Below are 134,583 nucleotides of genomic sequence, written 5' to 3' on the forward strand. Positions count from 1 at the left end.
CAACTATCTCATAGATAATAAACAGTTATCTTGTACTCTTCACACCATCCCATCACTGGAAAAAAGTGACCTCAACTAAGCACTGCTAAGTCATCACATCTAGAAGCAAAGGATCCCAGTAGAACTCCTGTTTAAATGGCTCTTGGTTTGGAAGTGCCTGCACACAAATAATTTTGCCTGGCAAGAGGCTGGGTTTTGCTGTATGATTATACTGCAGCAATTGCACAAAAAAAAAAAAAAAAAAAAAAAAAAAAAAAAAAAAAAAGATGCTCAGTGACCAATATTTCTTTTAATATCTTTCAAGGTTCTCACCAATGAAGATAAATAAAATGGATAAACTTAGATTGTGTCACATTTTTTACATACTAAAGTAAATAGAAACCACACACACACACATGTACTCCAAAACCGTCTACTCTTTTGGCTCTCTCTTGTCCTTAACACAGGGAGTGCAGTGAGCACTGTGAAGAAGCTCACAAGCTGTGTTGTGAGATCTGACCCTTGTGCATTGACTACAGGCTGTAACGACCCCGTGCTGCAGGGTGTTGTGCGACTGCCACCTACCACTGCAGTCGCAGGGTTAAAAACTCCCAGAATGAATCAGAAGAATCACAAATATATGAATACCATAAAGGAAGCTTTGTTTCTCAGTGGAAAAGCAATAGTAGTACATCTATCCTGAAACAGAGATTCTGCTCTGAACGGAGCAACTTGCCCAAGGCTGCTCCCTCCAGCAGTGGCTCAGCATCCTTCTCAGCACCTGCCTGCACACCATGGTGCTGGCCAGGCCACCTCAGCTCCTTCTTGCCCAGTGTTAGTGCCTGCCCTGCACACCCCTGCTCAGCAAACAGGTGTAGGGGGCACTAGATCATGAAAGTGAAAGAAGGCATGAGGCTTGTACCATCCATCCATCACATCCACAGTGTCTATAGTCAATGCACAACAGGAGCTGGGGGAGCAAACCCAGCATTGCAGTACCAGAGGCTGGAGGACATATATGTACAGGGTGCAAATATCCCACACTGTTCATGCTGTTTATTCCCAATACCCTATCCACATTTGCCAGCAGATGGCACTCATTATATGTTGGACGTGTCCACTACCCAGGTGTGCATTTTTGAAAACAATGAATGGGGGTGGGATGTGATCTGACCCTGGCTGATTCATGGGCTATTACATTCCACTTGTTTATCTCCTGGTGGTGGCTACAGTTTCAGCTGGGTCTGTATTGTGAAGGAAACTGGAAAGCTGAGGAGATGGTGAGCAGAAATGTCCCTCAGCAGCAGGAGGAGTATAGTATGGGCTGCAGGGAGGCCAGGGCAGCCTCCTGCCTGTGGGTTGGGAGCCAACAGATACACTAAATGGCAACAGGAGAAATGATCAGTGCAGCCATCTGGCCTGACCCAGCTGCACACACAGATGACAAAAGATTTATTCTGCATCCAAGTGCATCCTTTAGAAAGATGGTCAATCCCTCCTTCAAGCATCCAGTCAGTGATAAATCTGCATCATAGTTCTCATCCTGCTCAGAAAAGTTCCTTGTTTCAGACATGAATTTGTGTGCTTCCAGCCACTGGACCTTCTCATGCCCTGTTGGAAAGTCCAAATGTGCTGATCTCCTACTGCAAGGACAACTGTCTAGCCCTCAGTTCACTTCTGTGGCTCCCTTTTGGCTCTATGCACTCTTTCTGCCTCGTCCTCTCTTGGGCTGCTTTAGACTCATGGCAGGAAAGTGCACACCAGGCTGTGGCAGAAGGGAGGAGGAGGAATGTTGAGGGGGATGCCTTGGCCGCAAGCAGAGCCCAGGGATTTGCACCACTGTTGATCACCTGGTGTCAGTCCAGGAGCATTATCATGGTTTTTCTCTTGTGCTCACAGTGTTCTGTACGACACAGCCAGTCGTTATTACCTTCCCCACTCAGTCCCTGACTCCTCTTTCTCTCATAACCAGCTTCTCTTTGCACTCCCTTGGGAGCCCTGGTGTGCTGCTTTTACAAAACAAAGTCCTAAAGACCTAAATCTCCTCAACTCCTTTCCTACAGCAATTGCTTTACCAGAAGGTAGTTTTACCTATATGCAGCAGTCAGTTGGAGAAGAAGCAGATCATGCAGCTACCTGTGACATCAAGCCCCATAGGATGCATGCTAATCCTTGCCAATCTTCCTAGGAGCTGTAGCAGTTCCTGTAGGAAATCTGGCGTTTAGAAAGGTGCTAATTAATTGTAACTAAACCTGAAGCAACAGCAAATTTGTGTCCATCCTTATAGCATAAACACAGAGTGGAATGAGTAAGGCACTGGTGGTAAACTTCACTTACTAAGTTTATTTTTAAAAGCAGTAGCTCCGCCGTGCCAGCTCAGATCGCTGTTGGCTCCAGACACTGCCTGCGCTGCAGTATCACTGACCGCTCGTCACTAACAAAATCACCCTGTCAGCCCTGACAGGTTTCTTGAGGGCAAGAGCGTGAGTGTAATAAGACATTTAAAATCTGATTTGAGCAATGTTACACTTGCACTTAAGTGCTGTCTTGTTAAGGTGCGGGAAATGTTTTTCAAAGCTTAATACAATTAAAATACTAGGTGACCACAGACTTCATAGCTTGATCAACTAAATATCATTTGTCATCAGATTTTCAAGAAGCACTATTATTCCCTGTATTCCTGATAAATTTCAAAAGTATTGCTCATCTCAGAGTGATATATATGTTCAAAGCAGCCTATTAAACTTCTACAGTGATGAAAATCATCTTTGTCCCTTTTCCCTCAATATTTAGAAAGGGTCCCTGAGATTTCTCTTTTATCTTAGCGCAGGACTATAAAGATTTTTTTCCCAAATGATCGCTTTAAAAAGTTATAGGCTGCCAAAGAGGTGGGCAGGGTGTGCCTGCAGGGTCAGAACTGTGGGCTGCACCACCACACACAAGCCTTGAAGCCCAACCAGTATTAACCCTAATAGCACCTTGCCAGGCTTGTGAGCTTTTCACCCTCATGCCACTGCTGCTGGCATCGATTACACATGCTTCACGATCTGGAGCCTGGACCTACCTCACACCATACCTGCAGCATCTCAGCTCGGATAGCTGATTTTGCCACTGTCATTGTTTTGCCATGGTCATTGTTTCATTGGCTCCTGAAGAACATAAAATGAAGCTGCAAAGGCATTTCTGTAAAACCATATATAGAAGCTACTGCTTCTCCTTTCAGTCTTTTCTTCTGACAACACCTCTGCCTTTCTTTCAGTCTTCCCTAACCCTGCATGCCCTACAATTCTGCCTATGCATCCCAGTAAATTTTTTTTTTTCTTTTTTTCTTTCTTTTTTTTTTTTTTTCTGCAACTCTCTGACACTGTTGATTCAGGTACAGTCAGTCTGTCATCACGGCTAATCCCTAAAATTTCTACAGACCTATAATCTTGCCAGATTATTCAAACTTGTATAGAAACACACACATATTTATTTTATCTACCCAAGCATAGTACTTTACATTTTGTTTGCTGAGTTGTTCCCCTTCTCCATCACTTACTTCAGACCTCTGCTCCAGCTTGTCAAGATCACTTTGAACTCTCACCCTGTCTTCTGGCATTTTGGAAATTTGGCAGGAGATATGAATTTAATAAGCATATTCTTTCTTTCATCTTTCCAGTCACTGAAACAGTGAATAGTGCTGTCCCCAGGAGAGTCCTATTCAGTACCCAACTTCCAGTGCAAAGCTGCCTCAGTAACAGCTATTCTTCTAAATGGTTTTCTATCCAGTTTTATACCCACTTGGTTCCTGTTTTCCAAGTTATTTTATAAAGATAATTTGCGAAACTGGGAGAAAGCTTCACAGAGTAAGGATGTATTACATTTCTGCCTCTCCTCATTCTCGAGACCTGTTACTCTGTCCTTGAAGGAATGAAGGGATGAAATGATTTGTTATTGAGGTATCCGCAATAGTTGTTCTTCTCTTTTTCACCTTCTAGGAGTCCCAAAATAAATTATTTGATGACTTCTTAGCTCTTTCTCTAAATAATTTAAACTATGCCATTTAGTTTGTAATTCCATCAGTCTTGCTTATCCCTTCCTCTTTTTTTTTTCTTTTAAACTAGTTTCCCTTCCCAAAAGTGAGCTCGGCAACTGGACCCAAGTATTGTTTTCTTTTAATCTTGAAAACCAGCCTTCCTGGTGGTCTGAGCATCACATGCTGTCTATTCCCATCTGCCTCTTTGTCTGTCTATTAATCACATTCTCTTTCTTGCTGAGGGGCTCGCCAGACTACTGGCTACCAGCAGCTTCATATACAGCATTCTGGCATATAGCACTAGGGAATTCCCATCTTGCAGAAGCTGAACTGGCTTTTTACAGAGACAAACATTTCTGGAGATGCTATGATCAAGCTAGTGCTCTAAGCAAGTACATGCAGGCTGACTTCCTTGTTTCCCTATAAACTAATCCTGCCTTGTCCCACCCTTGAAGATTTAATGAAAGCTGTTACATTCAAGAGCAGCAGAGTCCAGAAGCCCTGGTGCAAGCGCCTTCCAGTCTGGGGAAGTCTCACTTTGCTGCCCCTTGATTTGAACCAGCTCCTCTGGTATCCGATTCCATGACTTGGTCTGTGGAGATGGTTGAGAGTACATACGGACTCAAGACAGTCCTAATAAATCGTATTATTTGCTATGGAAATACTCGATGGCTTCAGAGCTGCGCAAACAGCTATGAAGGAAGCCTGTGGGTCCGATGCCTAAATAAATAACCCTCTTAAATATTTCACTCAGCTCCTTGGGATGGCTCAGGCTCAGCAATGAGCAGTTTTACAGCCACTTCAATAAGGGAGGAGGGCGGGAAGCAGTAATTAAACTATCTCCTTTTGGCAGCACAGCCCCTGTCACTCACACTAATGGGGAATTTTGGTGCCAAGCGGGAAGGCACGCTCAGAGCACAGGGTCTGCAGCATTTCCCCGAGGACACGCAGTCTCTGAAAATACCTCCCGGGGACAGACTGTACCTGAGCTCGGCTCAGCCCTGCTCCTCCTCTCCCTGCCCAGCTGGGGAGGAAGCAGGTGCTGGGGCTGTGAAGGGGATGAAAGTCTCTTACAGGCATGCACACACACTTCCAGCTGTCTGGGAAAGAGCTTTGTGCAGCGATGTTTTTGGCCTGGCTTGCCAATCTCACAATTATTTTATATCATTTACAATACATCCAGCTTCAGAGTTTTGCTTTGGGGAGCGTTCCTCTCAGGGAGCTGCGGACAAGCTGAAAAATGTTGTTCAGTTTTCCAAGCGCTGGTGTTTCATTCGCACTCCCTGAGCTGCCGACAGCCTGCTCTTGAATCGGCCAGCTCCCTGGCTGGTTCTGGGTCATGGCTGTGTTTCAGTGGCTACACAAATCAGTGGACATGGAGGTGTTTGGCTGGAGCACTGATGGAGCCAACCCCCAGCACGGACAGCCACTGGGACGCTCTCTCTGCTGACCTAAGGAGAGCACCATGCACCAGCCTGGACACAGTGTGTTGTTTGCTTTCTATGCATGCCACCAGCTGAGCCAGCACTGCTACAGCTCCTGCAAGGGAATTCAGCCGCTTTCAGCCACCAAATCTCATGCTGCCATGGCTTGTCTGAGCCTGCTCAGCCATGTGCCCAGAAATCGTCAGTCAGATTAATTTATCTGACTTATTTTGAAATCGTTATTTAAAAATACCATGTGTGATTTTTTTGTTGTTTTTATTGCTTCCAGTTTTTTGAGCCCTCAAGATTGTGCTTTATTAGCCTGCATTGTTTTGGACCATTTTCTTAAGGAGAACAAGGCCAGCATTCCTCGCTGTCATGGGACAGTGTCTTGAGAAATGACATTGGATACTGCACTAAATCAGGGACTGTTCTTTCTGCTTCTTCCATTCATTTCGACTGTGGAGTAGAGAGAAGCATTTGTGGAAGGTTAGCTGCATTCTTCTAGTCACCTCAGACCTCTGATATTTATCATCATTAGTGCAGTAGAAAATCTGAATAAAGTTGGCCCAAAAGAAAATTGTTTTTTCCTGAGGTTGGCACCCCAGCTAACCTATCTAATTTACTGCACCTGGCTTGCCTACTAAAACACAAGACAAAGAGATTTCCTGCATTTCAGTAACAAGCTTATCCAGCAAACACCAGCTAGTTCTTACTTTACAAGACATTGGCTTATCCACAACAATCCCAACACACGCTATCCTTCCATCAGGTTGTACAGCCCGGTCAACACCTCCAATTCCCGAATGACTTTTGTTTTAATCTTCACAGCGGGCGAATACTGGCTTTATTCCTTGGCTCCAGTCACAGGGTCTGTGGTTTCAGAGATATTTGAGTACCGATATTGGTTTTTCCCTAGCTGTTGATGCTTTCCAAAGACTGCATACACAGTTAAACTGCCACGAGGTGCAATACTTTTCAAATCTGCCTTGCTCATTACAGTAGGGGATGCAAGCTGAAGCCGTACTCTCTGTTAGAACGCCGTGTGTCTTCTGGTATTGGGTAATGGAGCATGCTGAAGATATTTCCCTGCTGCCAAAAACAACAGTAAAACTAAGAGGTAGTGTGTCACATTTCCCTTATAGACGGATCCAGCTGTTCTCAAATGCCTGGAAAATCACAAGGGTGAGGAGCCACAACAGTTAGTCCTCACTCACACTGCTGGCTTGGCTGCCAGGACCAGACTATGTGAATGCTTGGTGGCTCCATTTTACAGGCATGGAGCTGAGCAGCAGTGGCCAAAGCTGTCTTGAGAAGGCACACTTCTCCTGCCTGACCCGGGTTTCTCCTGCATGAAAACATGGGCAAGGAGGAAAGGGCACTCACTCTTTTTGTCCCAGCCTGGCAGTTGTCTATGGACAGCCCCAGCTGGGAAGTGCTTGGGGACTTTCCTGGAGAAGACCACCCAGCAGTGGGCTGAGGTTTGTGTAAGCCATGAGGCACCAGGAGGCAGGTAGTGTGTGTGCTGGTGTGATCCTAGGTTCACACCCCCAGGAAGGGCCAGCAGAGTTTACATTGTACACCTTTTTCAAGGCATATCCCAGAGTGTAAAAGCAGAAATTAGTGTTCTCATCTCTGACATGCATTTGAGGTTTAACCCACACCTAGAATGCCTTTTATCTTTTGGGGCAGACCTTTCAAAAGCTTTTCATTTCAAAGATTGCCATAGATTTTGGCAGCATGTGTGATCTGGAGAGTCCTTCTGCCCTCCTACCCTAAGGCTTTCATCAGTGGTGCTTTTTGGCTTACAGTGGTTTTGCAGCTACCCAGCACCTTGCTGTCTACAGAAGATCATTTCCATTACACAGCAGCAGAGGGACAGGAGGTTTCACCCTCTTACCACGGAGAAGAAACAAGGACTGCAAGGACACACCAGGGACAGTGAGGTCCTTGGCAGAGGGAGCTAATGCATGCAGAGCCAGACCCAGTTCTGGGACCCTGCCCAGGGTCCTGTTAGAGCAATTTCCTTGGGGAGGCACAAGGTGAGGATGCTCCTTCTTACATTCAGTACCCACTTTGCAACCAGCTGGGAATTGTCATGGTTTGGCAGACCTATGTGATATTACTAGTGTTATTTCATTGTGCTACAGTTTCCTGCTCTTACTGATTTCCTTTTTTCTTAAGTTTTAAGAAAGAGTTCAACGAGAAGCTGTCAAACAGCATGAGAGGTCAAGAAGAGCAGCGTGCATACCACACCCTTCAGTAAAGATGAAGTTGAATAAACTCATGCACAGTTACCAACACAGCAAAGAAAGGCATGTGTGTTGGAGCTCTTTAAAAGGAAAGTGCTACAAACCAGATTAGCTAGTTCTTCAATTAGAGTTGGAAACCAATTCAGACTAAACATTTTAATTGATGAATATAGCCCCATCATGCCAGAAATTGCCTGTAAACAGACCACGACTCCTCCCAAAATACTTACTATTAGCTGAATGCTTTCCACAGGCAAACATCTGTCCGTGACTGGCTCACAAGTTGTTCACCACAACTATTTGTTCACTTATCTGAGATCCAATATTTGAGCTACATGATTAGTTAGTCAGGGCCATATTGTATTGACTCTCTTTTCAGTCACATCTGAATGTCAACAGGAGCAGCTCCAGTACAATGCTTCTTGAAATACCACATTTACATGATTATTCACCACCGCCTTGCAGCAAATGTCAAAAATAAAAGTTCTGACCCCCTCACCCCAGAACAGTGACTGTAATATTTGCAAACATAATATAACCATAACAGATTTTAGGACTAGCCAAAATCTTTGCAGAATTCTTCACTCAGTTCTGGTTTTGGACTAATTTGCCATAGATTTGTCAACATCACATGCTTCCTCTCATTTAAAGGCTTTCATTAATGGACTCTGAACAGGCTTTTAATGAAAGCCTTTATGAAGAATAGAAACTTGTCTTTCTGGACCTTTCAAGTGCCACAAGCAGAAGTTGAAGGAGCTCAGGTATGAACCCGTGGTCTTGAAGTATTGATGGGACCCAACTGTGTTTCAGAAATTGTGCTAAAAGTTTTGAGTAAAATGTGTAATTATCATCTATTTGATCTTTTTTCTTTTTTTTTTTTTTTTTCATGCAGATCTTATCTTTTGTGGTAGAAGGAACAAATCAGCCTTTATTGTCAGTGTAACTGGACTTGCTTTCAATCATTATAATTTTACAGTATGAAGGTAAGAAAGTATATTATATTCCTACATGGGAGTGCTGAAACTGAATGCTGGAGAAAAAAATGAAGGGATTTTCAAAGGCCTTTTCTGGCTATGACTCTTCTCACATCAAGATGCATTAAATGCAATACAGGAAGGAACTGTGTTAGAACCAGTTCAAGCATTTTTGAAAACCTCACCCAGATTTTTACAGTGTTACTTTATGTTACTCCAGTTTACCCACAAACATGAAACAGCTTTTTGGCAATTACACAAGTCTCAGGACCTCGTGACCTATGAAATGAACTGTCAAACTTTGTTAAATATTGCCTTTAAGGACTGTAGATGTTTAATGTTGAAAACTTCTTTCCCACTTATCCAGTCTTCTTTATATTTTAACATGACTTTTGACATGCTACCAAGGCATGTAATTATTCGGATAAGACTTTTAGGTGGTTTTCTTGGCTTTCTTTCCTTCAAGTTCCTAGAACTGCCAGTACTGCAAGCTTGGATTTCTCTGTCCTTGCAAGTCTATGTTCTGAAAACAAGAGTTTAATTTGGTTCAGAGGGGACAGGACTGTGCCTATTCCAACCCACTAAAGTTAATAGGACAGTTAGTAATGAGTGAGAGAACTTGGCCCAGAATCTGCCTATTCAACTAGCTGTTTCAGGAAGAAGGTAGCTTATGCTTAAAGACACTGTTACCCAAAGCATATAGAGGCAGCACCTTCTAGGAATCTCCTGCTACAGTTATGTTGGAAAATTTATGTGCTGATATTAGCATTTGAAGAAAAGAGATGTTAATGCATTTCCAGGGCAATGGTTTTAAAAAATCTTTGAGTATAAATTGGATCTCCAGCCTCTATAAGACCAAGTAATTGGGGGTGACTACTAGTAAACTCACTTTTTGAAATATTAGCAATTTTATTTGGTAAGTTCTCCTCATTTTAGCATTCCTGTCAGAAAGACCTTGGGTCAATTTACATCAGAAGATGTATGAATGTGGAGCAAGTCTTGGAGAACTCTACAAAGAAATGTCTTTAGCAGTCTCCAACAGCAGAACTTGACACTTCGCCCAGAGGCATCTTTATTTATTTTGTTTTGTTTTTATTTGATTTGTTTTGGTTTTCTTCTAGGTCCTCCTCCCATTCTCTCCACACCCATGATGGTAGCGGCCTCTGAGTCATTTTGAGAAGTCTGGATTTAAGCTATTAGAAGTTTCTGTTCTTCATCCTCTGACAGCTTTGCCAAGGTGCTGGCAGCCTGAGAACCATAGCAAAATCAGGGCCAAATCACCAGCCATCCAGCCATTTCACTTTGCATTGCTGTCTAGGCTCAGCAAACTGCAAGTGTCAGAGAGCATTTTCCATCTAGAAGCCCACAGCAGTCCAAACTGCTTATGGCAGGGAGCCTGGTGAGTTTAAGAGCACAAAAAGAGGTAAATTGTGAGGACCAAGATATCCTTATGTCACATGCCTCAAAAAAATCACTGCAGGTTGCTCACATCTTCTGTGGACTCAAGAGGGAGACTGGCAGTCCCATGAGTATGGGGCATCCCCACAGGGTGTTGCCTGGGGGCACCTACACACCTTGTATTTGTTGTTTCTGCTCTCTTGGGCCAAGAGAAGAGGGTGCACAGGACCTGGGCAGTAGCACCATCTCTTGCAGCCCCATTCACTCATATTCAGCAGCTCCTTCTGCAGGAGCCACCCCTCCTGTGCCCTGCCAGCTGCCCCAGACAGCTGGGTGAGAAGGGGCAGAGTCGCTTGCAATGCACCCTGCCTGAGCACAGCCACAGCTTTGCTGCTCCTCGCCCTCCTCCTCAGCCCTCTGCTCCACCACCTTAGGGGCCACAAGCATGCCAAGACTCCCCACCGAGCAGGACATATTGTGAAATGGCTTTTGTGGTGAGCTGGGTAAGCATGCTGTACTGGAGTGACTCAGAGCACATGTCATCTGTGGCACCGAAAACTGTGTTTACCAAGAGAAGCTGCCCAAACCAGCATCCTTTTGGAGAGAAGTCCCTGGTTTGGAAGGACACTTGCAGTAAGCCTGGGCTGCCACACAAAAATGCACTATGTTACTCTCGGATCTCTTTCTGCTGAAGTAATGAGGCAGCCGGGCCCTGGGGTTTGTTCACGCTGTGGTGCAGGACACCATCACATGCATCACTCCATACCCTCCTGCTCCTTGGCAGGTGTTCTACCAGCAGATGTTGTCTTAGCCCCAGAGCACCCAGACCCCTTCATCAAAAGAGAGCAGCAAAAAACAGAAATTAAAATCCTTTAGTGACTAAGGCATCAGCATGATATCCATGGTGCTTAGGCTGTTAACAAACAAATTAATAAGGTTTAAAAGAGAATGAGGTGATAAAAGCCATCAGCACAATCTTGTCAGGAACTGACTGCCTCAGACTAATCTGGTTTCTTCCTCTGAAGGGTTAATTCACTTGGAGAATAATGGAAAAGCTTGAGATATTGACACTCTCCATACTGATTTGCTTACATGAAACCAAGTGAAACAGTCTCAGTGGAACCTCTTTGCATACCTGGATGTCTAACCATGCACGTGCAAGCAGCAATTATCTGTCATGCTGTCCAGCTCAGCAGAGGTCTGCTCCATATCTTTTTTTTTTCTTTCTTTCTTTTTTTTTTCTTCTTTTTCTTTTTTTTCCTTCATTTACAGTTTGGACCTGGGCATTGAGAGAACTCCTACAAACTTTGTCGGTAAGACAGGAGAGAACAAGCATCAATCTAAAATTATTTTAAGAAACCAGAGAGATGGTACCGAAATTGTGCTATTGACTCATTTTTATTTTTGATTGTGTATAGCTGTTTGACCTTTCTCTATGACATTCCTGTCTGGCTGCCTGTTTTCCTTTTTATATCTGTGCTTTTCACTTCGGCCTTGTAACACTTCTCATTCCTCTTATGCTAACTTCCTTCATAGCTGACAGTGAGGACAAGAAGAAATTAGCAGCAAAGGAGGTTTCAGGTCAGTATGGGGGAAAATTGTGAGTTCTGTGTTGGGGAAAAATTGCCTTCAGTGATGGGGAGGCAGTGGAGTCTTCACTGGAAGGTCTGAAGAGCAGATGTGAGGAACATCTGTCAGGCCTGGTGTCACAGCATGGAACCAGACGAGGCTGAGGTCTCTTCCAGCCCCACGTTCCTACGGTTAACTTTAAGAGAGCAGCTGTGGATCCTGCAGCTGTGCTGAGGACATGTTTCTCCTGAAGATCCAAGGCTGTTGACTCATTTACAAAATCTACAGCTGGATTGTATTGGAAAAGACAATATTTCCAGTCTCTCCCTGGTCATAAGCAAACAACTCATGTTGCATTTGCACTTTGGTCAAAGGGAAAAGCTTCTGCTACTTAAGATTGATTGTATTTGCTTTGAAACTCTTCAGAGATGTGTCTGTGCATGTACCTTTGCTCTTGGTACCTCCGGTTGCCATTTCAAGAGCAATGAAGGAAAATGGACATTTCACATCCCATTGATCTTCTCACATAGAGCAACTGCAAAACTAGAGCACATCAGCTGTGCCAGCATTTTCACTAGCTGAGTAAGAGGAGATGCTGAAGCCCACACTGTATTTCTCAGCAGTGAAGGCACATTGAAAGTTGAGGACCCAAGAAGGAGGGGCAGGTCTGGAGCTATGAAGCCTTATCGTGCCTGTCTCAGGAGACAAAAAGGGAGGGAGAAAGAATGGCAAATAATGATCCCTGCCACCTTCCCATACCTCCAGTCCTCTCCCTCCAATGACTGCAGATGTGGCAAGGATTAAATATACAGTTATTCTTGTCCTACTTTGCTATGTCTATGCGTTACAAATTATGAATTATATGAATTCCCCTTCATATAATCCTCCTGCCACATCTACTTGAGCAGAGCCCAGCTGCAGATCACAGCTGGGACAGTCCAGTCCATACCAGCTGGAGGAGACGAGAGCTAATTTGCCAAAGCAAGTGCCTCAAATAGCTCAAGTCCATACACATGACATGGTGCCTGGCTGAACTAAGGGCTTTCAAATGTTGCATCTCACCCTGGAAGAATGGTGTTTCCCAGGCATTGTCTCCCTGCAGTGGGCCGTCAGTCTGTGCTTCATAGGTGGGACTAGGAGGCCTCAAAGGGGAAATCCTGGGAACAGCAGATTTTCCCCAGTCTGTGTTCAAGAGCTCTGCAGGGCAGGACAGACATCATGACTTAGATCTCACTGTGGAAATGAGAAATCCTTTTATTTCCCAACACAATTCCTCCTCTCCCTGAGTGCCCATGATGACTGTTTCAGAGGACATTAGTACAGATGACTGTCATTTTGTCACTCTTAATGCCAAACCATGCCCAGGCTGTTAGGAGAGACAGGGTATAAAATCCCACAAAAAAAAAAAAACAAGTCATTACTGCAAGACAGATACAGCTCTGAAGAACATGTTCAAGTAGATATTTATGTTTATGTGCAAGAAAACAGCATTTCGAAGCATTATAAATCTCTGTATTCCTACAATTAACAACAACAACAACAAAAAATCTTTTATGCCTTAGACTCTTATGGATCTGTAATCCTTCCCTGATTTTCTACATGAGCAAAATTCTCAAGTGGCTTTTTAGAAATGAGAGCAAACTGACTGAAGGAAAGAACATCAGGCCAATCTCACTTGTTAAAAATAAGTTTTCTCTTTAACATGGAAAGTCTTAAGCAATCCTATATAATCCATTTCGGTATCTGAAAATGCTTGTTCATTCATTCAGATTTAAGCTTTCCAAATTAACAGAAAGATTGGCAGCTCCCTAAAATGATCTAATACGATGGCATTTCTTTCCTGGTCTGCCAGCACGGAATTTCAAAAGGCCTGTGTCTCCATGGGTGTGCCTGTGGGTGACTGGATGTCCCAAGGGACTTGTCCAAAGGTGACAAACCATCATCATGTCTCTATCTTGGCTCAGCACTGAGGCTGGGCTTGGGGGAGGACTATTCAGCAGTTGTCTCTGGCTGGAGCAGCACCAAAGATGCTGAAGGGATGGTTTGCAGGAGACCATGTGGGATGTGTCCATCTTCCATCAACTGTTAACTAAGCCATTGTGAGAGATACTAACTACTACTTACACAGTCTCTTGGCAAGCTTGGCCTGCCTGGATCAGCCGCAGCACCGCAGGCACCCCCTGCCTTTGAGACCACAGCAGTGCTTCTGCTTCCACCTAGCCAAGAGCCACCAGCAACAGAGATGGTGGCTGCTGTGCACTACTTGTCTCCTACTGCTTTCATCTGGGGAGCCACACATGCTTGTCTCCCCCAGTCTCTGAGACTTTTGCAAGCTGACACCAGCAGGGACACTCATAGGAAGAGCCGTGAGCCCTGTGAGCCCCGGACAGGGGAGCAATGTACACAGTGATTTTCTTCTGAAAAAACTGTCACTTGCCCTTTCCTTTTTCTTTGTGGTTCTTTGCATATGGACTGCAGGGGATTATTCTCAAAAGGAAGGCATTTCTAACACCCAGCTAAGCCACCTCCAGCACATCTTTATACTCCACCCCAGCTGCACACTTTCTCTCCATTATCTTCATGGTATCAGCAAATGGAAAGGTTTAGAGATGTCACTGGCTGGACCTGATACAGAAGCTGGCTTATTTTAGCTGGGCTGCTCTAATTCTGTGGTTCAACACTGGCAGCCAGCCACAGAGACAAAAAAATGAGGAGTATTATTTCCAAATGAATTCCCGAGAGTGCCTTCAATTAGAGGGGTTGTTTTTTGACCTTTTGCAGGCTTCATTAAAGCCCCTATCACTTTTCCAGAAAAAACAATTTTGGAAACAGATGGGAGTAAATGAAAAATTTATGCTTGCAATGCCACGTGGCCCAAAATGAGCAGTCCTGAACGATCTCTGCTGTGTACCACAGTGTGCAATTAAAAGGATGCTTATGAAGCATTCATACTGTGGAGTGTAAATACTTGCCTATAACCTACTGGGAGCTGCCTCACAAGGGAAAAAGCATACACTCTATTAACTGAGCTGGCATGGAGTTTTGTATGTAGACTGTAAAGTGACTCAGAAGCAGGCAGCTTGTGCAGCCTGGTGTTAATCAGTATGCGATGATACAGAGCAGGAAAAAAACACAGGAAAGAATTATTTCTTAGAAACAGCTTTATAAAATACACAGGAAAACTCAGAAAAAAAAAAAAAAAAAAGTAGGAGACAGGTTTGGTAAAGATCCCTAAAAGTTGTCCACCTATCCTCATACACAATAGTTTGGCTTTTGGCCACAGAAGGATTGTACATCTCTGCAACAGCTTTATGTACAGAGAGGGAAGATGAGCTGGTGCTTTTGTTTTAAGACCTGCATTAAGAAGCGAGCCTTGCTATTTTATTATAGTACACACACAGGAAGGACTTGAGTCTTCAGCATCACAACATGCTCATGATTCATGGGTATTTTCTGTCCAAACTGTGGTCTCTGAAATTATTCCTATTCCTCTCTCTTTCAGAAATACTTGCAGATAGCCGTGTCCCCAGCTGGCATTCACAGCACTCAGGAGAAGGGGCTACCCGCTTTCCATGTGTAAGCAGGGACTCTGCTTCACCCCAGGTGACAGGGATTTGTACCATGCTGCCAATGCTGGGAACACCCTGGTAGGGAATCACGCCTACCCGCTGGATGGAAAGGCAAATGTTTGTCAGGTCTTTGAGTCTGCGGATGTTTAACTGTATGGAGAATATATGAATTAATTTCCTTATACCCAGCTGCTTGCTTCTTTCAGAATCATTAGCATCCATATGATGGGCAACAATATGGCTAAACTGAGCTTTGTCTGGAATGAGATTAAAAGTGGTTATTCTACTATGCCAGTCACAGTCTATTTATGCTGTGTAAGATGCATTTACCAATTCTTCTGTCATGACCAACACTTGATCATGCAGTCACATAACTCTTGACATTTGCAACTGTATAAATGTCAATTCTAAATATAAATAAATAAATACATCCAAGACTATGCTTTCCTATGGAAAAAGACACTTAACATTTGGATATTTAAAGATCTTCACATTATTTAATGTATGAGCATTTGAAAATCATTCCCTGACTTATGACTTTTTCTGTGTGCTTTTATGAATAATTCCTAAGCAGATTTTAACAGTTACATTTTTAAAGAGAATAAGAGAATATGGTTTTAATGTTGATCCTTTCACCTTCTCCTATTGACCATTTGTGGCTAATCACTCCCATTGTACATACACTGAGCTGTATGTAAAAACAGTCTCTTCTTCCTGATAAGGAATGACAGGGAAGAGGGAAGGAGGAGCATTTGAACCTGCTTTTGCCAGACTGACACTTGCAGAATGAGGCTTATTAAGCTCCTAATCATTTCCTGATGCTGCTTAGTATCACCCTGTAGTCTATCACTTACAAGGAAACAAACAACAATAACAAACATAAGCTGATAATTGATAACATCAGTGAAATCTCCTCCTTTGGAGATGCCACAGGCATGCGCTCCCTTCCCGAGCTCTGCAAGTGCTCTGAGACTTTCTGCCTCCCCTATCTAGCTGCACGTTGATGACATGAGGCTGCCCAAGAGCCTGATGTGCTCCCCTTGGTTGCCAGAAGAGATTGAGCTGAAGCCAGCCAGGTTGCACCTGGGGAGAGAGGTGCAGCCGGAGGTGCCTGGAGTTATACCCCAATCTAGATTCCCAAGACCTTCCTCAGCAAGAGTGTCTCTGCTCCTATGGGTTTATCAAAAGGAGGAAAATCTGTAGCTGGGTAGAGCAGCCCTAGGAGAAGACCCTTGCTGTCCTCAGTGGATCTGTGATTTTTCCTCACAACTCCTTGTGGTGTGCACCTCGTTAGGCCTGAGTGAGTCAGAAACCATCTGGCAGACAGGAAATTTGAAGAGAGGAATTCAAAGATGCGCCAAGGCTTTGGAGGGTACTGGGCCAGCATTAAAATTTGCACTACTAAGTGACTTTCCATGCCGTCCCCATTTCTTTTCAGAGCAATATGTGTTACAGCTTAAGAGGCACAAGCCGCCACAGAGCACAAAAAGGAAGCTGCTAGCTGTTAGCTGTAATTAGCGATTGAAACTGGGAGAAGATGGAAGGAGTTTCCAGAGGAAATGTGAATTGCCTCTCATTAGACCCAATTCCCCTTGGCTGCCAGAGGGGTCCCACTGAGGCAGGAAATGAACCCACTCCCATGGTTGAAGCTGTTTCAGCACCATGCAATTCTGCAGGCTTTAGAAACTCTATCCCAGTCTCTTCTCTTTGAGGAAAGTACATGTAGCCAGCAGAGATCCTAAGTTATTTAAAGAAACACTATATAAAGAGAAGAAAAGCATTTATTCTGTTCATCTAGCCATCCTACTTCTTCTGCTGACATTAGCCAAGACTTTGGGATGTACCTAAAAACAGAAGTTTATATATGCATCAAGTCCAACAGTGTATTGACAAGCAGTGTAAAGTAATTAACACTTCATGCCAGTGTTTCCCCGAGTTTGCATGCTTCTTCCACGTGATCCAGAAGCTTTGGGATAATCATTGCAACTCATTTTTCTTTTCTAATGGCTGACAGGTTACATGGCAATGATATTATACTCTTTATTAAATCCCTGAACCTGGCCCATTGCTTGCTGTTGATTCATTTAGTAACTCTTGTCTTGAACTGAAACAGATGGAATTAGCACAAATCTGGAGTTGTTAAGGTTCAGCACTTGGCACAAAAAGATGCTTCGTTGCTAGGAAAGCGATTTCTAACAGAACATTTTTAAAATAGAAATTAATGCTTTACCCTTCTCTTGTTGTGGTCCAGTGTCATGTGCCTCGAGAAATTCATTTCTCTCCTCGGAGCAAAACATTCCACTCCTGGAGTCCAAGCTTTCCTGTCTGCTTGGGAGCTCTGAGCGTACAGTATACAGGAAAAAGTAAGGCTCTTCCAGAAACCGGTTACTCCTCGGAGTTAAGAGCTGGATATTGATTGCCTCCTCGCTGAAACACCTCTGCAAAAACAAGTGGCCTTTGTTAGTGAGGAATCCAGACCGTGTGTCTCTGGTCCATAGGAGTCTTGCTGGGATAATTACTGGCCCATAATCAAATATGGCCAACAGAACGTACTTGTGTGGAGAACTGGAAGACATCCTATTACTCCACTCAGGGCCACTTGGAAAATGACTGTGAAACATAACTACATTTGGTCATGCTGTCCACAGTGAAGTTGCTGTCAGGCCACGATGGAGCAGGACAGTGCTGTGCACACACCAGCTACATGGGGAAGCAGTCAGGCTGTGCAAACACCAAGCAGCACCGTCATGGTGTAGCAGCACAGCTGCCCCCGAGCCCCGTATCTACCCACCCACCCATCCCAGCATCAGCACCCATGGGTGCTGCAGCCTGATGGCAGGGGCAGAGCCTTCTGCTCACTGCCTTCCTGGTGTGTTTGGTGCCGTGCAGCCCCCAGCTTCGGACCAGCCTCCTTTTTTTTTCCACCCCAGAGCAGCATAAAGCACGGCTTGCCAGCTGGCTCTGCTTGGAAGCCACCGTTTCTGCTCTGATCACCTGGTTCAAATGCGGATACAGGTGTGGTGATGTAATTCAGCCAGGGGGAAGCAGGGGAAGGGAGAGCTATGAGGACCTCTGTGGGAGGATGAGGAGGTGTCTGGAGCCAGTGAGGGGAGCAGGAGAAGAAAGGCACAACAGACACCCTGCAGAAGAAGAGAGGGTGTCTGAGAAAAGGGGTCAGTTTGGCAGGCCATGTAAAGAACCTTTCTTTTCCTATCCAACTACTAGTTGCTTTTACAGCCCAAAATTAACTACCGTAGTCCAGGACAATTACAGGCTTCATTAAAGCCATGGGAGAACGAGCTGTCAGACCGAAGAGCCGTCAGGCCCTTTCATCAAGGAAGGAGCAGGAGGCTACAGACTGTGGCAAGCCATGCTGCAGGCAGCCCCCGGAAAGGAGCAGGGGCTTTCCTCTGGAAATGGGAAGGGGTGTGTGTATGCTGGAAAGGCAAAGCCAGGAGGAATTCAAGCTTCACGAGCTGCCAGACCAGCAGGTTTAGGAACTGCTGAGTGGGCAGGCACTGCTGCTGCCCCTGCTCCTCTGGGAGATGGGGCTCCCACACTCCTTAAGGGACTCCTGGTGTCAGATAGCTTCCATTTGTGTAACTGGCTCTCATCCTCACAGAAACTGTCCTCCTGATGCTCTGACTTCCTCCAGTTTAACAGTGTCTCTGGCTGCCCAATGGCAGGCATCTGAAGAGATGCATTTCAGCCTACAAGAATGGTTTTATGTACCTCGGGGGTGTGGAAGGGATGGGAGGACACATGCTCTGTGCCAAGAATAGCCAAGCTGGATGGCTCTACATGTCGCCACGAACACGCTGTGGTTCAGCCGGTGTCATATCAGCTAGGGGTCAGTCCCATGGCTTGCACCTGCCAGATTAAATGCTGGGCAGTGTGCTCAGCACAATACTTGTGATTGCCATAGTGTGGAGGGCTCCTCACAACCAGACCACAGGCTACCAGTTCCATCTCCTTCCTCTACTAAGCGTTAGACTTGCATATACTTCCCCTTCTCTGGGACATGGAATAGGATTTGGAGAATATTTAATACTTTAAAAATCTGTGCAGCCGTGTTCTATTTAACAAAGCAGCTTTACATGGAAAACGTGTTGTTTTTTCCATTATGTTAACTTCTCACAGCTCTGCCTGCCAGTTGTAGATCCTTGCTTTCAAGCTACTGATGAGCCTCAGCATCTGTTCTGGGCATCCAGGCCTCTTGCAGATTCTTTAAAAGCAAAAGCCATGAAATGTTCTTTTTGTAAAATGACTGTTTGTCTTCCAGAATTGCGGTCAATTAGTGAAACGGGCCCTCGATGTATTGCTGACATAATGTTGCAGGAAGAGTAGGTTGAGGACTTGTCCGCTCACTGTAAGGCTACCACAGCTGCCTCCTGTGCTAACCCGAGCAGCTGAGATCCCCCAGGCATTGGGAAGGGAGTGCAGAAGTCAGTCCTCCCAATAAATGGTGAGCTGGAAAAACAGTTTTGAATATGGCTGGCAGCCTAGCTGCTCTTTAAGCCCTCATTAGAACAAAGTCTCCTGACATAGAAAACAGATCAAACATTTAATAAGACAAAACTGCAAGCAAAATCTCTAGTTAATACTCTGATGGCATTTTTCAGCTAGCAACACTAGAACCCTGTGCTTCATGGCCAAAAAGAAGAGTATTCAGCAGATGCCTGGGAGCTAAGCCAAAGTTTTGTGACAAAGATTGTATTCCTTTGCTATCCAGCCAAGTTTTGGCCATGGAGCATTTCAATAGTATTGCTTTCAGTAATTAGCAACTCTCACACAGGAAAGACTACATCTTATTCATCACTGCTAATATCCAGGCAGGCAGCAGAGCCCAGACTGGCCTCTTGCAAATCTTCTCCAAATGAGGGCTCATCATTTCTTATGGAAAGAAGAGCTGCAGGTTCTCCCAAGCGATGCACAGAGCTCTGCATTTTTATCACTGCTGAGGTGCTATGGGGGTCAATGACACTTTTTGGTGCTAATGACAAGACTGGGAAAGAAAAGCGCAGCTGGCACAATATGATGCCTAAATGTGTTGTCAGTGACTATGAAGCAGTTTTCATTTTATTTTTTTTCTGTGGTAGAGTTGTCTGTATGTCCTGGGCCACAGTCACTTCAGGAACACAAGGAATTGGAAACTATTATGTTGGGAATTGAGACAACCCCAAGAACTAAGGCCCAAGGGCCCTGCTCCCATCCCCTTGCAGATCCTCTCTGAGAAACCCAAGGGAGGGGAGACAGCAAGGCAACACCTCACTCTGCAACCGCCTTCTTGTCACCACTGGCACAATGCCTGTGTGCACATGGCATAAGCCCATCAGGCCCTTCCACAACAAAGTGAACGTGCATCAAAATGGGAAGTGAACAAGAATGAATCATGGCAACTTTCAGTGTATCTATCCCTTGGCCCAGATACAAGTCCATTAATCAAGCTCTTCTTTGTTCTTCTTTTTTTCCCCTTTTCATCAAGTTAGACTTCCACAGACATTTTGTCTGTCTCCATATTCCCCCTTTAATCATGCTGGTGACAACAAGCACTAAGACAAATGTGTTCACAGACCATAACGGGGCTGGTATCCGGAACTCCTCCTCGCTGCAGACAATTGCATGACTTCACCCCCTGGCCACACAGCAGCAGGCGAGGGGCTGCCAGCAGGCAGCTTCAGGCATTGCGCTGCCAGCAGCAGCTCCCACATCATTTCTAGCACCCAGAAAGCCCCAGAGCAGCAAGGGACAGGGACACAGCATACCTCTTGGGGGCAGAGCCCTGCATGGCAGGTTGGCACAGGTTGTGTCAGCCCTGCATATCTCTGCACCCCCTGTGCATCCAGCGGGGGCACTCTGTGCACATTCAGGTGCATGTGGCAGTAACACACATTTATTTTCTCCAGGTTTCAGGCTTGGAGATGGCAGAAAGGCAACTTCAGTTGTTTTATGGACTGTTTCCTCACAACTTTGGAAAGAGGAGAAATGTCTGGGTCTGTTTTCACTTCATAAATTCTCTGCCGTTGCCTGGACTGAAGACACTGATGGTACCTTTGATCTTGCCTTCTGCTTTCCTCAGGCACATGATCATTTTTGTGGCTTCTGTCTTCTCCTGATGAAGGCCTGGGGTTTGTTGTAAGGTGTCGGGCAGTAGGCTGTGGCTGGCGGCATGCAGTGTGCGGGGTCTGCCAGCCTTCCCAACACAACCACCTCCGACCTAGCCACCAGCAGGTGCTAAGGAGAGGACCTGGCAGGATGGGTGGTCTTTTCCTGTCCCCATGTTCCCTGTTCATCCAAGCTAACAGCATGTATGGTTTTCACTGGTTCAAGGTGCCCCAAAGATATAGCAAGGCAAACCTAGTTGTCTATTGCCATCCCAGTTTGGGAAAAAGAAGACAATACTTTAAATGTCATCATTTTTCTCCCACAGTTTTCTTCAGAATTGTCCTCTAAAGCAATTTCACATTTAAAGTAGCTTAGGAATTCTCAGACTTCATCTGCTTGTTTTCAGACTTCTCTGTCCCACTGGGGGAATACAATGATGGTTGGTTTACTTTGAGCTAAACCAGGACATCTGAGGCAGGGATTGTTGCTGCCTCCAGTAGACTTGTACCTTTACTCTCTAACCTCCTACTAAGAAAATCCTCTCTGTGACAGGTGAATAACTTTTGCCTGGCTGTTCCCTGCTGATTTCATGATCATTCACAGCCCTGCCAGATGTGTGGACTAGTAGCGTAATTCACCTCCTTCATTTAATATGAATTGCCACCTCCAGAGCATGTCACTGGTGGCTGGTCCTTATGTGACTGACTTTCTGAATCTCTGTCTCAGTCTCACCTTGTGCTGTGTTCCTGAAGCAGAGTCGTGACTCTTGCAGTGTTTATTTCTCGGATAGTGCTGGGCCAAACACACATTTTAAGAAATAATACACAAATGCAGAAGATAAGGGATATTAAATTATCAGTTGAATGGGTCACAGTGTACTCTTTCTACTACTAATTCTAATGCTGAATGTGCTGTATGAGAACACTAGACAGCAGAAAGCAAAAGCTCCCCGCAGCTGTGTACTAATAAAAAATCTGAGATGCAACTTTACACATCCCTCCCTCTTGACTTCCACTACAAGCTTTTAAATAACAAGAGAAACATATGTTCCACCTGATAAACTTCAGCTTGTCATTGGGCTTTAAAGTGGTCACAACTGCATTGCAGAGGCACAGAACAGAACACAGTTATCTGGGGCACTATAAAAGAGACATTTTTTCTGCTGTTTTTTTCCCCACAGGAAAGCCGTTGCAAATGGGGAATAGAAAGCTGAAACTTTGCACAAATAGATGAAGAAATAAATGTAAGGGAAACAGGTGCTTGGAGTCAAAGAGCTTCACGCAGGATTTTCGTAGAGCTGCCCCCCACCAATGTGCAGAGCCACCAGCTCCACCCATGAGGTCAGCTAACACTGTTTACAAGGCATTTCGGTGTTAGGGAACACAGAGCTCTCATGTAGGAGAGGTCAGCTCCCAGCGTGAAAATCCTTGATAGCACACTGCGATCAAAGTGAGTATCTATATAAAAATGTGCATAATTCCAAATTGTTGTACATGTCGGCAAATTATAGACACCCTGCTGACACTCTCCTTCCGGCGTCCCTGTAAGAAAAAGTAATTTATAATTCAGAAGAGCACTGTCATTTCCAATCTGATCTCCTCCAAGTTTTCTTTTCATTTAATAAATAAATAAATAAATAAATAAATAAAGGTGAAAGGTACTTAAATCTGTGAAAGCTGGGTTTCTTTTGTGTACTTAGTTTTCTCATCTTTGTTTTAGAGACTAAATGCTAACTGCTTTGCAAATGGAACTTCTTGCATCAATAAAACAAATAGGACCCACGACTTAGCAAACTAAGCCATTCTGCTTCCAATGTGAACATCAGGAAAAAAAAAAGAGGTGATGAACAATTTTCAAAAGTGTTTAGGTGACTTAGTGACATCAGCTTCATAAAAAAAGCTTTAAAGTCACTACAGATAAATGTTTTTGATAGCTATAACCATTTTGACCTAGACCTTTCATTGCTCAGCATTTAAAAGTAAAAAACAGATACAAGTAATACGTTACACAAAACCAGCATCGTGTCCAATATTCTAGGAGTCGCAGTAATATTCTGCTTTATTTGTCACTGGCCTTGAGAAATAACCAGATTTCAGAAAGAGGTTAAGCCACAGATGTTTGGAGAAAAGAACTGAACTGTTGCAGTCCTCTCTGGAGGCCTGATATGCACAATAAAGTGCACATTTAAACTGATGGGACAAAGGATGTAGTTCCCGGCACAGTCACTCTAACACTGCTTTAAACCTGCAGACTTCAGTGTAAGGTCCCCAGGGAGTTTTGCACAGAAAGGACTTATGTCTTTATACTGTCCTCTGCTTTGGGGAAGATGCTGATGGGACTGATGGCGAGTGTGTTTGCTCCACAGCTTATAGGGAAGTTGAGAGACATTTTTGTTAGCTTCCCCTTAGCCAAGCCAAGCATCTGCAAAGCAGTCTATGGGGAACTTTGTGCTGCAATGGCTGTACTATTTCTGGTACTTGGATCACCTTGTTCAAGGCAAGTTGAACAAGTATCTGCATTGTACTGTGGTCTGTGGTATAGATGTTCCCCTGGAAATCTGATTTTGTAACTTAGGAGAACAAAACTGGAAGCCAAATTTCTGAAACCTTCTCCCTGGCTATATTTGGTTCTACATTAGCTTTGCAAAAACTCAGTTGAATCTTAAATCACACCCCACCATCACCTCAAAGAAAAAAAAAACAAACCAGAACCTTAAACTATCCTTCAAAATTTCTGTCCCATTCCAGGGTTTGGCAGGGCTAGGTCTTACTTATGAAATGTAACAGTATTCCCTGTGGGGAACAGTGCACTCGTTACTACCTTCTCCTCCAGGACTGTGGAAGGTTTATAAGGATCAGAAAAGTCCAATCAATATCAAGAACTTCTTGTTTTTATTTTTTTTATTTTTTTTTTTCAGCATTAATTTCCTGTTCTCCTTTCATGCAAGAAGCAACCTGGACCAACCATAGAGCCTGCTTGGCCTGGTGTGCCTTTCCACATAATTGTAAAATATAATGAGACCAGAAGCTATTCAGGGAGGATTAATATCAACCAAAAGAAAGGTTTTCTATGGAGAGCCTCCAATAGAAATTTCCTTTTTCTCACCACAATTTTATATGGGATTAAAATCATATTCATCAGCACTTTTGTAAATGTTTTTCACTGGCATTATGACTGCCAATGTCCTGAAGTTTTTCCCTTATTAAATCTCTTATTAAACAGCTCGATTGATTACCAAGCATAAGTTCTCCATGATTCTGTCAGTGTTGTAAGAAGGGGTGTATTTTACCAAGGTTCAGAAATTTCTGTTTCCCACAGCCATCTGTTTGATACAGCTCTCCCAAATGTTGGAGTCATAGTGGTTCATTTGTTTCTTCCCTGGCCAGCCATCTGGACATAACCAAGGTTCCTTTGCACATTGCCCCCTTGGTGCACGTGAGGACTAACAGTGTTTATGCAAATTTGAGAAAAATTGGGATTTGGAAAAGAATGAAAGAAGGCTCCATCAAAGGCTACACTAGAGTATGTTCTCTGTGCAGCCCTCGTGCACCAGGCAGTTCACATACAAGGAGGTTTCCTTCCCTGGTTCATCCTTTGGTACTGGTCCTCCACAGACTCTCCTTTCAGCTCTGGGAACAGAATGTTTCTCCTGGCAAAGAAGAATGCGAGAACTGTATTGCAACAAGGAGTGAATGGCACATTCATCCCCAGTGTGTGACAGTAGACCTCTTGACCCTCTACTCCGGCTCTCACTCATCCCTCCAGTACTCCCAAGCTCATGTGTGCATTTGCATGTGAGTTCATCTCTAACACCCTGTGCAGGGTCTATCCAATGCAGCCTGCCAGTTTCCCATGCTATCTCTCAAATCCACACAAAGCTTGTCACCGCAGAGCTGCTTCATACCTGCTGGCAAAAAAACCAACACTTAGATAAAAGTTTTTACCTTATCTAAGTCACAAGCCACACCGAGCTCAACATGCTGTGCCACCTCACAGGTAAAAAGTGGTGTCAAGGGAGGAATGATGCTAGTGTCCAGGATTTCCTTCATTGACTTTGATCCTTTGTTGCACTGGTAATCCCCGCAGTACTGACATGACTTTAAGGGTGTGTTGTGTGAGGACAGATGGTAGTATTAAGTGAGGTGAGGCATTGAGGTAGTCTTGATTGCTCTCTGGAAACTCTGTCAAGAGACTTGTCTTATTCCTGAGTTGCATTGATACCCTCTACCTCTTCTCTGCCCAAGAAACCCTGGGGTTCCCTCCTGCAATATTCATGTGTAATTTCCCTGTCAGGGTGTCAGTTGAAGTTAAAGCCTGCCTCAAATCTGGCTTTAAACTATGTTGAGACTTTTAAGTCCTGACCCAGCAGCATTCATGGCTTCAGTATATGCAGTCCCAGAGTGCTCTTTCAAGGTATTAAGATCCCGTAAGAGCTAAATCCTGGCATGAAAGAACTTTGCAATGTGGAAAAGAGAACATGGGCTTACCTCGTAAAATAATGCACAATGAATAATGATGCTTAATAAATAACAGCTTAAACAGCTTTCCAGAGTAACTCTGACAGCTCACTCTCCATACAGTGGACCAAATTTGCAGAAATCCCACTGCTACTTCAATTGCCACCACACTGCTTCCTCCTGCCACATCCTCTGCAATTCCTGTTCATAATTTTGTGCCAACAAGTAAAGCAGTTCATGTATCTTTGTAGTGGGTTTACGTGGCAAGGTTTTGGTAGCAGGGAGCCATAGGGGTGGTTTCTGTGAGAAAGATCTAGAAGCTGCCCCATGTTTGGGAAGGGCCCCATTGTTTTCCAGATCCGAGCCAATAAGCGATGTTGTTTTTCGCCTCTGTGAGAGCATATTTAAGACAGGGAAAAAACGCTGCGCCACACAGCAGCCGGGAGAGTGAGAGGAGCGAGGAACAGCCTTGCGCCAAGGTCAGTGTAGAAGGAGGGGGAGAGGTGCTCCAGGCGCCGGAGCAGAAGTCCCCTGCGGCCTGTGGTGAGGACCATGGTGAAGCAGGATGTCCCCCTGCAGCCCATGGAGTACCACGGTGGAGCAGGGTTCCACGCTGCAGCCCGTGGAGGAGACCACGGTGGAGCAGGTGGCCCTGCACCGATGGAGGCTGCCGCCTGTGGAAGACCCCTGCCGGAGCAGATTCCGGGCCGGACCTGTAGCCCGTGGAGAGGAGCCCACGCAGGAGCAGGTGACCTGGCAGGAGCTGCTGCCCGTAGGGGAGCCAGGTTGGAGCAGTTTTCTCCTGAGGGATGGACCCCGTGGTACAGACCCATATCTGGAGCAGTTCTGAAAGAGCTGCTGCCTGTGGGAAGCCCACGCTGGATCAGTTCATCAAGGACTGCATCCCGTGGGTGGGACCCCACAGCACAGGGGACGAGAGTGACCGAGAAGGAGCGGCAGAGAAGAAGTGCTGTAGACTGACCATAACCCCCATTCCCCGTTCCCCTGCGCCGCTCGGGGGGAGGAGGTGGAAGAGGGTGGATGGGGGGAAGGTGCTTTTGTTTTTTTTCCTTTGTTTTCTCACTTCTCTCGCTTGTTAGTTGTAGGCAATAAATCTTACTATCTCCTTATGCCGAGTCTGTTTTGCCCGTTACAATAATTATTGCGTGATTTTCTCGTCCTTATCTCAATCCTTGAGCCCTTTTCACATATTTTCTCCCCATTCCTCTTTGAGGAGGGGGAGTGAGAGAGCGGCTGTGGTGGAGCTCGGCTGCCCACTCGAGCGGAACCACGACAGTCTTTTTTGGCGCCCAACGTGGGGCTCGAGGAATTTGAGATAAGGATGATAGTTAGTAGAAGTAACGGGCAAAAATATGTGCAGGATGATTGTTAGGAATGTACAAGTTGTGAAGAATTTAAGAAAGCAGTAACTGTGATATGTTAGTGTGGTGAAGGGACGAGGGGTGGTGTGTGTGTGTAAAATGTCCACCTTGTCGGTGCTGTGATGATGTTATGTTTATTTTGGTGTGGTGAATTCTTTTTCTTTTTGATGTAAGTGAAGTTTGTGAAGGTTGTTGTGATAATTGTAAAGTAAGAGTATGTTGTGAGTAGTCTTAAATATGCTTTTAACAGAGGCGAGGGGTGGAATGTAGTGGGTTTACGTGGCAAGGTTTTGGTAGCAGGGAGCCATAGGGGTGGTTTCTGTGAGAAAGATCTAGAAGCTGCCCCATGTTTGGGAAGGGCCCCATTGTTTTCCAGATCCGAGCCAATAAGCGATGTTGTTTTTCGCCTCTGTGAGAGCATATTTAAGACAGGGAAAAAACGCTGCGCCACACAGCAGCCGGGAGAGTGAGAGGAGCGAGGAACAGCCTTGCGCCAAGGTCAGTGTAGAAGGAGGGGGAGAGGTGCTCCAGGCGCCGGAGCAGAAGTCCCCTGCGGCCTGTGGTGAGGACCATGGTGAAGCAGGATGTCCCCCTGCAGCCCATGGAGTACCACGGTGGAGCAGGGTTCCACGCTGCAGCCCGTGGAGGAGACCACGGTGGAGCAGGTGGCCCTGCACCGATGGAGGCTGCCGCCTGTGGAAGACCCCTGCCGGAGCAGATTCCGGGCCGGACCTGTAGCCCGTGGAGAGGAGCCCACGCAGGAGCAGGTGACCTGGCAGGAGCTGCTGCCCGTAGGGGAGCCAGGTTGGAGCAGTTTTCTCCTGAGGGATGGACCCCGTGGTACAGACCCATATCTGGAGCAGTTCTGAAAGAGCTGCTGCCTGTGGGAAGCCCACGCTGGATCAGTTCATCAAGGACTGCATCCCGTGGGTGGGACCCCACAGCACAGGGGACGAGAGTGACCGAGAAGGAGCGGCAGAGAAGAAGTGCTGTAGACTGACCATAACCCCCATTCCCCGTTCCCCTGCGCCGCTCGGGGGGAGGAGGTGGAAGAGGGTGGATGGGGGGAAGGTGCTTTTGTTTTTTTTTCCTTTGTTTTCTCACTTCTCTCGCTTGTTAGTTGTAGGCAATAAATCTTACTATCTCCTTATGCCGAGTCTGTTTTGCCCGTTACAATAATTATTGCGTGATTTTCTCGTCCTTATCTCAATCCTTGAGCCCTTTTCACATATTTTCTCCCCATTCCTCTTTGAGGAGGGGGAGTGAGAGAGCGGCTGTGGTGGAGCTCGGCTGCCCACTCGAGCGGAACCACGACAATCTTCTCTTCCAGACCTTGGGAAACTTGCTGGTCCTTGAGAGGCTATCTCCCACTAAGATTCACTTGGACAGGTGGATGTCCTCCCCAGCAAGCAGCAGACCATGAGGCTTTTCCTCTGTCCCACCTCTTGCCAGAGGTGGCAGAGGGGAAGTTTGTCAGCCCACCCTGCAGGGCCTCCTCTGCTGAGAGGTGACAATGTGCCCTTTTCCACCCTGGCCTACAGGGCCGGGAGCTCCCATGGAACCAGTCCAAGCCAGTGCTCAGCTAGCACTCCTTTCTCATCCAGCTTGAAATCTGATAACCAGCTTGTTATCACGTGATGCATATCACATGATATGCATCATATCATGTGATTGTTTAGTGGGGATTGTTAGCATTAGGTAGAGGTTGGACTCGATGATCTTGAGATCTCTTCCAACCTAGAAATTCTGTGTGATTCCATGTGATATCATTATATTGCCTATTGGTGGCTGACTGTTTCTGTAATCACTTTCATGGCATGTTGCCATGTGCTCTGGTCAGCCTACCTGCCTCCTCCTGCTCATGCAGGAATTGATCCAAAATCCACTAAGCTGATAGGAATTTCAGAGACTTTTTGAATCTTTAAGTCTTCCTTCTGTATCCTTTGCATCTTCTGCTCACTGTATTGGTTTGTGTTGTGTTCCTCTCCAGCCACTTTCTCCTGGCTTGCCACTGAAAGGCAACTCTACCACCTCTCTTTCCACCTCTCTGCTTTATGTTATACCTCTCAACTCCTCCTCACATCTCTTGTGTTCCTCCAATTGTTACAGTTCTGCAGCAACAAAATGGCAGGAGCAACAAAGAAAATGCTTCCTAGAGAAAAAGAGGGGTTTTGTCCTTTAGAATAAGTGATATTGCAAAATAATTCAGTGAGACGTTTATCAATCAACTTACAGACAACAGCAGGGATGTAAGTATTGTTGCAGAAGCTTAGCATTGTCAGGCCAATTTACCACATGTGAAGAAAAACAATACCCACAGTCAATTAATCTGAGGCCTCAAGGTGGATCTGCCTTTCAGATTCTCCATATAGTGCACAGTACATAAGCACACAGAGGTCTGGGTGTCACAGGGATGGACAAACTGCACATTTGTCCAGTAAATCAAGCAAAGTATCCTCCAGTGGCAGTATTTTCAGTGTTCGGTTTCCAGACCCAGACAGTCTACTATCCCAGAGCACTGGAGTAACACATAAGCATCACATCTTTTCTGTGTGTGGATCTCTCTGCTTTGAAAGACTGGAGTAGGGCTGATTGTTCAATACCTTCCCTCCCCCTAAAATTAAGAACAATTAGTGGAACTTACGTATACATACACAAAAAAATCTGAATAAGATGAGAAACAAGAAGAGACAGAGCAATGGGATAAAGGCTGTATAAGCACTATAAAGCTTTAAAGGACTATACAGAGGAAATAGGAGCTAAAGGCCGAACCACAAAATCAGAGAAGAAACTCAGATACTTGTTCAGAGAAATACAAGAATAATAAAAAATGTCTGAGCAAAATGTAAGTGAGAGAAACAATATTTTGGAGAGCTACACATCATACAGAATATCCCTTGATACTTCATAAATATGTGTATTCAACAACCATGAGGGATCATTAAGAACAGTGAATATGCTGTAGGGAAAGGAGCAAGCACAGCTGTTCTTCTCATGCAAAAATATACTGACCTTTCCTCTGTAGAACTTGTTTCTAAGCATCTGAAGTAGCCTGGGAGTGTTGCTTCTTAATTTGCCACATCAAGATAATGCAGAACTGCATTATATTATTTCTACTTACCACCTGCAACAACAGGCACATGCTTGGCTTCACTTCTGCTGCCCAGATGTAGGGAGAAGAATGAGGTATACACTCCATCTCTGTGCATCAGACTGTATGGCTAAAGCAGACCAGTTACACTGGACATCTGAAGGAACGAGGTGTCTAGCTGTCCTCTCCTCTGCCTAGCTTGTGTAAGATGATGCTCCCTTAATAGCTGGGTCACGCTTCAGGACAACTTCAGTGTGAGATGGGTTTGTGAAAGTAGGTTTGAATGCATGCTGTGATTCTAGCTTACCACCACATTCTCCTGGATGTTGAAATATTTACGGGGAAATGAGTCTTATGATTTTAAAGAAAGAGATAATGAGCTACAGAACTACTGATTACCATAAGGACTCATCCTCCCAGTAACTTGAAGAGATAGGCTTAGTCTTTCTGGCAGTGAAATGTCTGTAATCCAAGATTTCACTTTTTTTTTTTTTTTTTTTTTTTAATGAAACAAGAATAAACACCTCTGAGCCACTAGTGATTGGATTCATTCTGTCATTATTGTCCTTGCCACTTCAGAAGGGTGGGTAATTGTGATAGAGACTTGGTAGGCTTTCATGACATGTTCATGCTTGCTTTCCAAGTCACAAATTTTTCCAGATTTAACATGCTATCCCTTCAATTTTATTTTATTTTACTTTTTATTTTTGTGGCAGAAAATATTTATTTGACTGATGGCATTACTCAGGCTCCATCAAAGTTCAAGCCATAAATTCCCTGTGGCAGCCAAAACCACTGAGTAAGGGAGCTTGGCTTGGAAGAATTTAGAGGAGAGATGTTCTGGGAACTCAGATTTGTGATGCCTGGAAGGTGCTTGTAATGTGATGCAACTCAGCTGAAGGCTTTCTGGCTGTCCTGAGTTGTGCTCCAGAGGAGGAGAGCTGGAGAATCATTATTTCTGATAGGCAGGTGGGTAAAAGTGATGAAATTTGTTTGTTTTAAAAATCATTTTGGGATTCAGCCCCAAAGTCAAGAAATCTTATGCTATGATCAGTTCAAAAAGTCTTTCGTATCACTAAAAGCCATCAGATGGCTGATTTTCCCCAAGAATTAAGGACCTTTCTACCCATGGAGAGGCCCACCCTCTCCACATAGTCCTTGACAATGTTTTCTCAAATTATGCAGTGGTCATTCAACATGAGCAGAGTGTGTAGAAACTCTCATCTCCACACCAGGAGAACATCTGGGTCATGGCTGAAAGGAACAGGAGGCAACACTCAACTTTTGAGAAGAACTGGTCTGGTCAGAAGCAAACTGGAATAGGTCAGGACTGCTGAGGACCTGGAGCACCTCCATCTGTCTCTGCTGACACACAGATGCTGGAAGGAAGATGAGTACATATGGCTTTAAGACAAAACCTGACTCCCACTTATCTTCTGCATGGAGTGGGAGACTGCTCAGGGGGAGAGTACAGGTCCTCATGGGGCTAGCCTCTGCAGGAGCAGCCAGCCCATATCTCACTGAAGAGCCGCTGCTGCACAAAGCTTGCATGCCCTGCAGTGTACTGATGCAAGAAGTTTGGGGATAGCTGGAATATTTGGCCACTCCAGCATGCCAAGGATTTGCTTTCTAACATTTGAAATGGCATTTCCGTTTGAAAGGTTTGGGAAGTTATTTGAGAAGAAAAAACATTTGGAAACATTTTTAAAAGGTCAAAATCAAAATAAACATTTGGAAAATATAGAATTTGCTCACCCAGTCTGAAATGTTCATTTCCTTTGGATTTGCTGTGCGTATATATATTTTTTTCCAGGGCTTCAATATTTCTTCTTTTCTGGTCAGAAAAGAATGTCAGATCTTGACAGTTCTTGTGGAGCTGGAAGAACCTCTCCCTCTCAGCCCTTCTGTGTGTGCATCATTCATATGAGAAATGGGACTTTGGACTGTAAACCAGTTGGACAATTTGCTTCCAAAAAGGAAACCACCACCAGAGTAGAAAAAGATGTCGAGAACAAAAGTTATTGTTTAACGTGATAAAGGAAATCAGTGTTGAAAACAGCTTTCACTGTATGCCATTTCCTTCAGCTTTGTCCTTTGAAAACAAAGATCCCACTCTCTCTTCTGCAGGCTTGACCTAAAGCTTATCTTTCTCCTGGTTGCATGTCACTTGAATTCTATGAGTTTTACACTCCCTGCAGTTTCTCTGACTTTGCTTGTCAGGTCCATGGGCAGGATGCATTTGTTACACATTTTCCAAGGCACAGCAGGCTACTGCTCCCTGATGCAGGCACTATACCAGTACAGATAATAAATAAAGAGAAACATGCCAAGCCATACAAGTATTAGAACTTTGAAGTTTTCTCTCTTTTCTGTTTTCCTCATTGCAATTTTAATACAGTCATTTAGAAGTCAATATATTTCACCCTTGCTGCTCACTAAAATATTCTCAGATCAACAGAGATGTAGAGCTGCTGAACATGCTTAAAGCAAGAAGAAATTGTTTTCCAAACAGTCATAGAATATTATTACTAATTTCTTGTTTTTCATCATTCCTCCCCAGTCAAGAAAAAATACAATAATTGAAGTCTGAAGCTGGTAGCAAACTTTACATCAACTAGATTCTAAAATACGAAAGAAACCCTGCATCTGCAGTCATCCTCCAATTTGCCTTTAGCCTTAAAGTGTTTGTTTTCCTTGGCATTATTTTTAAAACACCTCTATCTCAAAAGTTATCTTCTGCAAGAGGGTATTTCTAAGGTATTGGTGGTGTCCTCTCTCTGGCTGAGTGAAGGGAGCAGCCTGAGAAGGCTGGGATGTCTCTGGGTATCACTGACAGGGCTGTCTGTTAGTGAGTACAGGCTCACTTATCCTAAATGCAACAAAGCCACGACAAATGCTGTGCTCCCACTATAGTGCAGGCTTCCAAACTCCCAGCAGTGCTCCTCACGTACTAGTGCTGCCACCATGTACAGCTTTAGGATTCTCTTAGTTTTTCTTATATTAGAAGACCTTCTGAATCCCTGTCGTGTAGGGTTTCAGAGCTGCACCAAATGCCTGGCATCCCTCCGTAGAGGCGAGTATCCTGGCATCCTGCCCTGACAGGTCAAAGGGCCCTACAAGCTATTGGCTTTGTTCAGAATGCATGAACTCTTATAAAATAAAGAGCTCTTTCTGCTTGGCCAGCCCAAGGCATTCCAAGCTTTTTGGTTTGGATCACCAAGCTGATACCCAAGCATGGGGACTACAACCTTAACTGATTCGAAGGTGATGGTTAAAATAAAAAAAAATGGACTGAAGAGAAACCATCTTCAGGCTTTGCAGTGATCTCATGGCAGCTGCTAAGAGAGGCCATGCCCAGGTTATCTCACAGTTCCCAAGTCTGCAGTCTGAGCCCTTCCCCAGGTGTGGAGAGGGGCTGAGCAAGGTGCCTCAGATGAACCACCTTTTCTCCATGTGGTCTGCATTTCTCTAGGCCTGCATCGAGATCAGACACAGGAAGAGTCTGACCCCAGTTCCTCTCAGGAGTCAATAATCTCACCCATCTAAAGCCATCTGCTACAGTGCTGCGTAGAACTAATTTTGTACAATGTCTCTTTACAGGGCAACAGAAACCAGAAGGAAACCTCAGGATATGAGCCATATGAACCAACTTAGGCACCTACTGTAGCATTTAAAGCCTCATGTTAATCTGTGGGAAGCTAGCCCATGCAGTCAGCAGAGCCTACAGAGCCATGCAGTTCACTTTCATTCCTTGGCCTGAACACAGGTTTCTAAGTGTCAGCAGCCCATGGGTCTGGTGAATCCAATCCAAGACCCACGAGTGACCTGTAGGCATGCAGGGCCATGTCTAGTGCCCACATGAGGTACCCTACTTCATCTCAGGCAGCTAGACTCCACCTCCAGAGAGCATGTAGGCACCAACACTCAGGTGCCTGCCTAGAGCTATGTCCCTCCCCCACTTCAGGATGAGCTGAATCTTTCCAGAAAAGTGCTTGTTCCTCTTCTTCGACTGTAAAGGAAATATGTCCAGCTGGGCCAGGTGCACTACTGATGCTGGAGGCCCCCTGGTTCGGGGGCATGCCACAACCACCGCTACACCAGGTGAGCAGTGAGGGGCTCTTCACGCTTGTGTGAAAAAATCCTTTGGAAGTATTGACTTCTCGCTGATGGAAATGTTTTAACTGTTCAGGGCAGAGGGAGGATGGGATGTGGGAATGGCTCTGTTCACTCTAAAATAAATATTAGGTTGACGGATTTCTTCATCACTGACTAGCAAGCATTTCTCACCCATTTAGGGTCTGCAGGGGATTGAAAGCTTTGTGGCTGCACACTGCTCCCTCATGTTGATGCTAAAGGCAGGCAGCGCTTCACTACGGGTAATGTTTTACCTCTCATTTTTGTGGTCAAAGTTTTTCTGTGTTCTCTACCTCTCAAGTACAGGGCCCCCAGCTGGGGTAGATCAAGCCACCACAGGGAAAATTGAGACAAGTAGCTCTGAGATCTCAAAGTGGGTCAGAAATACTCTCAAACACTGCACACTTGCACTGGGATGCTGTAAGGGGATTTGAAAACCGCAGCACGATGAAGAGCTGGAGGAGGCTGTCAGGGGTGGAAGTGGTTTGGGAGGTGTTAGAGGAAGACAAGGTGAGGACTTTTCTCTAAACTGAGTGAAAGTTCAGCTTGAAACTGGGTGAAAGTTCAGGGCTGTGCTGCCTTTAAAGCAGATTTCCTAGCTTCCCTCTCCATGTGCAGGACTATTTTTTTAGTTATTATTTCCTTGCTTCCTTCTTGCTGTATTTAATTACCCGGAGGGATGTTCAGCTACTTTCAGGACTCTGAACTTCACAGCCGAGGTGGATTTTGTGGAAGCCCATGGCTTGCTCTGCACCAACAAGCAGTGCTGTGCAGTCAGGGTGGATCTGCAGAGTGAGCCAGTGCTGAGGACCCAGCCTCACCTACCCAGCTCATTGGGGCTTCCTTCAACCTGTCTGGGTGCCCACAAGGAGGTGGCAGGGAGAAAGGCAGAAAATGAATGGGAGAAAGCTCATCTCCAGCTCAGTTTCCCTACCCGGTACCTACCAGGTGCTCAGCCAGCATTGAGCCCTTAAAAATAAATCCTGTAACCTGTCGACTGTGCTTGAAGGGAGCCATTAGTTCAGGTTGCTTCTTATTGTCATTAAGATAATTATTCCTGCTCAGAGGGCTGGCAGCAAGGAGTTGCCTAGATGCAGCACTGTCAGCTCTTAATTTTGAGTGCAAATCTCACAGTACTTGGTGTTTTGCTCTGTAACTTCTGATATCAAGCTAGCAGGGGTGCACCAGAGGTACATCACTGTTTGAACCCAGCATTTGTGATCTCAGAGGAAATCTGGAAAAGGCAAAATGCTACAACCCAAGAATGGCAGTGAAGAGAACTCTAAGTTGGCTGTTTGAAAAACAAAGCTTAACTGATATGACTTTCTTTGGGGTGAAAAGAGCAGTGTTGCACTTGGTGATTTTGTGTGAGTTGCAATAATTAAACAACACTCTCTAAGGCTAAGGACTAACTCTTCTCTCTTTCTGACCTCTCTTCTAAATTCTCAGTATCTCCCATGTGCTTGTTGCCTCCTTGTCCAGAAGTGGATTCTCAACCTTGACAAGAGTTCAAAACATTCATCCTGAATGACCAAAACCTTTTCCTGGAGCCATCAAGACATAACTCCTGGGCTTAAGTGGGAAATTTGTTGAATGCAAAACAAATGTTTCATGGTCTGATCCTGTAAATGCCCATGAGTCAATAAATCTATGGAAGCTGCTCATGCACATAACTCTTTGCAGAATTGGGTCCCCAGAAAGGATCTTTATAGTAATGATCAATAAAATCCCTAATGGTTAGAGGTCCAGTGCAGAAATTTGGATGCTTATTATACTTATGTAAACCTTTTGGATCAGCATCACTTGGCTGCAAATGCAAGGTCTAAGACAGTGGAAAGAATTGTAGCACTTTCACTATTAGTCAGACCCCTGAAGAGCAGAGAGCATCATGGAGAAGAAAAAACGCTGGAAATGAAATTAACCAAACTTTGCTGAAATGGCAATAAAAGCTTGTTGCAGATGGAAAGAATATGATAAGTTGCCAGAAATGGCTAGCTTTTCCAGGTCCATTCTAGTCAGCGTGTTTGTAACTTGAATCTTCTTGTTTTCTGAAATTCGATGTGTCACTGCTCCATGCCCCTGAGCTCTGTCATGCTGCTGTCAGTGTCCAGCTGGCTGGGGGCATCTGTCCTCCCAGGCCTCCAGAATGCTGCAGCGGATGACTTGCAGGTGATCCAGATGCTTCACAGTCAGAACCATGACCAAAACAAGTAAAGAAGGAATCACAGATCTAACAGGCAGCTCAGTTTGATGGAGCAATACAGAATTTTTCCTTTGACTCTCATTGACTTCATAAAGCCAATGTTTCACCTTATACCTATATTTCCAAATCAGTTTCACACTGTGCAGTAGTGGCTACACCAGTATGATGAGGGACTCTGTAGTCACACATCTGGAGATGTGATCCCCTTGCAAGGGAACATGTGGGCCCCACTGGACAGCAGAGTCAAGGAAATGTAGGAGAGTGATACAGGTCCCTTAAGTCCTGGTAAATTCGTGGCTGATGTGACGTGCATTGATCATATGGGTGTAGGAAAATGGAAGAAAAGATTCAGGCTGAGAACACCATGGACTTTGATCTGGTGCTAAGTGGCAGGAGGTGTCTGCCCAGCAGCCCTTTTATAGATTTAGTTGTATAGATCAGATAAATTGCAGTTTCTTTTACTATCATCCCTTGACGTTTTGGTAGGTAGCAATTTACAAATACATTGTTTTTTTGAAGTTCAATGCAATTTAGTTATTTTTAAAATTGGTTTCCACATCCCTCTCTTGCCCTCCTCCTTAGCTCATGAGAGGAAACAAAGCCCAAGTGTTTGAAGCTGAAAGCTATTCATTCCAAGCTGGTCCAAGTTCTACTCCCAGGCCCACCGGGATAAAGTTAGTGGCTAATGTGAGTGTGAGCAGAGTCTGGAGCATTCTGTCTGCCATTTCTGTCCAAAGGCAGCAGGAAGGGCCAGAGGCACCCTGGGTTGCTTGAGCAGGAGCACAGCCAGCAGAATGATGGAAGTGACCACTCCTTCTTAGCACTCAGCAGACCACATCCAGAATACCATGCCAGTTTTGGGTGCCTAAATACAAGAAAGGCATCAATAATTCAGAGAAATTTCAGTGGAGAATGAATAGTATGCTCAGGGCTGAAACACTTGACTTTTGAGGACAGACTGAGGCAGCTGGGCTTTGTCAACCCAGAGAAAAGACAGTTCTGGGGAGACCTGAGCAAGCCCTGTACCTACATGGAGGGCATCATCAAGATGGACGCAGGGTTTTCACAGGGATGCATGATAGGAGGATGAGAGACATTGGGCATAAGTCGAATTGAAAGAGATTCAGTCTGGATATAAAAAGAAGCTTTTTTACCCTTAGGACTGGCAGGCAAGGAAAGAGGTTGCCCAAATTTTCTGTCACGATGAGGGAAGCCTGGTATTTCATGTGATTCCCCAAGGCTGGCTTAATCTCTGAACCTCCCGTGGGCTGCTCATCACCCATTTTCTTCAAATGTAGGATGAGAACGGAGTGCATGCTGCCAACAGACTGACAGAGAGGCTGACAGTAGGCATATTGCTAAGGACTGGCCACAGGGGGAGTCCTTCACCCTACATCTGTGCAGTGCCTGTACTCTAAGGCAATGTCCATCTCGGCTACAGCAGCCTTTATCACCACTGCTTTTATTATTACTCTTTTGGGGTATCATTCTGAACTGGGTTGGAAAATCAGTTATTTATTAATAACTAATAATATCAGCTGCTCTACAACCACCACCAGTAATAGTAGCTTAAAAGTAACATCATCTCCCAGTGCCCATTTATTGCGACATGTATGGAAACAGTTAGCTATTAAGACATTATAGATTCCCAGATGTTATAGATGCTAAAAGGCATCCTAGATTGCCAGCTACTTGGTAATTAAATTAAATGCTGAATTAAAAGCCTTTGGCCCAGACACATTGATTCATAATATTCCCTTTGATTGATTTACTAACTCTAACATTTGGTTCCTTTTTAACATCATTAGTTATATTGGATTGGATTTTCTGGCACTGAAGCAAAAGGAAAAAAAAAAAAGTAATAGCTGCTAATTATTAACCCCTGGATTAATTTTGTCCCGCCTATCTTAAATGTAACTGAAATTGTCTCTTTTAGAATTGAAGATGTGCTTTTCTAATCCCATCTCATGCATCCTGTGCATGGGCTAATGTGGTGGTGGAAGTATGTGTAAAGGTAGAGAGAAGAAGGGTAAAGAAGTCTGAGAAATAGGAACAGAATTACATACATAATATAAGGATTTAGGGAAGAGACCAGGAAGCAGTGACATAAATTTTATGGGAATATGAGACTGGCCTCAGACCCACGAATTTAAGGCTGACTTTTCAGCTATTTTAAGAGAGCAGCTGTAACTCTCTTTAGGATAATTTTTGCGCTATGTTCATTTTTTTTCTTCTAGTTTATACAAGATGCCAAATCAATTATTCTGTTGGTTACACGGTGATGTTTCCAGTATCTTTGAATTTATAAAACTCAAGCTTGGGAGATTCTAGCAAGGAAATGACATTTGATAACACCCCCAAAGCTGTCCCCCATTCTGAATGGCAACATGCAGGGGATTAATGAAAGAAATCTGATCATATTTCTACCAAAAAGTCAACAGCATGGGTGAAATGTCCCCACAAAGTTATTAGGTAGAGATTTTTGTTTCTTTTTGTCTTCCACAGTCTTTTAGATATCCTAAGTATGCAGCAAGTTGTCTTCTGTTCTGACCTCTGGAAACAAAAGGAACAACTCTCAGGTAGCTTGTGCTCGTCTTGGCAGAGACTGAGCTGACGTGCTCAGCCCTATACCAGTTGACCCCAAGAGGAGGACTTGAGCTCTGCAGCTGGTCACTTGCTCCAACACCCAAAGAAATAACACCTTACTCTGCAGTGACCTTTTCTAGGCTTAGCCAAGACTGGTGCTTGGCTGGTGCACTACTGGCAGCCTAACACTACCATGAACAGAGAGTGGGCTAATGTTATTTTATTTTATTTTACTTTATTTTATTTTGTTTTGTTATGTTTCCCAAATCATATGATATTAATAAGAAAAATGAATTATGTCTGTAGTTCCCATTGGTGTCTTTATCAAGTACAATGTTGTCTTTATCAAGTACAATGTTGTCTCACAGGGGATTTGGAACTTCTATGATCTGTTGTTTGATGGTTGAAAGCTGTTGTTCCTCTTCTGACACAGAAGTGATTTGAAATTAGCCTGAAAAGAATGCTGAACAATCCAGAACTCAGAATTAGTTTGTATTTTCCATGTCCCTGCCTGATCTGAAGATCAAGATCAGGTAGCCTTAGACTGTGGTCAATTAAAAATCAGAAGGGCAAAAGTGCACTGCAGGCCCCTTTGAGGCACCTGGCCTGCCAAAGTGCTTGATCTTATTTGATTCTCAGCATGGGAAATGTTCCTTACCCCTGCTTGAAGAACACATCACTTTTCAAAAGCATATGTGTGTTCACATATCTTGATATTTCCCTGTCAGAGGATTCTGCCTTTGGATCAAGTCTTTTGTATCATGTGGATTCCCAGTGAGACTTTGAAGAGCTGGGAGTGCTGGAGTGCTGTAGGGGGTCTCTGCACCCCCTGACACTCCAAAGGGCTTGTTTTGGCCCTCAAAGTGACAAACACAGTGTTTAATGTGGGTCTACATTTCAGTGGCATTCTATTTCTGTATTATATCTATAAAGTGGAAAATGAGCTACAGTAGTAGAAACTACCTGCTTCAGAAAAACTGACACTGCTTCCAGGAGATAAGGGAGACCTGTAATAAACTCATCCATGCAGCCATGGCCTGGATGACAAATGTAGGTAACTGCTGTGGAAATGTTCTGCCTCTGTTAGTTCTTCAGGCTTTTTTACTCTCAGCCCTTTCTTCTACTTCATACGTTCAAGAAAACTCTTCAAAATGTGGGTGAGGAAGCAGTGCTCCAGTATTGGCATTAGCAGGAGCTGTGTATTTTGGAATGGCTTTTCTGCACAGACTGAATAATGAAACCACTGAAACCCTGAACCAAGCTGATGACTTTTCATTTCTTGAGGGATTTCTGTCCCTGTCCCCAACCCCTTGGAAATGGCAGGGCTTAGGAATGTAACTTTTTTTTTCCAGTTTAAGATTTCCAGGGACTTTTACAGCGTTCTTCTGAAAATAATAATAATAATAATTCTGACTCCTAAGTGTTTTTAAAGATTTATTGGTAGTGGGGAAAAAAGAACTAATATTGGCATATGAGTAATATGTGGATTAAAACAAGAGTGAATATAAATTGGGTTAAGTGTTTTTTCTTATCTTCAGCTCACTGTACTTTTGTCCTCTTTCCAGCTCAGCAGAACTTCTAGCCAGCTCAGATGTTTCCTCAGAGACCCATAAAAGCTCTACAGCCCAGAGCAAGCCCCATAAAATAAGTAAAACCTCCCAGTGTGAAGTTCTGCCTCCCTCCCACTCAGCAATTAACTCTTCTTCCTCCCGCTTACATACAAGTCAACTTCCCACACACTCAATGCCAAGTTTTCTGCTACTTGTCTTTCACACCAACCTCAGGAGAAGGGAAAGGAATTTTTAACCATCCTGTCCTTGGGCTCTTCTGGGTCCTTCTCATCTCTGTGTCCCTCCTGGGACAGCTGCAGTCTGCTACTGGCCTGTCTTGATTTCCTTGGCCACAGAAGAACATGCAAATCTACCTCCTTTCAACCATTTCTCATATGGGAATATGGCACCTATGTGCCCTCATCTCTCCGACTATCACCTATGCTACCAATTTAGAAAGAAGTGAATACTCTGGTTCCTGAAGTCAAAACTCAGGTGAAGGTATTTGGCAGCACTTTTATCTTGCTCCTGGAACACAGGGCGGTTACCCCATAAACCCCATGGTCTCAGATAACTCTCACATTTCCCAGCCCCAACCCCTTTCTAGCACCCATTCCTCCTTTGCTTTTGATGGCAGATCTGTAAAAGGTCTCTTTGAACACCTTGTTAAACTTTTTGTTTGTTTGTTTCTTTTGTTCCTTTTATGTTCTGGAGAATGAGAAATCATTTCTAGTCCCCATTTCATTCTCCTATGATTCTACCTTATAATTACTTAGTGGCTGAGTCTGTTTCCTCAGAAACTCTGGAAGTACAATGCAGTTCATTTTAGGGATCATTTGTAAGAGCAAAAATATCAAATGTTGGTAACTGTGCCAACACTTATAACATGGACTTCCCCCTGAAGCTTGTTCAATATGAAGTGTTCATCATACAACATTGCAAAAAGCATGTGACATTGACTGCCTCTTTTCAGAAAGAGCAAAATCTCTTCTACAGCTGGCTTCTGGCCCCTCTACAGCCAGCTAGCTCCTGCTGGTTTCACAGGGACAAACCGGATAAGCAAATACACAAGTCTGAATGTGGCCTATTTAAGATCTATATAAAAAGATGAAAGCTTTGGAAGACGAGTCTCAGCGAGCAAGACATGTTCAGATGTGGATGCACCATCCCTTCAGATACTTTCTGGAGTTCAAGAGAGGGTTAAGCTGTCCATGTGGACACAGCCAATAGATGAAATATCCAAACAGCAAGGGAGCCAGATGTGAACCTGGCACTGCTCTGTTAGCTTCTCTGTGGTTATTCCAGATATTAAGATCCCCATTTCCTACAAAAGTGTAAGAATTGCAGTTCATCTGGGATTTGACTGTCCAATCATGCCTGTGCATTCTGGCCGGTATTATTTCCTGTTAGATCTACTCAGATCTTGGAGGAGAACCACTTCCCAGTTCAACATCATAAACCACAAAGCATCATAACAGTAGCCAAATAAACATTTCTCATAAAATAGGAAAACACAGCGATAATGTGCGTGGAAAGAAAGCCCAAGGATATTTGCTGTGTGACTAGAAGAGACTCCTAGAATCAGTCAGAAATGGAGGAAATAGCAAATGAGTCCTTACCTGGCACTGTTCACTTTTTCTCAAAGACATACTTTCCTGTGGTCACTTCCAACCCCCAAAATAACGAGCCTCATCGGTGAAGCACAACAGACACATCTTTGTTGACACACCACATTGGTGTATTTTCACGGCTACTTTGTCTCCCTGGCAGCACATGGAGTTAGAAGCTGCCATGTGAGCCCAAACACAAGCATTTAGTTTATTACATCTGTAAACAGTTAGTTGTTCAATTTTATATACCAATTCAAACTCAAGACCACTAAATGTTCTTCTCCTGAGGCTGGCATCTGATGTGAAACCATAACTCCTCCCCAACCCAGTGCTGAGGCAACCAGCTACTGCTAATTAATGCCATTTTTTACGGGAAACCTCAAATTTCAGAAGGCAGATTTTGCACTTTCAAGAAGCAAAAAAGTCTTCTGCTGTAATCTAGGGAAAGAGGTGGGGATTACGCAGCTGGTCTCAAGCCTTCAGCTCCAGCCTATTTTCTTGCGGCTGTTAGCAGCTGGCTGACCTACACCCTGGGTATCCAAATGACAGATGAACCTGCGATTCCGGCTGTTAGACGAGGCCATGTTAAAGGACTACAGACCCATGTGTGTGAAATATGGAGATCCTTTACCACAGTTGCTTCTCAAAAAACTTTGGCAACTACTAAAACAAGAGGGCATGGAAAAGACACAAGATGATTGAAAACAAGACTCAGCGTTAAGGAGTTTTGCCTGTAACTGGACTTCATAAAGAATGCACAAGTCTCCCAGGAGCAGTGAAACTTTGAGAAACCCATGGACAGATCTTGATCTACCCTGAGGGATCCCCAAAATCACTGAGTCCAGCCCTGTGAAACATCTTGAGATGGCAAGGATTCCAAAAGGTCCCTTTTATACTTCTGTAATTGAATAAAACAACATTAAAACAAGGTTAATATTTACTGGGGGATTCTCTGATATAGGAAAACCCTCAGAGGTGGGTCCATGGACATGGTTGCAATTTCCTTTGCTGTTATTCCTTGGCAGGGTGAGATCCAAGAAGACCACAGCTGTCTTTATTTTGTTATTGAATGAAATGCCAGGCGTTGCGTGTAGGAAGACCTCAGGTTTGGTTGCATGCCAAAGACATATATTATCACAAAAAAAAAGGGACAAATGAGGGAGAGATGGCAAAGTCAGCAAAAAGGGGCTGACTGAGGGGGCAACTGGCTATCATACTAATTCTTGTCTTTTTCTCTGGAAAACAAATGTGTGTTGGGTTTGATGTGGCTTACAGCAGCTGACAGTTATAGGAAAATGAACACTGCCTCTGCAGAAGCACATGCCCTCTCACAGTAATGGAGCCAACAAATAAAGCCTTGAATGCAGAGGGGCAAATTAGGCACTTGTGCTTGTTTCAAGTGATAGTTATAAAAATTTCAATATCCCATATGTTCCAGAAATTAACCTACATTATATACTTTTACTTCCAAACTGATATTTTACATGGTTTTCAATAAAATATTTTTCATAAGCCTGAAGCTCTTCTTTGGAGCTGTGATACCTCAAAAAAACCAGAATATTTGTGTAAATGAAAATTTGGATGACAAGAATGGAAAACCACAGCTAAGCCTCAGGGTGACAGGAATGCTGTTCAGCTTGGAGAAACTAGATATCTGCCTTCAGTAACTTGTTTTTGCCATAATAAAGCAAAGATTCCTGAACCAAATATACTTGCACTGGTAGCTTGTGGTTCAGCCCTTCCTTTTTGCAAAGGTAGCCAATGCCTGGGAGTCTCAGAACTCCAAAGGATCACAAGAAGTGTATCACATTTTATCACTCAGCTATTTGGGGTCACTGATGGTAGCAAGGAACATTGTGCTTTTAGAAAGGAACCTCTTGAGAGCACCAAAGCAGGTTGACCAGTGAAAAAATTCAAAAAGTTTTCAGAATTGTCCAAGGTTTCATGCACACAGGTTTCATACCTACCATCACCCTCCCACTGTTGCCATTTAGCATATCTTTCTATTGTCTAAGGAGAGTGGTGTGATACTAAAGGAGGGCCAATAACCTCACAAGGTCTGCAGAAATGTATAGTGGTGGGTCTTCAGCATGACTGCAGCTCCATGACCTCAATCTGTCCTGGGACACAGACTTGGTCTTAGGCAAAATATAAGCATCATGACTCTTCTGACACATACATAATCCGCTGCTTGCTAGAAACATTGCTAGCATTTCACTAAGACTAAGAATTTGCTATATGGTGCCATGTGCTATATACATCCACTGTACACTTGAGTGCCATATATTTTTCTCTTCAGATATAAGAAACACTATTCTTAAAAAAAAATTGAATGGCCTGATTTTGTCTCTACATCTTACATGACAGTTCTTTGAAGCCACCTGGTTTTGGTACAGGTTAATCAAATGTGATGTGATATAATATATCAACTGATATATACAGTATTACAATATACTCCAGATATACACAAAAATTCAATAACTGTATGAACACATGGCATTCCAGTTAGTCTGAGCAACATGTTTTTTCTTGTTTCTGAAACTGTGGAATTTTAAAGAAAAACAGCCCAAGAAGATTTCTTAGCACACATGATTCCAGGATAATTTTCTAAAGAAAACTTCAAAAGAAACCAATACAGATTTTTGTTTGGAACAAAAGATCTTCAAAGAATACTTCTAGCAGGAGATTTGAAAATCCAGAAAAATAGTATCACCTTGGAAGTTGTGGTTTGCTCATTAGAAAGATCAGGTTTGAGCCTTTGTAGGCTGAGGAGTAGTAAAGTATCTGTCAAGAGACCTGATGGGCTGCATGGACACCCTATGCAGAAGCCCAGAATAATGCAGGATGGCAGACAAGCTTACTAGTGTGCAGTTTTGAAAGGTAAACATTCAGAGCTGGGAAGTACAAAAGAATGAATTGCAGAGATAAAAATAACCCACTAACTTCATGATTTGAAGTTAACAGGGACAAGTCCCTATCCTGGTTGGCTATTTCTCTGTTTTGTTAGGTTATGCTGCCTAAAGCTGGTGCTGATAATTTTATTCATTTTGTAGGTTTTATTTTTTCTCAGATTCAGGAGGAGGAAATGGTAACATATTCACAGCTTGGAACCATTTTCTCTTGTTTGTTCACTGCAGATTAGCAACATAAACTGAATACAACCTCAGCTGATTCGTGTTTACATACTCTGCTGTTTGGGTAGAGAACACAAAAACATACTGTAGCTACCCTCTGCAGCCTGCAGACCTCCCTTGTCTGTGTACCTAAAGGCACAGAGGTGCCTTTAGGCAGCTCTGCCTGTAAGGATGACCACGTCACATGGGTTTGGGTTCTCATCCTGACCTTCCCTGAGGGGCAGGACCACCAGCATCTGCACAAGGAGGTCCAGAGGAACCAATAAGCAGCAAAGACAAATGGCTTCCCTCTGGGGAGGCATTTGGATCAGCCCCTTCCTTCCTCACTACAGCTCATCCATGAATACTGACCTTCCAAGGCCAGCCAAAATGATCCTCACTTGGTCTGATGGCACTTGTAGCCTGTGGGAAGGAGGTGACTTAGTAGTGTCTGAGGTCTGCCCATGAGCTCGCAACATACATGTGATGTGATCACAGAATCATTAAGGTTGGAAAAGATCTCCAAGATCATTTGCTCCAACCATCCCCCTACCACCAAGGTCACTCACTAAACCATGTCCCTAAGCACCACGTCCAACCTTTCCTTGAACACCTCCAGGGATGGTGACTCCACCACCTCCCTGGTCAACACATTCCAATGCCTGACTGCTCTTTCTGAGAAGAAATGTCTCCTCATTTCCAACCTGATTGTCTGTGCTCCTGCACTGTGAGGAGACCCATGAGCAACATTGGAAAGGTTCATCCATGGGAAGTTTTGCAGTGCAGGCCAGGCCTGATGGGGGCTGGCATGAAGACAGAAAGGCCATATGAGATGGAGGAGTGGGGAAGATTTGATACAAGGCCATCTCCTTGTCATTTATAACCTCTATTTCAGTCCCTCTTGATGCCACTTGCATCAAGGGGGAAATGCTGGTACTGAGTGGTTTGGGGAGGATTTACATAGTGTAACATTTAACATCTTTGTTTATGGATGAGGTAATGTGTGGGCAAGGCAGGATAAACATCTGCTAGAAGGTATTGAGACAAGGCAGATCATATGCACGGATGCCAGGAAGGAACACCAACCTCTAAGTGCTTCATCATGTAGCATTTTTAGAGCATAATTTCAGGACACAGTCAGTGCTTCACTCAGCTCCAAGAAAGAATCTCCAGTTAACAGAAGCAGTAGGTCAAGGAGGGGGGAAAATAGGCTAATGATGCAGGGTCAGAAAAACTTTATGTGGATTTTATTAGCAGATTTAAATATATAAATAACTAAATAAAATGACCCTAATCTTCAATGGATGAAGAGGACCTGCAGCTCAGGGAACACAGAACTCCAAAAGGATGAAGTATGCAAAGCAATTTGGTGGGCAGAAACACTATTGCAATTATAGTCAAGGGGACTTTGAAAGCACATTTACCCTCCTAGAAACAGTCAGCAATGTTTTTATTCCTGCTGCAAGATAAACTGGTTCTTGCTGCCCACAGTACTCCAGAGAAAAATTACAGTGACTGCAATTTTAAGGAAAGTATCTCCTGAGAAAACACAGCAGGAGCACATTGTGTATTTACACTTTGTCTGTTTCTACTTATAACTTTCCAATGCTTTAGACATAACAGATCCCAAATTTTGGGCACTCTTAGAAACTGTCTCTAAGACATGGGGATGGACTTTAGGTTGCTCCTACAGCAAATGTGGGCTCTCATTAATACAATTTTCTCACTGTGTGTGTACAACGCTGAATGCATCATCCACATTGCAGTCACTCATCCCTGCTGTAACACCTGGCCAAACAGCAGCTCCTGCCATCTAGAGGCTTACTGCACAAGTGTGAGGGTATCACCAACACTCGTGTGTGACCTGATCCCCAGAGGCAGCGGTGAGCTTGCACAAATATCATATGGAAAGCACGTGCAGGAACTACTTGCAGCAAGAAACCAAGCTCAGCAACTCTTCACAGGAGACTACTCTCTTTCTTTCAAACACTCCATTACAAATGATCATGCCTTCATCTGTAAACTGGCTTACAGCTTCCATTGAGGCAAGGGATAATGCCAGTGTCATCCTGAGCTGCATTAGGAGAAGTGCTGCCATCAGGCTGAGGGGGGTGGTTCTTTCCTTTTGCTCTGCCCTGGTGAGACACATCTGGAACGCTGGTCCAGTTCTGGGTTCCTCAGTACAAGATGGACACAGACATGATGGGTAAATCCAGAAAAGGCACACAAAAATAATTAAGGGCTTGGAGCACCTGACATACAAGCAGAGGCTGAGAGAGCTGGGACTGTTCAGTCTGGAGAGTAAAAGACCTCGGGGGACCTTACCAATGAGACTAAATACCTTATAGAGGTAATAAAGAAGGCAGAGCCACTCCCCACTGAAAGGACAATAGGCACAAACTGAAACACAGGAAATCCTGTTTAGATATGTTTCCTTTATTGTGACAGAGGTCAAACAGGCTGCCTAGAAAGACTGTGGATCTTCTGTCCTTGGGGATATGTAAAACAAGTGGACACAATCCTCAGTAACCTGCTGTAGCTGACCTTGCTCTGAGGAGAGGGATTTGGTCTAGATAATCCTCAGAAGACCCTTCCCACCTCAGCCATTCTGTAAGTCTGTGATAATTTTTGCCTAGTAAGTAAAGCCACCGTGAAAATTCCCTGGAGTATGTACTTTGTCTCTGTGACATTTTGGTTCTGGTTTTGTCCAGCTGCATGACACAGTGGCTGATATTATTCGTGGACATACACCCTACCTCAGGTTGGAAGGAACCTTTGGAAAACAGGTCCAACCCACTAGCCAAAACAAAGCCTATGTCGGAGCTAGCTTGAGTTACTTATGGCCCTGTGAGGCCACCAGCACAACTGGCACTGAGGAGTTAAGGTAACTGTTGGTAGATGAGGATGTGCCCCGAGGCTGTTGCCATACCATGTGAAGCTGGACTTCCTGTTGTCAGCAACAACTTCACACTCCGCTATGAGTCTGGCATTACTCTGCTCCGAGTCCTCGTTCCCACCAGGGCCATGCTTTTCACTGAGTGTTGTGGTGCAGCTGGCACAGCAATGTGGCACAAGTCCTGCAGGAGTGCTCCCTTCTTTATGGGGCACAGAAGCACAATGAGAAATGGAGCCGCAATATGAGGCATGGCTTTCTTTTCAAATGTTACCAGCGAAGGCCCCTCGGGCAGATTGGCAGCTCTCCAGGGGTGGGATATTTTAGATGTTCACTGATGCCAGCCTTGCCTCAGGAAGCAGAGCTGGGCTGCTGCAGTGTTGACCTCATTCCCCTCAGTGTTTATCTCACTGTCTTCTGCAGAAGGAAGGCAATTCTTCACATAATTATCTGTCTGCCAGGCTATAAAAAAGGACATGGACTTTGGATACAGAAAACCATGTAGCTTCTTGTAGGGAGGAACCACAAGGAGCATTCTACATTGTTCAGTGGGTTGGGTTACCTCCCATGAAGGCCTTCAATTATCTTTCCAAGTGACGCCCAATGCTTCCTTCATCACCAAAGAGCTCTTCTGTTCTCATCCTGGGTCTGCATGTTGGGCTTTGGCGGCCCCTGAGAGCCCTTGGCATTTCTCACATGCTGGTGATTATTCCTGCTGTCTTTGAGGCAGAAATCCCAATTCTCACAAAAATATGGTACGGTGATCAGAGATTAGCATCTGGAACTGACCGGGACCAGACAATGCTTTGAGCAACTTTTTGCCTGTCTTTTCCTCCCCACCCCTTCCCCTGTTGTGTTTTTCTCCCTTTATTTTCCAGCTCCATAGAATTCCCCACCAGGCAGGGCCCTCACGTCCCTCTGCCCTGAAGAGACTTGGACCAGAAGCAGTGTCAGCAGAAGCTGTGTGAATCTTCTCTCTGTGGGGATCCTCCCCTTTCTCTGTTCTGTTCCCTCAAGGATTGCTCAGAGAAGACAGGGTTGGTGCAACACCACTCAGAGCCTGTGAAGGGACACAGCGTTCTCCAAGCTGGCGCCAAGGGCTTGGAGACCAGATGCAGATGTGGATTTGCCAGTGAGAGGGGCGTGGGATGAGAGCTAATGAAGGGAAAGACCCACCCCTCTCCCATTAGCACCGTCCAGAGCAGTACAATGTCCCCTGCCACACAGTGCAGCCACAAAGCTGCACAGCTATTTTGATGGAGCCAGGGTTTATCCAGCACACAGACACACTGCTTCTCCTGCTGCAGGGTGAAGCCCTGTCCCTTCTGTGCAGCAGCAGGGCCAGTGTGTCACGGGGACAGTGGTGACGGGAAGCAGGAAAGGGGAGGGTGGCCCAGAGATCATGGCACTGCCAGGGACCTGGGTGGGAAGTGGCTGCCCTGACCTACATGGCTTTAATTGACTCTTTCTGATCCCACCACCTTGTAGATAAACAAAGAGCAGTGTGCAGAAATAGTACTGTCTCTTCAAGGAACTTCCTGCTATCACAGTAATGTGTTACCCTGCTCATTCTGGCTGGCTTAGCCTCACAGAAGATTTATATTGGAGAGGATCAGTGTGCACTGCTCTCCACCCCTGCCCCCCAGCACTTCCCAATTCCTTCTCAGTTGAGGCTGTGGGAAAGAAATATGCCTTCAACTCATTATTCATGATGACATCCCTGAATAGGACTGTCCCACCCCAAGGCCATTTCCAGCAGGGGATGAAGGAAATAGATCTCTGTAGATGAGCAAATCCACCCGTGGTCTCTGAAGGTGAAAATACAGAATGCATTGACTATATGGAGGGAACATCCATCTTTAAACAGTAGGCAAACCATGACTGGTGAAACCCAGTCCCTGCTCTTTCAAGTCAGTGGCACAAGTCCCATTCAGTCATGCTGAAGACTGGGCTCTGGGCCAAGGTATGACTTTGACTTAATAAAAGAAAAAATTCATTTTATTATGGGATGTCTCCTCTAGAATCATAAAAAGCCACTGAATAATTTAGGTTGGAATGGATCTCTGGAGTATTCATATTGTTTACAAGGAACCCCAAGTCCTCTTTTGCAAAGCTGCTCTCTAGTCATCCCCAGTTTGTATTACTGCAAGGGGATATTCCATCCCATGTGCTGGGCTTCACATTCCCTTTGCTGAACTTCAAGAGGCTCCCGTCAGCTCATTTCTCCAGCCTGTCAAGGTCTCCCTGAACAGAAGCTCTACCCTCCAATGCATCAACCACTTCCCAGCTCCACTTTAGTATCAACTGCCAGCTTGCTGATGGTGAGTTCCATCTCCTCAGCCAGGTCATTATAAAATATTGGCCTCAGTGCTGGCCCCAGATGTGTGGCATTTATAGCCAGCTCTCATTTGGACTTTGCACTATTTTTGATTACAATCTTGTGAGTTTGATGACTCTCATTATTTTAAGCCTACTTTAAGGTCCCAAGCCATATGCCACAGTTTGACTACAAGGACACTAAATGAGGCCTTACAAAAGTGAAAGCACATGCACTTTCCTCTCCTTGTGCACATAGATCGTCATCTCGACAAAGCATATGATTAGGCTGGTCAGACATGATTTGCCCTTGGTAACTCTATGCTAGATGTTAACCATGTGTAAGGAACAATGTACTCACCTGCTTCCAGACCCTTAGAAAAAGTTAACTGAGGAAGACTTTGAGAAAAAGTAACAATTTGTTGCTTTGTCAGATTACTTGATACAGATGATCAGAAAGGATGAAATAGAAATGGAACCATGTATCATAAGTTTATTAGGGAAAAAAGGTATATTTCAAGACCATATATTTGGCACCGTACTGAAGCAAAAGTATTTGAGAATAATTAAAATGTTAAAACCCAAATCACCATGAAAAATAAAATGCTCTCTAATCACTTTAGTTTATTTTCTCCCCATACAATTTACAATAACTACAGGAAGGAACTCAAAAGGTATTAGCGCTATACTAAATGTAAGTAGGAAGGAGAGTGAGAGATGGACCAGAGACTGGATCTGTCCCCAGTGTATGCTGCTACTCTCCCAGGCTGTCAGAATGGTAGAGTCTCACTAACATGAGAAAAGGTAATGAGATGTTACAAGGAAATGATAAGATCACAAAAGTTACTGAGGAAACCACTAATGCTAGATTGCCCAGAAGGACTACCAAAACAGTACACTATTGCAAACTTCCAATGCCTGCTAAAAGTCACCTTTATAGCTTTAAGCCATGCCAGCTTTTGCTTTCTGAGTTGGGTGGAAGACATTCTGGTAGTATTTTAAAGGAATTGGATCCGAATTTGTCCCCAGGGTGGATCAAAGACAGAGGCACTTCCTGCTATTTGCATCTTGGGCTTCTTTTTGGAGGGCAAATAAGTTAAGGGCAGTTTCCCATTTGCAAGTTACTTGTCCCATGCCTCCGCACAGTGAAGTGAAAGACAATGAAGGAATAAAGGAATAAATAACTTATTGATGTGTTTGTCATCAATGAGATGAGAATGGATTAAAGAAAGGTTGCACCTTATCTCAACCTATGAGCTTTTTCTTTTTTTTTGCTATCATATTTTCTCCCTGCATTTTCTTGAGGAGAGAGGGTGATGAGAGCAGCGTGGTGGACCTTAGTTACCTATTGGTGTTAACCACCACAACAGCAAAGGACAGAAAGTTTAAAAATGCTGATAAACTGCTGAATAAGCATTTCTGCTGTACTATAACAGTGCCACTCTAACATGGACAGAGGGATAGATTCCCATTGAACATCCAGTCCATAGGCTGCCAAGGAAATGGGACACAGCTCTTTGATCAATAATTCAAATGTCAGATCAACAGTACTCGCAAGAAGAATACAGCTCTTTCCTTGGTTAATATATTGTGCATAGCAGTATCTCAAAGAATTAACAGCACCTTTTACATAAAAATTCCAAATATATTTATCTAGTGAACAAGAAAATATCTGCATCTCTAAGCAGTACTTCTGCAGATGTACAGTATTGTATTTATATAGATATATATAGATATATATATATCAAAGTGAATTTACACTGTGACCTGGTGATTAGTCCAGCAGGGGGTGAGCCCACAGAGTAAGTCTTCAGGAGAATATATTGCCTTTGGTGGGCGGCCAGCTACGTGGCACGACTGCATAGGGGAGCCCTGGTAGGCCAGGCTGGGCTGGGCTGCAGCAGCACCCGCCGCTGGCAGCCAGGGACAGTTTAGCATTCCATTCAGCAAGCACAGCATGCTTAGGTCGTTCCTGCAAGATATAAGAAACTTCCACATTTTCATGGCTAATACAGTTCTAGTTTTCACAGGTTGCACACATTGCAACCACTTCTCTGTGCCTTAAAGACCCAGAGAAGGAAGGTAGGACACCAAACATATATCCTGTCTGTGCTTCCAAGTGGAAATAAAGCAGCACCAAAGATTTAGGCTGGTGAAGTGAGGACTGTGTCTGGCTTCGCAGAGTTTTCTTGAGCAGTGGGTCTTCACAGGTTTGCTTTATTTCTGTGTTTTTTGTTTTTTGTTTTCCGACTCAGCTGCTCACAGTCCTCTGGTAGATATCGTTCAAAAAGTGTGGTCAGCCTGTCCTGCCTATGATGGGAAATCAGACTGCTACCATTTCCCTGGGATAGGCACACCGCACTCATACCAGCCCACGTAGTAGTATGGTGTCATGTATCCAATGCGCCCAAAAGATACAGGCTCCTGGCGGTACTGGCGGTAATACCCTGTTGGGAAAAAAACACACGTTCACATTTCAAAACAAAGACATAGCTATTTAACTAAAGTAACAGATGCAGCAATAGTTAGTACCACACCCTAAATGAAAGCATACAAGCTGCCTGCTAGGAAGCCTTGTCAAAAGGGTACTTGTTACCCTAGGTATTTGGCCTAGATCCTTCTCCAATGGTTTAGCTCCGGTCTTTTATATTTCATGTAGATCTGATTGGTTTTACAGTTCAACATCTTTTCAACTATTGTGTAATGCTGTGGTCTGCCAAAGAGCTCCTGCACTGCACACCAAATGGTAGCTATATTTCAGCAGCATTTATGCAAACTGGTTTAAATATATGAAGGACTCTAGGGCAAAAAATACCATCAGATCATATTATCTCACATGGCTCAAGAGACTATCAGCAAACATCAGCTTTTCACAAATATAAAGGTATCATTTCATGCAGTAAATATGGAGTTAAGCCTTTTTTCCCTCATCTGATAGCCTTTTTCTTCATCTGCAGAAGGAATGCAACTGCTTAAAGCATTAGGAGAGGCACAGCATTCTTCTCTGCATAGCTTGTGCACTGGAACATCTGAAACACTTCTGTACTGTGCCAATAATGTAATTTCTGTGTGCTCTCTATCTCTGTCTCCTAGACCTAGAAATACACATCTGGATTAACCATCCTTCTTCTGAACAGAGAAATGCAGTACCTCTCAGCAATGTATAAATATCAGTGACTATTTCAGTTTCTTCCTGGTAACACCACCATTAAAAGAGTATCAACAAATAACATGGAAACCATCAAAGCCAACTGAATAATTTATATCAATTGACTTATTGAAAAGATTGGCTGACTTTCATGATTGGGTTCCTTTTGTGGAGCAAGCCATCAGACTCTCAGCTATGTTATCTGGGCAGTGTGCTCAGGGGAACTCCTTCAAGGTGGGAATTTTCACTTGAAAGTAGATTTCTACCAAGCCAGAATAAATGACCCGCAGTCTGATGTTAAGTCACTAGATGCACTCTTATGTGTTTTGCATTGAATTGGCTGAAATACTACTTGCAAAAGCTGCATTTCCAGAGCTGTAGCTGTCCTTTGTGTCAGGTAAAAGAATTTCTGCTCCTCAACTCAATAATTCAGGTCTTATAATTTGGAAAAAGGTTTCATAGAACTGTACAATTTTTTTACTTTCTTTTTTCCTATTTTGTCACTGTCATTTATTTGCATTTTATGCCCTTCTTTCTTTTTCTTTCTGTGCCCTGCTCCCCACCCCTCAGTCCTATGGATGAGGTGACAGACACCTTGCCAGCATCCCACTCTCACATCACCATACCTCGGATGGTGGGCAGGGCTTCAATGTACGACTGAGGTCCTGTTCTTCCATCCAGGTGTGAATCCACAAACTGGCAGTGGTCCTCACCCCGTCCCCAGCTATCCCCAATGCTATAGAAGGTGTCTGAAGGGTGATAGAGACAGATTATTAGATTCGGCGTTATTTTTGTTTGGGATGCTCTTCTACCACCAGTTAGATGTATATAGATGTGGAAGAAAGCAGAAGTAGCAGAAGTATTATGGTGACAAACATAATATCACCAATGAACAAACAGTGGCTGAAAATAGGGAGGATGCTACCTTCACATTACAGAAAGATAAATTAAGGAAAAGAGAAATATTTTCATAATTCAGTAAGGGACATTCCCCATTTTACAAGTTTATGGGCATTGCACAACAGGCTACAAGTACAGAGAATTTCAACAAAATCAGTAATTTCAATGTCATGTGACAGTTAAAAAAAAAAAAAAAAAAGGAAGAAAAAAAAGCCAATACTGTCAATTTGATTGTAGCCTCAAAAGCTAAAAACTAGGGACCACTCTCTAACATATGAGGTGGGCCCTGCTGCATATTGAAACTATATCTTTAAACTACACAAATGCAGTACAATACATATAGCACAGTAGCATAATCGGAAAAGCCCTTGAGATTATATTAGTAACCCCAGATCAACAACGTCACACAAGACTCAGTAAGATGTGAAGAAAGTGAGAAGATGGAGTTGACATCAAGTAATCCTACATTAGGAAAAGAATCTTGGTGCTTACCTTTCAGGTCATCACTGAGGTAAATCTTGTACCTTAAGGAGTTGCAAAGAACCACTCCTACAAACTTGCGGTACCAAGTTCGCTTCACATACTGCTTGCCACTGCAGTCTGAATAGGTGGGGTCATATTTGAAAGTGAATGGGATCCAGATAGGCTCACCACCTTGGAGAAAAATAAATAAATAAATCAACATTAAGGACAGATTTCAGCATTTTAGTCTGCATTTAGCTGAGGCTAATATCTCCTAACATGTTTTACAAGAGATGCTGCAGTACATTAATGCATGACATATATTCAGAAATAAATGTTGAAGAACAAATACTAAAAGAATGAAAAACTAGTAACTTGCTTGAATCCCTTCTACGCAGTAGACAATAATAACTGTTAAAATGGTAAAAAATGGCTTCACATACAGAGTCTCAGTTTTAAATAAACAAATAGTCTTCCTGTTTTTGTTAAGACAGTTCTCTACCTCATGGTACTCAGTTTGTTTTCTAAACAGAGCCCAGTGGCAAGTCTGACAGCAACACTGGCTGAATACAGTCATTTATTTGCCTTTTAGTACCAAGTACAAAATGTAATCCTTTTGCTAAAGAACTGATGTTAAAAATTCTGCAGTGAGTAACAGCCTGTGGTGTGAAGTCTATTCTTGCTATTTTGTTAAAAAGATGAAATCAGAAACCTACTTTTCTGTTTTCTTTTCTCACATTACTTCAAAACAGATGAGGTTCCAGTAAAAGACAAGCAAGACCTTTCCTGGGGAACTCTGCCCAAAGCACTGCTGCAGAGACAACTGTTCAACTGTATCACAAAAGAGTAGATATTCTAATGGATTGCTTAAATGTTTGCTTTACACTAACTTCGAGATCATATTTTTTTTTTGAAAAGGCTCTTGCACTAATGGATACAGAAAGAGACAAAAAGATTCCAAAGTGATAATTGGTATTTTTGTCTCTAGCCCTGCTTTTACTGTGCTGTTTTGAGGTGGTTTATAAATGAGAATGGAAGGCTTTTCTGTTAGTTATTCTTCCTCCCTCTCTCTGTGCACACGGATTGAATCCTGTAAACACTTGCAGGTGAGAAACAATCACTGATCAGTGATCCTCAGAACTCCACTGTTATGGAGACATATGTAATTGGCTGACTTTATGCAATTAGTCACATGGTGAAACGATTGCAGATTCCTGGACATGGCTTTTTCTTCAGAACAGAATGAACCATCTCTTTCTTGCATGCAGTATTATTGCTGTGAATAGTCTGCTTTCATCCACCACTTTTGCCCACCCCCAAAAATCTTGAAGGATAAACTTTGTGTTGTCCTGCAAGAGCTGAATTATCAGCTCTTCATGTCCACAGTTCCCAAAGTTCTGCTCTGATAGACCTCTTTTTGGTCTATCTTATCTCTACCACTGCAACAACATGAAAATATTTTCTCTTTGTCCAGTCTAAGCATAAAGTACAAAAGGCCATCACCTTCCAAAACCTCCTTTCCATGAACAGACCCCAAAAATAACTGTCAGTAAAAATCCTGAAGGTGACCGGGGGCATGGGAAGCCCACTGCTCTCAGAGGCCTCCCATACTGACTGCCAGAAGCAGAGCATGCTCTCCAATATCTGTACATTATCAGAGACAGCTGGGAGGACGTGGAAAAAACAGGCTAACAAGCATAACAGAAAATGGAAGGGAGGCAGACACTGGACATTGTTTTCATGAACAATGTAGTCAAAAGACCTCCAGAACTAACCACTTTAACTGGTTAGGAAAGCCGACAGAGTGCAATAACCATGAAGTCTTTTTTCCTACTTCTCTTTTGAGAGCACACACTGCCTGGCCTTACCACTGCACACGTAAGCAAGCTTGTTCCTAGTGCCAGGACATGAGCTCGTCTGACTACACTGTGAACGTGCAATATGCCAAGAAGGATGCAGCTTCATGACATGTCTCTGTCATTCAGTTCAGTTACAAATCCTTGATTTTTTTTCTTATTTATAAGGGCATGATGAACAGCATGGAGGAGTGCGACAGCTAGAGACAGGAAAAACTGGTCACACTGTTCAAGCTATATTCGGGCAACTAAAGGACACAGAGAAGCAATACAGTTTGGTGCTTATTACTAAGCAGTGAAAGCTGTTGTACCAGGCAGAAGATGGACCCAAACCAAGTGCACGATCTAACATAACTTTACGAGGTTTCATTTCAAGACCAGAGTAAGGAGTCCTAAAATCTCTGGTGAATTGGCACAATGAACTAGTTTCCTGTCCTGCTTAAAACTGCAATTTCAGTTGTCTGTTCATATGCTTCTAACACTTATATTGTAACTGTTTTGCACAAGGTTTATACACTTCATGAAGAATATACCGGAACACTTACCAGGTGGTCTGACAATGAGGAGAGGATTATCTAGAAGAATGAAACAAACAAACAAAAAAGAATCTTAGTATTTTATTCCAAACCTTGTTTTATAATATGAAATATATAGTGTCACTCAAAAAAATGTCAGTTGCAGAGGAACTGCCTTTAGCGACGCTGTGAATGTAGGATTTATGTCTCCTTGATTTGCAGAGTTAAGCAGCATAAGCTACAGCTTCAGGCCTAACTTCCAAAAGGAAATGTAACATACCTTATGCATGCAAACCTTGGGCTCAAGCATTCATCATGTTTAGCACAGCTGTTTAATGGTATGGTATCACAAATATGTGAAATTTATCATTTTAACTCCTGTTGTCACAGTAAGTTTTGTGGCCACCTGGATTGTGCAGGGAGCACTGTCCAATACTTCAGGAGCTTCTTCGTGTTTGACATACTCTCATTTTTAAAAAAATAAAGGAGGATGGAATAGATGTGGGATAAGGATAATGCATGAACAGTCTCCATATTCATTACATTGCCATTTCTGTCATCTCTTAACTGGCCTTTATTATACACAAAGTACCTGAAAAGGCATGGTGCTTGTGTACTGATGAGGGAAGATAAACTCCAGGGAGTTTTCAGAGTTTAATGAAAGAACAGCGGCTTTCTTTTCTCTTCAGTATGTTATATAGGCTAAGTAGTATTTTCAGTAAGCTGGTTGATCCCATTATGACACTCTTTATGGAGTATTCTCATCAGCTCAAACATCTCTATTGTGCAAAGAGCACTCTGGGCTAGCCATTTCTCTCTCTTCTGACCTGTTCCATCACTGTAATCGTACCATTTGGCTTTGGTTTTAGCAACTGCTTCTGTACTTCTGCCAGCTGGAAAGCCATCTTAGGCCACATGACAAGTGAAGAATCAGTACAAATAAAATTTTAATTTTGATGGATTTAACCTGTAAATAAAGCTCATAAGGTGGCTGATTTTGGATTGAAAAACTAGACATTCAGGGCTGCATACTGGCAGTTAGCCAATCAGCAAAACTCCCTGCATGATACAGCATGCTATATTTGCCTTATGTTAAACTTTCTGCTTGGAATTATACTTCAAATTATACTTCAGATTGACTTATTTCTTTAAAAAAAAAAAAAAAGAAAAGTGTGAATATGTTATGCAGGACCATTTACTTATCTTGCATCTTTGTCTTAATGGATCTACTGAAGCCAGCACTACAGGTTGATGTTGAATAAGGAAAGACAGAGACCACAAACCCCTGTGTAGTCAAAAGGGCAAAATTTGCAAGAGACAGTTGACCTTTTGCTCAAGTAAAGATTGAAGAATTTGCCCTCTATTATTCAGCAGAGCCATTTGCCTTTGGCTCAATGGAAGAAGCGATGGGTAAAAATAACTCATTTAACACACTATTTTTAGAAGGGGGTGTTGCCCTTGAGCACACTGTTAGCCCTGTGAAAGACTGGCAGGCTTTGTCAAAAAAAGAACGGAGAATTTGCCCATCTGATGGAACCATTGTTTCCTATATTTCTTCCAGAGACAACCACTTCCAACTGTTCAGCTGTTCACAATTAAGGAAACCAATTTACTAAACATTTGGTCAATCTATCAGAGACATTAAACTTCCCATTGCTTCTGTATTGTGGAACATTAGTAATTTTTTGTATTTTGAATTTAACTTCTTGTTCCCTTGAAACTCACTTTGATGTCATTTATATTTTCATGGTGGCATTAGGAGCACATACTATTCTCCTAGCTTTATTGAAAAAAAGTAATTAATTAAAAAACAAAAATCTTGAAGTAGCAGGTTCAGGATAATAAACACAATACTCATGCTGGTCTCATTGCCCTCCCACATCTTTTAGTAGGAATTCAGTTCTGAGATGAAAATAAAAAGCAGAGTATACCAGATTCTGTGATAAATGAGACTGAAGAGCTAACAGGTCCATAACCAAAGGGATTCTTTGCCTGGACTTTAAAATAATACCTGAAACACAATGAGAGAAAATAAAATTAAAACACCGATTCCACTGCAATGCTAAATTATAAATAACACTGAAATAGGATGAGAATCAAACTAACACAATTCCAGTGAGTTCTGGTGTTCTTTGCGTTATATCGACTTGGGTACTCAGCCAGGCTATGAGGTGGCCGTTATACACAAATTTCACCTTTTTGCAATTGCTAACATGTATTTTTGGATTATTTCTTTTTATCATTCTTCTTCCAAGAACACACACAATTACATCCATTTTATATGAAAAAAAAACAATAGCAATAGACTACAAGAAAAATTTGGTAGGAAATAAATTTTGATCTCAAGAAGTTTTAAACTGGATTATCTCCTAGGAAAGCAGTGGTGTAAACTGCAAACTAAAACCATCAGATTGATATGAGATCAGACGCTAAGCTTTTGACCTTTCTTTAAAAACTCTAGCAGTATTGAGATTACAGTTCTTGAATAATATGATAAATTTTCACATGTTGACTCAGTGTTTTCCCAAAGTATTTAAATAACACGCTTAACTTGAAGCACATGACTAGCCACCAGAACTCAACTCATTGCTTGACAGAAGCATAATTGTTCTTACTTGGGGAGAAGAAAATGTGTAAGCACATTTTTATTTCACTTTGAAATATGATGATTTTCAGTTGATGCCTACCCTAATATTTATTTCTCAGATTAATGTTTTCTTCTTTCCCTCTTATCCTCTTACCCAGGCCAGCAGAAACCAACTAGAATGGAAGATTACTGTAAAAAGTTCCAGCACAGAGTTTTTTAGGTGCCTGTGTTTAGGTTTCCCTTTCTGGCATGGTTGCTCAATTTCAGTCTTGTAAAGAAATTAAAAATAAAAATAAAAATAAAAATAAAAATAAAAATAAAAATAAAAATAAAAATAAAATAATAATAATAAAAGACTACACCTCTGTAACACCCACACAGCATTTGGATCTAGATTTAGCCTCCTATCCAAAAGCAGACATCTCCAAGAGCATCCCCTGTGACCCACAGAACTGTACAAGACCTTAATCGTGGGGACAGGTGCCACCAAGCATTGGTTACCTCCCATGGAGTAGCGGCTCTGACAAGCCTCAGCTGGTGAAGGGGAGCCCTGTTACAAACATCATCCTCATCCTGCACAGAAAGCCATCAGCATGGCTCTGCTTGCACAGCCCAGCCATGGGTCACACTGGGCTGAGACAGGGGGGTTCGTAGCAAACGTGGGCTGCCATCCCCTGGAAGCTATTGCCACCTGGCACGGTTTATGAACAAAGTGTGGACACAATCCACATTAAAAGCTTTACTCTCCTTTTCTTCATTTCTGTCCACAAGAAATGGTAATAGCCCTTCCAACATAAGAGTGTAATGTGTTGCTTCCTGTCATGTAAGACAGTCCTGCTTTGCTACCTACCAGACAGCAGGAAAATTCAACAGGATCCAGCTGAAGGAACTTTGCTGTTTCATGTCTGCCACTCAGGGTTTACAACATGCACTTTGCTGTACCATTAGATGTGACTGCTCCTCAAGGACTTCACCACAGACCAGAACCTGGAGGCTGGCTCCTGACATGAACCTCTCCAGCCAAAGTGCTAAGCACATACAAAACTAATCCCACTGGCAACAGTTGAACCAGCCTTGTGGCAGAGATTAATCTTTTTTTTTTTTTTTTTTTTTTTTTTGCTTCATCTCAGAATCAAACTGATCCCTGTGGAAAGCCTGACAAGATGTGCAAATAACATGCAGTTCTTCAGCAGAAGGATGGCAGTAATTTGTAAACTAGAGGAATTGAAATATTCTGGGCTTCATCTGTGGCAGGAGCTTTGCCTTGTACCTGTGCCAGACCTGAAGCACACACACGATCAAATCCTCTGTGGGACATGCTCCCACTCCTGCATAAGGGATCTGTCCCCTGTCCCTGCTGCATCCCTCAGCTGAGGTCACAAACCGACTCCACTCCTTTCTGCAGACAGATCTGCCTTTCATTAACCACTACGTGATGCTCAGAAAGGAGTCACAGCTTTCTTGTAAAAAGAAAAACATCATGGCAAAAATAAACTACACGGAACAGTGACATTTAGCAAGGCTATGTTTTTTGCTCATTTCTCACACAAACCTTTCACTGGCAGAAATCTTGGCTCACAGTTTTAACTATTGGCCTTGCTTTCCTGACAGCAGCTCACAAGCACTCAGGGTGGCTGGAGAAAGAGCAGAGGAGCAGCAAAAAGCCTCCTGTGCGCTCCTGTACTTCTGGCCAGCAGAGCACGCAGCTCAAGAACTGCTTTAAACCCCTGCATTGCCAATGCTCCCATGGGACACCCGCACCAGGGGCACGGTCATGTTTGCCAGCAAGAAAATGCAAGGCTTTCAGTACGTGTGTATTAATGCTAGGGTCAAAACATTCCCATGAGCTACACAGACACCATGCTCCAGATTTAAAACAGGAGAATTGAAACAGGAGAAAGCAGCCCAAGAATCTGCTACTCAAAACACATCTACTTCAGTGGGGAAAGGCAAGCAGTTTTGTATTTAAGGCTCACTGCAGTAACTGATTGCCTATGTAATCAGGGCAACTGTACATTCACGTGTCCTATTGCATACATAAAAGCCCATCTGGGACACATGATTGTTCAAATTGCCTGCCTGACTGGAAAAAACAGCGATGAAGTTATGAGTGTATTTCTCTTCACTAAATTGGAAAATTAGTTCCTAAGCCTTTATGTATACAAGAAGCCTGCAGTAGTGCCAGCGAGAGAGCCAGGACTCATGACTTGCTGACCCGTGATTTAGCTGCAGACCATGCTACGATTGCTGTATTAAGTGAATCAATAAAATAATGCAGTCAGGATATATTTCTTTCTCAGACATGATAAATAAGAAAGAAAGTGCCAAAGCCTTTCAAGGTCCAGGAGTCTGACATTTTCATTAGTCAGAATCTTTATTTGCCTAACAGCTGATGAGTTTGCCAAGAAATCTCAAATCAGTATAACACAACTGTTCTCCATCACATAAATACATGAAGAAAATTTGCAATGTGTGACTGTGCTTTGATTACACTTTGCTTAGCCAAACTTATAATAAATTGTTAACAACAGGCATATAAGAATCACAACTGCATCAGATGCAAGGCCACCCGCTTGTTTATAATGCAGACAACAAAAAAGCTTTTCTTCCTAAAAATAAGCCTCCTTTGAGATTTTATATACCACATCTACTGACATGTAAAGAAGGGACATAATAAACTGTAATGGAGCAATGAATATGGGATATTTTGATTCATTTAGGTTATATGACTAATCATATCACCATACCTGTCACTTTGAGCAAAATGATTTTATGACTTAATTCACTCCCCCCTGCTGGAAATTAATAGCTGGCGCTCACATCTACAAAGGGAGATCATCACTCAGCGGATGGGTGAGGGAAGCAGCTGTTTTTAAAAAGATTCATTATCCACAAATCATTTCTCCAGCCTCTCAGGAGGCATGAACTACCCCCCAGCCCTGCAGTCCCATCAGCAGCTGGCTGAGATGGCAGGACATGCAGGCAGCATCCCCGCCTGCCCTGATGGGGACCACCCCAACACCACGGCCACCCACTGGCCAAGGGGAAGGTGGGACAGCTGCTGTGGAGACCTCCCTCAGTGCTGGATGAGGGCCACAGTGGCTTTGCAGAGGGTACACATGGAGCAGGTGGCTGCTGCTTGCAGGAGAGGATCCAGCATGCATGCCTGACCTGGCTGCTGGGAGGACACCCACAGGGGTTGCTGCCTCCATCAGAAAATGGACTAGCACCACATATATCAGGAATATTTATACTAAATATAATAATAAGACACTAGAGCAGTCCTGCTAGAGGAGTTTCCTGCGCAGTTGTTGACAGGTATGTGCCCCTAGGTCCACTGCTTGCATGAAATAAGGGTTTCATCCACATCTCACATTGTTGCTCTGGTGACACAGAGCAGGTGGTTGTAGCTGGTGATACTTGTTGGACACTCCGCAGCTTTGTTTTAGTGGAGACACAGAAGCCCCCAGAGACAGAAGTTCTTACAATTGATCTGTTTGAAGTTAGCCCTGATTAAACCTCTGACAGCCTCCTGAGAAATGCTCTGCACAACACTGGAATTGGTAGCAGCACTCTGGGGTGAAAATAGCCCTGAAGGGAACAGAAACTGAGTGGACAGGGAAGAAGATTTGAAGAGACATGGAGATATGGTGGCAAAGGAGGGTGTTCTGAATCAGGAGGCTAACCACTGTCATAAGGCTCTGCCACAGCTTTCCTGCAGTAAGGCAGGAAAAAGCCTAACCATTTTCAAGGAGTTTGAAATGTTTATGAAGAGGATTATAATGTCTGCGATTGCAGGAGATTGGATTTAGTGAGTGAGTGGATGCTTTCCAGCCCTTTGCATCACTCTCCTGTGATGGCTGAGAGTTAAGCCTAGGGAAGGGACATTGTCAAGACTGCTGTTTTTAAGATTTAATACATTCACATGGCCCAATAAATGGCTTCTGTACTCAGTGAAGCTGACCAGAGTTTTGCTAATGGAAAAACTACTTCTCAACTGGAGGCTAGACCGGGTCTCAGAAGAAAACTTATCACATGGGTTAAATTTAGACTTCTGTTCTGTTTGTAAAACTTAAACACCAGGCAGACGTTTTCCAGGACATGTTGACAGCTTCAAGACTTCTTTGGAGCTGACTCCTGCCGCAACACCAGCCTCTTTCTGATACACAGCCTGCACCATGGATTGCACCGCTGATAAGCCCTCATGGGACGCCCAGCACTCAATAGCATCTCAATACAGTAAATCTGACTTAATCATAGATTTCTCACTAAATGCATTCCTAAAGCAAACATCAAATTTTTAGACTAGCTTCTGATATGCCATGTTTTCTTAATTAGGATGGGGTCCTTTCCCAGTGGTTAAGGAGTTATTTTTAAGACAAAAAATATGCAGTCAACTCGGTCTGTGGATTTGGAGAATGTAAATGAGACTGGCTGATACACACAATTTTGCTGTTGAAAAGAACCCTCCTTCTCCACCACAGACCCCACATGAAGCCTTTTTTCTTTTCCACAGGGTGTACAACAGAAGCCAACGGATTATACTGTTCTTCAGAAAGAGGCTAGGAAAATAACGCTTAGAGCACACAGATTTTGTTTGAATCTCCCTGCTTTAAGATAGCCTTAAAATTCAACTGGGGAGTCGCAAGGTTCATGGATATGCACGAACCTATAACCTTGCTGGAAATGGCCTCATGACATCACACCACGGCTATACTTTGCATGCTCTTCCCCTAGAATTTGATTCAGTTATGCATAAGACTAGAAAATGCATTTTTAAAATGAGACTTTTTTTTAATTGGTATGTGCTTTTATATACACAAACACATGGACATGTACACATAGTCATCTATTCCAGGGCTAACGTGGTAATATACTGGATGTGCGATTCATAAAACTTTTTCTGTCAAACAGAATGAATAAAATCTAGATCAGACATAGATATTTATACTAAGGCCGAGAGAAATGATTACCAATTTTCAAATCTGTTTTACTTCCCCAACATAACTGAAAAAGAATGGATCGAATCCTTACCGTGTGTTTGGTTTCAGGTTCTCAATTGGCAAATGAGTAGTGCCTGCAGTCCTGGTTGACCATTTATTCTTCAAAAAGTCATCGTAGGATGCACTGTAAACCAGATAGCCTGTAAATGGGAAAGACAGAGAGTTGGGAGGGTTCTAAACATAAGTGAGTGATAGCCCAAGCCGTATTTGCCATGGTAGATTTCATGTGTTAAAAGGAGTGTAAACATCTTTGAAAGTGTGTCAATGCCTAACTGTCCTGGAAAATCCCAGGCTACAAGAATTTCCTGTCATTAGCCAATGATGATGGTGCTTTACATCAGGGGATGGTACCAAGATGCAAGTACTGATTTAGAACACAGCAAAGGCAAAACGATGACAGTCAACTCCTTCACTGCTTTGAGTGGCAAACTGTGCAGAAACTAATACAGTTAGAGGCCCTGTGGCATTTGTTTTTTTCATTTTTAGGCAAATTATGCCCAGTAAGGTACTGGGGTACTGGATCAACAGCCTTGAAGAATGAAACGCTCTGGGACAGACAGCACATGGCCTGTTCAGGGGCAGCCTTTTCCCTTCCCAACCTTTATCGCTGCTTCAGCTCTGCCAGCTCCCATCCCTCTGCCATCATCGTCATCCACAGAGGTAGGCAAGAATCCTTAAAAACTGAATGTTAGTACCAAGGCAGTGGCCTTTTCCATTGCTTATTTCAGATCTTTTGGGTCTGCTGACAAATAGGGATTGACTCTTTTACGAAACATTTTTTTTTTTTTTTATTTACTCCAGTGTTTTTAGCAAGTTTTGAGATTCATTTCTGAACTCAGTTTTTGGATCTCTGTGGCTCTCTAAAGGTCAAAAGACATTAAAGTTTATGCAAATTAATACAGATGCTTGACACCCCTCGCTCCCCACCACTTGATATCCTCACCTTCCCCACCTCGCCCTCAGGAGAACAGCCCCGCACCCCCAGGCACTGGGGCCGCCCGCTCTGCGGTACCTGTCACCATGTCTCCTCGAGCAGGTTTGGCCCAGTCCACGATGACAAAGGAATGACAGCCTTCTACTGCCACGACAGTGATGTTGTGAGGAGCTTTGAGGGGACGCGGCTCTCTCTCCTTAAGGTCATTAGGGATGATCTCGTCAAGGCTTTCCACCTGGAAGTGCTCCAGGGCCTCTGTCAAGGAGCAGGGCGCTGCTGGATCTTTGTTTAGGTAGGTCACATAAGGAGCTAGAGGAGACAAGGAAGGGTGGCATTTAGTTAGAAGTTTGTAGACTCCACTGAGTAACACAAAGTCTGACAATTTCCTGAAAAGAAGAGAATGAAGGTTTTTTGTGTGTGTGTGTTATTTTTATTTTTTTTTTTAACTTTCTGGTGCTGTCCTGAAACTTCTTAGAGTGTTCCTACAATTGACTTGAATTTTAGCACCAGGAAAAGCATACAGTAACAAATAGCCCCCATGACTAGGTTTTTCCTTATGTTTAAACAAGATTTCCTGTGTTTCAGTTTGTGCCCATTGCCTTCTGTCCTTTCAGTGGGTACCACCAAGAAAAGCTTGACTCCCTCTTCTTTCATGCACTCATCACATGCTTAGGCATATTGATAAGGTCCCATCAGCCTTCTCTTCCCCATGTTGAACAGTCCTAGCTGTCTCTGTCTCTCCTTGTAGGTGAAATGCTCCAAAACCTTCATCACCTTCACGGCCCTAGTGAATTCCTGCATCCCTGCCTAGCCCAGCCACTCTGACTGGGCAGCTCTGGCTGCCCAAACTGCACATAGTTCTTTTTACTTTAACGTGACATGTCCTGGATTGGTCCCAGGCCAGTCCCAAAGGCTTCCTTGCACTATGGCAGTATGCATGACCTAAAGGAACATTAAAATAAACATAGCTGTAGAGAAATGACTGGTGCTCTGTGTGCCTTCTTCACTCTTTCCTTAGCTTATGCCCGTCAAACCAGACTCTTGCACTTGATCAAAGGAATTTAGAAAGGAAAGCTAAGATTTTGGTGGTCTCCAAAGACTCACATTCAATTTGACTGATAAGCAAGGGAAAGTGGGATGCCAATATTCAGGTCTGCCCCACACTCACAACTGTACGCAGTTACTCAAAGAGAAGAGGACAAATTTTGCTACAAGAGGTAGAAGGGAGTGGTGTGATTGCAAGACCACCTCCCCACATTACCTCCAGCTGCTCTGGTGGAAATGTCACCTAGCAGGGAACAGACCCCTGCCCAGGCCTTTGATCAACATCTACGACTTTAACAGGTCCTAGTGGCTGGCTCTTACACAAACATCCAGATGCTGGGTTGAAACAATGGGTTGAGCGAGAAGAGCAATTCCAAGGTGAAATCTGACCACTTACAGGAAGCAATTATCACAGTGATCCCATGCATATTAAGGGGCTGGTAGTCATGAGTTCCCACCTTCCAGGCACCAACTTGTGACTTCTACTTTTAGAACATTTATGCTGACCAGTACTTTGGCTCCGGAAAAGATTGAAGCATCTTGTTATTGACTTAAATGTCACAATAATATCCAAAGTAAGGACTATAACGTTTGCCTTTGGAAATGTTTATTCAGTTGCAATAATACAAACCATTGAAATGATTTTTTTTTTTTCCGTAGTGCCTTTAAATGTTCATAAACCAACATTTCTTGGTTTATCTTATTGGATTTCATGTCCTTAGGGATTTTTTCCAGATCTTGCAACGAAGTTAATTTTAGCCTCTTTAGTTAAATTAATCAAGAAGCACTGTCAGCGAGGGTGCTGAACAGAAACATTGTTAAACTATTTGGACAGGGAAACTGAGGATACACTGGAAAAAGTCTGGGCAAATATAAAAACAAATATTTTACTCCAGCAGCAGAGCTCCACTCTAAGCCACATGAAGCTTGTAGGTGTTGGAATGTAAGGCAAGACGTGAATCAAAGTTGACTCTCCATCCCCTGAACTCACATTTGAAATGCCAGGTGAGCCAGGTTGACGTCAGTTCAAATGCCAGAGGTCTGTAAAAGGCTGCTGTGGGGCTACCAGTGTGGACAGAGGCTGGAGTACAGTGCCCTAGCACCTCAAAATCCCTCCAGTCTGACCTCAGGCTGCTTCTCTGATGCAGAAGCAGAGCAGCTCTGAGGTGAGAGCAGCAATGCCTACCTATGCACTTGAATTGCTCAGATATGCAGGAGCGACCCTCATCACTCATGCCAATATACCATGGATTCCTTCCCTCTGTTTCTTCTACAGAGAAGAGATATAAATAGCAAAGCCAAATTTATCTCTGTCAGTTTTACTAAGTTCGTATCTAAAACATTATTTAGGTCTTCCAGTGGACAGCTCACACCTATGTGGAGACTTGCATTGACTGAACTACCGGTGTGAATTAAAAGCGATGCAGCTGAGCTGAACTGAGCACCAAAGCAGACACCCTCACTTTCTTCCTAACATCAAGCAAACTGAACGTGATGCAGAATATAGAGCAGAGCATTCACACTGGAAGAGTAGAAAGAGGTCTGCAGTGCTTCAGCAACATCAGTGAGCCCACACACAGACACACAAGTGTCAAAGCTATGAAGAAGTACAGGTGTTTGGGCTTCCCAGGTGGCAGGCCTTACAAGGGCCACGCATTAGTCTGTTGGATATGTCTGTGCAATGACCTCAGCATAAGGGCTGACCCTCCCAAAACAAGAATTGCTTGCAGCACAAGTAGCAAGATACATAAAACAAAGGATATCCTTACCAGTGAACCGTTTCTTCCCAGCAATATCATATTCTGACACAGGGCCAGAGCCAACAACACTAGTCTCTGGGTAGTCTATTTCTGATTCTGTTGTTGTAGAAGTGGTGGTGGTAGTGACAGTGGTGGTGGTTGGTGGCAAAGTGCTCTCAAAGAACTCGTAATCTTCAAAGGAAACATAAAATGAAAATGTTAGCCTGCTTCAACATGAAGCTCAACTTTTGGCTCAACTATGAGAAGGGAAATATTTCTGTTACCAGACACAACCTGAAAGGAGTGCTACGCATCCTCCCACAGCTGCTGCACAGTCCTTATGGACTCATGGTCAATCACACCTCAGTCTTGCAAGGGCTTCTACCAAACTGATGGACAGCAAACACAAATACTAATGCCAATGGTGGTTGGGACCTCACTCACACAGGTAAAAAGGGTGACAATAAACAAATGTATTCATATAGCCATACTATGAATGCACTTCATCTGCCACCTCCCCTTACAACCCCCCAGAAGAAGACAGTATAGTAACCAAATCCCTGGTCATAGCCCTCAGATAAGGGAAGCCCAAATAAGGGAGATGAGGGAATGAAAAATGTCTCGTTAAGAAATCTCTGCATTGCTCTTCTAAAATCTTAAAGCTGATTCATATTACTCTTAGACTTTCCTGCAACTTAGGGGCATGGAGGCATGAATACTTGCCATCCATGGTCCCATTAGGGAAAGTAAATTGGCACAAGTGAACCTCCTGATATTTGGTCCTCTTTGGTATTCAGTCTCATTGAATCCAGTGCTCAAAGCCACTGTGCTACAATACTGACACACAAAATAAAGGAAAAGAAGCGTTTGTCATCCCTGCATTGTCCTATTGTACAGGCTATGGAAACTCAGCTGCCTGCTTTGACTGTTTTCTCCTAACTGCTGAAATCTGTTTTCTGTAGGTGATCTGCCCCTGAAGGGAGCCCCTGCAAAAGAACTGCACACTGAGTATATTCCACTTACACTAGGATATAAGGAACGTGCTTTGTGAGGCTCGTGCAGTTCTAAGTTCATCTTCTCCTTCCCACATTCTAAACGTTAGCCTCAGTATGAAGCTATCAGAATAAAAAGCAGAAAATTCTAGGATATTTTCCTTACAGCTGCTGCACTCTCTTTTACAAAGTTCTCTCTCTCTTTTCTTTTCTCTCTCTCTCTCTTTTTTTTTTTTTTTTGGATTGGTTTGACTTAAATTCCCAGTACTGCATCCACAAAGAATAAACTTTATTATTCTGGAGCCATAAATTCTACTACAAAGCTGATACTAAAAAACTTTGACTTTAGCAGAAGTCTGTATTTATCTGCTTTAATATGTGGGAGTAGCAGCAGAAATCTGAGGAATACAAGAAGCAGAACATCAGAAGTCAGTGGTGACATAAAATGAATACTAGTTCCAGTAATTTATTATTTGCATTCCCTGTGCAAACTTATAATTAAACACTGGGATTTGAAGCTTCTTCTTAAGCTAAGTTTTATGTGTTCTGACTTATAATAACAAGAAGGCATGAATTATAACTCCCTAAAATGTTTCCCTCTTCTACTTCTATCTGTTTTCAAATCTCTTTAATTTAAGTTCCACATGGATTCAGCAGACTAATTATTTTATATGTAGGTGATCTCATTCAGTATGAGAAAGTTTTCTAGTCTAAATGAAGATTACAGATCAAAAAAAAATAATAAAAAATTCATAATGCTGAATCAATAATTCATTAGCACTCTAGTGATAAAAACTCAAGTTTCCAGGAATCATATAATACTTTGATTTTCTACTTTAAAAAAATCCAGTGGCTTTGGGCTGGAGTTAGTACCAGACTTTCTCTTGTACCAGAGAAAGTCTAGCATTGAAGCGGTGAGTGTATGAACCAGCTCTGAATGAGATTTACTTCCAGAATAGGTTCCTCTTAGATTGTAGGACTGACAGAAAGAGACCCTCATGTCCAGAAACAGTAGCATTTGCACCATGGCTCTTCACGTATGTCACATGGCTCTGGAAAGCTTTTTCAGCTCACCATTGCTTACTTAAGCTCCTGTGCAACAACCTGCCACCCCAAACCCAACTCCAAAGAAAGAAAAGGGGAAAACGAAACACTAGTAGATGCTACTTGCAACAGATATCTAGAATTAAACAGTACCATCATCGTATATCACATATGCCTCTGGAGTTGCTGTCACATCTGACTCCAGTCCTGAGAATGTGTCTACTGAAGAAGAAAGAAAAAAAATTCATGTGAGAACCCAATAGCCTCATCCCCAACTCCCTAGTAAAATACTTCTGGAATAAAGTTTAAAATAAAATGTTTTATTCAGTTGATTTATAAAGAAATAAGACAAACACTAAGTTTCCAGATAACACAGTGACAGTCCCCTCTGCTCATTTAGAATAACAGATCAGTAACTAATCACAACAGCCAGGAGTTTTGCTGGGAGAAAATTGGTCAAGAGCTACTACTAAAAATTGAGGGTAACGCACCTTCCAGGGGCTCCGATCTGTGCCCTGGGAGTTTTGGACCAAAGGCAGACTGTCCGCAAGTACATCATGCTCAAGTCAGGATTTGACAATGTTTTATAGTCTCAGGAGCAGCAAATAAGAAATTTATATACTATATAAAAAATATATCCAAGAAATTCAAATAAACATAAAACTTCTATTCAAATATCTTTTGCAGGGCAATAAAAATCAAGCAATCCACAGAGCCATGCTATTTATAGACTATGTCAATGCAGTCCCAAAGGAATGGATTTGTACAAGGAGGCAGTTAGTGTTATATCTCTCAGGGTTTTACTTTGCACTAGCTCTACTTCCTGTGTATCATCTCAATCTCTCCGCAAGTCATGTATCCAGTATCTGACACACCAACCATCAGCTACCTCATCTTGTGAATTCTGGAGACTTCCTGCCATGCTCCAAGAAATACATTTCTCCACATGTTATTATGGGAAGCCAAAGAGTACACAAGGCTCAGGTTAGCCATGGAAAGGAATGCAAAGAAAGCAGAAGTTTTGTGCTGGAATCCATGGCAGGTAAAATCGGAGGTCTCCAATGAAACGTTGGGGTTGAGGAAAGGGTAGTATACAAACACAAGCAAGAGAAAGGCAGCATTGACTATCCAAAATTTGGTAATGTTTCTGTAAAAAAAAACTCAATATGAAAGAAAAAAATGATATTTTTACTATACCATTACTATGAACATTACAAAATTTCAACAGCCAACTGCAAATAACTTATAAATATAATCTGAATGATACATTTTTATTTTGCATTTTTTTTATTTAGAACCAACAAGTATTGTACAAAGACTAACGTTTTTCTGCTGCAATCAGTTTCTTTAAAAACAGCTCGAATCACACAGCAGCAATTTTAATTCCAAAATAAGCTATGAAAACACAGGAAATTGGTTAATTCTTGCCAGACTTTTGTATAGCAAAATCTGACATTTTCTCATGGCAGACTTCTGCAGCCTGTCTTCAGGAGATCAGCCACTTTAAAGCCTCTTTGCTTCTCCAAGGCTAGATCCTCTGTGGATTTCTGCAGAGCTTCTCACCCTGTTAGCTGGTATCTACCACTGTCTGTAGTGTATGCACTTCTCTTTGATTACATCCAAGTAACCAGGAGGCTCAGATATACAAAGCTGAAGTCCTTCATGCACAGATTTCAACTTATTCACACCTATTAGTTAATCATCCCTCATCCACATAAAATCCAGTGTAAGTAAATAGTATTTTCTATTTCTGTGTTAGTGCAGCATCTTCTATTTCACTGTGTTTCTTTGGCATGAGCTGTGGCACGAAAGCAACAGGGATACTCCCCATAGTACCTGTCATTTTAATTTTCTCCACATAAACCAGCTGCAGTCCTCCAGCTAGCTCCAAGCACCCTTGCTGCAGCTTTTCAATTAACCCTGCCCGTACCAAGTGAAGCTAAGTTTTGTTTGCCATCTGTAAGGATGGCAGATGACCCAAGAACCACTCGATGTTCTCACATGAAGCAAGTGGTTAAGGATCGACTTCTAATCTTTGTGAGATCAAGAAAAACGTTCAGTTGGTTTCACTGGCAAATCACGCTTGTGTGGTCAAACTCCTTCTTGAAAGTTTAAGACTGCTGAATCTAGCAAAATGTTGATAATAAATTCTGCTGGGTCAAGCAAAAATTCTGCCAGAGAGTAAGCAAATTTGCCAAAGCGCAAGTCGAACATGTGGCGGTGTTTTTTGGCACTTGTAGGCTCTGACTGTTTGGGAGTAAAGCTCTTAGCAACAAAATATCAAGCTTTGACAGAATAAGTATTTCATTAAAGGAACTGGAGTATCTTCCAGATGAAGTTTAAAGGGAAAGACAATATAAAAATATGATTTGGAAACAGTCAAGAGAGAACTGCATGAAGTGTTTTGATAGCTCAAGTAGTAGTTGTTTATCTCTCTTGAAATAGACGCAGCACTTGCTAAACAAACAGCACCCATTAAATAAATACTGCAGTGATGCTTTCTTTTCAAGCAAGTTCCTCTGTGGAACAGGCAGGTTGTTTTGCTGCATTCATCAACTGTTGAGGCAGGTCACCAGGATGAAGGAAAAAAAAAGAAGGAAAAATGCAAGAAAATCCCATTAATTACTCTTCAGAGAAACTTCCATACTTGCAAGGTAGGGATTAATATTTCTCATGTTATATCATGGATAAGAAGAGAAAATCCAGCACCACCTTATACTTTCAGTCTTTCACTTCAAAGCATTTACAAACTTACTGTTGAAGTGTCAGACAGTTTAGGAGTGACTTTAGGAGACATTTTCACTGAAGACACAATCTGTATATAAAAAAACACTGTTCTTCATTCATGCCTCTAACAAAGTTCAAAAGTTCATCAAACCTATCTGGTAGAAGACAAAAAAACAAACAAAAAAAAACCAACAAAACAAAACAAAAACAAAAACAAAAACAAAACACCCAAGCAGAATGTTTTTATATACTCATAAAATCACAAGAATTGCCTAACCCACACCTCTCCTAAAAATAGCACTGCAAAGTTTTGTATTGTGCAGCTCCCAGAGCCTATGCTCAGACTCAGGCTAGCCATATTTTGTGAACTGTTACTGTTCTTAAAATACATATTCTCAGAAGATGTCCTTCAGGTAACTAAATAGCACAGGCCAAAAAGACAAAGCACTACAGGATTATAAGCAACTTTTAAGGTAAAAAAAAAAAGCTGTTGGGAGTGGGAGGGACACCAACGCTACCGAAAAGTATGGTCCCCTCCAGGCAACTTTGAAAATACCAGGTTGACCACACAGAGCAATATTTGTAATGTATTTGTAAACACAGTTAAGAACATTGAATGCACCAAAGGGAAAACCAAAAAATCTTCAAATAAATATTTAATGATGATGTCACTTATATCTCTCTCTATATATGTTTTCATGTATATGTACACACACCTATCAATGCATATATATATGTATATGTATATGGAATTGGACTTGATGATCTTTATGTGTCCCTTCCAACTCAGGATATTCTGTGATTCTATGATATATGCGTACACACCCCTATAAGTACAGTCAAACATGGGGCTAATTGATGCATAGATATTAATACTATAAATCATTGTCATTCCATCTGTGCGAGGCAATATTTTCTGTGACTCATTATTTATTGAGTGTACTTGGCAAGTGAATTTTCAGCCTTCTGAGATCCTTTCGAAAGATGCTATCCTTACATTCACTCTTAGTTGCTGAAGCCACATCTCCCTGTATCTTCTGCACTCTTCAACGTGACAGTTCAGGTTCTCAGGCCACAGTTACATGACCTACTTGTAAATCTGCTTTGGCTTCAGAAACACAGCTCTACAAGGGGAAGCTAAATGGGCTTAATTACCTCTTGAAACTGGCTACTGTGATTGGCAAATATGTGACTGCCAACCCCTTGTTTAGGTTATGGGCATGCTTATACTGCCTGGGTGTAGATTATGGTGGGGACTACCTATAAGTGGAAAGGATAAGGACTGCCACAGTGCTCCCTGATCCAGTTTTATAAAATAAGCAGATTTGCATTGTAAAATAAACTGATTTGCAATCCAACATTCAGGTGATGAAAGGATAAAACCTGGTAGGAACAGGCTCAAGACCCCATGACTCCACTGGATTTATATTTGTTTACTTCGGATTTCAGTTTGGCACCACATCCTAAACTTGTATAACTGCAATGGAGAAATAATGACATGAACCAACGCTGTTTTCAACTTTCAGATGAGAAAGAAATTATTGTACAAATCTCAGCCTTATCTGTGCAGCGCCAGGGTCGCCTTTCCCCAGATTCATCAATGCTGGGCTACATTCCTTCTTGAAAAGCTATCTCTGAGAGCTGGCAACATAACAAGAATTTCATTTTGTTGGTCCTACTATAGCCAAAAGGAGAGATTTTTCAGAATTTTTGGTGAGAAATAAACACAAAACAGACAAAATGTATAGTGTCTTTCAGGTCCTCCCCTGGTCTGAACTGGAGTGAGGATTTGATTCTAGGTGGGTGCTTTGACCACAAAAACTACTTCATGTGTTTGTGCATGTGTGCATGAACATATGTGAAAAGACTGGATCCAGCAAAAGGTGAGGATTTTGCTGAAATAAATGTATTTACATGAAAAAAAACTCAGCTTCGGGGCAATTTAACATTTTTAGTGGAAATGCAGTTTTACACACAAACCCTTCTCCATCTGCTCTAATCTCGGCTCCTAACTTATCACGTGGACCAAAATCTTCAAAGGCAAATTCTTTCCTGCTTTACAATTGTGCAAATAAGCTGTATAAACAGCAAAACCAAAGAAGTTCTAACAGCACAAAAGGAAGTTACCTTCTGCATTGCACTCTGGCAGGCCATCAAACCCTATTAGCAAGTTGCCCTCGTCATCATACTGCCCATAGGTGCCTGGAGGACAGGTTGGGGGTGGTTTCTCAGTGGGTGGTTCAGTTGTGGTTGGTTCAGGAGTGGTGGTGGTAGTTGTAGCAATAGTAGTTGTAGTGGTTGTAGTAGTCGTTGTGGTAGTTGTTGTGGGTATCGTTGTGGTAGTAGTTGAGGGAGTGGTTGTTTTCTTAACCATTTCAAGACCAATCAGAGGTTTCCCTCCAAGGCTTATTATTGGTTTATCTTGTGCACTTGCTACTGGTTTACTAAATCTGCCATGTCCAAATAAAGGTAGTCCATCAGGACTCACCATTGGGGCACCCTTTTCATCTAGGAGAAAGAACAAAACAAAAAAATCTCATTTATTAATCAATTGAAGGTTTTTAGTATGGTATTTAACAATAGTAGATACCACAAGAACACAGAATATGATTACAACCTCCTGCAATTAAGCTGACAGAGAAGAATGGTGTTATCTGGGAAAGACCCATGGCTAAGGAAATTAGAAAAAGCTTCCAAGAAACCTCAGATAAACCGCAGTGCTGTTCACTTTATCAGCTGTTTGATAACGTTTCTTGGGAAGATTGTAGGGAGATTTTAGTTCAGAATCACAACATGCAGACAGTGTTTGAATTTAATCTCAGTCAATCTCTTAACTGTTGATGAAAAGTATGATGAAAGAATATATTGTTCCCTGTTAAACATGTGCAAGGAAGAACTGGGATAAGATGGTGAGATGCTGTCACTGCAGATAAACATTTGTGCCAAGTTCTGGATACTGCAAGTATTCATGCTCAGCAGTTTAACAGCAGGCACTGAATCTGCATTCAAGATCTATTTGGATTAATTGATATGCAACCAGCACTGTTTACACAGATCATATACAGGGCTTTTTAATAGTTGTGTTCAGTTTCAGAGAAGAAAAAAAAAACACAAGCATATGAGTGGTACAGTCTAGTGATGGGGAATAATTATTTTTATGTATGGAAAGAAATAAACAAGCATAAATCTCTATTCTGGCTCAGTTCTGCAGTCCTTTCTAATGCTGATACAAGTGAGACAGACTTGATTCTTGCTGCCCAGTACTCAGGAGACTTGAAGGATGCCTCCAAGCATCCCTAGGTCCTGCTATGTGCTGACTGCCTGATGGTGACCTAAAGCACAGCAGCCCCAAGTGGCTAGCATGGGACCTGGGGATGCTTTGAACACACAACAGCTCAAAGATTTGTACAGTGGGCACAAAAAATGTACTTTTCTTTCTGTAAGAAGGAAGTTATCACTTACCAACAATTGTACGTCCATCCCCTCCTAATTTCACTCTGAGAGGTTTGCCTTGGGAATCTTGGAGGTATTTTCCTTCAACGTTTAACACTAGCCCTCGGTCAAGATCTACAATCTAAAAGCAATAGATGGACTCAAGTTTAGCTAATGCAAGAGAATGTGAAATGAAGTCTCCTAGCAACAAAAATCCTGCTGAAATCTCACATGTTAAGCATAATATTCAGGAATAGATAGAAAAAAATCACACCTACAGAGAAACTTTTAAAAGTGAGTCATTAATTGTATAGGAGTCACTGAAAATTTACCACTGAAGAAGGCAAATCCCTATGAGCTGGGCTCCAGAGTTGCACAAAACCTATATTCATATCACATTCTATGGCATGCTCACATGCACAAGAGCAACTCTCTTGACTGCCTTGGGCTGCACAACTCCTAAGGTGGATTACTGTAATATTGATTTGGGTATGACCCTGAGTCCTTTTGAAAATGGGATTTAGAGGTATGCCTACTACTAATATATATGTATATATATATATATAATGATAATAAATAAAAATAAAATTAAACTAGATAGTTTAGATTGAAATGTCGGTGAAAACCAAGTAGCTAAGATTTTAATTGGGGTAGGAGAGTGAAGAAAAGCCTCTGACTTAAAAAACAAATCTGTCCGAGAGAATTGAATTGAATTCAAGAGGTGACTTCAGTTCACATCCAATCATTATTGCTATTTCAACCCAAAATAGCTGAATTTTATGCTGTTTTAAACTGGGTTAATATACACAGGCAGAGAACACAAATTAATGTGGCACAGAACACAAAAATACAAAAAGCAGCTAAGTGCTGAGAAGAAACTGGGAAGAGGACACAAGCAGCACTTTCAAGTTGGCAAGGAAGACTTGAATTTGGTGCTGGGGAAAAGGCTGTAGCAGGAGGGACAGTAAATCATGAGATCAGACAAAGTCTGGGCATTTAGGCACCTATCCACACTTCCAATTAATGGTGCCCAAGCTCTTCTGACAATACCACTAGGAACTTTGTGCATGAACCACAAAACATTTGAAGGTGTCACCTCCAGGCCTGTCACCCCAGGGAAGTTACTGTGACACATGTGCTTTCATGGCACCATGCCACTTTTGGAGCGACTTGATGTGTCCACACTTGTTCACAAGCTTCTCCCTGGAGCAAAAATCTGGAAGAAGCACTGCTGAGCCCATCCTTCACAGGAACTGTGCCAGGCAGCTTCCATGCACACTGCACAGTGGGCAAGCCCTGTGTCCCTGCGTAGTACAAGTCTCCTTGACTGTGAGGAAAAATGTTTCGCTAAACCTATAGGAGTAATGCTATAGCTGAAAATTCAAGCCATTAGGCTTTAAATCAGACATTTGAAATGTTCAAATAATGAAACACAGTATTTGTCTTTAGACTGAAGCAGAAAAGTGGAATTACATCACTAAACACAGCCTCATTTTATAGCATCTTTGACTGGCGACACTGTGCTCTCTTTTCTCAGTGAAAAAGTATGTAAAATAAAAGGCCAAAACATCTTGAATTTGCAGAGAAGGTCACCCTACCCACTTTGTTCCTTGAGGGCCATTGATTACTCTCTGTCCACTTGGTTTTCCATTATTACCAGGTAGTATTTTTCCATTTCCATTTTTTGTTGTAAGATTAGGCCTGCCATTGTAACCTGAAACAGAGAAGAAAACACACTATTCTGAAGAAAGCTGTGCATACTACATAGCACAACTTAAAAGCAAAGGAATGATGAATGTACTGTTAAGTGCAAATCGTGTGGATGTATTTTACTGGTGCAGGTTATAAAATGACTCCCACTAGCAACTTCTAAGTTTTTGTTACAGTTGCAGATATTCAGGACTTCATCATTATAATGTGCCTCAGAACCTGTGTTCAATATTCAAACATTAAGCAACTGACCCAAGCTGTAACATCACTGCTGGATCTGAGTAGCCATACAAGGTCCAATCCAGCAGCCCCCTTGCTTGCCATGTGCTGCAAAGGAGGTGGAAATGCTGCCAGTAAAATGCTTTGTGACTTTGTAAACATCTGGGGAGTGTGTTGACAGAAAAAAACATTATTAAACAGAACAACTTTCTTAACCAAACCTTACACAACGCTGCAGTGATGAACTGCAACAAGAGGGGATGGGAATTACCACCCTGTTGTTTACCTCTGAAAGGAATGTCTCTCCTCTAGCTACACAAAAGCACACAGCTCAGAACTGGAGAAGCTCTGCTACTGGCCTGCAGGCCCTCCAGCTCAGAAAGGGTAGTGATTTTCCCATCCTAGCTCAGAGACTTGCCTCCAGAAAATATACGTGAAAGGATTATAGATAAATGAAACTTCCACAGCCATTGACTTCCTGACTCCATGGGTAGAGACAAGCTGGTGTTCTACTTCCATACAGAAAGCTTTTAAGCTTTCTTGCCACAAATCTCATCGTCCATGTTATTATTTAAGGTTCACTCCTATCTGAAGGCTCTGCAAGCTGGTGGACTTCCACACAATATTGAATCTGACTAAAGCATAGCTAATAAGAAAGCACAGCCACATGATTCACGTGGGCTAATTACATGATGATCACATTGCTAATCTTATAAAAAACTCAATTCAGTAAGGTTACTAGAACAAAGATAAGATACCTTGCCTATAAGGAGGTCTGACAAACTGCCGCTGCGAAGGGCTCCGTAGCCTGGAGTTCAGCACTCGCTGGCGAGGGGACAGAGTGGAAGAAGAAACGGTTGGAGGAATGGTATGCGCTGTTGTAGATGCAGAAGGACGCGGCCAGACAAAGCTTGGTTTAGATGGGGTATGTTTGTTAGGGGAATGAGTAATTCGTGACACTATAGCAGAGCTGACTGGTGATTCAGGAGAAGACATTTTTAATGTTGGAGTTTCTTCCTTCTCTTCCTCTTCAGATCTTAGTTTGTGAGGTAGAAGAGTGTCCATAGATTTCCTTGTATTGCTAGTAGTGTCATCATATGTGTTTTTGTTACCTCTAGAAACAGAAGGGGACCATTTTGCTGCCAAAGATGTGGGTTTCTCTTCCCTTTCTTTCTCATCATATTCACTGTAATAATCATCCTCTTCATTAGAAATTGACTGACGAGATTTAGAAGAGGAGGAAGGAACTTTTTGAGGAAGTTCTGTTTGGGACATTTTAGACGGCAACAGACCATATTTTTTCTCTGTTTGGGACACTGTTCTTGTAGCAGCCCTAGATCGAGTAGGTAATGAAGGACGAGTTTGCCTTGAAGAAGTGGATGGCAGCTTTGAATTATACTGATTTTCTTTTGCTGTGTCACTGGCAGAACTGGAGTCTGGCTGAGTAAGTTTTGAATTGTAGGAAGGTACCTGAGAACGTGGCTGCTGTTGCTTTGAGAGAGATGAGCTTGAGCTTCCCTGAGATGCAGGCAATCCCCTAGAAGAGGACACCTCTTTAGGAAACACAGAGCGGCTGCTGGCTCTGTCACTGCCTTCTGTTACATCCTCATCATCATCTTCCTGCAATTCTTCATTGCTCTGGGATAAGACAGGGGATGGGAGGCGTCGGCCCCTGGAATGCAGTAAGGAAGGACTGGTTTGTGCCTTCTGCAGAGGCTCTGAGCGGGAGGTCTTCTGGGATGGAAGATGAGAGGGGAATGTCTTTTTAGGCAAAGACACACTTGGTTTGGATCGAGCAAGGGTTTCTTTTACTTCTCGACTGTCCTGCTCTTCAAGCTTATGTTTAGAAAGAGGAGACAGCAAAGAATGCTTTTCTGGAGCTGCTACTCGACTTTGTTGCTCTTCTCCTGAGTCGGAGTGGGGTGACTTTTCACTGTGTGTCTCTCTGAGGTGAGAATCAGGATCAACATGAGGATTTTTTCTCTTCGAATAGATGGCTGAAGAAGACTGCCTGGAAGAGGGTAGAGAGGGATTGTGTGCAACATCTGGAAGTAAAGGGTTTTCATCTTGTGACTCCTCCCTGTAATTCTTATCCACATCCTTTCCATTAGATTTGGCACTGGTAGAGGAGCGAGAGTGAGGTGAAGAGTGACCAGAAACAGCAGACCTTGATGAAACTGCCACCACTGCTAATTTTGAATCCTTCCATGTCCGAGAACTGGAGCCTGAGGGAAGCCTTGTTTGCTGTGACCTAGAACTGGGCTGTCCTGCTCTGCCCTCCGCTTCCTCACTGTCAAATTCATTATGACTGTCATGAGCACGGGAGTCTGTTGATTTGGAAGAGGGTTGGTGTGAATGACCTACAGACCCAGACCTACTTGGATGGCTTGGGACCACCTCCTGAGACACAGCAGACTGACGGTTTGATGGCAAAGCTAGGCGGCCAGGCTCTGAAGTTTTAGAAGGCACTTTCACCAGCACAGGATCTGGCTTTTCTTCCACATTACCAGCAAGATCATTATTCTTAGTAGGCAGAGAATGGGAAGAAGCTTTAGGAGAAGGCACATTAGCATTGCTTTGCCTCAGTTGCTTTGTTTCATTGTCTGTGTATTTCGGAACAGACGAGGCAGAAGAGCGCTGTGCTGAGGATGGTGACAGTGATGATGGCTCATGTTTCTCTGTGTTCACCTGCCGTGACACCTCTGATGCGTGGGTTCGAAGAGGGGTCCTCCCTGCGGTAAGGACAGGATGGATTGTCCGACTGGGGGACACTGGTCTAACAACCCTCCTTTGATCCTCGGCTTTTGGTGGCATCGTTGCAGCTTCTTCGGATGAATTGTGATCATCTGTCACTTCGGTGGACTGGAGATCAGATTCCAGCTCTTCTGTCTTTCTGGAAGGTAACTGAGATTTACTTAGGACCCCTCCTCGAGACAAGATTTTATTCTTGTATTCAGAAAGAAGACTCTTTTTATCACTAACACCAGGTGAACGAACAGATGACTGCTTAGAGGAAAGTGACATCTGGACTTTTGAAGAAACAGAGGAAGTTTGAGAAGTAGATGAACCAGTATTCACAGTTTTTTTAGCCTCTGAATTGTCTTGAATATTTTTCTGTTGGTGGGCAACTGAATCTTCATTGGGAGCTGAAAAAAAAGCGTTTGTTCATAACAATACAAGAAGCACAAAAACTGACCAAGAAAATAAATCAGCCAAGTAGCAAGAATGAGACAACATCGGAACATATGAAACAAAATTTACTTCTGTACAAACCTATTTATATGGAATTATCATAACTTGGGTAAAACTTCAAGCAATTAAAATCAAATATCTAAAAGCAGGGACTACAACATGCTATCAGTGTAATCGAATCTTTAGCAGAATGTAGCCACATCAATGACATGGTTTTGCACCATCCCGTCTGGAATGCAGAGAAAGCTAAGAAGAGTAAATGAGAATGAACATAACTGGGCCCAAGAAAAAAATGTCAGACTAAGCAATTGGTGGGTGGCTGGTTCTTACCTGCTGGGATGGCGACACTGAAGGCTTTAGACTGAGGACCTGGTCCCCTCCTGTTTGCAGCACGAATTTTGAAAATATAGCGCTCCCCGGCCTGCAGACCGTCTATTATGGCTGATGTTGTAGCTCCAGAGTAGGTGATGGACTTTGCTCCAAAAGGCTTGAGAGCGGGGGCGTATGAAAGAATGTATTCTGAAATGATTTGGCAGACGGTTGGAAGGAGGAAACTGAAAACAGTCCTGTTTCCAGCGGACAGACTGTATGGGTAGGATGAATTAGAACGTGCATTACTAAAATTAATACACTAGCAATGCACGCTGAGTCAACAGCTGGAGTATAAAGACATGAATGATTATATATATATTGGTAAGTTGAATAAATATTTCTTCATTTTAGAAGGAAGAAAAAAAAACAACAAACAAATCATGTTATTGAGCTAACAGCTGAGACAGAATATGTTAGCTATACATCTGCAAAATACATAGACAACAATCCCCATCAGTGTGAAGAGTCACCAATAAGACCAGGATGACAGCCATGCATTCCAGAGAAGGCCTGGAGGAACATGAGAAAGTTACAGCACCAACTACTGCATGGTTTGGTGTGCTGTACCAGCAGGCCATTTATTGTTCCTGGACACTGACCAGTGAAGGAAAAAAAAAAAGAAAAAATGGAAAAAAAAAAAAAACTCTGAAAAAATTAACTGCCCCAAATCAAAAACAGAAGAAAGCTAGAAAGCTAAAAAAAAGAAAATGTTCTGGAGGTAGAAAACATATATGAACACTGCCAGGAAAATATGAACTGCCCTACTGCCCGTGGAAATCCAGTCTGGAAGACAGTGCAAATGTTGGGTAGATTGCAGCTCACTACAGTTGGAGTACCTGTGCTGTTACAACCAACAGAGCCTGAGAAGATGTTAGGATTCCCAGGGGAAAGAAAAACTTTATACTTACTGATTAGTTACTGTGACATCTGCAATCAGCAAGACATGATCCAGAGAACATTATTGCAAAACATAACTTCTTCATAATGGTGGATAACCCACAATCACATTGCTGACTGTAGCAATGTCAACAGCAAATAATAAAGTTTTAAATTTTTCTTTCCCATGGCAACTCTTTGGATGAGGATCAAAATGGTGTATTCACATATTTATCTTTCAAAACACCAGTATTAAAATCAGGTGACATTACTAATGACCATTAATTACTTTCTCAGCCTACATTTCCAACACAGCCTTGACACAGCTCTAACTGCACTGCATTTTGAGACCCTAGCTGTGCAAAAGCAGCTCTGCCAGTCCACTAGGGTGAAACTCTACCAGCTCTAAATGTTGTATCATATACAGTGCTGGAGCCTGAGGGGTGTCCACATGAAAGCACCAAAGCAATTTTATCATGTGAGCAATATTACTGCAGACAAATACAAGTGTTTCCAGCTGAGCCTTTACTTTGAGGGGTTTCTGCACTGGGGTTTTAGCTGTCATCTACAGCAGGTAAAATCCATGCCTTGACGATCGAGGCTTTTATTCAGAAAGGACTTCCATAAGGAAATAACAGCACTAGATGTTACCAACCGGTAGCAATATAACCTCTGTCCAACAACATTACAGCTTTTGCTGTCAGACAGTACTGTGTTTAACCACAGCAGGTGACAAGCACCCCTGCACAGGCAGCAAAACACAGCCTCATCGCCACTTAAACTCGCCCTGCTCTCACCTTTCAGTTCAGGGTTACAGTGATACCTGTGCACCTCATTCACTTTGCATAGGGAGGGATATCTCAGCCTTCCCTAGGGGTAAGGCATAACTGTGCGCATGAAGAGGAGTTTTCTCCTTACACCCTCAAAGAGACATATCTCAGAGTGCAGGTAAGACCTTAGCCACATGCAAGACTCCTTGTCTTTTGAAGCCTCTGTAAGAGGCAGTGGTAATCAGACCGAAACAGGATTTTGAAAATAAATTTCAAGTGAATGGCCAGAGATCTCTAGAAAATAACAACACCATTATGGACTGGGAACTTATTCTTTTTCATCTGAAAATGAGACTATATTCATTGCATTAAAAAATAACATCATCAAAATCGAGAAAAAAGGCACATCAAGATACAAATGTATTTACTGCTCAGTCAAAAAATAAAAACAAAACAAACGCACAAACAAAAAGCCCCACACTGGTTGTATTAGAAGGCATCATGAACTTTGGATTTGATTTTTTTGTTTGCTTGATTTAGGATGCAGAGATGTTTTAATTACACAGGCACTGGTGTTACTGCTGGTAGCTTTCAAATGGTTATTGGATTGCAATTTCTCCACCACTTTAACATGTGATATAAACATGTAAAAGGGCAGGGTTGAAAAAAAAACAAAACAAAACGACAAAAATTCCAAGACAAAAAGATTATCATGTGCTATCAAAATGACTATGAAGTGCTAATGGCGGTTTAACTTAGCCAGTATAAATATTATGTATGCCGTTTATTTAGTTTAAAAATAAGGCCTCTCCTGTAATACTTCATACCCAATGAAAACATAATGATATATTAGGTACATAAAAGTGTTCAGCCCTTAAATATCAGGTATCTTAAAGTAATTGCCCTGTGTGAATCATCTAACACATGGATAAATATGGACAAAGGGTCACAGACTGCTCAAAATTAGGAGCAGATTTTAAATTTCAGATAATGTCCCTGCATGACCCAACTTTAAGAAATAATGATTCTTGGACAGAATTGCAGCTCCATTGAAGTGATTGGCAAGATTCCTATGGACTTCAAAGAGGAAGGAATTCCACCACTGCCTTAGAGAATGCATACAGTAGGTCTTTTATGTGGACACGGTATATTCCCCTCCAAGCCCATGGTTTTTGTAAAGCCTGAGATGTGACAGTGCTGATAAGGCACCTCCAAAAACCTGTGTAACTGGAGAACACAGTCCCATCAATCAATGGAGAATGGGAGCAGCCAAAATCCTGGCTATTCCTTTTTGGAGGGAAAAAAGGGGGAAAAAATCCCCCCCCTTCTTAAAAATAAATCTATGCAAGTGAATAGCCACTGACAAATTGTCTTTACATCCACATATGATAATGCTACACTGCACAAACCTTATGTGTGAAATCTGCTGAAATCACTATTTCTGCTTGCTTTATAAGCAGAAGCTTTCCTTCCACAATAAACTAGAAATAAAACACAGTATAAACCCACTCACTTTCTTGGCAACTACCCAACCCTTCCTAGTTTACTTCTTTGCCTAACTTAAAAAACCTTTGGTAAACATCCTTCTGGAGCTTCGTTTCAACTTGCTTATTAACGAAGAAGAGGTAAGTCTGCATGCGTGATGCCCCAGGAAGATCTGTGACATCCCAGGCACAAGGTGACAGTTTCCCAGCAGCACAGTAGAGTAACTGAAGCTGGGCTGGAAACAAGGAGATCCTACTTGGGTGTAAGACACTACCAACCAAAAAAGTTCCGGCACAGTCAACGTTTCCAGCTTGTGGCAGAGCAGCAATCAGGTTTTGAGAAGACCAGCTCCTTGTGGGGATTAAAAACCAAGAATGATGACTTACCTTTGACTTTTCCTTCACTCTCTGGGAGAGCATCCCAGGATGCTGCTACAGAGGTTGGTTTGCCCTTTAATGGCCAAACATCCAGATTTTCAGGTGCACTGGCAGGAGCTGTGAAACAGCCATACCCAGAAAAGGCAAGTAAGAAAGACTGACCTGTATAGCACATGCTTGCTGTTCCTTCTCACAGCAGAACTGCCTATATGGTCATTTGAAAGACAAATGTGAAGTACACACATGGCTCAGGTCCATGCATGCCCATATTACATTTCTGCATCGGATTTTGATTGTGAAGTTTTGGTCCATACTTTCAGGGACAGGCTGTCTATATGAGACTGCTACCATGGTTCAGGAGGAAATACACAATTCAGTCATCATGGACTACTTCCCTATATCAAAGGCGCTCCAAGGCTTCTTCTGTGGAGGCAGAACCAAATTTTGCTGCCCACGCAGAGGGACAGCAGCCGTGCTGCTGCTCCCAAAGGAAGGAGCAAACACAGCTGCAGGGGGCCAAGCTGCTGAACACAGCAATCAATCTCCCCTGCTCTCATCCCTCCACAGAAGCAGCAGATTTTTCATTTTTTTTAAATACATACCCGCCTCCGGGGTTCGCTGGTAAACAGACACACTCCATTTGCCTTCCTTTTCTCCATCCAAGATCTGAACGGCAAACTCGTACATGGTGTCTGGTGCCAGGTTCTCCACCAGCGCCCGCCGGTTAGACACCTGCTTGTAATCCCACCTCGCTGATTCCCCCTTTTCCCGATAACGAACGCTGTACTGCCTGGCGTTAGAAATACACAAGCACAGAAATTCACTCATCAAAAACTTTAACAGGACCAGAGGGAGAGCAGACAGCCCCGGTGGGCCCAGCCCCACATTACTGCCCAGTCCCCATCCCAAGGTGAGCACCTCCAGTGCCAGCCTCGCCTGTGCAGGCTCACTGAGTCCGACTGCCTTCACCCCACAGGGTTGACTGCTCCTCCCAGCCTCCTGCTGAAAACACACCTTCCCACAGGGGAAGGTGCAGTGCTTTCCAAACCAAGCTGGGCATCCCAGGAGGCTCCATGCCTCCATCCCACAGATTTGGCCAGCTGGTTGGAAGCCCCTCACTCCTAGAGCAGCACTTGTGGCTCAGTTCCCACATGCTGGCCCAGATAATCACCTCCACAATGAAACGGAGAGCATCTAACGTGACCACCCCTCTTGCTGTGCAGTTCAGCCTCAGGTTGTGCAGGCCTTCGCTGTTCCCAGGCTAAGCAGCACAGCCCAGCACTTTTAGGTCTTTGGCAGTTTCCGGCCCATCTCTGTTTGTTTTGGTCTCCAGCCAGTGCGGTGTGAGGCCATCAGCCATGTTCCCCTGCTCATGGGAGACCATGACTTGCTCAGCCACGGCTGTATGGAGTTTGTGCAGGGTCTGAGGATGCAGGGGGCACTGGAGATGTACATCACCCCCACCTACCCATGCCAGATTTCTCTGAAGCATCCCCTACCAGCCACCGTCACTGGTACATGCAAATTTCTGTGCCCTAAGTTAAGTTGTTCCCATAACCAACCATCGTTAAATAAATGCAAAACTGATCAGAAGTGCACTGACAGAAGTTCACCTCTAGTATCTGTTCAGAAAAGGAAACATGGGGCTAACTACCTATTTGCTGTAGCCTTCTGCTTTTCGTACAGTGGGTCTGTCCAAGCAACGAGCACAGACTGAGAGGACATAACCCGAACAGTTATGTCCTGTGCCACCTCCACCTCTTCCTCCTCTGAAATGGGAAAATAAAACAGCACATCAATAACAAGAATATTGGAGATCTCAATTAAAATAAATAATAAAAAAAAGACACAGTAATACACACTACAATAGGCAGACAGCACAGATGTATAGCAAAGGTGACAGCAGTGAAAAGCGAGTACTTTTCATTACTGATGGTACCTCATGACAATGTAATTTCTTCTGTTAGCTGTCTGCTTACAGGACCAGAGTACTAATTATTCTACAGTCCTTAAATATTTTACTAATTCTCAAACTGTTACATACAGTTTCTCTTTGACCGCTGCTACAGTATGGAACACTTTCCTTCCAAAAGGAAGTGAACACTTTAGCTGACCATGTTGACTGGAAATCAACCCTGTAGATAATGGTGCAGAGATGTGACAAGAAGACACTCAGATTTGGAGATCCTGTCTTTGATTTAGTCAAGCCTTCCCATGCAGTTATTGAAGTGCATAATGTTTGCCAATAGCTACAGCAGAGAAAGTCAAGAAAAAAAAAAAAAAAAAGGAAAGAAAAAAAGAGAAAAGAAGCAAAACCCCAACCACGTTGCCAAATTCTATCATTTTAATACTGCTTGAATTACAGAAGCAGAGACATCCATGAAGCTCTTTATCCCACACAGAAGAAGTTAGCTCTAGCACTTTCAATTAAAAATCAAAGCCGTTTCATTTCATTCAAATGTCTCCAAGAATTGACAGTTGATGTGAAAGAAGCATACCTGTGACTTTCCTTTTAGTTAAAGATGACCTATAGACAGGTTGACTTCGTCCTTGGGTGTTCCGTGATGGCAGCGAAACAACATGAACTGATTCAGAGGCTGTACATACAGGGAAAAAAAAGAGAGGCTTTCCTTAGCCTTTATCATTGTAAATAAAAATCAGTCTTTTCAGGTAGAAACCTATTTGATTCTTGTCTGAGATACAAGAAGAGAAGTAGTTTATTTAGATTCATATCATTTATCTCAGAGATTTCAACATGCATACAGTGAGAACAATCAAGTTGATATTTTAGTAGCAGGAAAGCAAATTATTAACATGAAATACAGCAGTACAAGGGTCCTGTATTCTAGGTTTGAGTTCCTCTCCTGTTAATTTGATTATTTAAAAACATTTGTTCTCCCTCTTGATAAAAGAATAGTATAAAAGAAGTGAAAATCAGAAGTATATGCTTAAAAACAGGTCACACAGTATTTCTTCATAAAGATCAAGTACGTTAATGAATTTTCACTAAATCCATGACAAAACAAACAAAACAAAACAAAATAGCAGTACGTAACACCTAGGGACATCCACAGCCTGAAGCAACTCAGAGCAGGATGAATGTGTTAGCAATAGCAGTGACAGAAAACACAGCAACCAGGCACAATGGAGGGGCTCAGACCATGGCAGTACTGGATAGCCAACACAACATTTGCACAGACATGGAAGCACTGGCACCTACAGTGCATCTCTTTCCAGAGCTGGTCTTGGCAGAGAAAGATGAAAAAGTTAGTACTAGGGAAGGGATGAGCAATAACTGAGAGATCGCGGTTCAGAAAGGGTGTGAATAACTGACAGGTGGCCGAGTTCTCTCTCTTTGGACAAACCAAGATAGAGATGTTCTTTTTACACATAACTGACAAAGCAGAAGAGGAAATAGATATTTATATTACAAAGCCAGGAATTCTGGCAGCCACGTGTGATTTTGGAACCATCACCAATTTTGTAATCCAAGACCAGACTGTCTGCGGGATGGGCTTCCAGCATGCAGGAGAGATTTTCAGAGAAAGAAGTTTAACCTTGAGCAAATGCATCCAAGAAGCAAAAAGCAGATGAAACTTCCAGAAAGACGATCAAAGTAAGAGTCATGAGTGCAGATCTAGAGCCCACTCAGGCCAGAGGAGCTCACAAGACAGAGAGAGGTAAAAGAGGAATGATACAAACAGCCTGAAAAGAAATGCTCAGCCTCTGGAGAAATAAAGTTGTTACAAACCCCATTGCTACAGTTAGCTGGAAATCCTTTAGGTTGAGGGCACGTTATCTAGTGAAGGAGTGCAAACCAACACAGCACAGCAGACAGGACAGGACAGGAAGCACAGAAGAGGCCAACCTGACTCTCAGGAGCCTGCAGTGACCAGGACCTCAAAAAGGAACAGGAGAAAACATGGACACACAAACATAACACTGGTATGGAGTCCATGAAATGGTTTTGCTGGTAAACGCTGATACATTAAATTAAAGCATTAACTTTTTCTGCACTGGTCAGAAATAATGCAGAAACACAGTTTTTAAGAAGAGGACAAGAAACAGTGGATTTGAGAGGTGCCCCACCTCATGCAAGGAGCTATGAGCTATGCCTCTTCTTCTCTGCCCTTCCCCTGAGCACAATTAGAGAAAACGTTTTCATTTGTAAGAAGAAATCATTCTGACGACTACAATAATGTGATCTATGACCACCTAGCAGCAACACACAGCAACAGAAGACTGACTGCTTTTTGCCTGGAGAGCAGCCTTCTCAGATAGGGCAAGTGAAACCAAAGAACAAACTGATGGGGTGATGACCAAGGGCAGTCTGGCATCAACTCACATAGATGATATCAGAGCAATCTGTCTCACCTAGTTTCCTTGCTTCCTGGTTTTGTCGCTCTTGCAGCAGCGGAGCGTAACTCATCCTTCGGCCGCTCTCTCCATAGCCCCGGAGGTGACCCTGGGATCTGCTGCGTGGACCCCTGAAGCCCGCTCCGTAAGGTGGCTTCCACCGAAAGGAAAATCTGCCATCAGGAGACTGCGCACGCACTCTCAGAGGTCTGTTTGGCATGTCCTTCTCTTCAAAAAAACAAGCAAACACACACAAAACCCACCGCAGTTATTATGAAGCACATGACATGTACAGCCGCCCACATATTTCTGCTGCAAACACATCTATGAAATATCATCAGAACAAAGGGTATAATTTTATAGTGTCCTAATTTTGCTATAAAACCCAATGCAGTAACAAGTTTTCCAAGTGGGATGCACAATATTCAACAGGGACTTTTCCCAGGCACTTCAGACAGACTGGCGCAAGACACACAGAGTGAACACATACTGTAATACAAGAACTCCTGCCAGAAACTGGGGTTGTCTTGCAGCTTTCCTGTTTTAATCTTTCCCCATTTTTTATAATTCCCTTTTCCATCGTTCAGGCACACAAGTACATTTTTTTTTTTTCTGGCAAGTGCTAAAGGTCAGTGAAAAATGAAGCACAGAACCATTTCACTATTTTTAAACTTGACTTTAGACAGTAATCTACATTAAAAGCACGTTCTCTTCTCCTAAACCCATTGCTAATGGCTCATATTCATCAGGTCTGTCCTGCACATGCCTCTCCTCTTGACTTCATAAAGTCCCGTCATATGAACCCTTGAGCATCCCACACCCTAACTTGCCAAATGGCTTGCATGAGGTACCTGTTAGCAGCGCTCTTTTAGGAGGTGAAAATAAAGCAAGGATTGCTCAAGCAGCTAGGTTGCTTGTACTCAAACCCTCTCACTTGCTGGCTAAGCCAGTGACTGTAACCACAGCAATGTCAGAACAAGAGCCTGGGATGGCACCTGGATGGACAACAACGCACCAAAGTATCCCTGGCCAGAGGAGGAGTGAGATTGTCTTTCCAGCACCAGTTTGGGAGCTTGTACCTATGACAGCACTTATATTATGTTACTTTAACTATGTATTGATGCCTGTATGTCCCCACATACACCAAAAGCAGGTCCTTTTCTAATGTTTCTGCTTAGTGACAGCTTCTATAATCAACCTGTTCACCGGGTCTTGATCTGCTGACAAAGTTGCATCTTCTTACACACTACCAAGAAACATTCTTCTATTATTTCATCCTTTGGAAAGGACCACAGTGACTCTCAAAGCTGTTTGCAGAGCTCCCTTTGAAATCTCTGTAGGAATCGCAAGGTTTCAGTGCCAATCAGGTATATAACACAAGCAGAGAACAGCACACTCCCAGGTAACTCTGCTTTTTCTACCTAAAGCAGCTCAGCATGGTAAATTTTGTCATTTTATTTTGCCTGCAGAGAGGCAGATCACCATTTTAAACATACAGACTTCAGCAGTCCCTCTCTGTTGGCTGCTCCTCACCAGACCAACAAAACGAGGCCATTATAAACCCAGATCAATCAGCCAGCTCAACCAGTTTTACAGATGCTTTGTGTTGCCGGAGCAATGTATATTACCCATATCGCAGCAGTGGATCTGTCCCTCAGTGTTTAATAAAACGTTTTTCTCTATACAATAAACATGGTTGCTTTCATGAGGCTCCCTGCCCACTTTTCAAGGCATATTCAGTCACACGCTATTAAACACCTGCTCCACACAGTTTCTTTTTCTTCCTCTTCTGAGCAACTGCTCAGCACAGATTTCAGAAGCCTGGTAGTCACTGACCATGCAGGCTGCAGCTTTCATTCACAACACCACCATGGAGAACTGAACAACGGTAAAATTCAAGGTGGAAGGGATCCTTGGAGGTCTCCTGCCAACCCTTCTGCTCAAAGATAGACCATCCACAACACTGTGCAAGACCAGCCCTGGTTCTCCCTAGCTCAGTCTCCATGGGTGGAGACTGCACAGCCTCCCTGCAGACCTGCTCCAGTGTTACACCAGCTGCCTAGAGTAGAAGTATTTCCAAACATCCAACCCAAACCTCCCAAACTGCAACCTGTGGCTGCTGCCCAGTACGTGTGGCCTGACACCACCAAGAAATTGCTTTCTTGTAGCCCTCATTCAAGCAGCAGCTGTCTGTGATGTGATGTCCCCTCACCCTCCTCCTGGCCAGGCTGGACCAGCCCTGCTCCCAGAGCATCTCCTGGCAGCCCATGTGCTGTCAGCAGCCACCACCTCCCCACATCTCAACATCCACACAAAACCAGGGTCCCACTGAGTGCCAAGAGCCCATGAACCCAGGGTGGCAGGGAGGGATGCTGCAGCCCACCAACTCTGATTTGGCAGTCAGTCACAGCTTCCAGCTGGAATTAAAAGAGAATTGTAAGGGACAAAGGATACAAAAGGAGCTAGCCCAGCCAGAAAGCCATATGGCAAGTGTTCAATTTAAAACAAATGTGGCTTTAGGCAGAGAAGTTTATCAGCACTAATGCTGAATGAAGCGGATCAGCAGAGGATTTAAAATCAGTGCTTCCTAAGGATTCAATTACTTTCCTCACTGTAGCACCACACTTTACTGCCTGTAGTTCCTACTTCACTGTTAGGTCCACTTTTTACTTATCTTTTCTTGTTACAGTTTGACTGGCATGAAAGCATCTAGGACAGAGCTATGAGAAAGTGGTTTAGACAGCTTTGATGGTAAATGCTGACCCATCAGACCCAGGTTTTTTGTGTGAACTATGTGCCAGTCTTGACAAGAAAGTGATTTTCCATTAAAAACAAAGAGCAGCAGAATGAAACTTGCCCACCCTGCTGTAGCCCATAGGCTGGGAGCCAACAGCCCAACTCAGGATGTGGCTGAAGGCCTTGACCTCAGTCACAGAGGAAGGTGAAGCTGGGCTTTCTCTGTCCCATGCAAGCACCTGCAGGGCTGCTGTCCCAAAGGGTTCAGCTGCACACCACAGAGCCAGCACTCTCCACCAGCGAGGACATTTCCCACTCATTAAGTCCCCATGGGACAGCAAGTCACTGCTTCCTGCTGCTGCAGCCCCCACATCCAAGCACTCTCCAGCTCCTCTCATCCTGACTCCATCAAGTAGCACAAATTTTAATGAGAAGGACTGTGGAAGCTGAGCTCCACTGAGCCCTAAGAGCCATAGTTTGGTCCTGCTGGCCAGCATCATTTATCTTTACAAAAACAAACAAAAAACCTATGACATTGGAAAACAAAACAAAACAAAACAAAAAAACATTGTCCTAAACAAGCAATATTCATTGGGGCAGGCAGGGAGAAGGACAAAAGGGAAAAAATAAATCTGGTGCATCATTCTAAGTCATTCATTTCCCAAAGTAGCCCTTCCTGTGGGGACCCTGAACTCCCTAGGAACAACGGACTTAAACAGTTCACAGCTCATGAAAAAATAATTTGATGATGCTCTCACTACAGGTCAAGCACTATGAGGCCACATCCCATGACCTTCCTCTGTCACTAGGATCCCTTCCATTGCACATCTAGGTGCTAGATGTGGACCTTGGAAACAAGATCTATGAGAATATGCAATAGTGTTGGGTTTTGTTTTTGTTTTTGTTTTTGTTTGTTCTCTGCTGGACTAAAGAAAGCAAAACCTCTTGAAAAATCAAGGCATCATTGTAGTCCTAGACTGAGGGAGGCAAGATCAGGTCCCAGAGAATAGGCAGGGAGAAGAGCGGCTGAAACAGGGAAGACAAAAATAAAAGAAAGAAGTACTATAATACTTCTGAAGGTGACATGAAAATAGGAACAGAAATGGAAATCTGATGCAGACTAGGAAGAAAAAGTGATGAAATTGAGAAATTTGCAAGAGGGAAGTAGCATGGATGGAAATGAGGTAAGGGTGACACAGAGCTGGAGCCACTGGGGGGGATTCTGGGCTTCATCTACCTTTAACACAATTTTGCACAGATCCTCCAGTCCCCTCCAAACAGATTAATCTGATGATAAAAATTGCCTCCCTCAAACATAACAACCTACCAAGCGTGCATGTGCACTGGTCTCAGCAACAAGTGGTGCAGAGATCTGTAAATAAAACTTCATCTGCCTCAGGGGGAGAAAAAACACACTGGACTGTATCTAGGAGTTTGCTCACTCCCAGCATGCAGGAAGTGGTAGATTTACCAGCAAGAGGTCCAAACATAAAGAAATCCCAGTATCTTGCTTGTAATTGGCATAACATATCTCAACGTCACAGTATGGACATGTTGCACTACTTCTCACTCGCAACACCAACACTGCACCATCTGGGCCAGACAGTTGAGCCCAAATAAATGGGTTTCCAGAAATGGACTGGGACAGCAAGGAGTTTTAAGGCCGTTGAGCAGCAGGGAACATTCCCACCACTTCCCTGGACTGTCCTGCAGCCTGATGCTGCCGGGCATCTCTCCCTACCTTTTGCAATGGTCTAAACCTGGGCAAGTCACTTGAATCCTCAGTGGAAGATGATCTTAAGAGATCCCAAGACCAGATCTCAGATCAGCATGAAAGCTGAACAGCTGACAGCTATTACAGTGCCCATGGCTTTTCCTAGCAGACACAGTAGGTCTGATCTTGATAAAAGCCCACAGGACTGCAGCTGTCTGTTCCTCATGTAACACCTACTCTGGTGCACCAGGATCTCAACCTGATTTCAACAAAAATTCGATGACATCCCAAAACAACAGCAACGAAAAGGCTAACTCTTCAAATGCATTCACCTCCAGCCCCTCTGTTCTAATAATTTTCCAGATTAGCTACCAAGTGCTTGACAGAACTGAGGGCTGATTCTTCTCCATCTCCACACTTTCTCCCTGTAAATACTGCTAGGTTTTTCACTTCTGGTTCCAAATATGATTTCACTGTTTTGTGACCCTCCATTCTGGCCAAATTAGATCAACTACTAACAATCTTCAGATCTCATCTGAAGAGCTACCTGCAATTAAATTAAAAGCAAGCCCTTTTCTGCATTCCAGAACATGAAAATGAGCAACTCCCTTGTGATCTCTTCATTGTGGAAATCCAACATTAGCTACAGCTGCAGGAATTTGTGTATAGCATCTTAGCCCCAAAAATGCAAGGCTGATCAAAGCCCTGGTAGTGACTTTTCACAGTTGAAATGTCCACTAGTATAGCCAAAGTTTGTGTGTGTGTCAGGGCTGTGGGAGAACATTTTATAAATGATGTAAGCCCATAGCATGAGTTCTAAGCCGAGGATAAAACATCCTCTAAACAACCACACAAGGAGGCAGCTTGCACTTGCCAAATCACAGATTCTTCAGAGGCCCCCATCAATTATCCAGCAACGGAAAAAACAGATCAGCTCCAGAAGAAAAGGAAAGTACTGACCCCTAGTAATCAATCTGTAATTGTGGGGGAAAATATCCCAAGCAATTCAAACCTATTAGGATATGAATGTAAAAAGTAGTTGAAATCTGAGGCCACATACACACAAAATAAGGCACTGTCAATTTGCCATCACAAATCTAGGTATTGAATGTTTGCTCTTGCCTTCCTGAATCAGCAAGAACTTCTCTGCATTTTGCTTCCATGTGCCATTATTTCAGGACTGGGAAACTGGATCTATAAAAAGTGTTCTGCTGGAGAGAGGACACATATTTGGCAAACAGTCGGTAGACAATATTCATATAGTCTATAAACATCTACCAACCTCTCTTTTAATTTCAGGCATTAGTCTGAGAGGCTAAGCACAGTGACCCACCATTGGCAAAGTAACAGCTTGAAGAGAGCTGGTTTTGTCAGAAAGTGATCAAGTTATGACCTTAGACAAGATCAAGAATGCCAACTGGGAAGGAAATCCTTGTGTGGGAAAAAAAAAAAAAAAAAAAAAAGAAAGGAAGACTAAAATAAAATGTACCAAACTGCTCAGTTCATTCACCCTCCTCAACAAGTGGATGCTTGTCTTCAGAAGTCCTTACCTACTCTCTGAGCACAATCAGTTGTCCTCCAAGGTAATTACCTTGCACCACTGCCAACCTGTGAGAGCCACCCAGCTTCAGAGCTGAGCAATTCAGTTTACAAACACCCTGCAGCTTCCCTCCCAAGACCAACCACCAAGGTGGTACCTTGTACCTAGAAATGTACAGTACCTCAGCTAGCTGTTGCTCCTAGATCTCTGAGCTATTCCTTCAGAATATAATGCTGTTGTGTGCCATGCACACTCCTAAGTACCCGAGCCCTACCATCATGGAGGAATAGACATAAAGGTATCAGCTGTACTTGTACCAAAAATGATAGACTGTGAACAGAAAAAAGAGGCACTACATTTTGATTTTCCAACTGGCAACTCTAAAATTAATTCCATTTGTGAAGTAAGACCCTTTGTAAGACATCCACACTGCTATAACTTACTGCATCAGCCTCCCCTAAATACAGCTGCTGAAAAACGTATGTTTGCTGATGCTCAAGTTTGTAGCATGTGGCAAATGCAGCTGAGGATGCCTCTACAGTTGCCCCCATTTGGCAACTTTTGATGGGTGCAGACAGTCTCAGGGATGGTGACGCCACAGAAGGCACTGGGGAAACCAGGTTCATGCACCAAGGCCCCTATCACAGCCAGATCTTTGCTAGGAAAAGAATTTATTGCTTGCAAAAATGATCACCTGTTGTGTCTTCATGCCCACAATGGGCATCATTTTCCATGTATCTCTCTGTAGTTTTCTAGCAGGTAAACCACTTAATACATTGGGTTTAAGGGTTGGGACAATTTTGATACACCATTTTATTTTTTCACCTAATTTGAAATAGATTATGAAGAAGTGCAACTGCAAAGGGAGAAAGCAGAGCTTTTCTATCAGAGCCAGGCCTCTAAAAAGCGCTGCAATCCTTTGTGCAGCTCAAGGCTTTCCATCCAGTTGTTATTCATGAACAGCAAAAGAAAAATGGCATTTTATCATCACCGAGAGGCACATTGGAAAGCACAGCCCACCTTCCTCATCCAGCAACTCATGCAGGGGCGGCTGCTTTGTTCCCCGCTTTCACATACTCACTGTTACCTATCTTCACACAGCTATCTCAAAGCCACATCAGCAGAAGAGCAAAGAAGAAAGAGGACAGACAAAATACCACAAGAAGATATTTGTTTTCCACCCAAAAATTAATGCACCGTGTCACTTTGGCAAAACGTTAATGGATTTTTACTTTTATTTTTTTTTATTTTTTTAGCTGATAGCTTGATCCAAGTTCCTTTGAGAAAATGGGAGCAATTCCACCGGCTTCAACGAGGTTCTGGATCGGGTCCATCCTAAGAAGAGTTCACTCTGCAAAGATATTTCCTGCAGCTGGCGAGCCAGCTCAGTCAGTGCTGATGTGGCCCTCTGAACCATGATATGCTGCCTGCTCCAGCTGCGGAAGACCCCGGACTTGACTTATTTCAGATCAGCCATGGCACGGGGCACGGCACTAACTCTAGCAGGGCTCTTTGCAGCATTGAGGCGCTTAATGCATGTGGAAGTGCAAGCACCTGATCAGAGAAGGTAGGACTGAAATGAGACTAAATCCAGCCTTGGGTTTAGTGGGTAGGTAGCATTTTAAAAGGCATTGTCAACCTTGTTCCTGCGTGGACTGGTCGGCTTTTCAGTGCCGCTAATTCACACGCTCAGCTCAGATCTCCTCCTGGAAGCAAGCCGATCAGTTAAAGCGGTGGAGGCAAGTGACACGTAAATCCTTTTGTTTCTCGCAGAAAAATCATTCGGCACATTCCCACACACTTCTGCTTGGCCACAGAAAGCAGGGACTGGAACACTCGAGTTCCTGCACAAAGGAAAGTGTGCCATAATTCATCGGGCTCCACCAAGGATTTTGGGGCGGAGGACCAGTATCCAACAGTAATGTCTGATTTATGCAATGCTGCTCATTATACCTCTGTAGAGAAGTTACCTGGCATCCGGGGGACATTCTTTGAATTGATAGTGCTAACAGAAGTTTCCAGTGCTCTCTTTGAAGAGCCCTCTGAATGCTGTGTACAGCAGGACCAGGGCACTTTGCAGACTCAGCAACATACTTCTGCCTGTTTAACCCATACATTATGGCTTAAGAACAACCAATGCTGAGTTACTGAAGGCTTCTCATGCTCCCACTGAAGCTGACACAGTTTTTCTTCTGTGCCCGTGCCCTTTGAAGGGAGCACTCCAAACCTGGCTCACCCTCCTCCTTCACACCTGCTGGACAACTCCCATTGAGATGTCTCCAGTGACCGAACCACCAAGGCCAGCTCCCTCCAGCAAAACCCCCAGCAACCTGCAGGGGCTGTGAGAGCACAACATAACCCTGCCTCGGTCTGCAGGCATCCACACGGGGTGTTGTCCACCCCTTGCCACCAGGCTGAGCCACCCTGCACAGACCAGGGGGGCAGGCAGCAGGACCACACCTCACCAGCACAAGGAGTGAAGGGCCACAACAAGTTCATTTCAAAATGCTTTCCATCCTGGATCCCCCTCCCACACCCTGGCCGAGGTCATTTCCTCCATTTATCCCATGCACAGCACAGCAATCATGTTCAAACTCACTACTAGTCTGCGTCCTGCTCTGCAAGCTTTGCATCTCCTTTATCAAAGATATGCGCTAAAAAGAGACATTCTCTTCCTGGATCTCCATCGGTAAGTTTGGAGGACAAGGCAGGAGATCTGCGAGCAGTACAGCTCTGCAGGACACCATGACATCTGTACAGATGACAGCTTCATTCCTGACTTTCCCAAGGAATCCAAAATGACAAATACAAATGTACAGACTTTTACTATGATAGTATCTTCCAGCAAAAATGATCCCAAATACTATTCCAGACTACGAAAAAGAGCCAGGTCCATAAGCCATATCAACAATTTAACGTTTACTCTCGGCTGACTTTTTACTGAACTAAGTGACCACGCGAGCAGACCTCCTCTGGCTCTGCTGTAGGAATGGTGCTAAGCTGGTCTCTAATGCAGGCTGAGGACTCAACACTCCCAGCTCCTCTGGGACACACTTCAGCACTGTCATGCTGACAAGACCTCAACTTTAACTTGGGGTTTTCTGAATTTAAGGCTTTTAACTCTAACATTCATGAAGAATGAAATACACAATACAATAATAAAGATGTTCTAGCAGTACTTGTGTGATTGCGAGTTTAACATTTCCCTATGGTTATATATACATGGATATATCTATGATCCATAGACAAAACTTAGAACAAACGCTTTGGAAGATTTAAAAAAATACACCACAAAGAAGTAAACATGAAATGGCGAATACCATGCAGAGCAGCAGCACCAGCATTTGAGAACTGCTCACAGATTAACTGAAATAAAAACACAGTATCATCCAAAAACATCAATATAATTCTGGCTGTATTAGCTGGAGATTATTCTACTCTACAGTGCAATGAAACCTTGCTGCTATAAGAACTGAGCTCCATAGCCAGTGACTACATTGTAAGAAAGATACAGGCCCACCAAGGAAGCTCAAGAGGACAGTTACAAAGATGATAAGAGATTGAAAATAAATGACCTTAGAGCCAGAAAAAAAGGAAAAACATCACTGCACCTGAGACATTAAGTGCTGTCTTCAAAAATGAAGTGCCAAATTGCTGCTGGGATTCCTCTTGAGGAACACTTGCAAAACTTCTGCTAAGGTCACTTCCTATTGGACCCAGGTATTTTCTGAGGAGTTATCAGCAGTCCTCTACTCCATACAACACACTCCATTCCTTAGATATTTTTTTACTTTTTTTTTTTTTAACTGATGCAAAAATACCTTTCTTGTTCAACTGTTTGATTCCCTATTATCTCCTGACAACAAGTTTCACAGATAGGTAGGTCTGACCAGTTGGTTTGAACTGTCATCACAGAAGATGGGAAAACTTCATTTGCATCAGTGTGGCCATCTGGAGCATGCCCTTTGGGAAGGGTTTGTTTGCCTACCAAGACCCGAAGATAAAACCTATGGTGCACCAAGCACAGAAACATGGGGATGGATTAAAGCTCACCTCTATTTATGTGCAGAGTGAAAATTGCAAAAGGAATGATAATGTCCCACAAACATCCAGTGTGACAATGGGTTAAAAACATGACAGTCAGCAGGTGAGAACACCTGGGGACTGAAATTTGACTGAAGAAAAATTCCCCTCATGGCACACACTTGAATTCTTTGTCTCAAGACTTCATCCAAATCTCTTTGGTGCTCACTGAGCTGAGACTTTGGTAGCACATCATCCCCAGATCATTCTGAAATCTGCTTCCACTCTGGAGGGAGAGGAGGAGGCCTGTCAATGGAGAAGACACAAACCCCCACACAGATAGCCCAGTAAAGCTGAGCAGGAGGGTCCTGAGCTCTGCTGGCTGCACGGCTCAGGCCTCGGGGCTCCCTGCTGCTACCCACACAAAGTGCGCTGCCTGGGCTCCAGAGCATGTGGTTTAAATCAGGCCACTGCTTCAGCTCCTGGAGAACTACAGCCGACTGCTCGGCTCAGCAGCCTTTTCTGGGAGCATAAAACACGAGACCCATTCCAGCAGCAGGCCTACTGAAAATTTCCAGGCATAAGATGCTGCGTACGATGGAGATAGATATAGCATAGACTATAAAATCAGGTACAGTATGTAGAACTGTACCCCATCTACAATAAAAGCTTAAATTGCTAAGAGAAAATGGAGCGACGTTTACAGACAAATGTACGTCATAAAAACTTTAATTATTCTCAATTCCCTTATAAACAAAAAATGGAAAAAGCTGAACATTTGGCAGACCCACTTCAGAAGTGTTTTTAAAACCATCTACTTCAAAAGCAGCATCGGAAAGTGGCTTTTAAATCTGCCACTCGAGCCATCCCTTTGCCTGGATACATCTCTGCCACCTGCTGCCTGACTCACATTGGTGTTATTTTATGTTCTTCATGATAGACTTTGTGTAACCTTTTCCATGGTTTAAAACAAAAGGGGGAAAGGGGCTTCTGGCCTCTTTGGTACTCCAGGTTTGACTCAAAATTCCCTGACTTCAGTGAGGACCTCTCCCTTAACATGCTGGTCACAGGAAATTAGTTTTATGAAAAGGGGAACTCATAGATTAAAAGAAAAACAATTTTAAAGGCAAAGACAACCCATTTCTTATACATCATTAAAATGATAAACAGCAATAGCATGAGTTGTAAATGGGTCTGATAAAGCCATCAATCCCAACTGATTCCCCCGTGCACATCATTGCAGTTGCCCATCCCTTCCCTTCCAGAAGGAGGGAGTTTTGTTCTTCTCCCCTGCCATGCACGTGAAGTCTCTTCATGCTGGCCCCGCATTGCCCTGCAGGACTCCTGGCTGTTTCATCTGGGGGCCCCCATGACTCTCAGACCCATCCTAGTGGGCATGAAATTCACGTTCCTAGGCCTCAATGGACATCCAACTGCAGAAAGAGCACAAATACCAACTTACATCTTAAGCCCCATAAAATAAATCAGAGCCTAAGGGTACTCCAAGTGGTGAGGTCTGTAACTGCAACCACAAGCATGACAGATGCACAGGATAAAGATAATATAGCTTGTTTTCTTCTAGATAATCCTTTTATAGGCTTTTCTCTAGCTCTTGTCAGAAATTCAGTGACAGCCAGGAGACGTGCCTGAAAAAAAAACAGGACATGAATCCACACCAAGCTCCTCATGCAACAGCAAGACATTTTCTGAAACAAAATCAGCTCCTTCAAAGCCTGTGTCATTCTACACTGCACACATGACTCTAGTCTCCACATTATTTACACCTTTGATTTATCATGGCTTTCATACTCACATTCCTCGCTTACTTAGAAGTGACAGTGAGTTAACTTATGTGTTCCTGACAGTCTGAAATGAGGAATCTCAAAACTCTGTCAGGAAAATGAAGAGTATGCCTACCTGACTCAAAGCCAACAGGCCTACTGCTTGGTTGGTCTCCTCTTTTAAATCATGGTTACCTGTCTTTTACTGTTTTTTTTTTTTGTTTTTTTTTTACGCATGTCCTGATATCAAATAAAGTGTTGAAAACACGCTATCCATTGAAGAGAAGAGATGGACACTATGGAATAGCAATCTGCCAAGCAGTGCTAGATATGTGCAAGCCACGTCTCTCCTGGGCCATCCCTGTTTCGTCTGTATGCATGCACAATCCTTGCACCCTTCTCACAGCCATCTCTAAAAATCCCAGGGTCTTTAACTGTGTTGGCCCTGGATAAACAGTGTACTTGGTACTAAAAAAGTCCAATAGTACCACAAGAGGCAGCACTTTCCTGAGTGGAGAGAAAGTGGCTTTAAGCCCACTTTGCACTTCTCTCTGAGTGCATTGGGCCACTTCAGCCAGCAAGAAGTCAGTGGCTCATGTCAGCTATGTGCTGCAGGGGCAGAGGAAGAAAAGGCTCCCTGGATCTGTGGGGCTGCTGGCTGTGCCCCTGGGATCCCAGGCAGGATTTTGGCTGCACAACCAGTGATGAGCAGCAATACCCTCCTCCTGCTCTAATGGCCTGGCAATTTCATCTGCAACAACAGGAAAAGAAACCACTAAGATAACACAAATCTTGCACCACAATGGATTTTCTCTTTATTTTAAAATATATTGACTCCTGTGCTAACAGCTGACACTCCTGTGACATAATTTCACTTCTGTGAAATCGGCACTTCTGCACCCCTAGCTGATGCCCACACGTCCACCTGGGCCCAGGCAGGGTCAGAAGCACTCAGATGCCTCTCTCCAGCATGATGCTGTTCTGCCCAGCCTGGACGTGGGACCTGGGCAGGCTTCAGTGCAGTGATGTGATGCCCACATTTGTCCTCACCTCCATCCAAACAGCTTGCAGGTGAGCCTCTCTCTAGGTGGGCCTACAAGGATGCCAGGTAGCAAGAAAGAGAGAGTATTGTTTCCAGGCTGTCATGCATAGCCTTCACCACTGCTTCCCCTCCCTGCATCCCAGCAGCCTGAACTAGCTTTGAAGTGGGTTGGCAGGGGACATAAGTCAGAGCTAGAGCATGTGTTCTTGCCAGACAAACCTGCGTCCTGCTGCCTGCAGGCATGGTCATTGATCTCCAGGGAGGAAAACACACCTACTAAAACTGCACTGCCCATTAGGAGGCCAACTAAACCATAGAAGCATTGTTATGCTGTGCACCTGGATCACTTCTTATGAACCTAAATCTCCACTCCATTGCTTTGCTTTCACATCAGCGCAATCTCATTAAAATCAGTGGCATGTTACAGGGGCAATTGAATAAAAAATGTGGCCATGCAGACATGTGGATTCAATGTCTGAAGAAAACATTATACATAATTCTGATGGGAGATATGGATATGGCTCATGGAAATTCACAGCAGGCAACACAGTTCTCTATCTGCACCAGCTTTCACTCCAACCCCACCAAGCAGTGGTTACCCACAGCCATAAAGCACAAAGCTTTATATGTGTAGTTCATATTACACATTTTCTATGCCTAGTTTCATTCAATGAAATACTCTTATTCAAACACCTTATTTCCTTCCAAGCCTTCCCCAGCTCTTGGATGCTGGGATGTTTTATGGCAGATCCCCAAAGCAGGAGTCAAATGTTGCCCTTCTTCGTACAGATTTGGGAGTGCAGGATTTGGGGTGGGGGTGTGGGAGGGCAGCAACTTACGTCTCTCAGCCACCTTCATGCACCATTCTCTAAAGTCGCTCAAAAAAAATACAATTCGTCTTTGACATTTTAACACCACCTTAGTCAATTGTGGAAGAAGTATAAAGTATTAACCTAGCCATAACTAGCCAAAAACTCATAGCTTCAACTGTTCTTTAGGTATCTATCTGGAATTTTCACTAAAAAAAAAAAATAAAAAAATAAAAAAAAAATCAATGACACACTTCAGAAGCAAAAATCATCTTTGGATCCAAAGTCTTGGCAATTTGGGTGGTATGGCTCTGGTTTTGTTTCATTCCTTTATGTGCATCACAGACTTCACCAAATCTTCCTCCTAAGAGCTCTGGAGTAGTTACATAGTGGTGGTGGGGAGGGATGGAGGTTGGTTTACTCCTCTCTCTAAAACTACCTCAGTATATCGTAAACCTGCTCCTTTACCCTGTAAAGTAGCACAGATTTTATAATCTACCAGAGATTCACATGTAAAGCTTTTTCCATTCCATCTCCAGTTGAAGAGCACTTTTAACTTTCCACTAGAAACTGCCAAAAATTCCTCAGACTCACAAAGTCAGAAAGTAGGAATTCAGGCTTCATCATGCACTGAAGGAAAATAAGTTAAATCTCTCCATTTATATTTCACATTGAAAACCTTCCATAAATCAGAAAAGGTTTGAGTTTCCCAAAGCACGAGTTTGCTAAGAACAAAGCACTGGCTCAGCATTAGTCTCTGTTCTTTCATTAGCAGCTCTTAGAGATTATGTTTCTTCAGAGGGATTTGAAAAAGTACATGCTAAAATAACACAGTCAAATCTGCTTCTTCCTCCTCACTAAAAGAAAAAGAAAAAAAAAAAAAAGAGAAAAAAAAAGCACTAAAATATTATTTACTTACTTACCTGTAATATATTACTGCTCATACTTTATGTCTTGAAATAACACCAGCCCTGACTGTTCTAAATAACTTTATTCCACATTATTTATTGTAAAAGGTCTTTCAAAAAATACATACATAGCTTTGTACCCTGGAAAGGGAAGCTGGCTGCACACAATCCAAGTCTCCCAAAGTTCAAAACCCAGACAAAACTCAGAATAATGTTATCACCTCTTTTAGGAGATTTCCGCAAGGTTGGACTCAAAAGAAATGGATAGGCACAGCTTTTCCTCCTTATAAACAACCTTCTTACTTCATTTCATTTTCAGAAAGAAAACCTCTTCAGTCAGTCCAAAGCAATGTCTTCATGCAAATGTGGCTGTATTCCACATTTCTTTATCCGTAGTCCTATGGGTACCATTATAGGTAGTAGGTGCTCGGTGCTATCATACCCGAGCAAGCACAACCAAGGCAAATCACACGTCAGTGTACACGTTGTGGTCTGACAGCTATTAGCTGGGATGGTCAGCAAAGATTTTAACCAATTAATAACCTTGAAAAACAGCTGAATGTATTGAAAAGGTGCCCTTACATCTCTGCAGGTTTGTAAAAGAGAATCCATTGCCAACTCCCTCAGTTTGGCCAGGAATATCTACCACTGAATACACAAATATCTAACGAGGCCATTTTTGCAGACCGGTTCATTACCAACGTGCATGGACTGCTGTCTGCCATTACTAATGCATCCATGTTTGAACACAAAGTAGGAGATTTGGATGGATGAGTGAAGGGAAAGATAATCCTGATACTGCAAAGAAAAAAAAAATCAGGGAGACAGGATAGAAGATGTATTTTTCCTGCCATTAATGCCCTTTATAAAATCTTTTATTGTATTTGCTTTTATAATGAAGTAAGTCCTCTTCATTCATTGCAGTAATCACCACCAGCAGGTCTGCCAACCAGCATCAGCTGTTTTCTATTTCCAGGACAGGGAGCTGTGACAGCATCACTGTATCCCAAGCACAGCAATGCAGTGGCTCTAATAATGTCCCCACATCCAGCAAGATCTTGCCTACAGCACGATTTCCTACCATTGTCCTCAGAATAACAGCCACTGGCCACACTGATTGGAAGGGAAGTAGGGCAGATGTTGGCTTTTAGCATACTAATCAGCCTTCCCAGTGAGGTTAGAGACTTCCCAAAGATACAGGGAGTTTTAAATATTTCAGTAGAGAATTAACCACAGAGCTCTGCACTATTAACTTTTTTTTTTTTTTAAGCATATATTTGGAGTCAGATTTTATTATCTCTCCACAGTCTTACTATGTTTCCAGTTGCAAGTACCAGCATTAACTCCAGGGGAGTACTACTAAGAGAGTACGACTTGATAAGCATGAGTGATAGTGGCAGAACCTGCTCTTTGATCTCAGTTTTAGTTTGTGAATGTTGACTGTGGTCTTCCAGGAGTATTACGGTCATTGCTAGTAAAATAAAATCACCCTGAGACAGGACAATCTAACCCATAATATGGGGAGAGAAAAACAGAACAAAAGGAGTGGGGGAAAAGGGGAAAAAATGGGGAGAAAAATTTCAGAAAAAATGGCAATTAGTACCTACCCTTACCTAATACCTAACCCTACCATCGAACTAGAAAAATAAAGTCCTCCCCAGTTCACAGCTGAAGACTCACAATTGTCTTGTTTGGAAAGGCAAAAGCATTTTGTTGCGCTCTGCTATGTAAACGAGCGACACAATTGCTGATCTAGCATTGTCACCAGGCTTGGGTCTGGCACAGGCACAGTAAGAACACAGCTCTGGTGGCCAGAATTGAAGAAAAAAAAAAAAGCCAATTCAATAACAACAAACTCAACAACCCTGCCTTTTTCTTCCAACAGATAGGAACCAGCAACAGGAAACACGGTTTTACTAATACCAGAGCTTTTATGATCATTGTTATTTGTGCCAACAAATCTGGTATCAGTGGAATGTAAATCCAAGTCAATCCATTTGGTTTTGAGAGTTGTATTTTTGTGTTTTGTTTTGTTTAAAAAAAAAAAAAAGAAAAAAGAAAAAAGAAAAAAGAAAAAAGAAAGAAAAAAGAAAAAAGAAAAAAGAAAAAAGAAAAAAGAAAAAAGAAAAAAGAAAAAAGAAAAAAGAAAAAAGAAAAAAGAAAAAAGAAAGGGACAATCAATGGCATAGAGCTCTCAAGCCAACTCTCAGCCTAAGAGTCCAAGAAGCTTTGTCTTGCATTTGCTGCCTGTTCCAGCACAAAACAGAGCCCACAGGAGTGGGACCATCCTTGTGCTAGGTACCACCTGCATGCCATAAGGGAAAATATGAGGCACAGAGATTTCACCTTGAAAAGCGGCTCTTGAAACCCAGCTCAGACGAGCACAGCCTTGAGAATTGCTCCCCATGTGCAGCTAGGTGACCTCTGATACCAAGCTGGCACCACTACAGTTTAGAGGCAGTGAAATGTTTGAATACCAAAGCACCCACTTGGCGTTGCCTACTGCTTGCGAGATCTGAACATCCTTTCACCAGCACTGGCCAGCTCCTATGATGAGCTCTTGCTCAAAATCAACCTTTGTTTCCATGACAGGAACAACTTCCACCATCACAGGGCTTCAACTAGACCTACACATCATGCAAGTAGATGTTTTCAGCTTTGTTACAGGCAGCCTGGATATAGATGTTCTGTACGGCCAACACTGGGGCAGCAGCCCTGCAGTGCCAGCAAAGTCAAAGCCCTAGCTTTGGTCCCTCTAACCAAGGCTGGTCACTACTGGAAAGGCAAAGAAGTTTGAGGTGCTCTACAAGCAGCTTAAGCAATTTGCTACCATATTCTGGATTGGCCATCTGCTACCATTTAGAATCAAAAACATTTCATTAAAGTAGCAAAGCTTCCTGAAACACAGTGATTTCCTTCCACACAAAGATACCCCAAAATACTCAACAGCTCCTGCAGACATTTCTAATATTTGCTCTCTCCATTTTTACAGGGAATGCTTGTAGAAATAGAAGTTAAAATAAATACATAAAGCCCCAAAATATTTATACAGCACAAGCATCTCAAGTTACATATTTTCAGGAGGCCTCTCTTGCTGTAAGAACCAAATAGGTCGTTTGTCATTGCCAAAAATCTTGCAAACCCTATCACTGCTTTCATGGAGGCTGTTACATTTTGATTGGGGTCTGTTTCTGACATCCTTACTGCAATTATAAGCAACTTGTTCCACAGCCTCCAGTCTTAGGAAAAATCTTCTTTCTCCCCAAGGAAAGCAGCAGGTTGAGTGGTGGCAACATGCCAAAATGAATCACCCTTCTCCTAAAGCAACCCCTCTTTCAGAAGAACCATACTAACTCAGCAGCTACTTGGATGCTTGCCCCCGTCAGAACCTGGGGTCCTTCAATCATCTGAGCTCTCACTTCAGCTCTCTCCACTGCACTCACATCCTTATTTTTGGACGCCCAGAAGCAAGCCCATGGTTTGTATATGACTGCGTATCATGGAGATGTTTTTGTGCACAATGGAAAGTGTTGTCTGCCCACAGCTGAAGATATTGCCAGCCTTTTTAACACAAAGCCCTGTGGGAAGCCCAGCCCAGAGCCATCCTCGCACCCAGGATATTCTCTGCTCTGGCAGACAAGCAATCCCAAACTAATCTAAATCCATCTAATGATAAGCAACTCCAGGAACTGACAACCGGGAGTCCTGAAGGATAAAATTACTAAATAAAAAGGGAGCCAGCATTACAAAAGCTATCAGAATGCAAATGTTACTGCCAATGCCAAACATTTTGTTGTGAAAAAAAAAAAGTCTCACACCTGAACATGACAAGTGCCCTGCAGTGCTCCCACTAAGACTGTTTCTCCATGGTGCCAGCTCTGTATATTCTTAAAATCACACAGATCTCCCACTATCCTGAGACCTTAACGTACTCAGACTACCTCATGGTCTTGCCCAGGACACTCATATCCATCATACACCCTAAGTTAGGAACTGCCTTCCTGCTTCCCCACTATGCTCTCTGACCACAGGCAAACGAGGCTCCCTTAAGAACAACCACCCCAAAATCCTTGTCACCATCCCAAGGAAAGACATAAACAAATACAAAGCCATTTCTCTTTTAACTTTGCTAAAACGGCGGTCTGAAGTCCATCTCCACCCCTCCAAGATTTCTCTCTCATTCCCATTTAGACCTCCCAACATGAGCTGCAGGTTTCCAGCCCGGCCTGCATGGCGTGGTCCCAAAGGTGAGCAGGACCCCGCAGTGTCCCATACCACTCAGCTTCCCTCCCTGAGAGGAATCTAAACAGCTGGTTTTACAGAGGAAAACGAGTACATTTACAGAGTTGCCGGGCACTCAGCAGCCAGCACAACTAAGGGCATGGCACTTGTCGGGCTGGGCCTGAGCTCCTACAGGGTGGCTCAGGCCATCAAGTGGTCTCAGGCATCTGGTGGCAGTAAATGGCTGTCATGCTGCTCCAGAAGGGCTGTCACCAGGACGCTGGCCATGCCTGCTGAGCAGTGGGCCCAGCAGCAGCCTGGAGCAGGCGCCCAGGCTCTGGCAGCACTGCCTGGAGCAGTGGCAGCCAAGAGGAGCGAACAGCAGGAGCCCAGAGCCTGCCGTGGCGGTCACTGCATTGCGAGCAAAACGCTACATCGTCTCACGCGTCTCACAAGAGTATTTGGCTTGCTAACACCGCTGTTTCGAGTTCACACTTTCTAGGTTTTCATTGCTTTAGCTGTGCACTCACAGAGGAGCTTATTTTTTCTGCTGTGTTTCATTTTCTGGTCTTTTCTGAGGGAACTGACCTACTTCTCCTGTGCCTGTATGCACCAGACACTTCCAGGTGCCCCTAGAATCCTAGATCCTACAGCACAGAAAGTATCTAGATCAACTGTAAATCATTTCACTTGCAAAATTAACAAATTAAGTCAGCAAAAAACAGGAACTACGAATCACTTTCTAAACAGTCCCAAGCTGACCCTGAAGTTTACTGACTGGGAGGACTGGAAAGCAGAAGGGCTGGGCTACTCTTTGCATTTTCAGGCTCTCCAAATCTGCACTCACAGCCTTTGACCAGAGAAACACGGCCTGACCCACTGAGCTGAATTTATCCTCCTGCACGTCTGTACAGGACAGCTGTCTTCAGAGGACAGGGAGAGCCTCAAGTGGAAGAGACCAGTGGCTTAGGCTGGACAGTACTCAGGCACCACAATGTGGAAAAAGCATTCCGAATGCCTTTACAACAGGGGAAATGGAGCTGAGGAAAGGTGAGATGTCACTGGAAGTTTGTCTCTAACTACAAATGGAACCGGGTCTTCTGATCCCCAGCCCACCTTCCTAGTAATGAGACCTCAGACACTTACCAAATATGTGTATTAAAAACACATGCAACTCAAAATCACATTAAAGTCCCAGTCCAGCCAAGCCAGATGGAGCCTTTCTATCACTGCCATTCGCTCTTAAATTGTTTATAATACATTTACTTTGGGAGACCAGAAACATCAAGTTAAGGACACAGCTATGAGAGAAGCTGATGCAAAGCTTGGCTGACACAGATCATAGCACTGCAAACACAAAACCCAGAGCACCTACTCCTGCAAAGTGCTGCAAGCCCTCTGACAAGCCGGCTTCAAGCTGCTATGTCCCCTCTGTGCATGAGCCGAGGGGCCATCTGCAAAGGATCCAGCGCTAAAAGCTGCACTATTATGTCACCAAACTCGGCATGGCTTCAAAAGGTGACAAAAGGGAAAGACATTTAGACTATGTGAAAGCTCAGCTTGGTTGTTCGCGCAGGGCCTGATTCTGGAGCTGTGATGGATTTCAGTGGGGCTGCCACGTGAAGCAAGACACTATCCAGCAGGAACAGCAGCATCTAAAACTGGCCTTCCATCTGTCTGTCCAGAGTGATGAAGCACTTTGTTACAGAATACCCACAGAAATTATGTGGCCAATTCACTGTCTCTTATGTTTGTCTTTCTTTTTTTGTTTTTCCCCCCTCCCTTTCTGAGACAAATGAATGGGAAAACCAACATTCCAGCTCCAGGATTTCTGCCCTTTCTTCCAAAAAAGAATTTCAGCCAAAAACACCGCAGCCAAGTATGTAGTAAACATGACGACAAATAACCATTTGAATAGTTGCCTCTTACTTCACAGAAGACATATATAAGATTAAGAAGGACTGACTCCTCCAGTGGAAAAATAATCAGTTTAACGCCAAAAGAATACAACAGTCGGAAAAATTTGCTGGAACAGGGACTGACGTGAGATGCCCAAAAGGACTTGATGACTGAGTAAGAGTGAAATAGCTGTGCTGGAACAATGAGAGAGGAACATACTCCACAGTCCTCAAAGGGTAATTTTCTCTGTTTAATGAAGAGTAGATTTGATGATCAAGTTACGCCTCAAAGAGTAGTGATGTAAAACGTGCACTTCTCCCAGCCACCTTCTAACAGGTACGTAGTTTGGTTTGGATGCACATTTTAGGCTTTCTTCCAGAGCAAGATGAAGCTTGGAGTGACTTCCTTACTACACAATTTCGGTATTTCTTCTGATGTAACTAATATTTCTTTAGTTTAGGAAAACTTCTCTGTTTAGAATATAATTTATACATGACTGATGTCATTCTTTCAACTCCATTTCTCCACTACTTAGGGCTATCTGCTCCAAATGCAGACCAACTCTGCCAAACGTAAGCCCTGCAGTGAAATGCAGCCACATATACAGACCAATTTCAGAGACACTGAAGGTTGCTTAGGTTCCTTTGGCACAAGACTTGGAGAACCAGGAAATCCAGGAAAAAAACAGGGCCAACAGGCATCCCACAGGCTCTGGATTTTACAGATCATTTCCCTTCATTTGTCGTAGCTGTTTATGTCCTGCTGCTGCTACATAAATGCTGGAGTACCGTAGCCACTGACATGGTAATTATCCCCAAAGCAAGCCACGGCACTGCCCCACACACTACTGTGAACAGTATGAAACATGCTCAACCCTGAGCACATGCTTGCAGAACCTCTGAGGGGTAGAGGAGAGAAGGCCCTGCGTTATATCCCAGAGAGCAGACCTAGGAATTCGTGGAAGAGGAATCAGTCAGTCAAGCTGTGTATGTCAGAAAGCCAGCAGCTGCCTGCCTTGGGAGAGAAGGATGAGGAAGGAGAGGTCCAAAGAGAGGTGCGTACCAGAGAGAAAAGGACCTCCCAGCACAGAGAAGGTGGAGGGAATGAGGAGGTGGAGGGCAGGGAGATGCCCACACAGGTCCTGCTGGTGACAGGAGACACAGCAGCTGTCAGCACAACCTCCCCTCTCGCCACGCTGGCCAAGACCACGCAAGGAGGAGGCACCGTGAAACCCCCCTTTGATGTTGCCCTTGTTAACTCTGCTACCAGCATAGCAGTTAAGCGCTCAAGCGTGTGGTCCGCGACTCCCTTTCATTCCAGGCTTCTCTCAAGTTTACCAGGGAAACCTGACACTTTCCAGGTGCCTGTGCGTCCCCAGAGGAAATGAATCCTACTAAGGAGGTGCTGCTGACAGGTGCTGCCAGTGCCAGCAGCTAGGAAAAAATCTGGGAGCCGGGATTGGAGCTTCAGGAGCCCAGAAAGACAGACATGCAGTCTGTCCCAAAACCCCTCACTGATGTAAATGCCCCTTTGGAGGAGGGCTGGGCAGTGGGGATGCAGGCCAAACCATCCCAGCCCTATGGACCCCTAGATGTCCGGGGCGCGGAGGAAAGCTTATGAATGAATGTCCCAGAGAACAGACAGCACAGCAAAACATCTCAGCCCTTCTCATTTTTTAAATCTTGGGCTTTTTAAGCCACTGTCTTGATCCTGGAAGTGATTATTTTGGCACTGCAGCCTGTGAATATTCAACACAGACTGTAGGCTTTTGGAGCCAACCATGCATCAGAACAAGCGAAATATAGCAAATATATAGGAAAGTGTAAACCCAAGTTCAAAGGCTTTGTATTGCTCATACAGAGCAGAGAACCATCCAGTCGCTCCCTTACTGCCCTGAACACTTGAACCATGCTTCTCCTCGGAAGCTACAGTGCAGATGTAGCCAAAATACGGATGGCTGGCCCCAAAGACCTCCCTGCTCCGAGCAAACCAAGCATCGGCTGCACTCAAAGGAAGAAAGGCAATACAGCCGCTGCCTCCCAGCGCTGCACGATGGAGAAGACAAGCGGGGATGTGCCAGGAGAGATTGGGGCTGGTACCTGCCAAAGGGAGCCGGCCCCGTGCTGTGTCTGCAGTGATACGAGTGCCCTCTCAAGGCTGCACTGGAGCATGGTTTGCATGCAGCACAGGGAGAAAGCAGCGCCGAGCTGCACGAGTGGGAAGGAAACCAAACACCTGCACCCTTCCTGGTGAAGAAGTGGCTGCTTCACCTGCTCCGTGCCTCCGAGGTCTGTGGGAGCCGCAGTGACCATCGGCTCACTCTCCCACACCCTGCAGGAGCCGGGCACGAAACGGGAGGTCATTGTCATCCTGGTATGGATGGTTTGCTTGGGCAAGTGATGGGAAGCCAGGAATAGTGACTTACAGAGACAGGGGGCTCAAGCAGGGTAAGTTTATGCTGAGATTTCAAAGCCAGGAAAAAGAAGGCACTGTTTTGGCTGCAGGTTTGTGAGTATTTGGCATCACACACTGGCTACCAAGCATGGCTTGGTAAAGAAACGGGTCCTGTCAGGGAGGACAGTGGGACTCCTACCTACACCTGACCCGCACCAGCGTAAGTTTAAGAGACACGACACCTGATGGCAGCACACCCCAGTGCCACCTAAGCCACACTCCTGGGCGCTTCCCCTGTGATGGGGAGGGCTGGGTGACACAGGGACCCAGCTGCCAAGTGGAGAACACACAAGCCCTAGAAGAGCACCAGAAACTGAGCCTGGTGAAAACGCTGCTTCGCTTCATCGGTCTGAAGACAACAGGGCACCTGCAGACAGCTACATGCCACTTGGAGCAGACGTGAAGTCCTGCCCCAGGTATCTGGTGACTCAGAAGCCACATCAACCATTCAGTGTCCTGCATGAGAAATGTCAGCGTCACTTAGGCACTGCACGTGTCCAAGGGGGGAGCTACAGTTTTGGGACACATGAATGCTCACTCAGTGTGCTGGGTCATACAGACAAGATCCCATTCCCTCTGCAGGCACAGAAAATGCATGCCATGTCTTTTTCTTTTTCTTTTTCTTTTTCTTTTTCTTTTTCTTTTTCTTTTTCTTTTTCTTTTTCTTTTTCTTTTTCTTTTTCTTTTTCTTTTTCTTTTTCTTTTTCTTTTTCTTTTTCTTTTTCTTCTTCTTCTTCTTCCTCTTCTTCTTCTTTTTCTTTCTTTTTCTTTTCTCTTTTGCTTTTTTTCTTTTTGCCTTTTTTCTTTTTCATTTTTTTCTTTTTTCTTTTTTTCTTTTTCTCCATGATCTATCCAGCCCCCCTGTATTTTGCTTCTCTAGTTTCTGAAAGCATCTTCTTACCCATATGTCCAAGCTAACCTTGGTCCACATGCTGTCTGAAGAGCTGGAATTACAGACTTGGACAGCATAAGGGCTTTCATACCTCTGACACACCCAGAGACTGGTACAGAGCTATACAGTTAAGAGCATTACAGCATTGTCCTAAATAACTGAGAAGATACATTCCTTAGAGCTAAATAAAGTGGAAAGTTCCCTTGGAGACCCCACGGCTTTCTCTGTTTATGTCACGCAGTCTGGACAAGGAGGGAAAATGAGAGTTGGATCTCCTGTCAGCAAGGCTCTCAGTCTGAGCCCAGCCTCTACTTAATTCCCTCCCAGATTTCTCCTGCTGATGGTGCTTAAATATTCTGTGTACAAAGGCAACCAAGGAGAGCTTCTACAAGAGAGCTTTCCATCAGCTGTCTGTCAGTATGTGCTTGACGTCCTTCCACATGCAGGATCTGGCAGCAGGCAACAAAAATCTCTTGGCAGTGCACAGACAGGATCTCCCCCTAACCTGGCTCCAGCACAACACCCTTCTCTGTCGCTTCCTTGGCCCGAGAGCCTGCCCACAGCAAGCCTGGGCTCAGGCTCCACACCAACTTTCTATTTTGATGAACAGAAGCACAGTCAATTATAGCATCAGTCCAAGGCCAGACCTCGCAGGAGAAAATCTTTTTTCTTTCTTTCCACAGACAAAAAATGCAGGGCTCTTCCCCTTTCTTTGTTGCAGTCCCCTCTGCTGAGCCAAGGCAGTCCCTGTTCCCCAGGGAGGAACGGGGAGCTCTGGCAAAGGCTCCAAAATGCCGAGTGAATTTGGGACAGGTCACCTCAACAGCCCAGAGGCTGGCAAGGTGAGGAAAGGAGAACAGGGAGGGATCACTGAGAATGCAGCTTGAAGATGTGAGAGCAGAGCCAGGGGAAGCAAAGGCACCCAGCAGTGGGTTTTACCCTGTGGGAAAGGGCCCACCAGCCCTCCTGTCTGAGGCTGCACTTGCTCAGGGCACAGTTTGCTCTCCAGGCAGGAGGAAAGTGGTGCATGCTCTGCATGGCCTGCATGCTGCCAGGGATGAGGAGCAGCCGTGCAGCCCGCACCCGTGTCCCACACAGCTGCCCTGGGGTCAGCAGCCCAGTGATCCCCTCACACAGGTTTTGGTGTGCTCTGGAGGTCTGCAGCGGGAAGCACGCAGCACTTTATGCAGCACCATGCCAAGACATTTGTGTTCGCTCAGGAATTGGCTTGGCGTTATAGCACACTGGTGTGTGACTGCAAACGAAGACAGACTGTGTGGATGTTCCATCCAAAAGTTTCAGCAAAGTTTCAGCCTCCCCTAGAATCACTTTAGGCATTACAGTCAGACAAGCGAAAGCCTGCCCGTGTTCAACAGCTAACCCCCTTCCCTCACAGGCTATGATGTTTCTCGTGGACGCTGCCCGTGCTGTCAGCACACCACCTCCCCTGCTCCCTTCCCTCTTTCTCTGGCTTCCCAGAAGGCAGCCCCAGGGTCAGCCGATCCCTTCCCCATCCATCTCCCACTGCCATGAAGCAGCGCTACTAGAAACCCGCTCCCAGGGAAGCAATCCCAGGCTCATCCTGCACGGGCACAGCACATCACACAGAGATGACAACCCTGGGTATTAGGGGCACCCGCCAGCAAAGCGCTCAGCCCCCTGTAAACTGCAGCCATGTGCCCCACAATCCAGGCACCCCACAGAGAGAGGCTAAACAGGGTCTGCAAACCTGCAGCAAGGACCCTTCCTTCTCTTGGTCCGAGTCAAACAGACGCTCCCAATGTATTTAGCTGACCCGGGTGACATCAGGTCTGGGCTCTGCCACCTGGCCCAGGGCTGCCGGGGGGGAGATGCTGCCAGCCTTCACTCTGCAGGCTCCACATCTGGAGCGGGGGAGCGGGTGTCCCCATTCCGCCCCGCTCACCGTGACCCAGCGGTAAAAGCCTGGTGCTGGAACACTCCCGGTGCGTCCCCCTGCGCCCTGCCACCAGCCGTGCCCCGTGGGCACAGGCTCCCGCAGCTCCGGGGCTCGGCATCGCCTGCGGTGCGAGCAGGGGCTTCGGCGACCCGGCTGCTCGCTTCTCCCCAGGAAGGGACGGGGAAGACCTGAAGTCGCACACCCGGACCCCACCTCGAGAGCGCCTTAAATCGGACTCGGAGAGCCGGGAAAACCCTGACAGCAGCCCTTGACTCTCTAAAGCTCCTGGAGCGAGCGATGCGCGGGGCTCGGACGGCGGGGCTGGGGAGCGGGGGGACCCCTTTGCCCTCCCACCCCCGGTTAGGGGCTCAGCCCGGTTAGGGGCTCAGCCCGGTCTGCGGGGGGCTCAGCCCGGTCTGCGGGGCTCATAACCCGGCCCCACAACAGCGGGCACCCCCGGGGCTGGAAGCACGAGGGGAGACCCCCCCTCCACCTCCCGCAGCGCACCTCCGAGCGGCAGCGGGTCCCCGTCCCCGGCTCCCCCATCCCCGGGGGGCTGCAGCCTACCTGCGGCGGAGGGCGGCAGGGCGGCGAGCAGCAGCAGCAGCAGCAGCAGCGGGAGCGGCGGCGGGGCGGCGGGGGGCGCCGCCATGGGGCCGGGGAGCGGCGGGGCGCGGAGCTGCCGTTCGTCTCCGCGGGGCTGCCCCGTTGCTCGCTGCGCGCCCCGCCGTCTCCTCCTCCCGGGCTGCCGGGACACTGCAGCGGGGCGGCCCCGCCGAGGCGGCCGCCTGCCCTCCGCCCCCCGACGGCCCCGGCCCCCCGGCCCGCCCCCGCTCGCAGCCCCGCTGCCGGTCCCCGAGCACCTGCCCCGAGCCGCCGGGGCCCCGCCGGCAGCGCTGCCCGCGGCAGGTGCTCGGGAGCCGGCTCCCGTCCGTGCTCGGTCTGCGCCTCTGCCGCCGGGAGCACCTGCTCCAGGGCTCCTCTTCTTGCTCTTCGTGCTTTTCAGGGCTCAACTCGTTGCTCTGGAGGATGCCCCTGGTGCCTGGGCATCACTGCTCCGTTAGTCCCCGGTTCCCTTGGCTTCCAGCCTCGTGTGTTAAATGCCACCTGCACCCAAACTGCTAAGTTTAAACACCTTTTCTGGTTTAGGAATCAGGGACTGACTTGAACACTGTCTGCATACACAGTTCTCACAGGGGCACCAGCTGTTCCTGGGAGAAGGTAACCTCCTCTAGCAAGACATGGAAACTAGGGAAACAAAAAACAAGAGAGGGATCTGAATGTTTGGGTCCGATTTTTTAGCAAATATAACTGAGTAAAAGCTCTATTAGAGTTTGGGATCATTGGCACCACAGAATACCAAATCCTGCCTAAAATCTGCAGCAAGAGACTTTACTGGTGAAGAAGTTGTTGTTGGACAGGGTGATCATTTGGAAATTGCAGAGGATGCAGATATTGGACAAGAAGGCTGAGCCAGTATATTGAAAGGAACATCTGCGCTTGCCCTTAAGAGAAAATGTGATGCTCAGTACCTGGCAAGGCAGGAGGCACAGCCTCAGAAACCCCCTCAAGCACCCACCCACTGAAAATCTTTGTATTTCCCTTCAGTGTTTCCTCACTGCCCACCTGGTGCAAGTGCATCCAGCAGAGATAGAGGATTGAGATATGCAGGAGAGCAGCCATCTGCCTGGGTGAAACTGCCCAGCCTGCTCACCTGTATGTGCTATGCACCTGAGAGGTTCTTCACATAAAGGGCAGAATTCCATCAGGAATGTGAACAACTCGTGAATCAAGCAGGACACCAAGTTTCAATGAGTATGGACTTGTTCTTATGGTAATGTGGAATTTATTTATTTATTTATTTATTTATTTTCCTGTAAAGGTGATTTCCGTAATTATCCATTAGCTGAACTGACATTAGCGTAACAGCTAGGATTAACTTGCAGCTCAAACCAAGACAAGGGATAGTTGGGATTGCTGATTCTTACTCTTTTGCTTATGCAAACACTTGTCTTTCAAGCCATATGTGGCCAGGTAAATAATCACTGTATGCTGAAAACCCCAGAGCAGAGAAGTTGCAGCACATTAGGAGCTGGCTTTCTGGCTTTCTAAAAAACTCACTGGAGCAGATCCTTAGCTGGCAGAGTCTCGCAGAGCTTCTTGCCTCATCTCCTTTGATCCTCTTTTGCACTCTGCTAATTATACCAGCTAATGAAACAGCTTTTGGCAATCAAAACTCTTCACCCTTGACTTCCAGAATATTTGTCATCAATGCAAAAGAAAAATAGCTACAGTCTCTGGGTATGAATGGTAATCCCACCAGTTTGTAGAGGCAGGTTTATAAATAGAAGAGAAAGACAGACAATGGCGTGTAAAAGAAGAAAATCAGTAATCCCTATTGCCCAGATATTTATAGTAAACTTCAAGGGTTCTGGACAGTGAGTTTACTTCCTGTGCAGCCCAGATCATGGGCATGGACATGAATGCAGGCTTCATGTCCCAAGCAGGCTTCAGCCCCAGCATTAGTATAGGTATGGATGTGGCAGCATGGTCTGTGGCATAGGAATGGTTCAGCACCCAGCAGCTAAAGCCACATCTGCTGCTTCTGACTTGTGGTGACTGTCTAAGAGAGCTGGCTTCCACACAGGCTGCAATCTCTGCTTCAGATCCAAGTGAAAACACAGCAGCCTTTCACTAAATTACAGTGACATTTCACTTATTTATGCATGAGAAAGTAAGACTGCTGCATTAAATGCTGCTAAAGGAGTTTCTGAACACTTATGCTAATGGAATTTATCGCTCATCACAACATTGTTTAAAAGATTTTAGACCCTTGTCCAGCAAACATTTTCCATCAGTTTAAAGCTGCAAAAAGTACAAGGATTACTTATACGTGTAAGCCAATGCACCTATATCACGTCAAGATGAATGGAAAATTAAACAGTAATCATGTAATGCTTTTGAGTTGAAGCACACAATTCTGTTGGAGACAAGTAGCAGAGAGAAAAAGAGGCTGAAAGAGCCAGGTAATACCTTCTAGTCACATAAAACTCCTGTTAACCACCCCCTTCCTTGCAGGTTGTCCTCTTTCAGCATTAGTGTATGCACAGGTGGTAGAAGCACAGACAGCTGCCTCACATAAAAAGAACTTTATGCTCATTTTTTATTAGAATGCTAAAAAGAAGACAATGTAGAATATGTACTTGTTACGAGCAATTCACTAGTAGTCAATAATTTATTCGCTGAACTTTTTCTTTTCTTCTGTTGATCAGTGTCTGTCTGCACAGTGTCTTTAATGTATTCCTTAATTACTTCCATTTATATGTTTTGATAACTTTCCCACTGTAACCAGAAGAAAGAATTTGATTGTTTTAATAACGAGATGGTTCAGGCCCATGTTCATGAGGCTGTTTGGTGTATTCAGCCCATTCATCTTCTACATACTTTTAAAAAGAAAAATCATCAGATGAAACTGAAAAGTTAAGTGTTCAAGTTGAGTGAAACTACCAGCTGAATGTCAGCACAGCCTGGACTCTTGTGAGCCCAGCCAGCAGGCTCATTTAGGCAGAGAAGAAAGAAGAGGCAATCGTGTCATTCAAGAATGTGGGCACATGGACATGGAGCAGCTAAGGACTTTCAGGCAGCCCTAGAGCTGGTGTTTCTTGCTTTTTGAGTTGTTTGTGTCTGAAACTACACCTTTTCTCTGCCTTTCTGTTTACAGAAATCCTGATGTTTGACTCGGGGTCAAAATGCTCATCACTACTTCAGTTGTGCTCCATTCGGCATCTCCTCTTTCACACAAAGCCACATCAAGGCAGCTTGGCTTCCAGCCCTGCAGCACCTAATAGCACGACCTGAGGTGTCCCCATGTCCCCCTGGTAGACACCACAAGGCCTGCTCATGCCATGTGGGCACACCTTGGTCCAGAGTGCAAGCCCTGACAAAATGGCTTCCAGGGCCTCAGGCTGGGCACCCGGTGTCCCACCAAAATGGTGAAAGCTGAGCAGAACACACAATGCAGAGCAGCTTGGGCACAGCAGTTGGGAAGGACCATGGCTTCATTCGGGACAATGGGTTTATGGTCAGAGTGGGCTAGCAGACGGAGAAGGAACACAGTGCCGGCCTGCTGCCTGCCTGCTGAGTGTCGCAGGCCCGAACCACCCAGCAGCGGCCAAACCGAGGGCCATGGTGGCTTGCAGCTGTACACTGATGCTCCCCTCACGCTCCTCCAGTATCTTAGGACCAAGCAGAGCATCTCCATCAGCTCTTTTTTTTCTTTTTTTTTTTTTTTTTTTTTTTTACTCCAGGGAGGAAAACAAAACAAAACAAAACAAAACCAAAAAAAAAAAAAAAGAAAAAAAAAAAAAAAAAGAAAAGATCAAAAACGTGTGTCACTGTAGCTGATCTGAAGAAATTCCAATTTTTTGTTTTGACATAGAAACTGAAAAATTAGTAATTCCCGTAGGCCTAATCCAAACTCCAGTCATGTGTTTAAAATAACAACTCTGCCTTCAGAATATTTCCAGAAGTTCATTACGTTCATCTATTTATTCTAAGATTCTTTCATTCAGTCATTTTTCTCGCTTTTTTATCAGCCTGCCTAAGTAGGAATGTCTTGGTTATTGCTACAGCTGCCTCCAACCTCTGATTCTCCTTCTCCTTCCAGCACTCTGTCTACACAGAGGCTAATTACCCAACACAAGAGTGGGTGGCAGTAGGAGATCACGGCTCCTCTCCATTAAACAACTTCAGTGTCTAGAATGAATGAATGTTTTCCTTTGAGTGTTTGGATGTGGAGATAGCACGGCGTTACTCTAAAATGTGATATTTTCAGAATAGTTAGAATATGATGACACGATTCCTCATTCCTCATCTCTTGGCGATTTTCTTTATAAGATTGGGTTGGTGTAATTCGACCATATAGGGTTGTAATCCTTGCTATTTCACCAGACACCTTTCAGCACTGCAACTAGTCAGCAGTAAAATAGCAGAACACGAGTTCTGCTTCTGAAAGTCTTTGAAAAAATTTATGTTTAAAGCCTCAAGAACAAGTTCCCTTTGCTCTGGCACGGTTTCACAAAACCTGAGCACAGCTCTGGGACTGACAGCTCAATCAAAAGCGACGTGGGTAAATGTAGCAAGCCCTACAGTTTGTCAAACCTGGGTGCTGTTGACTGCCTGGAGCACACAGATATGGGACCTCTGCCAGTGTGATGTCTGGACATGAATGCTCACGTCCTGGGGGCTGTCAGGAGAAAGACTAACTGACTTGAAATTCAATGGCGGGCACCATGAAAGAAGCAAACTTGGCTAACTAGATTCAAGACCATTTCAACTGCTGAAGCTCACAGTCAGCACAAAGAAGTATTTGAATCCTGAAAGCTTCACCTTGGCAAGCATCAGTCTAACAAAAAGCGTGTCAGCTTGGCCACTCTTACAGTGGGTTCTTCCAAACTAAACATCATCGTGGCTGCTGCTAAAAGAGGAAAAAAATGCCTCATCCTGCTGCACTGAGTCCTACGCAACAGAAGATCATTTCACTGGAAAGGCACACGGAGTTTCAAAGCTGCAGTTTCTACATGGCTTTTGTGTCTTCACACTGCAGCTGGCGGTAACATCAAGACACCACTCTGAAGAAAAGTCTCAAGTGGAGATAGAGTTTGGGGCTCCATACAAAACCCTGACTTATGCTACTTTGCCAAAATAAATTGATTTCCAGCATGGCTCCAAGGGGAAGAGGGCATCTTAGAGGCACGGATGGGCTGGCTAAAGGATGGATAACTTATGTCTTCTAGACCTCTGTTTTCACACTCCTCTCCCTAAGTCTGACAGCAGGAGCTACAGTGCTCTGACAGAAACTGGGAGCACTGAGGACACAAGAGAGGCTGCCCATACTCGCTGCTCTTCTCTGCTTGGTGAGAAGGCAGGAGCCAGCCCAGAGATGGGAAGTCCCAATCCTGAGAGGAAAGGGCTTTCTCTAGGCTTGGTACTCATGAGGATTTTTCTCTCCACCTGTCCAAGCTCCGTACTCATATGGATTGTGTGATCAAAGTCTCAGAGGATTTATCTCCCAACTCTAATAAATGTCTGCAGGATTTGTATAAATTCTGTTGACTTAGAGACTTTCCAATGCTCATTTTCCCTAACTGTTCCTCTCCACCCCACCAGGGAACAAGCAACAAGCCCACCTGTGATAGGTACCCTCCAAATAACTAATTTTCCTGGAAACTCAGGAGTACGAAAGCAAACCTTTTTTTTTTTTTTTTTTTTTTACAGCAGTAGAGCACACTCCTCTGAAGACCTTCTGTCAAAAAATTTGAGCTATTGTTTTGTTTCTTTATTTGGCAAGAAAACACCACAATTGATCAATGGCTTGGGGTTACTTTTTCCTTAATGACTGTAACTGCTTTGCTCTTGCAGTGTTTTTTTAGGGATATTGTTTACTTCAGCTTCAACCCCACTCAAAACACTTGGAATTCAAATAAACTGCATTGCATTGCATTTTCTGGCAGGCACCCAGTGCAATGGATTTCTAACTAGTGTTTGATTTTGTCAGTTACAAGGCAGAGAGGCATCTCACTAGTCAAGACTAATTCTTCCAGTTGCTACACAGCATGACCCCATGAATTTGCTGCCAGTCACATTACTGAAGTCACATTATCACTCAGTAACAGAACCCCTAAAAAATACAGTAAAGCATACGTAGTGATTTTCTGACTTAGGAGGCTTTGAACCTGCAGTATTTAATACCTGGAATTAATTGTGGGTGTATCTACTGACATCTAGAAGAAAGATAAAAGATTTTCAAGCTTCAGGGTGACTCACAATGAATTAAAACATTTGGAGCAATTTGTGGTTGTGGATCTTAAAGACATAACTGCAAAACATGTCAACCAGACATGACTTTTAATTAATTACATAGACAAGAAGAACAAATTAACTTTTACTAGCTTAAGAGATCTTCCCCAAAACATAATACCCTCCCCCCGAAAATATATAAATAAATAAAATACTGATGCTGTATATATTTTCAAATCAAGATTTTCTGAAGAGCTTTGCAACTTGCTAAACATATAATGAACATAAAGGAAAAAATAGGAGTCAGACCAATTGAATGCTCCAACCTATGCACAGCACAGGATGTTTAATACTAGTTTTAAGGGGGATGCTGACCAACTCCCACTTCCATGATGTTTTCACGTGGGACTTAGCCAGAGTACCCCTGATTCTTCACACACTGCAGCCAAGTCTCCTGCAGTACTCAGATGCTTGTGCTTCCCTTTCCTCTTCAGAAAGAGCCCACCCCGGCACACACCATGGAGCCTGATTGCCTAAATCTTTGTGTCAGCCTGGAGACTGGAAACAATGCTTCTGTTGCATAAGCCAACCCCCAAAACATTGATGGGGTGGGCCTGATTTCTTCATGAATGAGTCTTCCTGTCACCAGGGCCATGAGGAAGACCAGATCCTCAACACAAGCCCCAGCTACCACCCTACAATATCTGGTTATTTCTGCTAACGTGCTCGCCAGCCAGCACTGCTGGTGTTCAGCTGTTACAACGCATCACCAAGGAAAGTTTCCCTGTCCGTGCGGTTGCCATTACCACCAGATCCACATCTGGGAGGGCAGCGTGCCCTACAGGCACAGCTGGGGCAGTCTGATGGGGCTGGAGGGCACTGCCACAGGCTCCATCTCTACCCATGACCCAGGGAGAAGGGGAATGCTTGGCTGACATGTGAGGTTCCCTGAGCTGAGTGGGGATAACTCTGCTGCTACTGCCTTCGGTGAAAGATGTTTCTAACAAGAAAAGGCTCTGCATACTTTAAAGTGCTAGTTTGGAAACATGGCACTGGGCCACCCTGGCACAGCTCTTCTGCAGTATTTGTTTCATTTGGGGTGATTTATCCTTCAGCTTTGCATGGATGAAATTCTTTCTCTGCTTCAGGGACAAGGTATTTTACTGAGACACCTGACCTGGGAATGTGGATTATGGGCTGTCGGTATCCAGGTGCCATAAAGGGAGCTGGACTTACCCTGGCGGCAGGAGGACCCATCTAATGCTTCTCCCTGCTCCATCCTGGTATTACCGTCCCCTGATAACTCTTTGATGACCTCTTTGGACTTTGACTATCCCAAACATCATAACCTTGGAACCACATCCTCAGCAACTCTCACCTCCACACTGATACCCTCATGATTATCTGGCAACTATACCCTTTTCCCTTGATTTGCCCTTAAGCTGTGATCTATGTTTCAGACTCACTGAAAAAGATCTTGCCTTTTCCATGGACTACTCTGTTGTTGGTCTGCTTGACTGTGATGATGATAGACACTTTAGCACTGCTCTCTGTGTCTGGCAGGTCAATACCAGCTTCCTCTAAGTCCCCTCAGTGTCCCCTGCTTGAATGTCATCTTTCACGTGCTCCTTCGTCTAGACAAAACTGTTTCTAGGTCTCACTTTTCTTCACCTTCTACAGTCTCTCTAAAATCTATCATTTCTCCTCAGTCCTCACAGCCAGAACCCTCTGTCTTAATTCACATGATTTCACAGCCTTCCTCCTTCCCAGTTCTGTCTGCTCTTGCACACATTCCCTTTGGAGTGCTACTCTAAATCATTTTATTAACTCTCCATGTTTTTCCTCTTGCTTCCCAGCACCCTCTGACTCCACTTGGTCAAATACTAGCTTCTTTTTAAACCTTTGAGACATTTCCCTAAACGATCATTTTCAGCCTCTCTCATCTCTGAGCCTTTGACATTGCCTTGCTTTCTCCCAGATAGGCCTTCTGCATGCCAAAATTTGCCATAAAGAGAAAATTTGCCTTTAAGAAGGCACTCAGGTCTCGTTTCTCACCCTGACTAAGCAGAATGACTCCTCTTCCTTCCATCCTTCCCTCCTTCAGCACCAGCTTGCAAAATGGAGTTGTACCGTGGCCTGCCCACATTGGGACACTCAGGGAAAAAAAAAAAAAAAAAAAAAAAAAAAAATTCATGAAAACCGTGAAGTGACACTGGCTTCATAACAGCCAAATCATCCTCACTTTGAACAAGAACACCCATGCAGATGGATGGAAATGAGATTTGAGCAACCCCCATCATATTTATACTTCCAGGTAATCTAGATTACTTCTGCAGGCATCCATGTTTAAAAAACAACCAACCAAACAAAAAACAACACCAAACACTACATCATGGTCAATTCTTAGCAGCTTCTGGTGCCTGGTAGTTGTATGTCTTTCCTTTTTTCTGCCTGTAGGCACTTCTTGGCAGGGTTCATCTCATTTCTCCTGCTGTACAACAGCCAGAAGAACACAATCTCAATCTCAGTGGGGCTCTGGCGGCACCAGCACCAGGTGGCAGTGCCCCATCCAAACACTGCAAGGGGAATTGGCATGAGTTTTCTGGCAAGAAGAGAAGAGGCTGCCTGAAGGGAAACTGCTGTTGCAAGTAGAATGCAAAACTCAGTATTTCCTCATACTTGGGATGCTTGGCACTGAAGTTATGAAAATAAAGGACAATCAACTCTTTTCTAGGGAAATGGGTACAAAGATAATTTTGATGGAAAATCTTTTCATAAAACCATTTCCCCCATGAGAATGTTGGCATTTAAATGCATTTTGAAAGCAAAGAAAAATGCTTAAATCATTCTCTGCTGCCAGGCAGGAACACTGCATTTCAGATTTGTCTCAAGAACTTCCTGAGCAAGTGGGTTTGACGTGTTAACTTCACTCTTAGTTGTGGTTAACTTCTGCTAAGTGCCAATATTGCTATGAGTCTATTGATTGCTTTTCAGGCTGCAAAACAGAGGAATGTTTGGAATAGGCAGTAGGACTTATCCTCACTCTTAATAAACCGCACGCCAATTGAAATGGAGATAAGATTATTGTAGACCAAGTCTTCTGAAGTAAAATATGCAGAAAATGATTCTCATTTCTTTTCCATGAGAGGACACTGAAACACTCATTATGATTCAATAAGTTGAATATTTGGCTACCTCACCTGGCTTTTGCTGTCTTGAGTGAATGGTTGATAAATGTGTAAAACTGGAAAAACTAGATCTTTGCTAATTAATTTTGCCAGTAGCTAGATGGTTAACCAAAGGAATCTGTTGCACTCAACACTGAATTGATTTCCAATGGGTCCATTAGAGCCAAGCATTTTCCAAAGTGTTTCAGAATGTAAGTGGTAGGAGTTTAGATATAGGACAAACAGGAACTAGGAAAACTGCCCACCAGAGATGCTGAAAATCTTTAGGAGGTCAATCAGCTGTAGACCACTGCTGGTCAGACGAGTAGTGCAGGGAACAATCACTCTACATTTGCTCTATTCTTACACTCTTCCTTAGGTATCAGCCTTTGGCCATTGCCAAAAACTGGACTCCAGTCTAGGTGAAACAAGTGTGTGATATAAAATAGACATTTCTGTGGCTGTGATGTGAGTCGCCACCAGACAGAGCAGCTGCTCTGGTCACCCCATTTCAGTAGAAACTAGTTTGCTCTCTCTGTACACAGCTAGGGGAGGTATCAATGCTTCCCACCCATGTCCTCTAGGAAAATGATCTGTATGAACTTGCACCAAAGATACCTGAAACCAAATCGCACCTTTTCTGGCCTGTAAAAGAGGACCATGAATAAAGACTGTCCTGACTCAAATAACCCCTGAATCATCCAAAGATGGCAGCTGTCCTTCCTCCTGAACTGTCACCGACGAAAGCCAAGGGAGATTCTGTGGTTGTAGTCAAGAACTGTTCAGTATGAAATCTTAGTCCTAAGCACATCCATAAAGCAACTAGACAACACTTGCCAATTTCACATTGCCTAACTAAACATGATCTAGCATGAGCACAAGTAGACTTAAGCAACAGTGTGTGTCTAAGGACAAAGCACTGAGAAAGCTCCTTCTTGTGCGGACCATTGCTGTGCAGCATCCTGACAACACGGGTGACTGCAGACACCCTCATCCCTCCTCTGTTACTCTGTGATGGCCTCACAGAGAATTGGTTCCTGTTTAATATCTGAGACATTTATCTCTGAGGCACTGTGGGGTTTGGGTCCATGCTATCCAAAGGCTTCCTGCTACTGCAGCACAATGACTGTAGTTATGAGTTAACGCCTTGGTACAGAAGCTCTCAACACTGCTAGTTAGCAGTGGTGTGCGCACCAGACAGAGCTTTCTTGGGAGCTCATGTGAGACCAAGATTGCCAAGAGTCAATCAAACAGACCATAACATCATGACTGGCCATGCAGGGATCAAACTGACCAACTCCTGACCCACTGATACCCTCCCCTCTCCCCACTCCTTGGTTTCCAAGTAATTCTGAAGAAAGTCAGTAGCATCTCCAGGGACAAAATTATTCTTCTTATTATTCAAAAATACGAAGATTTTTGACTGCAATGTGTCAGACAGGCTGGGTCCATTTAAGACTCCCGAATCTGAGGTTTAATGGCCTGGGGGATTGTCATGATGATCCAGAAGGATTTCCGCTGCAAAATGGGGAGTAGAGAGGACAGATTTCAAGCCCTCCAATCCAAAGGACGTTGTAAGAATTTTTAATTCGTTTGCTTCCAAGGCATTAAGCCCCACCTTCTGGTGAACGTCTAAATTGCAGGAAGAGACAAGGCTCTACGTTAAGTAAAAAATGTTGATTTTTTACAAGACAATAGCACTTAAGTAGAAAAATGCCTTAAATATACTTGCAATATTTTAGGGGAATGAACTGATCTCCACAAAAGTGTCAACAAAAAGGTTTTAAAATACATCACAATGTTTTATTTCAAGCGGATTTAATGTGTTGCATTCCATTTTCATCACTCGGTGTAAACTGTCATACTGTAAAATAAACTTTATTCTTCAACTATTCCTAATCAAAACATTTTGGAATGCTGTGTTGCACAAAACCTCTCAGTATTTTGATTTTTCATTTTGTTGAAGCGAACAAAAATACACACTGAAATGTTAAAGTTTCTCCAAGGACAATGAATACTTCTCTTTCATGCACACTGCCATAGGTGCAGGCCCAGCAGATACTGCTGATGGGGGGTTCCCTGGAGCTAGTTTTGCTCCACAGGTCTCAGAAAGGGGCTGTGTACATATACTGGGAAGAAAGATGGGAATAGAAGGGAAAAGCAGGAATTCTGAGCATGGTAGCTCTCTTTTCAAGCAGCTGCTAGTACAGATCCTGGTGCAGAAGAGATCGGTGGCTTCAGGACCCCGACAAAAGGTCTGCTGTTGTTTGAGGGGATGTGTCACCTCCCTGTGGCAGGGAAGTGGTGGCAGGGGTGGCAGGTGGCTGGGTATGGAGGGGGCAAAGGAGGCTCCTTCATATGAAGATGTCAGAGATTGCTTTGACATTTGTCAGGGTGAAGAAAATGTAAAAAGGAGGGTGAAGAGCAGGAAAAAGATGTGGAGGTAAAGAAGAGGGAGGAAGAAGAGAAGGAGAGGGAAGGGAAGCAGGAGAGAGAAGAAGGAAGAAAAGGAGAAAACACTTTTACTACTGTCCTTAACATATTAAGTAACAAATTGTTTTCCACAGGAGAAGGGGCTCCTAATGCCCTCAGGTGTTATCTTGGTCAAGCTCACTAGAGACTATTTGTGACCCATTACATTTTGCCAGGGCCATAGCACTGGCACCTTACACCCTCAGCAGTAGTGTCAACTTTCCATTGACAGCACAGAGCCTGAATTCAGCCATGGTGTGTGCATGGGCAGTTTGGCAGTGAAGGGGTGGAGATGAGGACTTTCAGGTCCCTCTCGGCCCCTGGAGAGGCAGAAGCAGGCGTATGGTAGGAGATAGAGGGGCTGGGGTGACCATTTGGCTGTCACCCCTCCATGGCACAGCAGAAGCCAGAACAGGGACAAGAAGCTCAGGAGATGCCTGGGGTATGGCCTACAGCTCACCACTGGCAGGGGGTGCTGACAGGCCAGCAACTGTGGGAGCCCCTGCTTTGTGCACGTCCTGCCCTCCTGCACAGGGGCTGTCACCCTACTCCTGCAGCAGGGACCAGGGCTCCCAGATGCCAAGGGTTTGCCACTCATTTGGCAATGCCACTGCAGGTGGTGACAGCTCGTTGTACCTCTGTGCATTAAATCCTGCCCGCCAGGTAAATCAGTTCCTGAGTAACTGGGTGGCATGAAACAGGCACTGCTTGAATGGGAAATGCAAACAGAATCACAGGACCACAGAGTGGCTGAGGTGGCAGGGACCTCTGGAGGTCATCTGGCCCATCCTTCCTGCTCAAGAAAGGCTACCAGGAGGCACTTGCTCAGGACCATGTCCAGGTGGCTTTTGAAGATCTCCAAGAAGGGAGAGCCCACAACCTCTCCATCCATTGAAACACCATTGACAACAGCTCAAAGCCCATCTAACCCACTACCCAAGTAGCTTTACTTTGCTATTTTAAGCAGTTCTCTCTCTCTTCTAATTGATGGCAGTGAACACACACGGCTGAAAACAGCCCTATAATCATCACAGGTCTAACCACAGACTGGGGCAAGGGATGGCTCTAGAGAGATGTGGAAGAGCATGAGAAAACTGGGAGACAACCCAAGAGGTGTCTGTCTCACCCAAAATCTCACCACTGCCAAGCCTCTTGGAAACACCAAAGAAAATGAATCTTTTAAGGAGGGATTGGAAGCTGAAGATAAGCAGACTTTGATATTACAGGGTCCTCCTCTAGGTATACGGAGCTATGAAGGAGAAATCTCAGTGGAGAGTAATCTTCCCAGTAGGAGCAACAATCTTAATGTGTTAAATCAGATACCTGGAAAACCAGGGGAAAAAAACAGACAAGAACTGCTGTTGCTTAAGACTGCTTGAGTTCTTCTGCTGTCTGCAGTGCCTGTCCTTTTTGAGTATTGTTTCTGGCACATACCTGTTTCTGGCACTCCTGACAGGTTGTTGCAGTGCTCTTACAAGGTGAGGGGTTTGTTCGAGGCTCTCCACATCCACGGTACAACTACACGATGTGAAATGACAAACAAAGCCGCACCCTGGGGAACAGCATGTTTTCATGAGCCACAAGTTTATAGTGTCTCGAAAACGGATTTTCAAGATGAATCAGTCTTCCTTCAGCTAGCAAATGAAAGATAGATGTCTGGGGTGTGCCAAGATGATACTTGGAAGTAGTAGCACTTAAAAAGACATTATCCAACTTCTGGCCCAGGCTGTGTATAATACACACACACACAATGTCTGCTCATCATGAGGTGTTTTTTTTTTTTTTTTTTTTTTTTTTTTTTTTTTTTTTTTTCCTGCTTCTGCTCCTAAAAGGCCTGGAACTCTCTGTTCTTATGCCAAGAGAGGGAAAATAATTAAAGCTAGACAATTTCAAAGGTAATTTGGATGCGTTTTTTGGAAGGTAACAGAAGGCATGTATCCAGCCACTCTGTGGGATGTTGGGGCTGTCCATTACATTACGCACGGCTGTAGGCTGCACTGTCTGGTGCCCGAGTGAACAGGCTTTGCCCTCATCACTCCTCTCCTTCTCTCAGTGCTTCCTTTCCCAGCCACAGCAGACCCACACTGAGGGGAAAAATTTCCTTCTGGCTAATCACCTTCAGTGGTTTCCATGTTGTTACCTTCTAACTGTTTGATTCCCAGGAGCAGGCCACCTTTTCCAGGCTGTACCCCACCTATCAGCAGTGCATGGTGAAGGAGAACACTCTCAATAAATACACACTTCCCTTGTTGGAGAAGCTGGAAGATGTGGGCAAATGAGTCACGGTGCTGCGGGGAGCTGATGGATGGTCCTGTGGTGCAGGAAATTGCACTCAGCTCTGAGGGACTGGCCAACGTGCAAGCAGATGCCACATGATGCCTTAGATACAGAGCCCAGTGTGGAACATGGGCTGTGCTACTGGGGGGGCTGACTGGAGGGCTTGGAAAGATCCCCAGGAGCACCACATGCAATTACAGCTGTACATTATTCATCTAGTCACTCTGGAGGAGAATTTAGCTCTGGAAGATCTCCAGCCTGGCTCTGTGGTTCTTATGCATGTGTATCTCAAAATGCATATACATAGAATTTGGAGATGCAATCTTCCCAAAATTATTCCTCTGGGTATCTGATGCAAACCAGTTGCTCACTGACAGACCAGAGTAGAGCAATTAGTCATAGCATAATGGGCTTCACCAAAGTAAGATTGTTGTTTTTACTCCTCCAACATCATTAAAAGAAGGAAATGGAAGTATCAGCACCAGGAGCTGTTGCCAGCCTGGGATGTCAAGCAGTAGCAAAACATCACTAGTGCTGGGAATGCTACACAACAGTCTAACTGACTGCTTGCAGAGAAAAAATGGGATGGAAAGACAGACAAAAGACAGAGTAAGAGAAGGAATTAAACGAGCATAGTCCCTAAAGAAAACAAAAAGAATATGTGGACAAAAACCAGTTACTAATTTAGCTTACCTTATGCAGCTCAGTTGGAGGTAAATCAGAGAGGGCTTTGCTAACAGAGCGAAGATACAGGCCACCAAAGGCTATAGCTGCCCTCTGAGGGGTGAAGCCCTTCCCAGTGACTACAAGGATTCACAAGGTCAACCACTGCCTTCCAGGTGCCTCAGGTGGGCGCCTGTATCTTGGTGGGATAAGCTCCATGCTGGCAGGCATGTGGGTACAGCACAGGGGCAGTGCCCATCATGGGCACCCCAGACCCATCCTGATGAAGCCAAGGCACTGAGCAAAGGTGACCCACAGACCCACCTTGCCTGCAGACAACAAAACTTGTTGTGACTGGTGACTGCTGTTTTGTTAAGATAAATTCTCTTTATTTGGCCAGCTGAACACCTCCAAAACAACAAAATGAAGCTGTGAAATATGTGCAGAGAAGTATTTTTCTGTGGGTATGTAACCCTGGGTCCTTTCAACCATTCTCTCATCTGCCCATTTTTGAGAAATGGGAGATGCCTGTAAGCAAGGATTGACCATCTACATCTCTGGGACCCAGTCTCAGGGCCTTGTCAAACTCTCTGCTCACCAGTCTGCTGAGGCACTTACCCTTCAGCAGGAGAGACTTATTCTGAATTACCACAGTTGATTTCGTAAATGGCTTACACCAAACTCATGTGAGTTACTGCAAGGGAAATCAGGGTTTGAACTTGCAGCATGTTGTAGTTATCTACTTTGTGGCAGCTGCCTGAGGTATTTTTTCTGCCCTGTCTTTTTTTTTTTTTTTTTTTTCCTGCAGTCCCCCAAGTGTTATGAGGAAAGTGTCTCCAAGAAAAGAAGCTGAAGACATCATATTTGACACTGAAGTAAGGATATGCAATAACTAATAAGTCAAGCTCTAGCTAAGATGTCCAAAGCTGGATATGATCCAGGTCCAGATATCTGATAGATTGAACACCTAAGTCCCCTGTTCAGGTTGGGAAGGCCTAGCCTGAAAGTAAAGAGAGAACTAACTGCAGGGCCAGGCGGCAGCCCTGCACTGCCGCACGTCCTTTGACATTGCTCCAAGTCAGTCATCCTATGCTGCTGCGGGGACCCCACAGGCCTCACTGCTTTCTGTGGCTTTCCCGATGAACATATGGATCATCTCTTTCCCCTAAAGCCTCCTCATAAACAGCCAGTCAGAATACTGGGAATAAAATCAGAAAGCAGAGCCTGGAGGGAGCTGCCTGCCAAAGCGCTCACTCTCGCTCTCCCAGGTCACGCCGGGACAGCTGCAGCTAGCTCTGCAGCACAGCAAGCTAAATTGCTCACAGATTTGTCTGCACATAGCTGCTTCAGAACTAATTGCTCAGAAGGAAAACAGTTTAACAAGCAGTGAAAAGCGGCATACACCTCTTTAAACAACGGGCTTTACTGCCACTTGTGTGAAGGCCTACTGCGTCTATCTCCTCTGCAATGTCCCAAAGCACCGCTGTGGGCATAAGCCACTTTCTGTCCCTGTGGACAGGCCTGTCACACTCTCAGGGCAGCCTGTGGAAGTCCTGCTCAACAGGTCCAGCCCAGTGATACCTCGCAGGGCCCAGCACCAGCCCCACACTTTGAAGGGTGCCCCAAAGCCATTGATGAGCAGCTGGAGGAGAAGCAGAGAGCTTAGCCATTCCCATTGCGGTAATCTCTTAAATGAATGGCAAGAGTGGTCTTAAGGGGTGACAGGCACCCTCAACCATTTCATGTATGAAGCACTGAATCTGCACACATGCCATTCAAGATGTCCAGGTATGAAGTGAGTTACACCAGTAGCACCCTGTCAACAGAAAGCACAGTAAACAGTAAAGAAGTTTTTATTCTTCTCCATTCACCAGCATCATACATTCGCTTTTTCAGAATTTATGTATACCAAATGGGACACAAAATAATAACGTTCCTGCCCCAGCCTCAGCTCAGCCCAAGGCTAACCATCAGCTTTATCTGCAATCACAACAGTGTGTCAGGAAATCATGCTGTCATGCTAAGGCAGCAGAAAAGAGTTTAGTTTGGTTTTCACCAGACTGCTGCTTTACAGACTTAGCCAAACAGAGGAATACAATCCTAAAGACAAATGCTTCCCCCTAGTTCTCATGGCCTTCACTACTCTCTAGATTGAATAAGAGCCTGCTTTCAGTCACTGATAAATGTGAAGACTTTTTGCAAAAGTAAGAGGCAAGGAGGACCACATGCTACATACAATGATGTCCTTGGTCTTTTCCCCTTATTTGATGAGTTTCATGCTGTAGTCATTCTTCAAAATTTAGTTCAGAGAAGTAACAGCTAGATACCTGAATGTTTTACATGCAAGACTGTCTTAGCAGGAATGTTGAAAGCACCAACAGATGGAAGTGCTGCAGGAACAGGACAACTCAGAAAGTTGCAGCTTGGGCTCTGTTATCTGCTCATATCTGACTTACATCTGAATTATCTGCTCAACATAATTTTAGCAAGAAAGACGTGTCAGGACAGACAGAGCACAGGCTGACAGACCTGGCTTCCCATGTGGCTGGGCAGAAAAAAACTGCTGACCAGACAGACAAGAGGTGACCAGCCAAACTGCTGCTGGGGAAGCTTTCACATCACATCTCTTTTCCGTTAGAAGAACCAGATCCATCAGGAACTGAGGATTTTGGAATGGAATTACAAACCAAGGAGACATCAAATCATCAGTAAGTTGGGATGAACAGCCTAGTCACTGGAAGAAATGAATTCATGACTATTTACTATAACTAAGTACTATAACCTAGCTGTGCTAAAGGATATGCCTAAACAATAAGCTTTAGTAAAGCATACTTTTCCAATGATGACACTATCATGCTGTCATGCTGTAAAATTTGAAAGATGTTTTTATTGTAACAAGCTACCGT

The 134,583-nt window shown here is 44.0% G+C and overlaps 1 protein-coding gene across 1 annotated transcript; it reads right to left on the reverse strand.

The window, feature by feature from the left end:
• Nucleotides 1-52,954: 52,954 nt before the first annotated feature.
• FNDC1 (fibronectin type III domain containing 1) lies at nucleotides 52,955-116,952 on the reverse strand (the record flags this gene model as incomplete). Its single annotated transcript, XM_084284339.1, has 21 exons — nucleotides 52,955-53,070; nucleotides 54,398-54,520; nucleotides 55,164-55,325; nucleotides 57,535-57,564; nucleotides 59,436-59,515; nucleotides 65,126-65,234; nucleotides 66,107-66,337; nucleotides 68,842-69,003; nucleotides 71,001-71,069; nucleotides 75,702-76,082; nucleotides 77,037-77,148; nucleotides 78,605-78,720; nucleotides 79,694-80,740; nucleotides 81,314-82,081; nucleotides 82,458-82,646; nucleotides 86,017-86,124; nucleotides 86,610-86,797; nucleotides 87,662-87,776; nucleotides 88,506-88,604; nucleotides 90,382-90,591; nucleotides 116,868-116,952. The coding sequence occupies 21 exons, from the start codon at nucleotides 116,950-116,952 to the stop codon at nucleotides 52,955-52,957; spliced, it is 4,500 nt and encodes a 1,499-aa protein (XP_084140465.1).
• Nucleotides 116,953-134,583: the final 17,631 nt, after the last annotated feature.

This window comes from Netta rufina, assembly GCF_964035555.1.
Source record: "Netta rufina genome assembly, chromosome: 3".
NCBI lineage: Eukaryota > Metazoa > Chordata > Aves > Anseriformes > Anatidae > Netta > Netta rufina.